General features: G+C 38.1%; 12 protein-coding genes, 1 non-coding gene and 2 pseudogenes across 24 annotated transcripts in view; 10 read left to right on the forward strand and 5 right to left on the reverse strand.

The window, feature by feature from the left end:
- The first annotated feature begins 10,401 nt into the window (after window positions 1-10,401).
- Window positions 10,402-13,755, forward strand: LOC137742053 (ankyrin repeat-containing protein At5g02620). Of its 2 annotated transcripts, none has more exons than XM_068481794.2 (4): window positions 10,402-10,778; window positions 11,005-11,661; window positions 11,760-12,169; window positions 12,634-13,755. In XM_068481794.2, the coding sequence occupies exons 2-4, from the start codon at window positions 11,301-11,303 to the stop codon at window positions 13,510-13,512; spliced, it is 1,650 nt and encodes a 549-aa protein (XP_068337895.2). In that variant the 5' UTR covers window positions 10,402-10,778; window positions 11,005-11,300; the 3' UTR covers window positions 13,513-13,755. The 2 variants fall into 2 exon arrangements, with proteins under 2 accessions (XP_068337895.2, XP_068337894.2); XM_068481793.2 differs by having other exon boundaries at window positions 10,528-10,778; window positions 10,961-11,661.
- Window positions 13,756-16,982: 3,227 nt separating this feature from the next.
- LOC137741911 (E3 UFM1-protein ligase 1 homolog) lies at window positions 16,983-24,819 on the forward strand. 2 transcript variants are annotated; one of them, XM_068481611.2, is made up of 20 exons: window positions 16,983-17,323; window positions 17,606-17,917; window positions 17,997-18,263; window positions 18,506-18,553; window positions 18,959-19,024; window positions 19,148-19,251; window positions 19,671-19,764; window positions 19,843-19,899; window positions 20,590-21,022; window positions 21,127-21,281; window positions 21,448-21,513; window positions 21,605-21,673; window positions 21,807-21,902; window positions 22,053-22,118; window positions 22,713-22,759; window positions 22,857-22,920; window positions 23,041-23,118; window positions 23,215-23,277; window positions 23,997-24,089; window positions 24,423-24,819. In XM_068481611.2, exons 1-20 carry the CDS (start codon window positions 17,150-17,152, stop codon window positions 24,522-24,524), a joined length of 2,454 nt encoding a protein of 817 aa, XP_068337712.2. In that variant the 5' UTR covers window positions 16,983-17,149; the 3' UTR covers window positions 24,525-24,819. The 2 variants fall into 2 exon arrangements, with proteins under 2 accessions (XP_068337712.2, XP_088535456.1); XM_088679330.1 differs by lacking the exons at window positions 22,857-22,920; window positions 23,041-23,118; window positions 23,215-23,277; window positions 23,997-24,089; window positions 24,423-24,819 and having other exon boundaries at window positions 17,055-17,323; window positions 22,634-22,740.
- Window positions 24,820-26,435: 1,616 nt separating this feature from the next.
- Window positions 26,436-36,948, forward strand: LOC137742040 (epi-neemfruitin B 7-O-acetyltransferse L7AT-like; annotated as a pseudogene).
- Window positions 36,949-38,245: 1,297 nt separating this feature from the next.
- On the reverse strand, window positions 38,246-45,751 carry LOC137742038 (putative NOT transcription complex subunit VIP2). Of its 9 annotated transcripts, none has more exons than XM_068481777.2 (15): window positions 45,512-45,669; window positions 44,093-44,225; window positions 43,368-43,473; window positions 43,119-43,297; window positions 42,909-42,957; window positions 42,576-42,794; window positions 41,664-41,870; window positions 41,490-41,591; window positions 40,248-40,336; window positions 39,956-40,138; window positions 39,223-39,648; window positions 39,075-39,127; window positions 38,954-38,995; window positions 38,548-38,692; window positions 38,246-38,459 (listed from the first exon to the last, which is right to left on the reverse strand). In XM_068481777.2, the coding sequence occupies exons 2-15, from the start codon at window positions 44,108-44,110 to the stop codon at window positions 38,400-38,402; spliced, it is 1,878 nt and encodes a 625-aa protein (XP_068337878.2). In that variant the 5' UTR covers window positions 44,111-44,225; window positions 45,512-45,669; the 3' UTR covers window positions 38,246-38,399. The 9 variants fall into 9 exon arrangements, with proteins under 9 accessions (XP_068337878.2, XP_088534996.1, XP_088534995.1 ...); XM_088678870.1 differs by having other exon boundaries at window positions 41,490-41,573; window positions 45,512-45,665; XM_088678869.1 differs by having other exon boundaries at window positions 40,248-40,339; window positions 41,490-41,573; window positions 45,512-45,665.
- On the forward strand, window positions 43,368-43,445 carry LOC137743967 (small nucleolar RNA snoR35). Its single transcript, XR_011069572.1, has one exon. It is a non-coding gene; the product is annotated as a small nucleolar RNA snoR35 (small nucleolar RNA).
- A 1,609-nt stretch (window positions 45,752-47,360) lies between the features above and the next one.
- Window positions 47,361-52,125, reverse strand: LOC137743097 (uncharacterized protein At1g24485). The gene is made up of 9 exons (XM_068483008.2): window positions 52,014-52,125; window positions 51,117-51,636; window positions 49,963-50,438; window positions 49,355-49,487; window positions 49,184-49,252; window positions 48,967-49,038; window positions 48,809-48,880; window positions 48,289-48,530; window positions 47,361-47,694 (listed from the first exon to the last, which is right to left on the reverse strand). The coding sequence occupies exons 1-9, from the start codon at window positions 52,123-52,125 to the stop codon at window positions 47,510-47,512; spliced, it is 1,881 nt and encodes a 626-aa protein (XP_068339109.2). The 3' UTR covers window positions 47,361-47,509.
- Window positions 52,126-59,163: 7,038 nt separating this feature from the next.
- LOC137715656 (uncharacterized) lies at window positions 59,164-62,173 on the forward strand. Its single transcript, XM_088679062.1, has 4 exons — window positions 59,164-59,812; window positions 59,898-60,123; window positions 60,910-61,256; window positions 61,478-62,173. The coding sequence occupies exons 1-4, from the start codon at window positions 59,303-59,305 to the stop codon at window positions 61,964-61,966; spliced, it is 1,572 nt and encodes a 523-aa protein (XP_088535188.1). The 5' UTR covers window positions 59,164-59,302; the 3' UTR covers window positions 61,967-62,173.
- Window positions 62,174-71,420: 9,247 nt separating this feature from the next.
- On the forward strand, window positions 71,421-73,239 carry LOC148692839 (uncharacterized; annotated as a pseudogene).
- Window positions 73,240-75,506: 2,267 nt separating this feature from the next.
- LOC148692840 (uncharacterized) lies at window positions 75,507-76,480 on the forward strand. The gene is made up of 2 exons (XM_088680238.1): window positions 75,507-75,671; window positions 75,917-76,480. The coding sequence occupies exons 1-2, from the start codon at window positions 75,507-75,509 to the stop codon at window positions 76,478-76,480; spliced, it is 729 nt and encodes a 242-aa protein (XP_088536364.1).
- A 19,316-nt stretch (window positions 76,481-95,796) lies between these two features.
- LOC137742002 (receptor-like protein kinase HERK 1) lies at window positions 95,797-99,356 on the forward strand. The gene has a single exon (XM_068481731.2). The coding sequence runs from the start codon at window positions 96,238-96,240 to the stop codon at window positions 98,737-98,739; it is 2,502 nt and encodes an 833-aa protein (XP_068337832.2). The 5' UTR covers window positions 95,797-96,237; the 3' UTR covers window positions 98,740-99,356.
- A 719-nt stretch (window positions 99,357-100,075) lies between these two features.
- On the reverse strand, window positions 100,076-100,851 carry LOC148692841 (pentatricopeptide repeat-containing protein At5g25630-like). Its single transcript, XM_088680239.1, has 2 exons — window positions 100,640-100,851; window positions 100,076-100,316 (listed from the first exon to the last, which is right to left on the reverse strand). The coding sequence occupies exons 1-2, from the start codon at window positions 100,849-100,851 to the stop codon at window positions 100,076-100,078; spliced, it is 453 nt and encodes a 150-aa protein (XP_088536365.1).
- A 13,856-nt stretch (window positions 100,852-114,707) lies between these two features.
- LOC137741882 (calcium-transporting ATPase 1, endoplasmic reticulum-type) lies at window positions 114,708-119,893 on the forward strand. The gene is made up of 8 exons (XM_068481582.2): window positions 114,708-116,531; window positions 116,773-116,842; window positions 116,933-117,054; window positions 117,592-117,873; window positions 118,005-118,382; window positions 118,595-118,704; window positions 118,850-119,078; window positions 119,217-119,893. The coding sequence occupies exons 1-8, from the start codon at window positions 114,807-114,809 to the stop codon at window positions 119,799-119,801; spliced, it is 3,501 nt and encodes a 1,166-aa protein (XP_068337683.2). The 5' UTR covers window positions 114,708-114,806; the 3' UTR covers window positions 119,802-119,893.
- Window positions 119,894-129,483: 9,590 nt separating this feature from the next.
- On the reverse strand, window positions 129,484-130,184 carry LOC137741391 (histone H4-like). Of its 2 annotated transcripts, none has more exons than XM_088680168.1 (2): window positions 130,070-130,184; window positions 129,484-129,970 (listed from the first exon to the last, which is right to left on the reverse strand). In XM_088680168.1, exon 2 carries the CDS (start codon window positions 129,930-129,932, stop codon window positions 129,621-129,623), a length of 312 nt encoding a protein of 103 aa, XP_088536294.1. In that variant the 5' UTR covers window positions 129,933-129,970; window positions 130,070-130,184; the 3' UTR covers window positions 129,484-129,620. The 2 variants fall into 2 exon arrangements, with proteins under 2 accessions (XP_088536294.1, XP_068337214.1); XM_068481113.2 differs by having other exon boundaries at window positions 129,484-129,958; window positions 130,070-130,112.
- Window positions 130,185-131,425: 1,241 nt separating this feature from the next.
- Window positions 131,426-135,382, forward strand: GAF1 (Polymerase/histidinol phosphatase-like protein). The gene is made up of 6 exons (XM_068482689.2): window positions 131,426-131,984; window positions 132,083-132,160; window positions 132,260-132,340; window positions 133,159-133,313; window positions 133,394-134,526; window positions 135,020-135,382. The coding sequence occupies exons 1-6, from the start codon at window positions 131,565-131,567 to the stop codon at window positions 135,130-135,132; spliced, it is 1,980 nt and encodes a 659-aa protein (XP_068338790.2). The 5' UTR covers window positions 131,426-131,564; the 3' UTR covers window positions 135,133-135,382.
- Window positions 135,383-139,857: 4,475 nt separating this feature from the next.
- The window catches only part of LOC137743548 (uncharacterized), a 3,293-nt gene continuing 1,404 nt past the window's right edge, over window positions 139,858-141,746 (reverse strand). The window contains exon 3 of the mRNA XM_068483464.2: window positions 139,858-140,295. Coding sequence (XP_068339565.2) covers window positions 140,104-140,295 — 192 coding nt within the window. The 3' untranslated portion in view covers window positions 139,858-140,103. The remainder of the gene's footprint in view (window positions 140,296-141,746) is intronic.

Genomic DNA, 141,746 nt, shown 5'->3' on the forward strand with positions numbered 1-141,746 from the left:
TTTAAATAAACAATTAATTGGTTCTGTATTTACCACCAATCATGCAGCTTTCTGTGCTTCCATTGATACTAAGTACTTGTATGTTTATTTTTTTTTTTTTTTTTTAAAGGTGGAAAATTATGATTTCTGCTGGCCATCATTGACTTGTATATTAAAGAGACTCTGCTTCATTTTTTTTTATTTTTTTTATCTCAATGTTATAATTTCTTTGGTTATGGTTTAGGAATAAGATTTTCTTTCCTCTTATTCCCCTCTATTTTCCTTTCTTTCTCTTATATATTGTTTTTTTTATCTTCTTTTGCCTATTAAAAAATTAACACAAAACGTTGACGTGATTTAACTGTAATTGTTCAAATAGGAGGAGAAGGAAGAAGAAAAAATTAGGTTGGGAGAGAATTCTACTCTTATGAACCAATGGTGGTGATTGCAGTAGAGCACTAGGTTGAAGTACAATAACAACTAAACAAATTTGGTCCAGCAACCTTCCATAAATCTTCCTGAACTAAACCACTAACATTATCGGAAGGAGCCTAAAAAATATGACAATCATACTTCAAAGGACAAATTCATGCTAATTTATCCATAACATAATCTCCCTCTCTATACGTATGTTGAATCCTACACATATCACCCTGCATTAAAGATTTACAAAAGGCCACCACGGAAAATTTTAACTGTATATAAATAAGTTTACTTGTCTGTTATGCTAGAAATTTTCTACCAACACATCACAGTTTGAAATTATTTATGTATAATTATTTAATTTCTCTCATAATATTCATACTCATGTGAGCCTCATTAGTATATAAAGTTATATACTCACATGTCTTAATATTTATATGTGAGTGTGAACAATTGATTAGTCTAGACTTTAGATAGAAGTTTTTACATATGAACAATTGAATTTGGATCGAACAATTGATGCCTGTAGACTTCTTTGCTCATAGATGATAATTTAACATTTTGATTTCAAGATAGTATATATATCAATTGTTAGAGCATCTTTAATGTGACATCCCACATCGCCTAGAGGAGTGATCCTTAAATGTATATTCTCATCCTTACCTAGCACGAGGCCTTTTGGGAGCTCACTGCCTTTGGGTTCTATGGGAACTCCGAAGTTAAGCGAGTAGCGCGCGAGAGCATTCCCAGGATGGGTGACCCATCGGGAAGTTCTCGTGTGAGTTCCCAGAAACAAAATCGTGAGGGCGTGGTCGGGGCCCAAAGCGAACAATATCGTGCTACGGTGGTGGAGCGAGCCAGGGAAGTGGTCCCTCCCAGCCCGGGATGTGACAATTTGGTATCAGAGCCTAACCCTGGTCGCGTGTGTGCCGACGAGGACGTCGGGCCCCTAAGGGGGGTGGATTGTGACATCCCACATCGCCCAGGGGAGTGATCCTTAAATGTATATTCTCATCCTTACCTAGCACGAGACCTTTTGGGAGCTCACTGGCTTCGGGTTCCATATGAACTCCGAAGTTAAGCGAGTAGCGCGCGAGAGCATTCCCAGGATGGGTGACCCATCGGGAAGTTCTCGTGTGAGTTCCCAAAAACAAAACCATGAGGGCGTGGTCGGGGCCCAAAGCAGACAATATCGTGCTACGGTGGTGGAGCGGGCCCGGGAAGTGATCCGCGCCGGGCCGGGATGTGACAAATTGGTATCAGAGCCTAACCCTGGTCGCGTGTGTGTCGACGAGGACGTCGGGCCCCTAAGGGGGGTGGATTGTGACATCCCACATCGCCCAGGGGAGTGATCCTTAAATGTATATTCCCATCCTTACCTAGCACGAGACCTTTTGGGAGCTCACTGGTTTCGGGTTCCATGGGAACTCCGAAGTTAAGCGAGTAGGGCGCGAGAGCATTCCCAGGATGGGTGACCCATCGGGAAGTTCTCGTGTGAGTTCCCAAAAACAAAACCGTGAGGGCGTGGTTGGGGCCCAAAGCGGACAATATCGTGCTACGGTGGTGGAGCGGGCCCGGGAAGTGATCCGCCCCGGGTTGGGATGTGACATCTAAGAGAAGCTCTAAATTTTTGTTAAACTAGACAACGAATAGTGTCAAAAAACTATTTTAGTTACTCAGTTTAACTTTTCATCTCTAACAACATTTTATTTTAACAAACTTTGAATATTTTATAATTAACAATTCAAACACAACCCACTTATTTTCTCAAACACTCATCTCTCTAAATTTAGCAAGTGAACAATTGCTCCCTAAATTTAAGAGTATCCGTTAATTTTTCTATAATATAAAGTCTTTTACATCATCTCTTGAACTTAAACAGTAACTTTTTCTTACTTTAAAAATCACGTTATTGTTATTAACTTTTTTGTTGTGATAGAAAACAAAAATGTATTTTCACCCTCTTTTAGTTGACAAAGAGAGTTTTATTAATATGTAATTTAGATATTGAGAAATGTTAAGGGAACTCTCTCAAAAGTGGGGATCTTCATAGACTCACTATCATCAATTTCAATACCAACATTATAAAACATGTGAAAAAATATGACATAACAGAGAATCCCACTTTTATAAGACCCTTTAGTGTTTATCTTAGATATATTATATAAATGGAAAGAGTGGTTATTGACTTCCGATTCGTTGATTTTCACCTCATTTTGGACTTAAACAGTCTCTCATCCATCATTTTCCTTTTGGACCCTTGCATTGCATATATATATATATGGTAAATCAGTCTCCCTCTGAGCCACCAAACTTCAATTTGTCCTCCTATTTTATATCACATTTTTCTATGAGATCATTGGTAATTAGGATTAGGGGGATCTAATTAATTGACTTTGTGTTACACTTAGGAAAATAACACCTCAAAGTTTTCTCTCTCCACTACACTTTTCACAAAGTCAATCGTACATCATCCATGACTCATATAAGTCTAGAAGATTACTTTATAAAACTACAAAGATAAACCCAAAACTTATGAACCACTAATGACATATAACAAACTTAGTCAAAATTTTAAGTTAGAACAATACCACATGGCTCATGCTTGCTTACTCATGATCACTATGAAAGATTCATTTACATGGACGAATATCATATAAACATGAGAGGTAATTAGCAATATGATCAATAACCTTGATGCTATGTGTGTGTGTGTGTCTATATATATATATAGCGTTTAAAGGAAGGGATTCTCATTTTTCAAAAAAACTGGGGACATCTTTTCAACCGTTAGATTTAACTTTAATGAAATCCTGTGGTTGAGATTCTGTGGCATGTGATTTAATCTCAGCCACAGAATTTCATTAAAGTCAAATCTAATGGTCAAAAGGGTGTCCCTATTTTTTTTTTTTTTTTTTTTTTTTTTTTGAAAAATGGGGATCCCTTCCCTTAAATGGACCAACTGATGTCTTTGCCAAGGCAAATTACCCTTTCGGGAGCTAAAATGACTCACAGAGGCATTTTAGCCTCCCCTGATCACCATCGTGTGATTCACCACTACAAAAAATCGAACCCAAGACGTGTCATGTGGAATACTGCGTGAAATTCATCTCCAACCACATACTGAACTACCCCATAATAGTTACTTGTCGCATATATATGACTTGAATATATGTTGACGCATGTGATTAGATTGAAGAAATATTCTCTGTGTCACATAATTTGAAAAGACAAATTCTCAAACGGTTAATCTAGACTCTTCATGAATAGTTTGAGGAGATTATAAAAATAAACATTAAATCACCCTAAGAGCATTCCCACCGTTGGGAATTACTCGGGGGACTGGCTCCAAAACGACAGCCCGAGGGCCGGTGGAAGTTGTCCAGCGTGACCCAGCCCGGTGGATGGGGGAAGCCCGAGCAAAGGGCCCGTGAGGGATTGCCAGCCCTTGAGCCCGAGGTGGGGGTGACGCAATGCTGACGCCAGGGTGGCGTCAGCGCCTTATTTTATTTTTTTTGTGTCAGGCGCGTGCACCCCACCCGCGCGTGGGGGCGCGTCCCGACACAAAAGTCAGAAAAAAAAAATAAATGTCAGTTACCGTTGGGAAGCCACGTGGCTTCCCACGGTGCGTTAGATCCCAACGGTCACTTAATGTGAACCGTTAGATTTCAACGGTAAAAAAAAAAAAAAAAAATCAGATTTAATATCCACCGTTCGATCTGAGATCAACGGTGGATATTAAAATGCTTTATAAATTAAAAAATAAATGAAAAAATAGTTTTAAAAATCTGAAAAGTTACCGTTGTGACACGTGGCACAATCTGGGGCGTTGGAATTCAAATTTTTTTAAATCCAACGGCAGAGATTAATTAATTGAATAAAAATTTAAAAAAAAATTGTAAAAAATTCAAAAAAAATCTGAAAAATCTGAAAAAAATTGTAAAATTTTTTTTTTTTACTTTTCTATAAATACCTTCTCATTATCATCTACCTTACACAACAATTTCATATTTTCTCAACTACCTTCTCGTTATCTCATCCACTTGGTCTGCAGATGCTCCATATGCAAGCATCCGCAAGGCAGCAGTAATTTTTTGCTCAGGCAGTAGACCCATAGCACCAAAAGCATCTTTTTTTTGCACAAAATAAGAATCATGGTTGCAAACAGCATTCATGATTTTGTTGAACAAATGTCGTTCCATTCTAAAACGACGTCTAAAGTACGTATCAGGGAATGCACTATTAGGAACAAAATAATCATCCAAAAGTTCCATACCTCGTCGTTGCCTGCTTCTATCAAGGTTTCCGGAACGGCTGGGCCTGCAGATCTGAGCCGCAGCTTGGATGACTCGACGGGAATGTGAGGCTCTGCCCCTTCTTACTTCGTCATTTCTCATTTGACGCTCCTCATCCTCTTCCCTCTCATTTCTTACCCTCTGGTGATTGAAGATTGCTTCAGATTCGTTAAACAATTCTTCCTCTTCCTGATTGTATTCCCACATCATCCTTGAGGAAGAAGAAGACGACATTGAAAAAAAAAAATAGAAACTATGAATAATGATACAAATTTTTGTGAATAAGGAAGCAGAAACTATGAATAATGATAGAGATCTTGAGAATTTTGGTGTGAGATTTGTGAGGATGGATGGTGGATTATATAGAGGATTCAGAAAAGATTAGGTTCTGCATAATGCCACGTGGCATGCCGTCATTCGTTACAAATCTGATGGAAATCTATCCTCAAAGATTGTAAACAGATTATGACACGTGGCATGCCGTCATTCGTTAAAAATCTGATGGAAATCTATCCTCACAGATTGTGAACCGATTATGACACGTGGCGCGACGTGATTGGTTAATAATCTTATCAGAAATCCATCACCAATAATTGTATTATTTTGTATTATTTAATAATACTTCGGATAATGACACGTGGCGCAACGAGAACGATTAAAAATCTTATCCGATATTACAATTAAAATTATTTTGTATTATTTTATAATAAAAAAAATAATAATATTTTATTGCCTATTGCTAGGGCTATTGAAGTGTAACGGTGGAGATGCAAATTCTATTGCCAGGGCTACTTACTGTTCATTAAGGGCAGTTACTGTTCATTAGGTGGATTGAATAGTGTATTGCCAGGGGGGAGGGCTCCAACGCTGGAGTTGCTCTAAAGAAGCATACTCTTGTCAAATAGGCTGAAACTGTAAGTTGTTATGTGCTAAACTATAAACAGCGACTATCAACTTAAATGATTATAGTTCGAAAATGTTTTTAGAAATCAACACCACCGTCAAGCCACATTCTCTTGTCTGATAATAATTTGGTAAAACAATCTATTATATTATGTTGTTAAACTATTAATCTCGATTTTCGATCCAACGCTTTTCAAAATCCTTAATTCTATTATATGAGTCCAAAAATCAAGTGGATAAAACGATTAAAAACGTACATATTTAATCAGGAATTCCAAATCAGAGGGATATTTCTGAGCCGAAAAAATCAAGGAGAATAATCAGTTAGCTGAAAATTAGGCAATCTTGCTTGTTCTGGTGTCGGGTTGGTGTGCTCTGATAGTTGGGATCTCCCTTTTGTTATCGAGAGATTTTTCAATGTGACTGATAAATGAAGTAGTACATCTTGTATCATTATATAAATAATGTAATATTTTTGTTAAAAAGTTAATAACTTAAAAAATAAAATTTTTCACCAACTTGATAAAAATACGTGATATACCACCGTGTTAAAAAGTTAATCCGGATATAACCCATCTGAGTTTATCAGCACTTGTCGGCCCACGCATTCACATCCCTGCACGCACATTACGCGGCGCGTGCTTCCACTCTCCAGCAATTGGTGTGATGCGTCGAGCGATAGACGGGCGCGGGCCCGCGGGATTTGACAAATGCGCGTGGGGTCCACTTCACTCGTGGATTTTGTCTTGTCTTGGACTGCCGTGGCAACGTGGGCGTTATCGCCTCCGTCCACAACCAGCCCCGGTCCACCTACGTATAGGTCCCAAAATGTTGAAGCCGACCCGGGCCCACCTTTGGCAAATTTATTTATTTATTTTTTTGGCAAATTTAATCGATTCACACACTGTGTAAAGTATGCAATCATTGTACGCTGGAATTCACATTACCTTATGAGACTTTAAGGTTTTTAATAGCCTCTTTGATGCCTTATATTTTTTATATAATATTACATAAAATTGGTATAAAAATTAACGTTAAATGATAAGATGATAGAATATTTTTAGAAATTCTCACTTTGAGAAAATCTTTTTAGCATTTTTCTTCAAATTATGTACCAATAATGAATGGAATAAATGTTTTATCGTCAAACGATTTAATTATTTGTATCAGTGTGTGATTATAATGCATGACCCTAATTCTAAAGATGGACTCACGTACTCCATCAGTGAAAATCACAAAAGATTAATAAATTATGAATTTAGGAGAAATCGTTGTTGAACATTTATCCAAAGGCTATTGTCAACTTTTGTTAATTTGATGTGATGTCTGGCAATCTGAGCCTCTAGTGGTGTTTTGCCTATCATCCATTATATTTTGTAAATCCAATGGCGGCTTTGAGGGCAGATCCAGATTTCTTCTACCTAATTCTTCTTATCAAACAATTGAGATCTTTAAAATTTAATCCAACGGTTAAAAACAGAGGTTTATTCTAAAAATATTCATAACTTTAATCGTCGGATCAAATTTCAAAAGTTCAAATTGTTTGATGAAGAAAATTAAGTAAAAGGGATCCGAAAACATATCTCTTTCCCCTTGGGGAGATCGAAAAGTGCAATCGCACGTGCCTCTAAATTTAAAGGAGCTCTCAAAAAAAATTTGTCATTTAATATTTATATGTAAAAATGTTATACATTTTTTTTTTTAAAGTTTCTTTTATTAGCACTTTAAAATTTTATTGTGCATTTTTCATAAGTGTAAATATTTTTGTTCTAAAGTGGAACATTAAAGTGGAACATTAAAGCTAGAGTTTTGAAGCTTTTTTTTTTTCTTGTTTGATTGTTTAATATTGAATTGTTTTTAATTATTTACTGAAAGTTATACTTGCAGTTGTTTTTACTTGTTATTTAACCATATATGTGAACTTATATCAGTGAGTTCTAAAGTTTGTTTTGATTTAAATTATTGTTTTCTAGCATCAATACATTGTCTTATATTTTTGGAAACTACCTTAAGAAGGAGGGTCTCTTTTATAAACTCGCACAGGGCTCTTGAAATCTCAGAGACATTCCGATGTAAACCAAACCAAATCCCAAATTATATTTGTGGAGTAGAAAAAGCAACATGTGTGTGTGATAAGTGCTTTCCTCACAAGCACTTTTATAGAGCTTCATATAAGCACTCAATAACCAACAATTTGGTATGCAAAAACAAAAATAAAAAACCCAACAAGTTTAGGGCACTCTCGATCCGTTTATAAGGGAAAATGATTTTTATACACATTTTTTCTCATTTAGTCATTTATGTTTATTTTTTAATTTTAATTATTTTCTACTTTCTTCGGTTTATGAGTCGCAAAAAAGTAACGGTGTGGTGTGCATGAAAGAAAAAGTGTGAAAATTATTTGTTATTTGATATTTGTTTAACTTGTGACGCAAGCAAAAGAGGTGTTATGTTGCATGTCCCATGGCAGTCTTCTTCACGGGTCAGTTGTTTAGTGTTTATAAGCCCCTCCTCTATCTTCTACGTTTAAGTCAACGGAAGCTTTGATAATCAATCATATTACCATTTTTACTGCTCAAAAAGATGGAAAAAGGAGAGAAAAGATGTTTTTTAGTATGAGCTAGTTTGGAAAATGCTTTTAAATGATTGCAAGTATTTTTAGATAAAAATTGTTTGAAGTGCTTCCTCACTAGTTTCAAAAACTTTTTTTTTTTTTTTTTTTTAAAGCGTTTTCAATTATTTAAGGGCTCGTCTGAAAATACTTTTGAAATGACTGAAAACACTTTTATGAAAGTGCTTTTGTAATCAATTCTTAGTAAAAATGCAAGTGAATAATGGAAAAAACACTTTAAGTGCTTCCTGCAAGAAACGTATACTTGGTGCTTCTTCCATCGTGGAAAACCAATTTCACCAAAAATGCTTTCATTCATTTTAAAAGTACTACCAAACAAGTCATAAAAGGAGGAGCCATATAACTTGTAAAAAATCATAAACACATATGTCACATCCCGGCCCGGGGCGGATCACTTCCCGAGCCCGCTCAACCACCGTAGCACGATATTGTCCGCTTTGGGCTTACCATTCCCTCACGGTTTTGTTTTTGGGAACTCACGAGCAACTTCCCAGTGGGTCACCCATCATGGGATTGCTCTAGCCCCCTTCTCGCTTAACTTCGGAGTTCCTACGGAACCTGAAGCCAGTGAGCTCCCAAAAGGCCTCATGCTAGGTAGGGATGGGAATATACATTTAAGGATCACTCCCCTGGGCAATGTGGGATGTCACAATCCACCTCCCTTAGGGGCCCGACGTCCTCGTCGGCACACACGCGGCCAGGGTTAGGCTTTGATACCAAATTGTCACATCCCGGCCCAGGGCGGATCACTTCCCGGGCCCGCTCTACCACCGTAGCACAATATTGTCCGCTTTGGGCCCCGACCACGCCCTCACGGTTTTGTTTTTGGGAACTCACGAGCAACTTCCCAGTGGGTCACCCATCATGTAATTGATCTAGCCCCCTTCTCGCTTAACTTCGGAGTTCCTACGGAACCTGAAGCCAGTAAGCTCCCAAAAGGCCTCGTGCTAGGTAGGGATGGAAATATACATTTAAGGATCACTCCCCTGGACGATGTGGGATGTCACACATATATCTTAAAGTTATGTAGAATTAGTTTTTTGGTTGAAACAAGTTTGTGAATTTATTGAAACTAAGTTTGACATTTTCGAAAAGTAAATGTGGCATTCTTATCCATAGAAGGTCATGACTCATAAATATCAAAATTAATAACAGAAAATGGAAAATATAACAAAATAAAAACCTAAAACAACAAATTAATATAATTAATCCAAGCTTTTTATTTAAAAAAAAAAAAAAAAGAAAGTTTTTTGGTTTCTCAACATAAAAAAAGAAAAAAACTTATTGCTTTCAAGAATTTCAATGGTAGGTAACCTGTCACCAGAATTTTTTTCAACGAATATAAATTTCAATATGTCTAGTTCATAACCAATTGTTTGTAAAAATCAAAATAAATAAAAAGAAGAATAAGAACATCAAAACCCTGCGCCAATGCATTGAAAAGCGCGCGTGGTCCTGTTATTTCCATTATTTCTTATATTTTGTCATTTTATTCTGTTTTTTACTCCCCACATTTTATTCCCTCTTTTTTTCCTTTATTTCAATAAAACAATATTTATTTTAAAAAATGAATAGTTTTCACATAATATTTTTACTGTTGTGTGTTATCTACACACTTACTTTTACCTATTACACACTCCCTCTCAATTTTAGATTGTCAGATCAAATGAATTGAAGAATAATAATGATAAAAAATGAACAAGGATATGTGAAAAGTAAAAAAAAAAAATGTGTGAATACTCTCTTATTTTTCTCTTCATACACAACTGGTCATTTTGGTTGGAAAAAATCTGGCGAGATGATTTTAAACAGAAACATACTAAAGAAAATAAAAATGTGTAAAAATCATTTTTCGGGAATTTTCTCTAGAGCTAAAACTATTGTTATATATAACCACTATGGGGTGACTCAATGGTTAGGACTAGTTCAAGGCACGTATTTCACGCGACACGTCATGGATCCAATTTCTGCTAGAAAATGTTGAATTCTATGAGTCTTTCCAGTCCTGAAAGAGTAGACTGCCTTCGCCACTATCTGATCCCCTTTAAAAAATATATATATATATATATATATATGTATATATGTATGTATATATGTGTGTGTATATATATAACCATTGTTATATATCAATACAAACTTTACAAAAGGCAATCATTTATTGGTTATTCTGGGTTCGATTTAGATTCACATAAAAGTTGCAGCTGTTGCTGTTGTCGCATACAAGTGCCTTTTTTTTATTTAATTTAAAAAATAATTTTCCATTTCTTGGCCTATTTTATTTTCCTTAAATGTACATATTCATCCGCACGTATATTATAAGTTAATTCTGCTCTTTCTACCTCCGAAATAAACGGCCTTCTCAGAAAAAAAAGAAAAAAAAAAAAAAAAAAAGTTTCTGTTTCCTTTCATTTGTCTCCTAAATATATTTTTACAGCGTGTTTGTTCGATCCCATTGCTCTCTAGAAACTGCTCCTGAATTTTATGGGCAGTTTTTAGTTACTGGTGCAGGAGAACATACAAGCTTCTTCCTGTTTCTTCAAGCCCAGGTACATATCATTTCTTCATTTTATTTTTCCCTTTTTTTCCCTTTGGTTTTTAATCCAATTTTTCAAATTCTGTTGGATTTAAAAACTGAATGAGAAATTGGGATGTGTTGGGAAAAGTGCAGCAACAAAAACCCATAATTTGTTTTTGTGATTTTGTGTTTTTTTTTTTTTTTTGGTTGAAGATGGGACCGATTGGTAGAGCTCTGGTTTTTTGTTGTGGAAACAGGGCAATGATTTGGAGTGGAGGAGAATTCAGAACCAGAGGTGTGAGATAGAAGACGATTTCGAAGGCCTTGGCTTTGCTGGAATTCAGGGGATTTTAGAAGATTTTTTGAATTTATTTGACTTGGTTTGAAGAAATGATGACTGTTTTGGATCAAAACTTCAATTTTTGATCTGGTTTTTGCGGGAAAGAAGAGGAGAATTTCTTCAATCGTTGGCGTTAGAATTAGCTTGTGGAGGACAGAGAGAGAAACAGATACAGAGAGAGAAAGAAGGGGGATATTTTTGTAACTTAGTGTAATGGAGGCAGAGGCGGCCTCGGCTGAGCAGCCGCAGGCGGCGGCGCAGCCAACCTTGCCCCGGAAGAAGATGACGAAGCAGTTAACAGGAAAGCGCGATGATACGCCTTTGCATTCCGGAGCGAGGTCAGGAAACATGGCCGTGGTGATGGATATCCTTGAAAATACAGAAGAGGGTGCGTTGAAGGAGTTATTGACAAAGCAGAACTCATCTGATGAAACAGCACTATATGTTGCTGCAGAATATGGTTATGTTGATTTGGTCAGGGAGATGATCAAGTGCTACGATCTCTCTGACGCCGGAATCAAAGCGAGAAACGGGTTTGATGCGTTCCACATTGCTGCCAAACAAGGGGATATGGGTATGTCTCTGGTCTACCATGAGACCCTTCGGTTATTTTTTTCATTTTTCGTGTTATGTTGTTTTCGGTGGCAGATTAATGTTTTGGGTTTTTTGCAGATGTGTTGAATGTGCTTATGGAGGCTCATCCGGAATTGACCATGACAGTGGATCTATCAAACACCACGGCTTTGCACACAGCTGCGGCGCAAGGGCATATCGAGGTGGTGAGCTTTCTGTTGGAAGCAGGAAGCAGCCTGGCAACCATTGCTAAAAGCAATGGCAAGACCGCGCTGCATTCTGCGGCGAGAAATGGTCATTTGGAGGTTCTGAAAGCGCTTTTGGACAAGGAGCCTGGTATCGCCACACGTGTGGATAAGAAGGGGCAAACGGCACTTCACATGGCGGCTAAGGGGCAGAATCTTGAGGTGGTGGAGCAGTTGATTAACGCAGATCCTTCCTTGATAAACATGGCGGATAACAAAGACAATACCGCATTGCATATAGCTACTCGGAAGGGTAGAGGGGAGGTAAACTGACCTTTTCCCTGATCACTATGAGTTTTCATGTTTTATTAGTTGAGTAGAATGCATCATAGCAATAATGATTTGCTTTCAACAAAATTCTTCACATTCTATGCCTATAGCATTGTAGCCTATAGCGTATGTTATGTTCGGATGCTCTCATCTGCCGGATTTTATGCATTGCTATAGCGCAATGGACCGCTAGATCTCGATCTTCTGGAAAAATAGTAGTCTTGTATAAACTTACCTTCATTAAGTTTTGTAATTTGGGCATCTTAGTCGCTTTTTTTTTGGTGCATTTCCGGGTTGTCTCCCCACAATGTTACAAATTCTACCTTTGTTAGGTTTTATAGGTACGCTTCTTTTACCTTTGATTGGCTCATCGGATGAATTTATGACCCCTTTTACCAAATTACAGAGAGATTGTATGTTTCAATCTTACGAGCATAATGCCAGTTATATGTGTGCAGATTGTGAAGATACTACTCGAACACAGTGAAACCAACACAAAGGCAGTAAACAAGTCTGCTGAAACTGCCCTTGACACTGCCGAGAAAACTGGGAACTCGGACATTAAAGCTTTTCTGCAAGAGCGCGGTGTCCAGAGTGCTAAAGAAATCAAGCCACAAGCAAGAAACCCAGCTCGAGAGCTGAAACAAACGGTGAGTGACATCAAGCACGAAGTCCACCACCAGCTAGAACACACTCGCCAAACCAGAAGACGCGTCCAAGGCATTGCCAAACGCCTTCACAAAATGCACTCGGAAGGCCTCAACAATGCCATAAACTCAAACACTGTCGTGGCTGTCCTCATTGCCACGGTCACCTTTGCGGCAATTTTCCAAATCCCTGGCCAATACGTTGATGACCCTGAAGACATTCCCAAGGGGCAGTCACTTGGCGAGGCAAACATTGCTCCCAAACTCGCCTTCATAATCTTCTTCATCTTCGACTCCATTGCGCTTTTCATTTCTCTTGCTGTCGTGGTGGTGCAAACTTCAGTGGTGGTAATCGAGAGCAAGGCAAAGAAGCAGATGATGGCGATCATCAACAAGCTGATGTGGTTGGCTTGCGTGCTTGTTTCCGTGGCATTTTTGGCGCTCTCTTTCGTTGTGGTGGGTGAACAGAAGTGGCTAGCAATTGGAGTAACAATCATAGGAACTGTAATTATGGCTGCAACTTTGGGGACTATGTGTTTCTGGGTAGTTAGGCATCGGATTGAGGCGAAAAACATGAGGAGCATTCAGAGAACATCGTTGGACAGCAGATCGCGGTCGTGGTCGTTGTCTGCAGTAATGTCTGAATCTGAGCTCCTCAACAATGACTATAAGAAAATGTATGCAATTTGAAACTACTTCCACACACACATGCCACATTTTTTGGGTTCTTGGTTTTCCAGCATTGGGCCCAACAGGTGTAACTATTATATAGTAAAATGCATATTCTCGAGGGAGTTGATCATTTTTTTTTTTTTTTTGGAACTGTTATTACCATTCCAAAATCTCATTCTGCGTTGTATTTTTCTAAGTATAGACAATTTGGAGTGTAAAATGAGAATGTTGAGTGCTAATAATGATTCTTTTTTTTTTCTCCTTCAGAAGTTTTTGGGTTTTTGGTCAATTACATCATATAAAAATAGAAATAGAGATGACAATTCAAACCGTTAAACTCGATAATCGTGGATAATGTTTGAATGGAATGGATTTTGGGGATGAAAATCGGTTATATTTCGAATATGAGGAAAATCGAAAATTTACCGGTTATGGTTTCAGATGTTGTTATAGGGGTTTCCGATCTGTATCATTCTTTAAATGCGATCCGAATAATACAATTATATTCACCGAATTCATTACCTTGAGAATTACAAAAGTTGCATTTTTGTGGGAAAGTTCAAAAGTTTTGAATTAAAACCAATGAGAACTCAATGGTGCTTATGGGAGAGATCAAACATCACCAACATCACCAATGTATCTATTATATTATAATGAGAAAATTAATATCTATTATATTATAATGCATCAACTGAATATATATTTTTGGTATTAACGAAAATGAGTTCCGTTAACTGATGAGAAATTTGTTACCCTGTGGCTATAGTTATGGATAATCATCGATGGTTAATTTGCGGTTATCAATATGGTTAATTTTTGTGGTTATTGGGATTGATATAGTATTTCACCCCTACATAGGAACAATGTAACCACCACCCCCAGTGACTAGGGACAAATTTCAAACCCGTATTTCACACAGCACGTTCTGAGTTCGACTCCTAGCGCTAATGAATCATATAATGGTGGTCAGGGGAGACTAAAATACCTTTGTGAGTCTTCCCCTCCAAAAAAAAATAGATTGTCATGACGAAGTCACCCACTGATCTCTTTTTAATTTTTTTTTTAAAAAAATAAATAAATAAAAAAGTAACAATGTGTCTAAATTAAGAGAATATTGGCATTCATGAATTTGACAAGAGGGGGCAATTCTAGTGAGACAATACATTTAATGTACCCTTTATATATATTATCGCGCTGAGTTTACTATTTAGACATGTGATGATAATAATTATTAAGAATTAAAATATGTCGATGTTTAAACAATTTAACTACTCCAACGTTTAGAATATGCTTTATTGATTACAGTGTTAATCACATTTCAGGTGAGGGATGACAATTCTAACCGTTAAACTCGATAACCGTGGATAACCACCTGAATGGATTGGATTTAGATATGAAAATTCGGGTATGGTATGGATATGGGGAAAAACCGTGAACTTTATTTGGTTATAGTTTTGGATATGGTTATAGGGGTCCCCAATCCGTGTCCGTCCCCGAATCCCACCCGAATATACATATATATATATATTTGATATATAATATAATTTTATTCAATTTACCGAACTCTCCCTATACTAATTCATTATGCATGCATCAAACCCTATATTATCTTTATTATGCACCAAACATCATGCATGGGGCATACCAACAATCTCATCAATTCAATACTCTTATTATTACACTCAACCAAATTAATTCATTGAATCATTTTATATATCAATTATCAAATATTACAAGTTTATCAGATTCATCTCTTTTCAAGAGTCTCACTGTCAAGAAATTTGTGCATGTTATCATGAACAACTTCAAATATATTGTTAGTTTTTTGTAATTGGATGTTGCTATTTAATGACGGAATTAGTATCTACTAAAATTTATAATGCGTCAATTGGATTTTTTTTTTTTTGTTTTTTTTTTTTGAAGATGGATATAATTGATAATCGATTGAAAATCCGTTACCCGGTAGATATGGTTATGGATAATCCCCTATGGTTAATTTACGGTTATGGATATGGTTAATTTTCATGATTATGGGGATGGATATAGTATTTCCGTCCCCAAACCGAACCGTTGCCATCCAATGATGATTTTCTACCCTCCTAATCTCTCTACCTTTCCATACCCTCCTATTTGAACGGTCACGGTTAAGCCACGTCAACATCTTATATTGATTTTCTTTTTTTTATAGAGATAATAAAACAAAAAACAATGTGTGAGAGGAGGAGATAGAAGAGGATGAGAATAGGAGGGTAGAGAATCCTCCTCCCACATTTCATGTGAAAGTTTTGATTCACATTTAGTCCAAGTATAAAGGTTGGTGTCACTTTTATAAGATGACACAATGGTGGAGCCAATGTGCGGCAATGTGTCACATCTAGTCTGCATAGTAAGATATTGTCCGCTTTGGACCACGCTCTCACGGATTTGTTCTTGGCTTACACCTAAAACGCGTCTCATTATAGGGAGGTTGTCATGTACATATAAAGCACATCACCTCCTTTCCCCCAGGCGATGTGGAATCTTACAATCCACCCACCTTAGGGACCCGACATCCTTGTCGGTACACTTTCGGCGGGGGAGTAGCTCTGATACCAAATTGTCACATCCAATCCACATAGTAAGATATTGTCCATTTTGGGCCACGCTCTCACGGATTTGTTATTGGGCTTATACCCAAAACGCGTCTCACTACAGGGAGGTGGGCATGTACATATAAGGCACATCACCTCCTCTTCCCTAGGTGATATGAGATCTTACACAATGGCTGTTACCTACCCCAATAACATATAAAATCCTTATTTTGAAATTTGGTTTGACTCTTATACTAGCTAAGATAAATGAAATAAGGAGACCTTTAATCAATATTTTTTAAATTGACACAAACCAAAACTACGTGATTTGTGTTCTGTTTCACTTAAAAAAAAAGAGAGTTTAGCATGCTAATTCTCAAATAAGCTAAAGACTTATCAAATACGCAAACACCTCCTCCACTCAAACTTCATATCTCCTAATTCAAAGCTTCTCCAGTGTTCAGGTTCCATCAAACACCTTCATTGCACGTAGTTGTATCACGGAATCCCAATCATATCAGTATTTTTATCATCTTGGGTTCATTGGGATTTTTATGATTATTGTGTTGAGTGATTGATATGAACTAACTTTTATAAAATAAAAAAAAATACAATTACCAATGTGATCAGTAAACGCAATTTTACGGTACGTTCAGCCCTAGACAGAAACACAAACACTTTGATGCATGATTGAGAAATATTAGGAACCACATGATAATGCAAGTAGTCATTTGTCGAGGCGGCTGCCAAAATGGACCCCTCTATTGTCCCCCAGTTGCAAATAGGGGACAGTGGGATATTCTGTTGCAGGATGGTCCTCTAAATTCTTTTATTTATTTTCCTTTTCCGGATACCAAAAGAAACGAATATTATACAACATGGGCCTTCTAATGGGCTTCAAGCCCAATTCACAAAGACGCCCAATAGAATCCAGATTCTCCTGAGAAACGGATATTTTCCGGGAAGCCCAATGAAAACCCGTTTTGTGAGAAACGGGTATACGAGATCATTCGGGTCGAAACGTCGAACCAGAAGAATAACACAAGCAAGGGGCCTCTCTCTCTCGTCGACTCAGAGACGGTGATATGGACGACGAATTGCTGGAACTGCAGAGGCAATTCGAGTTCGCACAGCAGGCGAAATCGAGCATCAGATTATCCGATCGAAACGTCGTCGAATTGGTCCAGAAGCTTCAGGAGCTGCATATCATCGACTTCGAGCTTCTCCACACCGTCACCGGCAAAGAATACATTACTCCCGTAAACCTCTCTCTCTCTATCTCTTTCTGTTTGTTTCTCGAGAAAATAGACGATAAATCATCTAAAGAAACGTTCTTTACCCTTATTTATTTCGGTCATCAAACACGGCATTTCGGTTTGAATTTCATCGCAATCCTAATTAATATTGTGTTTAATTATTAATTATCGTGTTATTGTTGTTATTTTATCGGATACGATATTTGCATTTGTAATTTGAGTACTGAGTGTGGTTTTTGGCTTAAAGATTTGAATTTGATGATGGTGGTGGTGTGGTAATGATAGGATCAATTGAGGAATGAGATATCGGCGGAGGTCAGTAAACTAGGGCGTGTTTCATTGATTGACCTGGCGGACGCTACCGGAGTTGATTTGTATCACGTTGAGAAGCAAGCTCAACATGTTGTTTCGGATGATCTGGGGCTTATGTTGATTCAAGGGGAAATAATATCGCAGTCTTATTGGGATTCTGTCGCCGAAGAAGTCAATGACAGGCTTCAAGAGTGTAGCCAAATTGCTCTGGCAGAACTTGCCGCGCAGTTGCATGTCAGTTCGGAAATGGTGGCATCCGTGTTGGAGCCCCGCCTTGGGACTTTGGTAACTACTTTCCCTGGTTTTGAGTGATTTTGGAATTGAGGAAAGGAAAATTATGATATGGGTTGTTCTCTTGATTCAGGTGAAAGGTAGGCTTGAAGGTGGGCAATTGTATACACCTGCATATGTTGCACGGGTTACTGCCATGGTTCGTGGTGCTGCCAGAGGTATCGCAGTTCCCACAAACTTATCATTGTTGTGGAGTTCTTTACAGCAGTTGCTGCAAGAAATGGATGGAGGGAGTGGAGTGGCTGTAGAAGGTTCTTTTTTCCAGTCCCTATTTAATGGGCTTGTAAAGGAAGGACAGCTTCTTGGATCACTTCGCGCAGGAGTGCATTGGACACCTAATGTATGTGTCATATTCTTGTTTCATTTGGTTTCAGTGCTTCGATTTCATTGCATATGATGACTGGAATAAAAACTGCATACTCTGATTAACATCGACTTCTGTAATGTTCCGAAACAAACTTGCAGAACCATTAACTTTGTTGTTACAGAATCACTTCCCATAGACTTTTTGGCTTTCTATCAAAGAAACATATTTTCTTTAAAGCTGACTATATGTCTACATTATTTGTAAATTTCGTACAGGTCTTTGCCATTGCTCAAAAGGAATCAATTGATTCTTTCTTTTCACAGGTATGAAGCCCTTTTCTCCCTCCTATTTGTAAAAACGTGGTGTCCAAAAACCTTCAGATGCTTCCTGAACTTCAAATTTAACATGTACTCCTAATTGCATGCTCAGTTATATGTTTTAGTTTCAGCCTCTGATTTGGCCTTTTACTTTTCTTTTCAACGAGTGTAGTATGTGGCATTTAGCACTATTTTTGTATGTGTAGAGTGTCAAGATTACTGGTAGCTTCTCAGTTCAAGGCTTGGACTTTTTCAATGAATTTGTGGTTTTGTGGTTACATAATTTTCTGGGAAACCAAAGTTCAATACATTTTGTGTGATTTCGACCATTTCTTTTTGGTTTGAAATAGGGAAGAACATTCTTAGATGTTGGTGATTCTTTCTTCTGACTTGTTCTTCAATTTCCTGCAGAATTCTTTCATTAACTATGATGTTCTGCACAAACTTAGAATTCCTCAGCCTATTCAGTTCTTGCAGGTATCTAATTGCTTTCATGTTGACGTTCTGATTTTGGAGCTTATAGGGTTTATATGTGAAGTCATTGCTTATTTCTCTTATTTTTTATGTAATTAAAATTTGTGGTTATGCACTTGAATTTAGTCCAGATATCCAGAAGGCATACCTTTGGTTACTACATTTGTTCACCCCTCAATGATTGAGATGCTTGATGCTGCTACGGAAGATGCTCTCGAACGTGATAGCTGGTAAACTTCTCTACTATTTTTATGAATACTTTACTTTTATATATGAGTTAATTTCATCACCTCTTAAAACCTTAGTACGAAAATTTATCACTTGACACTCTACCTTTTCCGTTTCTTACTCTTTGTGCCTCTAATTAGATAGCTTTCATGGGTGGGCAAAGTGGCCATCTTATTGTAGTGATAATGCTGTTTCTTTTCTTTCAGGTTTGGAATTTTTTAGCTGAAGGCCATTTAATCTGTTGTTTCACTGAAATTCTTTTAATTGAAACAGTACTTAAATTCTTCAAGATGTTTTTCGTGGATTAGATAGATATAGAAAGCTGTTTTAACAATGTTCTTGGATGTGTTTCCATTATACTGTTATGTTAAGGTAGGCATTACATTTTTATTTCCTGATATGATTGGATGGAGCAATGCAGGATCGATTCCCTTTCTATACTGCCGATGTCCTTTGGGTCTCAAGATGCATCTAAACTTTTGTCCCTTTGCCCTTCCATTCAGCAGGGTCTCAAGGTGCCTTTCTGATATCAAGTCTGCTCTTCTACTCATACACTTGATCTGTCAAACTCTTATGTGCCTCATCTTTTGCAGTCTGATAAAGCAATAATATTCGGGGACTCGTATGTGTTTAGCAGTGGCTTTATCAAGGTATGTCCATTGAAGTATATTATAAAACTAGTTACTTTTAGGATCCAGGTCCCTGATAGGTATTTTTATTATCTAAGGTCTAATGGCTAAAACTCTTAAGTTGAGTCCAAGTAGGAAAGTAAAATGCTGACATATATAGCATACCCGAAAACAACAAAAGTTACAAACATGGCATTGACATTTTTGCTATTCATAAAATCTATTCTGTTTTTCAGAAGCATGTTGTTTATTTGAGATCTATTGATCAAGACTATGATGATTATTGGATTTTACGAATGACAAATTTACAATACAGAAAATCTATTGTGCATTTTATTTATCCAAAAAAAATGTCTGACTAGGGGCATCAGGCTAATTAAATACGATTTTAATCACAAGTTTGCACATTTGCACCTGGTGTTTTCATCAATGTTAAACTGAATTACTTGTGAACCATCAGCATTAAATCTCTTATACCCTCCCTGTACATTTACAATTTCTTGCCTGAAAATTGATTATCTTTAGAAATATAAATGAATTTAATTTGCCAAAAAATGAGCAAGAACCTGGTTTTTATGTTTACTGTAGAAGTAAAGATGTGGGACTCGTGGACTTTCTGACTTCTAGAGGTCTTCGTTGTGACTTTAAGCATTTCTACACCTCTTTTTGGTTTATGAATTCTGATGCTTTGAGTATATGTCCTCATGGCAGGATGTGTATGATCTCCTAGAGAAAGAAATGGAAACCTTTAATGTTTCGGTTCCTTCCAGTACTGTGGTGTCAGATGATTTGCGTGAGACAAAAATTGGTCATGACACAAGCAGGTCGACTGAGTCAAATGAAACTGTTAGTGACAGCAGCAGTAATAAACAGGCAACGGAGAAAGGATCAAAAAAGAAAAAAGGTAGAGGGGCTGGGAACATGATGACAGGGCCAGCTGAGAGTGAGCTGGCCAACCAGGACAATGTTCCTACGAAATCTAAGAAAAACCAAAGGAAAGGCAAGAATATCTCTTCCGGGCAGGCCGCAGAGTCAAAAGCAGCTGCTAAGTTGGGGAAAATAAAAGAGGAAAATCTCAACGTCCCTTCAGAAGATTGGGTAATGAATAAGATTACAGCGCTAGTACCTGATTTTGAAGAACAAGGTCTGTTGATTCTGACTTCAGCTACTTTGTTCATTTAATCATTTAGACCTAATGCCATGAGTTTCGAACCCAGTGTTGATAGAAGCAGTGGACTAATTTGATAGGTCTTGACGGTCCCCAAACAATTCTTGGACCTTTGGCACACTATTTGAGGCCTAAGTTAATCAACTCCTGGAAGGAGAGAAGAAAGGCATTGTTTACAGAAAATGCGGAGAGAATGAAGAACTTGCTTGATAATTTGCAAAAGAAACTTGATGAGGTAATAAACTCCTGCAAGGCTGCAACGACTATATTTTTTGTTCAATTCCTTAGTTCTTGCATTGGGTATTCTCTTGTAGTATAAGAAGCATCTTTTAGTAAGGTGCTTTTTGGAACCTTGTAATTTAGAATCTTCATTGTGCTAAACTGCCTTTTTTTCCGTGCAGTTTTTCTTAAATATGCAGCTTTATGAAAAGGCTTTAGATTTGTTTGAAGATGACCAATCAACCTCAGTAAGTTTTCCCTCTAATGATGCGTATTAAATGGTTTCAGTTGGTGATACAATGGACTAAAGAAGGCTCATCTATGAATTATGATTGACAGGTCATTTTTCACCGGCATCTGTTAAGAACAACAGCTACTACAATTGCTGATATACTTCTTCACAATTTGGTAGCTTTTTTTCATTGTGATCTTGTTATGTTCATGGTCACAATATGTACATGTATACCCATATTAAATGGTCACCATATGCATGTAGCTGAGCTGTTTCACGGATTTTAAATGATGGATACCTATGATGTAGGACATGCACAACAAATTGAAGAATGGAGTTGAAGAAGTTGCCGAGCCTCAAATTTCAGAATCTATTTCCCTCAGTGCGGGAGAGAGAACTTCCATTGTAGGAAATAATCTACTACCTGATGTTAATTTTGACATTTCCAGAGAGTAGTTTGTCATTTTCTTTCATAAAATGGAACCTGTCAATCACGTTATCCAATAAAAAAACTCAAGGTAAGCAAAAGTTTTATGGTCTTTTGGTTTTTTGCAGGCCAAGAATTTTCCTGGATCTCTTTCAAACAAGGCTCTTGCTGTAGTTGAAGCATTGGAAGGAAAGGTCAGTTCTTATTTGGTAGAAACACGTTGATTTCTTGTTTCTTGGACCTATCTGGATCGATTAATTACAAATCTTGTGCTGATTTTTCAGTTTAATGTTGGGTATATAATTATTTATTTCTATTTTATTGATATATATTCCTTTATTCAGTGATTTTCATTTTTCTTAACTATTTTAGGTTGCATCCTTAGTGGATTCAGTACTTTGTTTCTGATTTCCAAACTCTTCTGGTTCTGCAGAGTTTGCATTCATTTTATTATTATTTTGTATGTAAGTTAAGCACTCAACACCAGTTCAGTTTATAGATTGAGATCTTAGAGTCTGTTTCCATTTCTTTGTATGCAATGTTCAAGGAAGAGCTGATTATTTCTATCTCTGAAGGTTACCCATTATTAAATGAGTTGAAAGCTTGGAATGTTATTTTTTGCGGAAAGTTTTTGTTTAGTTGCAATTATTATAATTCGTATCTTTTCTTATCTGCCTGATACATCTTATATACTTTTGATGAAATCAAGACTTTGTATGTATTACACTGTTACTCAACTCCATCAACTTACCAAAATGACTTCACATGTTGAATGTTCTACATGGCAGCGGGTGGAAACATTCATGACTGCTCTAAGAGATATTGCAGAAGAGAGGTATTTGCATGCTTATTTATTTGTCTTTGTGATGGGTTCGTTGAAGCACTTATTTTTCTCTGAAGCTAATATAAACGTTTGGGTTTAAATTTTCTAGCGGCTTGCTCTTGAAAAAGCTTGACAAGAAATTGGAAAGAACGCTTCTGCATTCATATCAGAAGGTTTTGCTCTTGTATAAGGACTTGTCAAATCTATAATCCACAAATAGCTAGATGTGTAACTTGATCATATGGAGATGAAAATTACCTTTTACAGTTTTCTTCTATCTGTATCATTTTCAGGATTTGGTGTCTCAAGTTTCTGCTGAGACAGATCCAGTTCCTCTTTTGCCAAAAGTTGTTTCCCTGATTTACGTTCAGGTTTGTTAATTTTTGTTGCAACCAGATTCAGTACAATACATGCATTCATGCTTCATGTTTCTTGTCCAGTTTAGTAACATGAATTTTCATATGTAGGTTCACCATAAAGCTCTTCAAGCACCTGGAAGGGCCATCGCTGTTGCTGTTTCACGGCTGAAGGTACGCTTTTTATTTTTGAAGGGAGTTTTCACTGCTAAATTCTCCTACAAGTTGTACATATTTGCAGTATGTCTAGCCAAGATGATTATCCTAGCAGTAGAGTTTTGACAAGATATTACTATATATCTCCGTTCTTTTCAATAAATTATAATACTTGATCCAGTTAACAACTGGGAGAAAAAGAAAGAGACAAGATATGGTGGTTAATTTTGGATTTTATTTATTTTGGTGATGTGATTTGCCACACAAGATCTGTTGAGTAGTATGTTCCAACATTCAAGTCACCATAGAAACTAAACTTTTTTAAAGTGAACTTAAGGAACTGAAAGCAAGGAAGTGTTCCCTTACTAGAAGAGTTCCTACGATTAATTTTTTTTCATTTGAATAAAAGGGTACAGTGGTGAACATAAACAGTCTTCCTGCCCTTTTTTCTCGTACATCCGATTAAAGGAAACTTCCTATCTTCTCTCTTAAACAAAAGACATCACATCTCCCTATCCTGCCTTAGTTTCTTCAATAGAAATCATCATCTCATTTCTTTTCCGTATTGAATGCCCAATCAATGTATAAGGACACATTAATTGCTCTGCTAATTGCTTCAGAGAGAACTTTGCTGGTACTTCGCTACTACTGAGCTCCAACGGTGCTCTGGCTCCCTGTATTTGTGTGCATATTGTTTCCAGTATTCTGTTCCTAATAACAACACAACTTTTTTTCAGGATAAACTGGATGAATCAGCCTTCAAGATCTTGACAGATTATCAAACTACAACAGTGACCCTGTTAACGTTAATATCTGGTGCAAGTGGAGAGGTGAGTAGTTATTTTGCAGTTTTCTAGTCAGATACTTGGTGTATGCAATGATAACAATTGATCCATAAATTTTCATCCCTGAGCCAATATTTTATAGCACTTAAAAGTTTTTCTTCAAGGGGAAGTGGCCCTCTACCACAGTGGTGGAGAGGAGTGTTGCCTTTGCACCACGGCATGAGTTTGAACCTCGTCAGCTCCCTAATCTAACAAATATATTGTTTGACAAAAAAAAAATCTTCAAGGAGTTCATAAATAGTTGAAGTCTTAGTTAATCTTATGCTAGTCGTCGGACTCATTACTTAATTTAATGTACGCAATCTCTGTTTGCATCAGGAAGAAGATTGTTCATCTGATAGAATTTTGAGCAAAAGGGAGCTTTTGGAGACTCAAATGCCTGCACTCAAAGGCCTGGTCTTACGCACCTCACAATCCTGACTCTGACGTGAAATCTTGTTTCCGAAAGTGAAATGAACCTCTGAAAACATAGTGGAATGCTTCAAATTAGAGATTAGCGTTCATATGTTAGTGTTTAAATATCATTACTACATCTATATCTTGTAAAAAAGAAAGATTATTAAGGAAGGCTTAGAAATTAGTAGATCCCTTGTGGGGGTCAGTCTTGAATTTGGTATGGATGCTCGTTGAGTTTTGGTATGATTTAACATTAAAGAACTGAGAAATTTTATGTTCTGAATACACTTGGCACGCCCGGACCGGGCTTTGGTGGAAAGTAACCCCACATCTTGGGAGAAATTTTTCAATGTTTCCGGAACACAAGGTGATACCCTATATGTCATTATACAAGTAATGAGGCACTTATGTTAAAAACTTAACAACTTACAAAAACACTACATGTCATTATACAAGTAATGAGGCACTTCTCCGTACTTATACAATGACACGTTATGTACCATTCGTGTTTCGAATACACTTTGTGTTGTATTGAGTTTAAAATTATGATGAACTTTTTGTAATTCATTTCTTACTAATTTAATCGCAATCGTCTGCGACTTGACAATCCATCACCCAAACAAAGACTAGAAAACAAATGAAAGGGCCAATAATAATATAAGACTGTTTTTTATATTATTGGTTGAGGAAATTAAATAATAGTGCATAGCAACATAGCACGAAACACGGTGTAGAAAATAAATTTAATCATTGCAATAATAAATATGTAGTGGGTAACTTCAACAAGAAGGCATAGTAAATATTTATTTTTTTAAGCATAAGTACGGTATTCATTAATAATATAGACTAAGAATGCAACGTCCAAAAGAGATTAAGAATGTAATTTGGTTTAAAAGAACATATCACTCATGGTCAAATAAAATACGTATATGTTTTGGGATGGCAAGATTCAGAGTTTTCATTTGATAATCGATGAAAGTAGCTTTTGCATTTATTTTGGTTGAGGCTTTTACATTTTTTGTTGTTGAAGTTTGAATTGAGATTGATAGTGATGTATCAAATTGAATTTTAACTTGTGTTGACGTAATTTGATTTAAATTTTAAAAAAATCTATAAATATAAAGTAGAATTGAGTTTGATAAATAAAAAGGAAAATAATGAAAAAATGTTTTAAAACTTTGAATCTTAACTAAGGACACTTTAATAACTTTATTTAATGGTTAGGACAAAAAATAAAAAAATATTAACAAAAACACAAATTAATCAATCGTGGGTCTCCACTTGGTTGGTTGGCTACCTTATAGCCACACACTCCAAAAATTGGGTTGTTGCCCTTGGAACTAGATCCCCTCCTAAGCATGGGGACCGGAGTCTGCTGAGCAACCCATCTAGGTCCTTGAAATTTAATCCAACAGTTGTAATTAGTATAACTTTTAGAGGGGCCCCTTATTTGTCGCCGTTGGATCAAATTTCAAGGGCCCAGATGGACTACTCAGCTGGCTCCGGTCCCCATGCTCAGGATGGGATCCAGTTCCGTTGCCCTTCTTTCATTGAAGTGCAAGCCATTTTAATTAAGTTGGTTTTGGTTTGAAGAACCATTTTCATTCTTAATAAAATTGGGCAACTCGAGCCTAACCTGAGTTAGGATTGGTTGACCATCCAATCCGCCCCCGAATTTTGTAGACTGGGGCATAAGGTCGTGACCAATACTTGGCTGCAACTTGGCCAATTCACAGAACATCTTATTTATAATTGAAATTTTTATAACCATAAGCATGATATTTTGTGAAAAAGTCGAAAGTGTTTTTGAGAAAAATTCCTTCATAACCTTGAGCAGCCAAGTATTATTTTAAAGTCATTGCCGTTGGGCAAGAAAAGTTGCCTACTTTATGGACAGACTATTTATGAAAATCACAACTTTTGTGGAGCAAAAAGATGGCTTCAGAGATCAAAATTGAAGTGATCCACAAGGAAACAATTAAACCACTCTCTCCAACTCCTGACCACCTTAGAAGCTTGAGCCTCTCTGTTTTTTATCAGTATCAACCTCAAATTTATTTCCCACTACTTTTCTTCTATCCCAACAACAATAACAGTGACAATGGCAAGGTCAAAAATATCGATCATCGTTCCTTGTTTGCCGAAAGATCCAGCCTTCTAAAGAAATCACTGTCTGAAGCCCTCACTCGATTCTGCCCTTTTGCTAGAGATTTCAAATACAATGTTTCAATCAACTGCAATGACCATAGGGCTGCATTTGTTGAAAAGTAAATTGCTTACTAATTTCTTGTTAGTAAATGATTTACTTATTCAATTTACCTTTGTCCTATTGTATAACTGTTTTCTGTTGTGATAACTTGTGCTCATATGCCAAGTGTAGGGTCTTAGATCAGTTTTCATTTTCAATGGCTCACATGCCTTGTAAGTGCCATGTGTCATAATCACAATGGCTCATGTATTTGAATGGTTGTGATGACTGATGAAAGAAAATGATCTATATGAATGAAATGCATCATTCTGCAACGGTTAGAATGTTGCAGGGATTATTCCATTTCTCACTCTAGCTTTTCACTCTCTCTCTGCATTCTCTTGCTCCCTTCGTAATCCAAGAGTTCATAAATGAAAGACTACTCGAATCTCAACATGGTATCAAGAGCCTAGTTTCTATATGGAATCAAGGCGTCGAATCTGTGAGTGATGTGCTTGGAAATCCAACGTGAAATTTCCGACTCAGTTCATTGATTTAGGTCTCAGATGGCTGGGTTAGGTGGTAGTGATCTTCGGGCTCCAATATTCAATGGTGACAACTATGAATTTTGGAAGGTCTGAATAAGAACTATTTTCAAATCATATGGAATCTGGGATCTAGTTGAAAAGGGTTTTGAAATCTCAGAATCGAAAGGGAAGAAGGTCGATGCGGAAGGGTCATCAAAATCAGAGAAAGGATCTCTGAACGAAAAGTTAATGAAGGATGCTAAGGCACTGGGTATTATCCAAGGAGCTGTCTTAAATGACATTTTCCCAGAATCTCAAACGAGGAGACCTTAAAGGTTGCTTGGGATATCCTACATTAGGAATTTCATGGTGATAAGCAAGTGAGATCCATCAAGTTGCAGGGTTTACGCCGTGATTTCGAGTACACAAAGATGATGGATAATGAAACCTTGTCTGTGTATCTCACTCGTCTTCTCGAGTTGGTGAATCAAATGAAAAGTTATGGGGAAGATTTACTTAGAGAGCGTTTGGTTTAGAAAATTGAGGGGATTTGCACAACGCCTTGATAGGTATGCTGAGAGTACCACTGAGAGAGCTTTTAGTAGTATGAGTGTAAATCCAAAGGGAACTCAGCCAAATCCCTCCTTTGGTAGCTCTAAGCCAAAGAACTAGAAATCGAAGGGTAAGAAATGAGACCCTAAACCTCAGAACTCTGTCAATTAAGGTGGCAAATATGATCAAAGAGGAAAACCAGATCAGGCTAAGGGAAAATGCAAACATTGTGATAAGCTACACTATGGTGAATGTTCGTTTAAAGGGAAGCCAAAATGCCATGGTTGCAATCGATTTGGTCACTTCATCAAGGACTGTGATCAACCAAACAAGGTTGGAAAGCTTGTAAACTTTGCCAATCAAGTAACAGAACCTGCAACCATGTTTTATGCCTGTCATTCTGCTACTATTGGGAGAAATATGAACATATGGTATGTTGACAATGCATGTAGTAATCATCTGACCTCTCATGAATCTTTGCTTATTGATGTTGATAAGAATGTGAAGTGTAGAGTTAAAATGGGCATTGAAGATTTAGTGTAGTCAATAGGCAAAGGTACCTTGGTTATAAAAATGAAGGGTGTAACTAGATATATTAAAGAGGTTATGATTGTACCTGGATTGGATGAAAATTTGTTGAGTGTAGGACATATGGTAGAACATGGATATTGGCTTATGTTTAGTGATTATATGGTTGATATTTATGGGGATAAACAGATGGAAGATTTGATTGCAAGTGTCCAAATGAAAGGAAACAGGTGCTTTCCCTTAAGTCTAGAATATGTCAATCATCTTATGGCTAATAGAGCAACTATTGAAGAGTCATCTTGGTTGTGGCATAGAAGATATGGACATCTAAACTACATCAGTTTGATGCTTCTGCAAGAGAAGGAAATGGTGCAAGGTTTACCTAGACTACAAGTCACTGAGCATGTTTGCTCTGGATGTACTACAAGGAAAGGTCACAGAGAACCATTCGATAAGGAAAAGGCATGGAAAGCAACACAACCTCTAGAACTGATACATTATGATATTTGTGGTCCAATGCAAATCAATACTCTTGGAGGAAACAGATTCTTTCTTACCTTTATTGATGATCACACTAGAATGTGTTGGGTGTTCTTTCTGAAGCACAAATCACATGAAAAACGGAGGGACCGATGCGATGCCCCATGGCAGCCATTAGCAAAGGAGAAAATAGGAAGAGGAAAAAAATCTCTCTTTCTTCCTCCTCAATATTGGCGACAAGGGGTAAAGCAACCCATCCCTCTGATAGGGAGCGTTGCCTTGAAAACCCAGTCACCATCTAAAGATGCTCTGTTATCTCCCTCCTCCTTGCTAGGAGCCTCAACACAGGACTCTTGCAGTCTGCGGCACCACCTCTTTCTTCCACCGACAATACCAAAACGGGGTGTGTTCTGGTTAGATCTGTCCCTCGCACAACTCTCCTGGGTCATGTATATCTGGCAAGGTTTGCTACTTGGTGTAATGCAACATGAGTTTGTTATTAGTTTGAATATGCCTTTGTAGGGCCTTTGTTAGGCATTGAGGCTCACAATCAAAACTAATATGGGTCTGAGCATGACACTGTTACCTTTGTATAACAGATTGTTCTTTTTTGTTTATTAAATGGGTTGATTACTTGCGCCACAAGTTATTTAGATGTCTTAGTTCGATTGGATTGTTTACAGATTGGTTAAGTTGTGCCACAAGTTATTTAGACGTCTTAGTTCGATTGGATTGTTTATAGATTGGTTAAGTCTGTATAAGAATTTTTTAATTTAATTTAATTTAATTTAATTTAAGTTTTTTATTTTTTGCCTTGTAAACAAAGACTTTTACTCATAATATCATATGTCCAACTAAAGGGAGTTCAGGGCCCTTCAAACTACTTCTTTGGTTACAGTTATGAGTTAACAATAAAGAAGCTAGGTCAATTAGTTTAGCAAGATTAATCATAGATGAAACTTTGAATGAAAAACAGTAAAAAATGATATAGGATCCAATGAAAGATGCATAGAAGAACATATCTAATTTATGCAAGTACAAACAAAAGAGACTCAGGCAAAATTATGACCTTGTTAGGCAAGGGTTGTTTTCCTGCAACCACTTCTTTTTGTGTTTTACAGGGATCGTAATCCTTGGAGAATGAAATATAAATCGGGTTTGCTAAAGGGAGTCAATACTACAACACAAGGAAAAGGTAATAGAGCTTCTAAGACGTGACAAAATATGACTTTCTATGGTAGACCTATGACTAAAAGGGTAAAGTTTGAACAAACTAAAGCTTTCTGGTTTCTCACTTGTTGGAGTGCAAAGTTGGATGTCTTCTGATTGATTGGTTGAGTATCATTCTTCCTTGGGCCCTCGCTGCTTTTATAGACTATCTAGCCCGATTGTCTAAGCCTCCTCCTTTGGTGATGGCCTCAGAGCATGATGAGTAACCGTTTATTTACCTATCCATGCCCTTGAAAATTACTTTTTGTTGGAAATGAGCTGCCCTCTGAGTGTCACTTCTCACATAGGCTTGTTGCCTATTCCTTGGCAAAAATGATTTTTAATTCTTCCTGGGTTGTTGACTTGTCCGAGCCCAATTCTTCTTTTACTTTTTGCGTTCTTGGACCTCCAATCACACTAAACCCAACATTAAATATTCACTCAAACAGAGTGGCCATCGATGGAGCTCTCTGTATCGAATCCCAAAATCCTTTCTTCCTTCCGAAAAAGACGACGCTGACTCCCTTGCTCTGGCCGAGCAGCGCCGATTCCCTGATGGCAGGCAGACCCGCCGCCCCATCTTCCGGGCAAAGAAGCTCTCTTGATGGACAGTTTGACCGGCCAGAGGTCCTCTCTCTGCAGGACATGATACCTCCACCATAGCCGCCGCACATCTCCCAGGAAGTTGGCGAAAGCCGTGGCCTCCACGAAACGGGCAAAGCAGAAGCAACCCCGACTCACCGTCTTCCTCCTGTCCGTACCCATGGCAAAACAAATGGGCATTTCGCCTGCGATGAAGAAGAGGATACTTAACCCACGATCAAGTTCTCAGGTTTTATTTGCTCTACAAAAAGCAAAGCTTGGATGTTAAATCCCACAACGGAAAAACTCAGGTCATTAACCTCCATGAACGTTTCGTAAGTGTTAAATCCCGCAAAGTATTTGGGTACAAAACTCATGCAGTTCTTGGATGCCAAATTCGTCTCAAACTCAGTTTCGTCTCTTCTCACAGCTACTGATCACAGTAAACAATCCAACGAAAACATGAGAGATCCCCGTCGTGATTTGCAAGTCCGCAAAATGAAGGGAGTGAAAAATAGCAATGGTGCTCTAGCACCTGGTAAAGTCGGCGAGCTATTAAGTGACTTTGCATGCATTGCTCACTAGTTTGTGCCAAATGAAAGCAGAGTAGATGAAGGAAAGTGTGGACAAAAAGTAAGTTACAAGTGGGAAAAACAAACCCCGTGTCATTCACGTGGTTCATTCACTCATTGAAAATCTAGAACTACTTCAGTTTGATTCCGCCAGGATATGTAGGCAGTGTAGTTTCACATTCTAGATGCAACTGCAAAACCAAAAGACCAAATCGAATCCCTGGTTCATTCAACCAAGTTCACCACAAAACTAAAATTGAATCCCTAGTTCATTCAACCAAATTCACCCCAAATCCAAAACCGAATCCCTGGTTCATTCAACCAAATTCACCACAAATTCAAATTAAAATCTTTCTTCATTCAACCAAATTCACCCAAATAAACCAAACACAAAATCTTTTTTAGTGGGTCATTCACGCACTAAAAATCCCCAAACCAAATCAAAGGAATTACGAGTGACTTGACTTAGGTTCAGTAGGCAATCTGGGGCTCGACATAAGTTCAGTTGCAAAATCAAATAAGCACGCCAATCCCCAAAATTCATATTTTTTCAAGTTAGAATCAAAGGGCATTCATTTCCACAAGAAGGGTTGTAATTAATAGACGTGTAGTCTAAAATAGATCGAACTCAAACTAATAAAACTCTCTTCGGAAAAATGGACGAGGATAAAATTGTGTCAAGTAAATTATTTGTTCTCATAACAACTTTTGGTCAACAAACTCATTCAAAATATATCTTCATAAAATTTGGGCAGCGAGGTTTATTATTTCAACGTTTAGTCCAGTGTCGTGGATTAGTCTGCGTAAAACAGATTGGACATGAATTCTTTCATCCGGCTGACTCCAAAGGGCTTGAAGGACTTCCAGAGTAAAAACAGGTGCAGGCTGCGTAATCAACCGGTGGTCTCCAATCTCATTCCGTTCAAACTAGAAACAAAGGACAGACAGACTAAATCTGATAAATTTAAAAGTATTTCTTCAAGGAGTTCATAAATAGCAGAATATTGTATCATCAGATAAAATGTGCAGCTTTACTCTTAAATTTTCTAAATTTCTTTACTGTTTCGTTGAAGTCTTAATTGTTCTTATGCTAGTCAATGGACTCATTACTTAATTTAATGTAAGCAATCTCTATTTGCATCAGGAACAAGATTGTTCATCTGATAGAATTTTGAGAAAACGGAGCCTTTGGAGAGACTGTTAGGATTTAAGTTTGGAGCTGATTTCATGTTGGAAAGCCTTTGAATTTCTGCAAATTTTTAACTTTGTTCGTTGTTGTAATGTAGGTCTGAGATTAGAACTGGCTCATAGGCTAGATGTTTGACATTTGTCATAGCAGATGGCTGTTTTACATATACTTATATGGATAATAGTGAGTGAGTGACTTTTCGTTCTCATACGGGCAGTAAGTTTTCTCTGTTTCCTCTTCAGACTTAAGATTTTATTTTCCGTTTTCTCCCTCCCTCTCTCTTCCTTTTTCTAGGGGTCACTTTTATTTTAAATTTGCTATTTTCGTGTACTGCTATTCTTATCATTTTAATGACTATCATACTTTCTATAGAAAAATGATACAGGCTTAAATGTCAAAATGTTCTCTGTGTTATAGTCATATGACCAATTTAGTCTTTATATTTTTTATTTGGCTAATTTAGTCATCGGGTTTGTTTCCGTTAGCTAATTAAGGGCATTTCACTCAATCTCTTTTAAAAAAACTCATAAGAAAAATCATATGAGAAATAATTACCCTTTCTTTTTATAGAAAAATGCAAATCAATGAGAAATAACACTTATAAGAAATAAAACTTTCAATCTGAAAAATGATTAAGGTTGTGACATAGAAGTGAGGGGGTAATGTTAGGGAAGAGGTCGGGGAGTTGGGAGAAGAATAAATTTTCTTTTAATTCTTAATTTTATTTCATTTTAAATATTTTAAATCACATAAACTATAATTTTTAAAATAAGCTTATAATAATTTATAATTCTTTTTTACATAAACTAGATGGAAATGTCCTTAATTGGCCAACGAAGATAAACACAATGACCAAATTGGCCAAATTGAAAACACAGAAACTAAATTGACCCAATGACTAAAACATAGGGACCATTTTAACGTTTAAGCCAATGATATATGCATATAATTACTAGCACGGCCTATCAAATTTAATAATGCATGACTATTGACAACTCGCTTTTTCATATAAAAATATATTTTTTTATTAAAAATGAAAATGGTTCGGTTTTTGTAGATCGGAATGAATACCACAATAATCATAACCAAATTCGAAATTAAAAAAATTTATCTGATGATTATTCAGAACAGTAAAATATCAGAAAATTAATCTCCGAAACCGAACCGTTCGGATCGGTTCAATCACCCCAAACAAAGACTAGAAAAGAAAAGCACTGAGCCAAGTTGGCAGTAGAGTTGATGGCTGATGTTAAGTGCTGCTTTGTTAACACAGTGGGCCAACAATAATACAAGACTTTTTTGTTTTATTGGTTTAGGATATTAAATAATGGTGCATAGGAACATAGCATGCAACGTCCAGATTCAGATTATGCAATTTGGTTTAAAATAACATATCACTCGTACTCATCCCACTTCATATTATATAAAATACGTATATGTTTTGGGAAGGCAAGATTCCAGGTTTTCTGTGGAGGTTGATATGTGCGGATTTGGATCCTCTCCTGAGCTAATGGAGATGATCCTCCTGATCAATCATCGTGGACCGTTGAATTTCTATCCAACGACTACAATCATTATAACTTTAAAGGGACCCCCTGTTTGTAGCCGTTGAATCAAAATCCAACGATTCACGATGATTGGTCAGAAGGATCATCTTCATTAGCTCAGGAGATGATCCAAATCCGATATGTGGAATTGAAATTTGAGTTGAGACTGATAGTGATTTATCAAATTGAATTTTAACTGGTGTTGACGCTATTTGATTTGATGTTTGATAAATAAAATTGGCCAACCTGAGCTAACCCGAGTCAACTTGAAAACGATTGAAACTCGAGCTCAAATGAATCTGCAGGAACCCGAATGTGAGTCCAATTGTAGGTTGAGTTAGGGACCTAGGGTTAGTTACCCTTCCAATCCGCCCCTGAATTGCCTAGCGTGGGATACAAGGTCATGAATAATACTTGGCTGCTACTCTTGGCCAATTTACAGAACTTCTTTTTTATGGTTGAAACCGTTGTAAATATAAGCACAATTTTTTGTAAATCAATCAGAAAGTGTTTACGAGGAAAACTTCCTTTAAAACCTTGAGTAGCCAAGAATTATTGACTCATTGTGTGGTAACCCTGCCTACTTATATGGACCAACTCTTTATGAAAATCCCAACTTGTGTGGAGCAAAATATGGCTTCGAAGATCAAAATTGAAGTGGTCCACAAGGAAACAATTGAATCACTCTCTCCAACTCCTGACCACCTTTAAAGCTTGAGCCTCTCTGTTTTTTATCAATATCAACCTGAAATTTATATCCCACTACTTTTCTTCTATCCTAACAACAGTAACTGCGACAATGGCCAGGTCAAAAATATCGATCATCGTTCTTTGTTTGCCAAAAGATCCAACCTTCTAAAGAAATCACTGTCTGAAGCCCTCACTCGATTCTACCCCTTCGTCGGAGAATTCAAATATAATGTTTCAATCAGCTGCAATGATCGTGGGGCTGCATTTCTTGAAGCCCAAGTGAACTATCCTGTATCGAGGATTTTGGAAAACCCCAATTTTGAGATCCTGAAACAATTGCTTCCGACTGATTGTATGTCCACACAAGCAGAGACAGGGTATCTTGTGCTAGTCCAGGCCAACTTATTTGAATTTGGTGAATTAACAATCGGGGTCAGCATTTACCTTAAAGCCGCCGATGCTTTTACAACTGCCACATTCATCAAATGTTGGGTTGCACTTGCTTTTGGCTCAACCAGTAGTACTACTACTGATCACCACGTACTGCTTCCTGAGGAATTCGGTATTGCAGCTTCTCTTGCCCCATCCCTTGATTCATTCGACTCACTAGGAGCTCCTGTGACATTTTCTATGGAGAGACACGCGACGAGGAGATTTGTGTTTGATGCTTCGAAAATTTCTGCTCTCAAGTCTAAGGCTACTAGCGCCACAGTGCCAAACCCAACACGTGTTGAAGTACTATCGACAGTCATTTGGAAAAGCCTAATACAAGCATCAAGATCGAAGTTTGGTCTTATGAAGCCATCCATGTGGTGTGCAACCTTGAACATGCGCAAAAGATGGCGGCAGGCTGTGATAGAAAACATACGGGGGAATTTCGTGTGGTACGCTGCAACATTGACCACAGTAGAGAGCGAAGTAGAACTCGAGAGCTTGGTTGGTAAACTCAGGAAGGGGATTGAGGAATATAAGGAAAAGCATCCAAATGGAGTCAATGGTGAGGAAGTATGTCAAACCATCAAAAGGTCTGCGGGTCTTTTTGTCACATCTCGACCCGGGCTCCACCACAACTCAGACTCGATTTCGCCGTAGCACGATATTGTCCACTTTGGGCCCTGACCACGCCCTCACGGTTTTGTTTCTGAGAACTCATACGAGAACTTCCCAATGGATCACCTATCCTGAGATTGTTCTCGCGCGAACTCGCTTAACTTCAGAGTTCCAATGAACTCCAAAGCTAGTTAGTCCCCAAAATGCCTCGTGCTATATGGAGGTGGGCATGCACATATAAGGCATAGAGGATCCTTTCCCCTGGGCGATATGGGATTTAACAATCGACCCCCCATTAGGGGCCCGACGTCATCGTCGGCACACTTCTGGCTAGGGATTGGCTCTGATACCAAATTGTCACATCCCAACCTGGGCTCCATCATATCCTGGACTCAACTCCGCAGTAGCACAATATTGTCCGCTTTGGGCCCCAACCACGCCTTCACGGTTTTGTCTCTGGGAACTCACATGAGAACTTCCCAGTGGGTCACCCATCTTGGGATTGCTCTTGCGCGAACTCGCTTAACTTCAGAGTTTCGATGAACTCTGGCAGAGTCGAGCCCTGGATGTGGTAGAGCTTGAGTCGGGATGTGACAATTTGGTATCAGAGCCAATCTCTGGCCGGAAGTGTGTCGAAGAGGACGTCAGGCCCTTAAGGGGGGTGGATTGTTAGATCCCACATCGTCCAAAGGAGAGGATCCTCTATGCCTTATATGTGCATGCCTACCTCCATATAGCACGAGGCCTCTTGAGGACTCACTGGCTTCAGAGTTCATCAGAACTCTGAAGTTAAATGAGTTCGCGCTAGAGCAATCCCAAGATGGGTGACCCATTGGGAAGTTCTCGTGTGAGTTCCTAGAAACAAAACCGTGAGGGCGTGGTCGGGGCCCAAAGCGGACCATATCGTGTTATGACGGAGTCGCGCGAAAGCAATCCCAGGATGGGTGACCCATTGGGAAGTTCTCACGTGAGTTCCCAGAAACAAAATCGTGAGGGCATGGTCGGGGCCTAAAGCGGACAATATCGTGTTACGACGGAGTCGAGCCTAGGATGTGATGGAGCTCGGGTAGGGATATGACACTTTTGTTGAGCGGAGATATAGAAATGTATACTTGCAGCAGCTGGTGCAGGTTTCCGTTGTATGAAACCAATTTCGGATGGGGAAAGCCATCATGGGCAACGTCTCAACCATCCAATGGTTTAATTTGTTCAAGTGACAGGAGAGATGGTGATGGCATAGAAGCGTCCTTGTCATTGAAAGAAGACGTCATGACCATAATCGAAAGCAGTGAGGACCTGCTCTCGTATGCTTCTAGAATCCGACTGTCATTTGATTAGTATCATCATCATCTTTAATTCGTTTTGATGCTTGTATACCTTGTGTGTGCGTGTGTGTGTTTTTTCTCCCACCTTCTTGTTGTGCTGTTTTTGAACAAAAGTGTTGGTATATTTTCCAAAGAACAAGCAAATGTAACAAGTCGCAGGCAACCAGACTTGTCAAGCCACTTCGAACCTTGACACAACAACTTCCTCCCATCAAACTACCTAAGCCCAAGGATGGACGGTATCCTCTGGACGCAGTCTCCTCAACGAAAGTATTTCGCCTGGAGAACCCTAGCCCGAAAATCCTCCGGGTTATTTCATAACCAGGCACATTGCTCCGATGGTAGTGCTTCGTTAAACTCCTCCAAATCCCAGAATCCCATAACGTAGCTTAGGATCACTGGACGTTAAGAGGTCACACAAAGCAGCCAACAAACCAATTACATCTCTTTCACTCATTGTGTGATAACTAACAGCCCGTTTGATAATCTTTTCAAGTTCTAGTTTCAGAAAAAAATAAAAACTGAGAACCAAAATCAAGTTGAATTTTGAAAACTCAAAATATTTAAAGGGAAGTGTTATTGGCACTCCAAAAATCTTATTTTACACTCCTCACAAGTGTATTTTCTTTTTAAATATAGAAAGTTTGGAATGTAGAATAATAAATTTAAAATGCCAATAACAATTTCTTATTTAAAACTGAAAACAAAATAATTACCAAACGGCTTAAAATATCTCTAGCCAAAAAAACTTATATGAACTTTATGTTTGTCTTAGAATTACTCGACTCCGTAATCAGTCCAAAGAAATATAATCCAAAGATTGCCTCTCTAACTTTTCATTGAAGGCCACTCTAGACAATTCAACGTATAAAGGGAAATAATTTCCGCTGTTTTTTGTTTCTATAAATTCCTGTTTATTTTCGCTTTTAATTCTCCTTTGATCTCTTTTTCTGGAAAAAATAATTCGCCGTTAATTTTATTCAATTCAAGGACCAAAAATAAACAGGGGGTGAGCCGGTGACAAAAGCATGCAAAACTCACTTCCCTATACAAAGCACCAAGGAGATACTCAAAACTTCAAACAATGCTTCTAACAATGGTTGAAATTTTACACAACACTTTTGTCCATACAAGCACTTTGATAGCAAAATTTCAACCAATCAGTTGACCCTTTTAAAAATCAAACTATTGTTAAGTAACAAATTTTACCTCCAATGCTTAAACCTTGCAGCCCAGCGTCAAAGCAGCAGCTACTTCAGACAACAGTTATCGTTCGAGCAGTCGCATAAATTGGTAAAAACAGAAGGGTAAGAAGCTGATTAGCTGAACACGGCAATAAGGTGCATAAGACAATTGCTTACAATTGCTAAATTGAAGGAACATTGATACGAGAAACTGATTTACGTTCTAATGAATGGAATCCGTCAACTGAAACTTTACATTCTAAAATATTAAGACCGTCAATGCTGTGGTAACACCGGTCTCTTCTCCAACGACTCGTAATGCACAAGAAAATTATCCTGCGCATAAAATATAGGTTCAACTCAGGGGGCTACAATTTGTCAAGTTAGGATAAAATGCACGAAATATAATTCAATCAGTGTTTACCTTTCGGATAGTTTCAAAGGTATTGGGATCAAAGCAGTGATAAGATCCTCTCTCAAACGTGTTGGTCTTCACAGGTGGCTCCATGTTGGGTACTCTTATGAACCATAGGCGGTGTTCCTTGTGATAAAACCAGCCTCTATTATTGCTGCCAACAACAAATGTCATACAACATTTCAGTGCACACCAATCAAGCCTTGTTTATATATATTGCTGAACATTAAACACTCTTATGTCGTAAAAAGAAGGGCACATAGGATTTAAAACATGATCTCAAAGAAACTGTTAAGAGGTCAAGAGTATTCCATCACTACAAGCTCTTAAGTGGACAAATGTACGCATATTATGGGGTTTTTAAACTTTTTATATAAGGGAAATAATACAAATTTATAAACAAATGAACGCTTACAGTTCATTGGCAGCATATAATTGGGCCTCGTCTTTGGGCATGCTGCAAACAAAAAAGAATGAATCCGTGAGTTCAATACTTTGAAAATTGAAAATAACTTGAGAGGTCCAACAACAAGCACCTGTAAAAGATATAGAACAACGTTTCCACGGAAAACTTTGAAAAATACCCTTGCTGCAGCCACCAAAGTGAGTTTAGAGCACAGAGGCACAATATGCATGAAGAAGATTGAATTTGAAAAAATATTTTTAATAAAAAGAACAGCTCACATGTAGTGCAGGCGGTTGTTTAGCATAGTAACATTGTGGAACACTAAACTCTGGATCACCCTTAGCTGGCTCGTCAGACCATGGGGAACCAAAAGTCTTGTGAAGGTTTTCTGTTGAATTCAAGTTTAATCCAAGTGTTGTCAAATCAATTCCAAGTGCAAGGGATGTAAGATCAGGATCACTCATCCTTATGACACTTAACAATCCAAGCAAACCAAATAGGTCTGGAGCAGATTGCGCTGACTGCATCGATTTCATTCCCTGATCCCTAAATGATTGATTGCCAGCTGACATCTGGTGCAGGCGAAACTGGGATTGATTTTGTTGTTGATACTGCTGAATAAGCTGGTCATATGAACCCATACCAGAAACTGAATTGGCAGAATTCAGAGGCCTTAATCCAATGCCAGGAGGTCCTCCACTAGTCTGAATCAAAAGTTTTAGATGTTAGATCCCACAATTACTAAAGAATTTAAATAAATGCTTATAACTCAAGCTTTTCCCGATCTGAGGATAAAAAACCATTCAACTTTCCTGATGTACTAGAATCAACTTATTTGGACCAACAAATCATTCTGAATCAAATCATTAGATATAATACCTACAATCATAAGAATATGTTGTCCAATCCACGTTGAATGACACCATAAGAATAAAATCACCATACAATCTATCCCCACAATGAAACTCCATTATAACAAAAAGAATAATTTGTGAAACCAAACTACCAGACCTGTGAATGATATGTTGAATGTGATGATGGGAACATGTCTGAACCATGCATATGGAGAAGATCCTGATTGTTTACTTGTGAAAACGAGACACCACTGCTGCTGACTGATGGAGCATGTTGTTGCTGTTGTGGCCTATGAGAAGAATAAGTTCCCCCCAAGTTAAATCCTGAAGACCGTCCCATCTGCAAAACAATATACATAGATATAAGGGCTTAGAGCAATTTGCAGCAAGTAATAATCCAAGGGGAAGGGGGAAAAAGACTCTTCTTTGATTTAGAGCTTAGAACCCACTGGGAAGTGCTGAGATTGCATCATCGACACAGCATTGTCATGGAGTTGTTCTTTCTGGTGCATATTGATCCCATATTCAGCATCGCCACCTGCTGAAGATCTAATAATAAGGTCAAAAATGCAAGTGGGCCAGCAGCCTCCCCTACAGGAATGTTGTTCAACTATTCAAGCAGTATGTACATGTGGTAAAAACGACATAATGCTAAGTCCTTGGGGTTATCCTAAGTAGTGAGGGAGGAGGAAATGGTTTAGGAGTATGATAGGTCAAGGGTTACATGATCACATCCCTTCAGTTGTAACAAAAAAAAAAAAAAGATGGTAGATGAAAGATATATTGGCACCCATGGTTATCTGACACCACCTAGTTCCTCAGCTCAAAGGGTGCCCTTCTATCCATCCTTCCACAATTCTCCATCCACTCAACCACACCAACCCACCAAAGAGAAAAAAGAATAAAAGCCCCAAAACCAATCCATTATCACAAGTCTACCTCTGTCGCCGACAATTGTAATGCACTTTCCTCATACACAACTAAAGAACACAATGGGGGATGGTAGGATAAATTAGGTAGAAATTAAAGGATGAAAATAGCAAGTATATATGGAGGCTACATTATTTTGTGAAGAGGTCAGCATACTAGCAAAATGGCAAGTCATTTAGGAATTCTGTCCACTATTTTCATAGATTAGTAACTAATTTAATTTTTGAAACACAAGAGAATGATTTCTTTCAAGATAATATAGTGGAGGTAGGTGCAATTGACTAGAAGAGCAAAACTCCTTTCCGATTCTTCTATTTCATATAGTTTTGGGAGCATGTTAATCACATTTGGGGATATATATGTTTGGGGGAGAGAGAGAGAGAGAGAGAGAGAGAGAGAGAGAGAGAGAGAGAGAGAGAGTGTGTGTGTGTGTGGTGCGTGTGAGCGTGTGTGAGTGTGTGTGTGTGTGTGTGGTGTGTGTGTGTGTGTGTGTGTGAGAGAGAGAGAGAGAGAGAGAGAGAGAGAGATGAAGTTGAATGAAAATTCAGAATACCCTCAATCTTCTAAAACTTGGAAATAAAAATGTAAAATCACCAAAAAAAATGACAGGTCAAAGACTACTAACATCTGAAAATCACCTTCCGAAGAAACATTTCTCAAAATACTAAATTTCAAACTCTAGTCTTGGTTAAATTTAAAATTTAAATTATGCAACTGCAAAAACAAATATTCTAATCAACTTATAAATGAATATATCGCACCTTTAAATCCTGGTAAAGCTGGAAAGTCCTCATTTTGGATGCTGAACTCTTGGTTCTGTTGAACAATAGGACTAACACCAAGGCCTTGTTTTCGTAGTGAACCTAAAAAAAATTTCTGTATATTATATTCCAATTACTGTATAAACCAAAACTGCATCATATTTCTTTACTAACCCAACTGCCCCTGAGGCCCTCCCGCAGAACTAGGACGACTTGTTAATGAAGGGAAATCATTGATGTCAAAAGGAGAACTGTCATTAGAATTCACATCATTCATTATTCCCATCGAGCTCAAATTATTCACTTGGACATGGCTTTGAGAAAGTGGACCACCAGCATTAGGGTAAGAATTTCCTAGCATCGAAATTACTTGCGGAGACCCTGAAACCAGAAAATTATGTACAGGAAGATTCCATAAGTAAAATTTGATAAAATGATAAAACAATTTCATTTCAGCACCAGACATCCATATGCAATAACAACCAATACAGCTGAGCCTGCTAGTTCTTGGACTGCTATTCAAACCTAAAAACTAAGGAACTACACCAAACTGTGTTACAACAGTTCAGCAGAATCCACCAAGGTATTAAAAAAAATTATAGTATTTGCATTGATTACCAAATTAATAAGCAAACGAAATCTTATAACAAATCGTGAACCAGAGCTCAAATTCATTTCAAACATCAAATCTTACTAGAACCTAAGTCATCAGTCTCATAGCTAAGGCCTTCCACAGTAGGCTGATAAAATTGAGTTTGTTTCCAATTTTGTAGGAATCAAATTCATCCAATAGTCCAAAAAATTTGAGTTCTATGAGCGTGATTCCAACTCTGAGCTCAATATATTGAACTCATGAGTTTGATTCCTATATAATAAATGACAAACGTTCTAAAAGAAAATGGAATAACCAATATGAGAATAAAAATTGGACGGATTCTGCAACTAATAGATATAACTCACGTCTATCAAACTCATACCATTGTAGTAATTGCGTTATAGGAATCAAACTCACCTTAACCACTGCAGAAGGCCTAACTATAGTTATAAAGCACGAAAAGAACTAATTCCATAAGGAAGGCAATATACCTTGTGGTAGCACGCCACTCATCAAGCGATTTTGCCCTTGTACAGTTAAACTTCCAGATCCACTATTTCCACTTAAATTCAGACGAGAAGCAAGACCAGGCACCGACAAGCCTCCACCAGTGCTAATACTCCTCCCAATGTTTCCCCCACCAACCATGTTTCCCATGGAACTTGTAATCCGAGGACCTGCATTTCCCAAAATTGGGGACACGCCCAATCCTGAAACAGCACTCCGGTTACCAATTGCAGCAGATGTAGGGAGAATCCCAGGAATAGAACCGCCAATTCCATTTGTGCTACTACTAAATCCAGGGTTTCCTACTACACTTATACCTCCTCTATTAGTGACTCCTGAATGTGCATGGGAGCTTCCATGAGATAACTGCAAAAACAGTTTTTTTTTAAGGAAAATATGGGAGAAGAGTAAAATACAAGACAAAGAATGACAGAGAGAGGCAGAGAGAGGCAGAGAGAGAGAGGTCCATCAATTATGTCACTACTCTCAAAACTACAATCAGCATACGAAATACATATCCCATGTACCTGAGACAAAGCAACAGGAAGGTTATTTGATGTGAATCGTCCGCCAGAGAGGCTTCCAGTTGGTTGTTGGACTCCACCAGAAGGAACATTATTTATTGTTGAGTTTCTTGATGTTAATGTACCTGGCATGTTGGGAACACTGAAGCTCCCATGAATATTATGCAATCCCTGCATACTTCCTGCAGAAAGAAACTTGAAATTTCACTAACATTGACACTAACACAAGAAACTCAAGCAATGGTAACCCACCTGAGTGATGAAAAACAGGAGAAGCTGCACCAGATTGACCAGAGAAAGATGACGCAAATCGCCCACTACTGTCTGGGAGATTTGAGGCTGATCCGTTTAGAGAAGACTGCAACCAAAAACAAATTAGGTTTCACGTGATAAATGAACAAATTATACAACACATATGAAACACAAAACACATATCAACACTAGAGACTTTAAATTCCTCTTAATCCTAAAAATCACGACTGCAACAATAACTGTAAGGAATACAATATTTGGCACCATTCTGTCTAAAACATAAAATTAGAAAAACTATTCAATATTGTAACAATTCTCGTATACTGCAAAAATAATTATAGTTCATTATGCAAACCATAACACTAATAAACAATAGACAAGCATGAAATCACCAAAAATTTAGAAACAAAAGCATACAGCATCATGGTCTGACCATAAACTATTTGCAAATAAAGTGCAAATCCTAACGAGCATTTCACGACAATGTTAAAATTGAAGGAGAAAAAAGCCGTGTATAAGTGCAAGTGCTTGGAAAGATGCATGAACAGACAAATGACACATTTCTTTCAAAAACAAATCCAGAGTTCAATCATTAAACAATCCAAAACCTTACATGATTAGACAGACTTGTTGGGAAAAAGATAACATTTTGAGTCAAGAAGACAATCTTAATATCTTATAAACAAAATTTACTGTAGAGAAGTGATATGGACAAAAGACTGTACATTAAGTAAACCCGACATTGCATGAGCATCAAAAGGTCATGCAATAACACATTCCTTGCTTCCTTGCCGAGAAATAACCCTTCCTTGTGCGAACAACTTGATATATCTTCTCTGTTAACAAATCACCTATAGCCTGAAAAGGACAACTTGATAAATCTTCTTTTTTGACAAATAGCCTACAGATGCATCCATAATAATTCAATAACTTGGCATCAACTTTGGTACAAATTAATTCCACACAGATACACAACCAACACACGCAAACACACATATGAGAGATTATGGTACAGTACAAGTATTTATTTCATTTCTTTTAAAACCCAGGACTCAACATGTCAACCTTGCTGACACAGCTTCTGAACTGGATCCACTGCCTACCCCTACAATCTTTGGGGGAATGAAACACTAGTCATTGCAAGGTAGGTACCTTGGGGTTTCTAACCTGAGACCACAAGGTACAAACCGTTGTTCTTAAGTCCCAAACTGGGTTTTCTTAGGCAAGGAATTGACACACTATAATCAGCTTTACAGAAACCCAAAATCTTCTACATATTAATTTTGCAATGACCAACTAAATTACTAATGCAATGTATCTCCTGCAGCATAAGGTGTCCAGATTTTTATGAACTCTCGACTTCCCAAATGCAAATGAAACTATCAATTACTATAACAACATTAAAAATCAGATTCCCACAGATGGCATTTTCAATTACCATATCAAGTTCCATAAAATGAAAAGGTAAACTATACAATATCTTAAAGGTGAGCAATCCCAAGAAGAAAATTACAGAGTTCTCCAGTAACTTTCTCAGATTCCCACAGACTTAACCATCTGCTTCCCAATTTCAAATGCACTTTAACTCGCTGAAAAGATTTTCAAAAACATCTAACACCATTTCAAAATCAAAACCCGACACCGGAACGTTGTAATATGCTTCACCAAAGATTAACTCATAATTCGAGACGTTCCACAAACTACCCCATTTTCAATCGCTAAAATATTCATATCCAGTAAATTAGCAGTTTAATTTTCTTCTCTGAGACTAAAACGAAAATTTAAAAATAAAAAATAAAAAATAAAAAAGAAAGGAAAAGATCTCACGCCATAAATTATAACGAATACAAAAACTAACACTTAAATCATAAACTCCAATACTTTCTGGTTTCTTCATTAATCCGAATTTTCTCGACAGCCAAGCAAAATGCAACGCAACGCACACTAGCCTCAGTCATTTCGATGTTAAAATCCTAAAATCAAAAACCTCTCTCAAAAACCCCAGGGGAGAGAGCGATGTTGCTAGGGCACCAAAACCAAAATTTCCTCAACAGTCACAGGCGCGAGGATCCACAAAAGAGGAACGAACTCGGACCGAGTCGGGATCAAGTCCGGGTCGGAGAGAGAGAGGAGAGAGTTAGTACCTGAGGGAGCAGATCAGCGAGAGCGAGGGTTTGGAGGTCTGAGTCAAACAGCAAGTTAGATTGCCCTAAAGAGAGAAGAGGAGAACGTCAGAGCAGAAAGAAATGTCGAGATTTTTCGATGATAAAGTTCGGTGTAGGGAGAAGAGAAAAGATCGTATGCGGCGGCGAGTACGTGTGGTGGAGTGGGCCGCAGTCTGTGGCTATTGGGTGACTGTTGGATCTGATAATTTAGGTGGGCCTGGGTGCAGTGTAATAAAGGAAAATGGTAATTTAGTGAGGAGAATCTCGACTGCCAATTGTCGATTGTGGTTGTTTCTATTGCCCAAAACAAAAGTTGTAATTTTTTTACTTATATAACGAAATGAAAATAAATTTTTGCTTATAAAATATATATATATATTTTTTTAACAAATGATGTAATTTATATTAAGAAGTACGGGATTAGGCTAAGTCTTATAATGGAGTAGCAATAATATAGTTTAAATTCGTCTTTGACGATAATTGACCTAAAACCTCTAACTTACAAAAAAAAAGAAATATCACTAGACCGTAATATTAACTGGCAAAAACATTTTTTGTTAGATAAAACATCATAAGGTAAAAATCGGGAATAAAAGCATAATTTTTTTTGTGAAAAAATCTTCAATTCTTATATATTAAGGTGGTATACTTGATTTATTGACTTTAGTTGTAATTTAGAAGTTTTATTTAAAACAGTTTTTCTCGAGAAGATCTTTTTTTTTTTTTTAGGGAAAAAAAGTCGGAAATACAGGTATATACATCAAGTGTCATTATAATTGTTTTGATTTTTTTTTTTTTCAAATTTCCAACCATTTATACTCTAATAATTGATGCACCAAACTGTATACTCAGCACATTGAATTGTGCAAGGATACAGGGATCATCTGCACAAAATTTTTGAACAAAGCATATTCATGTTTTCCATAGAATATCTCAAGAGTGTTGCTATCTACACATCTTTTTTACCTTCCACATATTTCATGTAAATTTATGTCATTTGACCTTCTTCAGCTAATTCGACTGACAATCGAAGATTAAGAGAATGCTGCTACTATCCCAGTGGGCTTTTTAGCAGGTGATCTGCTATTGAAGTGAAGAGTGCTGCCCCTTTTCGGCTGGGCCCATAAGGGCCACTGTTGCGGCATGAGCACCTTCTTGATACCATCTCACTCATGTCAAAACGAGAAGAGATCCTCTTTGGATCTCTTCTACCAAAATTACCGGATTAAATGATCTCAGTCTTTAAAATTTTATCTAACGGAAAAAAATTATTATAGCATTTAAGGGATCAAAACAGATAAGTCGTTTGATGAAATTTCAAAGGTTCGGATTACTTGATCATGTGGTCTTGATGAAAAATATCCGGAAAGGATCTCTTCTCATTTAAACACACTTCACCTCTTTCTCCAACTCTCCAATCCCATTTTTTTAATTGAAGGTAACGAACTCGGAACTCCCCAATCCCTTAACTCCATAGAGTTGCATAAATTGTGTCGAAGAATGCACTGGATGAACAAATCATCTTCTGTAATGGTTTTGAGGATGAAATACAAAACAATCAATGTTATGGGTGTTTTAGCCATTAGATTTAATTTCTACAAAAATTAGATATTATATTTTCAATCGGTGTTGTGTACTACTGAAGAAAAATTAGAGAATGTAACTTTTTGTAATGCTTTTTCATTTGCAAATATTATTGACACTCTAAATAGTCACCGTGTGGTAACCAGATTAATATAAGTCGTTTAGAAGGTAGAATTGAGTGTAGAGCTTAAATTATGTTTGAACTTTGTGGCACGTTCAGAAATTCCAGCATCTAGCTAGCTTGTGAAACTGCAATTTATTCGACACTTCTTATTGATGGAGGGAAACAAATAAAATTAAAAATTAAAAAACACAACTATGTATGAATACAATTTTGACTCACACATGGCACAACTATAAACAAAAGATGACCGGCCGGCGACGGCGAGCCACTTAATAGAGTGGCCTTTCTTCGTTCTGTTGAGGTGTTAGATCTGGTGTTGTTGGGGCACTTTGCCCTTGAATATTCACCTCAAACTGATTCATCGCTACTTCTGCATATTTCCCCACCATCTGGGGATCCATTGGCCCTCCTTGTGGTGGCTGGCCGTTAGGCATGTTGCCACCACCATTTTGCCCTGTAAAATGCACAAAAATAGGAGTCACAATAGTTCATAATTTCAAGCATATAGACTAATTACTAAAATATTGAGTAAATCCACATAGCTTGTCGTTGTGTATCATGACACTAACATGAGAGAATCTGGAATTATCAGGTCGTTGAATTAAATGATTGTTTGGACCATTTAATATTTTGTAAGTATATATATAGACACGTTATTGACTATTGACACGTTAGTCATACTATTGATACTTCGAATACATGTTTGTCGATATGCTTGTCAGTAGAAATCTAGGTGAAAATTAAATCCTAATGTGAGGACATCTTATTATAGGTGGCTAGATAAGACACACGGTCAAACTCTTCAACCCAAGATTTTCCCACTAACAAAATCGAGACTTACATACAATATGCCACTAAGGTGGTATTGTAAACTAATCATGCGTTATTAGTTTAGAGTATCATCAACGTAGGTGAAAAGTTGTTTGTCACGTGATAAGTCATACTACTTTTAATTGGACAGATAGGTCGCTACCTAGGTTTACTACCTCTTTTAACGTGATGTATTACACGATATGATACTTAGAGATTAGGTTGTATGCTTAATTACCTGCATAGTGTGCTGCAATTGCCGCTCTTCTCCTGGTACCGCTGCTTATAACACAAACTATGATTACCACAATGACCACAAAAACAATGATAGCTGGAACTGTAACTCCAATAATTAACGGTAGCTTGCTGCTTTTCTTCTTGCTGCTGCCACCACCACTAGAAGAGCCATTATCACTATCAGCTGGAATTATTGTCTTACAGGACGCGCCGGCGGCACAAAGATCAGGATTTCCCGACGACCTTCATCCCCAGAAAATAGAAGTTCAAACTGTCAACACAAAAGCAAAGAAAAAAAAAAATATATATATATATATATGCAAAAACAGAACCGGTTCTAAACTCTTTTTTTGTTTAAATAAAATAAAAAATAGAACTTGAGGAACACTAACCCGATAATAATATGTCACTAAATCGTAGCTCGTATAATATGATCTAGTTTTTATATTTTAAAAAAAAATTGTTATCAATTCTATTTGTCCATATTACATCAAGGGAGAAAAAGGAATACGTATACTTACACTAATTTCAGTTTGCTATTCGTTGAAATTGTGGTGGGAATGGGTCCACTGAATTTATTGTCTGCTAAGTTCCTAATAGAGGAGAAACTTTATGGTTAATTATACAGAAATTAGCAAGAATATAATCTTCTAGGAGACATTTTCTGGGGAAATATTACAATTGGGTTAGTTTGGGTAAGGTGCCAAGAAAATCAGGAATGGCTCCACCCAAGCTGTTGTTGTGCATGTCTCTGCAATTAAAAAAATAATTTGCAAGTGACATGGTTAGAATCTGAAAAACTATCTAAACAGGTTCCTTTTTTTATTTAATTATATTTTTCAGTTTATATTATTTTCTTTTCACCAACTAACTAGCTGTGTTCAGTGATAGCTTACATTGTCTGAAGAGCATCAAGGGAGCTGAAGTCTGGAAGTTGGCCAGAGAGGCCATAGCCACTCAGATACCTGAAAACCTCAAGTTCGTTACAAATTAATGAATATAATATAAATTGAAAATTTAACATAAAAATAAAAGGGTTTACTTAGAAAAAAAATTAAAGTAATTACAGTGCTGTTACGCGGGGTGTAATATCAGAACTGCAATTGACCCAGTCCCAGGTAAATGGAGAAGGGAGGCATGGGTCACCAGTCCATTCCTGTAATATACTGAACTTGTCTTGCAATATACCTAACCCTGTCACTGATATGTAGCAAAAGAAAACCCACAAAAAAGGAAAAAATTCGTCAATTTTCTGATTGTAATAACTAGAAAATGCACACACAAAATAATGAGCTCATTGATGGTCATATAATGATATGAAATGTAAATCATGCTATGTTATTAGGCTCTTAATATGATCAACGCTATTCAGCGCCTTGTTTTCAACGATAAGATGGGAGTATGGATTCATGTTCACATGTCAACGTGAGCAGTAGTACCATATCTCGGGAATCCTCAAATCGTGTTCCTTTATAGTATATCGTACGGTTAGTTTTCGTTAGGTACCGTTCATGTTTAACTTTAAATAAAAATATTTAGAATGATTTCTGACCTTACGATGTACAATGAATGAACATTTAAGGATCCTCAGGATCCTTACGAAGAGGATCCCGAGAGGATCCTCATTTGTGCATGAATTATCATAGTATGATAAGATTAAGGACTCGATACCAACCGTCGTTGCTATCCGTTCCACCCGTTAACGGACCACTGACATAATAAACTTCCATGGCATTAATCAATGGAGGAAGTGTCGAATCGGCGGTAGCTACCAGAGAAATATTTGTGCTGGAAGAAGCAGTAATGTTGGTAATAGACATCTCCGTGACAGTTCCATAGACAGGAACAATGGGGTCCGACTCCGACTTGCCGTCGATGTAAATCTCGAAGGATCTGGTCTCGGACGTGGTCAGTTGGCTCATTTCGGTGAAGTACATGATGATGTAGATGGGAACTTTATCGGTCGGAAGATCAGTGCCCAGACTAATTGATACGGAGGGTTTTGAGGTAGCTATTGCATACTGGAAAGCAGCAGCTGGAGGCTGATCTGGCACAGAGGTATCAATAATATGTAGATCGTTTGTGAGTTTTACTAATCCGTCTCCACCCTCCACTGGCTCCCAAATCCGATCATAATCATCACTTGGGTACCTGGAAAACCCACACACATATAAATATATCAATATCGCATGGAATTTGATTGTCTCATGAAATTAATAAATTGAAGTCAACTTAAATAGGATTAGTATTATACTATAGACTTTTGATAAACTATGGACTATGTATGGATCCTACATCCAATCCATTGTCAGGCTTTGGGTTAAGTTGACTTAAAATTTGGCCAAGTTAAATTGAGTATGTGGATATAGTACTACTACTCACATTTACATGAGCGACTGTTGTTAGTTTTTATTTAATCTCTAATAGATTTATTGTTAGTCTCTCGTGAACATGTGATTGATTATTACTAAACGTAAATCTAGGTGAGCTCACATGCAGTGGAGCTTACAAGTATATATGCCACCAAAATTGTTTATATGCTCACGTTCACATGAGCGATTGTTAGTTTTTCTTTAATCTCTAACAGATTTATTGTCGGTCTCTAGTGAACATGTGTTTGATTATTGCTAAATGTAAATCTAGGTGAGCACACATGCAGTGGAGCTTACAAGTATATACGGCCACCAAAATTGTTTATATGACACAAGTGAATGACTAATAATGTTAGAGTCGTCATCAAATTTATTCACTAAATAATGTGCCTATAGAGTATAGAAAGAAAAAAGAAAGGCTTCAAAATGCTTGAATTATAAGCAACCTTTTATATACCTTATATTATCAGTTGCACCATAAGCAACCCTTCTTGTATGAACCATAGCATATTCAGCGTCGACATGGCTGTACATATCCGTGCCCAAGCCCCCGATCTCGATAGCTGATATAAACGGAAGCTGGTTAGGCTTCGTTTGAGCAAGACAAATCTCTATAAAATCACCGTTGGCGACATAAACTAGTTCTTTATACACAAGATCAGTGGCTGAAGTTATGACGTCGGCCCAATAGTTCCCGTCCAGAAGAAGAGCAAATTCAGGAGGAGATGATTTCTTGTCATAGTTTCCATAAAAGAAAGATGCTCGCACAAGAAACTGAGCCCCCTTTTCTGCTTTGATGGAGTAACAGTTTCTTTTCCTGGTTGAAAACACTCTCAAGGTGGTCAACACACGAGCCACTCCGTTTGTGGTTTGAACCACTTGGGATTTTCCACCTGAAACAAATTCGTCGTCTCCAACCCATTTGATCGTATTTTCGTCCGTGAACGAATCCGATGACCCGCAATCGATGCTAACAACTGCAGATGAATCATGTGTAAGCAAGAAAAAAAGTATTAGTTTGATACAAAACATGCAAGGATGGTATCCAACACCGTGATGCTATACGGCAACTGTGTATCCGAACTCTAAAATAGTTATCATACACTCATTCAAATGCAAAATCTCTCCATCACTTTTAAAATGCCAAAAACAACTTTTTTAAAATTAAGAAAATGAAAGCTAAGTACAAAAAAGTACAAGAATAATCTTATTTGTATCAAATTTACTAACCGATCGCATTTATGACATACTGATTACTAAAGTACATTTACTTATGAGATATGAAATTAAATTACGAATATAAAGCGTAAATAGATAAATTAATAAACGTAGTACAAATAATTGCGTTACTCACTATTAGCGGATACAGATAACAGAGACAGAGCTACGAGGAGTAACACTAACAACAGTACTATGGAGCTAGCCATGGTGATTGGTGAGCACTGAGGACAAAATAAGAGGCACATATTATTGGTAATAAGCCCTTCCCATATATAGTGAGAGTTGGTTGATCACGACCCTTACATTAAGGGCATTGACTTGCCGAATGTGGAGTTTTTCTTGCCAATAATACTAGTTGCATGTTGGTAGTAAAGGAATTGGATCCAGTGGGAATTTCCTCTATATTTTAGTTGTCATCAGATGAGCTCAGACTCATATGAGACCGAAGAGGTGTAGAGACTAGAACCAATAGAATTGCATAGTGTCTTTTTTTCTAAGGGGATTTGATTTCCTGTAAGAATTTTCTCTTCGTGCATATCTTGTTTATTTGGACCTTAAGATTGAATAAATTAAATGAAAATTAATAAATAAAAATGGATAGTACTTGTATTTCCTCATGAAGGAGGAATGGATATATCTCACTCTTTGCGAATAATTTGTTAATCTTCATTTAAAGATCATCTTTACAAAAAACAACCATTCGGGTTAGTGATCGTTTATGCATTAAAATGTATGGATTTTGTCGACGACATAAATGCTAAGTAACATATTCATGATAAACCGTTTATTAATTCCATAATTTGGATGATTGAATGATATTCATTCGAATGATTTTTTATTGTGATTATTTTCAAATAAAGCTTAAGAAATTGAATCTTTTGGATTATATGATTAACATATGTTTTCTTTAAAAGGTGAGATAAATGCATTTTTACATAGAAAGTTGAAAGTATTTTTTAACAAAGATAAACAAGAATTCGCAAAAGCAGAAAAGAATGTGCGAAAATTATTTTTCTTTGCTTAAATAAGTGTTCTAGACGCTGTTCGCCAATTTGATTTGAAAGCATAGGTGAAGCTCCTGGACCTGAACGGAACCCACAAGATTATCTTTCTGTTGACTTTGACGTTAACTATAGCTCTCATTCGTTTGATTCTAGGGATCTCTATGGATTAAGAAGTAGTCAAAATCAACGGTTGGTGGTGAATTTCTGGGAAAGGAAGAGAGTGGACTTTATGAACTTGCAACAAGTTAAAGAGTAGACCCAGTCGCAGACAACGACATTTTTATGGAGATTAACGGCGTTGATATTCTTGTAATCATTGCTTATCATAAACAAGTTGGCAGTTGAAAAATAGGATGGAACGTGCATGAACGTGAATCTTCACATGAAGATAATGGGAAGAAGTTTTTGAAGATATAATCTTCATTAAGCAAGCAAGTCCACAATCAAATGTTACTAAACACTTGCTAGTTTGCTAGAGGTTGATTAGTGAAGGGGCCGCTTGAATTACATTTGATCAACTACCTCGTAATTTAGTGAAGGGGCCGCTTGAATTACATTTGATCAACTAGCTCGTAATTTAACGATAATAGAAGATATTTTAGATTCGATTTTCATTCATCTTTTGATAAAATAAAATAAAAAGCAAAACTTTTTTCTTTTTTGTTTGACGTCAAACTAAAACTAGTTAGGGTTAGTTTAGAAACGCTTGAAGCACTTCTACTCAAAGCACTTTTATTGTAAGGGCCTCTATAAGAAGCATGTATAAAAAATTGGGTGAAGTGCTGATTTAGTTTCTGAACTATCACTTCAGTGAAAATTAGTTCCCTAAATTATTTTTTTGGGTAAAATACGTCTCTAAATTCATTAAAAATTGCTAATTGCATCCTTACTATTAAGGTAAAGTGCCGATTTAATTAATCAATTATCACCTTAGTGAAAATTAGGTCCCTGAATTATTTTTCAGGTAAAATAAGTCCCTAAAAAATTGCTAATTTTATCCCTACTATTATATTCAAAGCTATTTTATCCAATTTTTTTGTCAACTTAAGTCATTTGACACATTTTAAAGTCCAACACCGTCATTTTCTCAAGCTCTTCACATTTCATATAGGTTGTGAATCTAACGTCTAATTTACCCTCCAGAGTTACGTTTTTACACTATTTCTTTATGAAAAATTATCAATCTACCCTTTAATGTGTATCACATGCAAGTAAAGTGACTTAAAATGACGGAAAATTGAATAGAGTAGCTTCGTATATAATATTAGGGAAGTAATTTGCAGATTTTTATAATTCAATGACTGATTTTTCTGGAAAAATAGTTTAGGGACCTAATTTTCATTCAGGTGATAATTTAGGGACTGAATTGGCAGTTCATCCCTACTATTATATTCAAAACTATTTTATCCAATTTTTCATCAACTTAAGTCACTTAACACACTTTACAGTGTAATACATCCTTTTCTCACCTCTAAGCTAATATAGGTTGCGAATCTAATGTCTAATTTACCTTCCAAAATTAACTCCATACACTATTTCTTTATGGAAAATTACCAATCTACCATCCAATATGTATTACATGCAAGTAACGTGACTTAAATTGACAGAAAATTGAATATAGTAGTTTCGAATCGAATATTAGGAATGTGATTGACAGATTTTTATAATTCAATGACTAATTTTTATGAAAAAAAATAGTTTAGAGACTTAATTTTCACTAAGGTGATAATTCATGGACTTGGGGTTGGTCCACAGATTTTTGAGGCCCGGGACGACATAAAAAAATAAGCCCTCATTTCATATAAAAAAAATATTTGTTTTCACACGTAAAACATCGATAAAATTATATTTAGAAAAACACTTCAAACTCAATAATTTAGAAATACGGAATAATTAATTTATTTTGTATCAAGAGAATGAAACTAAAAAACTTCAGGCTTTCAAGTAGATATAATATGAGTTTTGTTTTCTTATTAACTAACCTCTTCAATATAAGACTAAAAAAGTATTAATGTTTTTAAGTCTTTAAGGATATGTATAAGTAATGAATGAATACTAAATTAATCCTTTTGATGACACGTAATATTATTTGCAAATTTGGTCTAAAAATTTAGTCTACACATTATTTTTTGCTGAAGATTAGACTTGAATTGGAACAGATATTTAAAAATAGCAACCCACATAGCTACTAGCTAGTAAATAAATTAACAACTAAACAAAAATTTGTGAAAATTGAAAAAAATAAACATGCACATAGCATTTCGAACTTAGGACCTCTCGTTAATTTTAAACAACAAAAATCATTTATTCTAATTAAACTTCTTGATCATTTAGCCAAATTTTATAACTTTATACTGTTATAAAAAGAAATTTGTAAAAATGGGTATGTAAATAAACACGTGGTGTTTTGAACCTAAGGCCTCTTCATTCATTTTAAACAACAAAGCCACCAATTCTAGTTAAATTTCTTTGTCACTAAACCAAATTTTATAAATTTATACTTATAAAAACATATATAAACACCCTAATAATTTTGATGACCCCAATTTTTTTGGGCCCCGGACGGTCGCCCTGCTCGCATTGGGCCTAGGCCAGGCCATGGACTAATTGGTAGTTCACCCTAAACTTTTTGTTAAAACTTCAATTGCTTATTGAAAAAAGAACCAAAGTGTTTTTTGAAGGATTTGGATCTTTTCTTGAACTAATGGAGATGATCATCCTGATCAATTATCGTGGGTCGTTGACTTTTTATCCAACGGTTACAAGAGCTAATGGAGAGGATCCTCCTGACCAATCATCGTGAGCTGTTAGATTTTTATTCAACGGCTACAATCATTATAACTTTAAAGGGACCTCCTGTTTGTAACCGTTGGATAAAAATCCAATGGTCCACGATGATTGGTCAAGAGGATCCTCTCCATTAGCTCAGGAGAGGATCCAAATCCTTTTTTTGAAAGAAGTATTTAAAGTGCTTTATGAAAAAAAGTATCTAGCAACTACTTTTTCTATAAACCACTTCCAAGTGATTTTTCTACTCGGAAACGTTTTTGAACTTTTTCTTTTCAAACATTGTCAAAAGTGTTATTTAATAGTGTATCTAGGTAACACTTGTGACATCCCACATCGCCCAGGGGGTGATCCTTAAATGTATATTCTCATCCCTACCTAGCACGAGGCCTTTTGGGAGCTCACTGGCTTCGGGTTCCATGGGAACTCCGAAGTTAAGCGAGTAGCGCGCGAGAGCAATCCCAGGATGGGTGACCTATCGGGAAGTTCTCGTGTGAGTTCCCAGAAACAAAACCGTGAGGGCGTGGTCGGGGCCCAAAGCGGACAATATTGTGCTATGGTGGTGGAGCGGGCCCGGGATGTGGTGGGGGCCCGGGCCGGGATGTGACAACACTTCTAAACATGCTCTTAATCACATTTAGGTCCTGATAATAATTTTTTTTTCATAACTATGGTCGTAATTAAAGCAAAATTATGGTTGACAGACAGATTTGTAGGTTTCACGTTTTTGTTCAACAAATTTTATTATCAACTTATCATAAGCCGAATTTATTTTATTGTCCAAAGCAAGACTTGCATAAACAGTTTAATATCAAGGGTGTAAGGTCATCTCTAATCGACCTGACTAAAGGATCATAGAGCTAAATAGCTTGAAATGACACGAAACGGTCTCAAACCGGGTCTAGCTCAAAAGACTTATGGGCTCCACTGGGCCAAAAATCTGAAATCAAGCCAACCGGCTGGCTCATTCCAGCCAGCCAGCCAGCCAACCCCAGGCAGCCCAAGAATTTGAATTGCAAGAGTAACCTGGCGTCATGCTAACGTCATTTCTACATAATTTTCTTATAAATACCTAAGCTATTCATACACCATTTCTCATATAATTTTCACCATTCCATACTACCTTACCTCATTTTATTTCAATTCTTCACATTCTATTCTCTTACCTCTTCCAAAAATCTTTCCTTTAGTTTTTTCAATAATTTTCAAATGGTGACATCTGCAATGAAAGGAAGGGTTTGGACCCGAAAGAAGATGAAGTTCTTTGCATGACTTATAGATAGCTCTCGGAATGTAGTGTCAAGGGGAGTTCTCAAAACAAGTGAAGGTCTTTGGACTCGTATGTCCAAAAAGTACTATGAGTTCTACGAAGACACAACTCCACCGAATCCCCGAAATCACAAGAGTTGTTCTTCAAGATGGAAAAAACATCTTCAACTAAGTTTAAATAAATGACATCAAGCAATGGTAAAGGACGGAAGCAGACATGAAAGTGAAGCCAATTACTATGACGAAGTGTTTTCACAAGTTATTTCAAAGATTTAATTATATTACATTTAATTTCCTTTAATTTTTGTAATTATATTTAAGGTGTAGTTTTTAAATTTAAGTTGTAGTTTTTAAATTTAAGTTGTTGTAGTCTTTAAATTGATGTTGTAGTCTTTAAATTTAAGTTGTAGTTTTTAAATTTAAGTTGTTGAATCTTTAAATTTAAGTTATGGCACTCAAAGTATGTCCGAAAACCTTATTTTAATATGGTAGTTTAACTTAAGTAACCATATTAATTCAATTAAAATAATAAATTATGTTTGGCATATGACATTTTGGCCCCCTCAGTTGGAGATGGTTTTTTGTTAAGGGGTTATGTTTGCCCTATGGCCCTTTGGCCTCTCTCGATTGGAGATGGTATAAAATATGGTATGACACTATTTATTAAAATATTAATTTCTTGCAGGGCTATAGAGTTAAAGGGAGCCCTTTGGTCCTCATTCGGTTGGAGATGGCCTAACGTCAACTATTTTCATTTGACTCAGCTCCTCGAGGTGTGGATTTAATGGCAACTCATTTGGAATAAAGCTAAAATGTTGTCAACTAATTTCTTCATTACCAAATTCTGAGATCAATTTTCCCTTAAAAAAAATGCTGATATTGCTATCATATACATTTTATTTTAGGAGAATGCTAGAGAGACTATTTTTAAGACTACAATTATAAGGCCCTATTTGGTACACCGTATAAGGCACCGGATATGACTAATAATACAGTGTACCGTGTTTGGTGACCGTTTGGATTAAATAAGCACCGGATTAAATAATCCGGGCCCACCTTTTTTACCCGATGCTTACCTGCTTAGTAATACCGTGCAAATGCACGATACAAATTAGTCGGGCTTCGGTTGGAAATAGCAGTCTTCCTCACCATCTCTTCCTCTACAGGCGCTCTCCAGTGCTTTCTAGGTGCTCTTTCTTCCTCTCCAGGCACTATCTCTTCCTCTCATCCCAGGTTCGTCTTCTCAACTTCTTCTTCTTCATTTGAATCACAGTACTTTTCAGATTTCTTCTTCTAGGATTTCGCCCCTCCCTCTATTCTTCCCCCTCCTCCTATTTTTCTTGCAATTTTCTTTCAATTGATTGAATCTAGTTATCATTTTCTCTCTAATTATGCAAATGATTATGTAATTTTGTGTTTTAATTAGAATTTTTGAATTTTAGGGTTTTCTATTGGGGTCGAATTTAGGGTTTGTTGTTGGTGTTGAACTTACAATTTTAACTCTGTGTGTGTGTCTGTGTGTCTGTGCTTGCAATGTGCGCAGATAGTGTGTGTAGCGTGTGTGTTTGTGCAGCGTGTGTGTGTGTGCAGGGTGTGTATGTGTGCAGCGATGTGCGCAGATAGTGTGTGCAGTGTGTGTGTGTGTAGCGTGTGTGTTTGTGCAACGTGTGTGTGTGTGTGTGTGTGTGTGTGTGTGTGTGCAGGGCGTGTGTGTGTGTGTGTGTGCAGGGTGTGTGTGTGTGTGTGCAGTGCGTGTGTGTGTCTGTGCTTGCAATGTGCGCAGATTATGTGTGTGCGTGTGTGCGCGCTTGCAATGCAAGAGAAAACCAAGGGCAACGTGTGTGTGTGTCTGTGCTTGCAATGTGTGCAGATTGTGTGTGTGTGTGTGTGTGTGTGTGTGCTCGCTTGAAATGCAAGAGAAAACCAAGAGCTGTGTGTGTGTGTGTGTGTGTCTGCGCTTGCAATGTGCGCAGATTGTGTGTGTGTGTGTGTGTGCAGCGTGTGTGTGCTTGCAATGCAAGAGAAAACCAAGGGCAGCGTGTGTGTGTGTGTGTTTGTGCTTACAATGTGCGCAGATTGTGTGTGTGCGTGTGTGTGCAGCGTGTGTGTGTGTGCGCAGATTGTGTGTGTGCGTGCGCTCGTGCAGATTGTGTGTGTGTGGGTGCAGCGTGTGTGTGTGTGTGTGCAGATTGTGTGTGTGTGTGCGCGCGCGCGCAGTGTGTGTGTGTGTATGTGTGTGCAGATTGTGCGTGTGTGTGTGTTAACATGCTTCCTTCCGTTTTCAGTGTTATTATGCATTCATGCTCCAGTTACTTAATTTTTTGCCACTATCTAATAATGTTATTTTATATTATCACTAGACATGGATCGAAGAAAGATTGTGGCATGTTTCATTGTTAACGTGTGGTACTTGAATATTGTGACTTGGTTGATGATGTGGTTCATCAAGAATCATAATTCAGCTAGAAGGCGGAATCGGCAACTTGCACTTAGAAATCGCACATTTGTTAGGAGAATGGTAGGGTCAGCCTATTTAGATAGCATAATAGGATATGATGATGTTCAGTGTGTGAACCAAATTAGAATGGATAGAAGAACGTTCCACTATTTATGTCAAATGCTTCGTGACCACGGTAGAGTAAAATTGGATGTTGTAGTGACAATGGAAGAACAAGTTTGCATGTTTTTGCATATACTTGCACATCATGTCAAGAATCGTGCAATTGGGAGTAGGTTTTGTCAATCGGGGGAGACCATAAGTAGGTATTTCAATTCCATTCTACATGGAGTGTTAAGGCTACAAGGTACACTTTTGAAAGTGCCAGAACCCATTCCTAATGCCTACCCAGATCCTAAATGGAGTTGGTTTGAGGTATTCTTCATATTTTATAAAAATTACTTCTAAAATTAATGTAATTAAATATATTGAGCATACTAATGTTAATGATTTTTTTTAGAATTGCTTGGGGGCATTGGATGGGACTTACATTAATGTTCATGTCCCTGAGCGAGATAAACCAAGATACCGATCAAGGAAGGGAGAGATTGCGACCAATATGTTGGGAGTCTGTAATATGGACATGAATTTTATATTTGTGTACCCAGGTTGGGAAGGGTCGGCATCTGATTCTAGAGTACTCCGAGATGCGATAAGTAGACCATCGGGATTAAAAGTTCCCACGGGTAACAATAGATTATTTGTTTATATTAGTAATTTGAATCCTCATTTTTCTTATATATAGTAACATACATTTTTTTGTGTGTTAGGGTGTTACTACCTTGTGGATGGTGGGTACACAAATGGTCCAGGATACCTTGCACCGTATAGGGGAGTGCGTTACCATCTCTCGGAGCAGAGAAATAGAAGACTCCCGATTAATCATGAGGAGTATTTCAATATGAAACATGCTCAAGCTAGAAATATCATTGAAAGATGTTTTGGACTACTTAAGATGCGTTGGAGCATCTTAAGAGGTCCATCATTTTTCCCAATTAAAACACAATTTAGGATTATGACAGCATGCTGCCTATTACATAATCTTATTAGAAGGCATATGTCAGCTGATCCAATAGAAAATGAAATCCTAAACTTGGACGAATCTGAAAGTAGTGATGATGATGAAGATATGATTGACAGTGTTCAACCTACACAAGAATGAACTGCATGGAGAAACACTTTGGCTATGAATATGTACAATGAGTGGCGTGCACAAGTGTGATTTGATTAAATTTTTTTACATATGCACGTTGTGATTTGGTTATGGTTTGTTATTTGAACAAATAGTGATTTCTTATGTATTCGGTTATGATACTTTATTCGAACAAAGTGCAACTTGGTTATGTATTTATTTAAAAAGTGTGATGATTTGTTTATGGTTTTTTTCACTTACTATTAATTATATGCATTATTGATTATATGTCCTAATGCCAATATAAAGGGTGTTCCACATGTTGTGTATGTAATTGTAGGAATGGAAAGTGAACAAAATAGTCAACCAAAAGGAAGTAGAAGGGTTTGGAAACAACATGAAGAAGATGCATTGCTCTCCATACTTGAGGAGGCAGTTGTTAAGAATTTGCGATGTGATAACGGTTGTTTCAAACCTGAGACAATGGCTCAGTTTGAAACAGCTATTAATTTGAAATGTCCTAATGCCAATATAAAGGCAGTTCCACATATTGAGTCCAAAATGAGGAGGTGGAAAAAAGATTATGCAATAGTTTATGAGATGGTTAATAAAACTGGTTTTGCATGGAATGATGTACGAAAGTGTATTGAGGTTGATAGCACTGAAGTATGGCAATCCTATATAAAGGTAATTCTCGAACATAATACTAGAATTTAACTTTACATATTTGATTACTTAACATGTTCCCTTACATATAATTTAATAGTACCAAACCATACCCTTTAGCCCTATTCATTATAACAGCTTAATTAAATTAATGGATGCTTGATTATATCAAGACAGGTTGAAGGGAACAAAATAAGATTGTTTGTATTTTATGGATAGTGTGATTTGTTTTCGCATTGCAGGTTAACAAAGAAGCAGAAGGCTGGCTAGGAAAATCGTTTCCATTGTATGATAGATTGAATGTTATTTTTGGGAAATACCGAGCAACCGGAGTAGGAGCTGCAACTCCTACTGAGATGATGAATGAGCCTGAGCACATTAGTGAAGATGAAGATGAGGTGGAGACTAGTTCTCCCTCTGTTGCTCGACGGTCCAGTAGTTCAAGTACCCGGAAAAGGAAGAGAGCTACTAATGATAATGATCTTGCTGTGGCATTTAAAGAAATGCTTTCTGAATCAGTTGATAAGTTGGGTGAAGTTTTACAAGTTGCTTTTGGGAAAGGAGTGGATCCAAAACCTGAGATTGTTTCAGAATTGTCAAAGATGGATTTGTCTATTGAGGATCAAATCAAGGCACTAAATATCCTTTTCGAAAAGCCACAGAATGAGAGGACATTCTCGTCTTTGGATGGTGCAATGAAAAAAGCCTTTGTACTCATGTTACTTGGATAAAGTAACCCCAATTGACATTTCAAACCAACAACAATATATTTTGTTAAAAGCTGTAGCATGCATATATTTTGTTAAAAGTAGCATGCATATATTTTGGCTATCTGGACAAACTGTTTCTTACTGAAACCACCTTGCATTTGTATATTTTATGAACTTGGATATGTGGTTGGATTATATATCGTAACGATTGTAGTTGTTTTTTGTGAACCTTTTTTTATGTTATTAGAAAATATTTTGAATTTGATGTATGAAATTTACTATTTTTCTTTGTTATTTGAAAATTTATGTGGTTTTCAATAGGTATCAATATGAGAAAAGTTCAACAAACAAAGAAAGATATGTTAAATTTTTTTTTTCTTTTGTCCTATCCGGTTCAGTACCAAACACAGTATAAATAATACGGTCATTAATCCGATACTGCACCAAACGCCTGACTAATTTAGTCAGTACTATCCAGTGGCTATTTATCCTATCCGACAGAAATAGTCAGTACAGTCCGAGCTGCCAAACGAGGCCTAAGATTGTCTCCAACAGTGAAGGCAAAGAAAATAGACAAAATTGTACTATAATGGTTGACGTGACAAGTTGTCTACTTAATTGCCTCACAAAAAAAGTGCATCACTCCAATAGAATAGGTAAACCAAATAGGCAAATTTTATTTATTATTTTATTTTCATCTCTAACATCTCTAACATCTCCTCTTATCCTTTATTTTTGTCTCCTTCATCCATATGGAATACTTGATTATAAATATAAATGTGGAACCCTATTTTCCTATAATGTTGAAAGTAGGCAATGACATTGCTTACTTTGTAGGTGTAGGTAAACTTTGCCTACTCAATTGCCTATACCAAGCATGTTTTTGCTGACGTGGCTCATCAAAATACGTTTAATTACCCATTTGCCTACTCCATTAGAAATGCTCTAAATCACCTTATATCGCGGTCGAAATGGCACGCCAAGTCATTTAAAGCAGTCCAAGTATATTTTAAAACATTCAATCTCCTATTGAAAAATAATCACCCATATAAGCAATTATTTTTTTAGAAAACTTATATTCAATTTGATAAAAGAAAAATATGTATATACAAATTTTAATAGTGGAAAAACAGAATTAGGATATTTTAATATAAAGAGTCATTGAATAGGGAAGACCAAGAAAACAATGGAAGCTGGATTATTCCAAAGTGTAATTAAAAGGTCCACTAGTTCATAACAAAAGCTGGATTATAATTTTCTTACAACTTGCATTATCTCAAGAGATGCACGTTAATCTTTGACAAAAAAGACGAGATGCATGTTAATCTGATCATATCAGTGCAGATGTATTCACATACAACATCTTAGCTGACACACATTGTAAGGAGGGGATCGTTGTAGAAGCAAAAATTGTGGTTGAAATGATGAATCATAGAGACATTGCACCTGATACGTTTACTTACAATTCGCTAATGGGTTGTTACTGCTTGCGAGGGGAAATGGGTGATGCGAAAAAGGTTTCTGACCTAATGCTTAGCAAAGGTTCCATGGTTACTGCTTACAGTTATAACATACTGATAAATGTTGTAAGCATAGAAGGATAAATGAGGCACTGATGCTTTTTAAGGAAATGTCTCGTAGGATAGTGGTTCTGGATGTCGTTGCTTATAGCGCTCTTGTGGAAGGATTTTGCAAGCTAGGCAAAATACATGATGCACAAAAGCTGTTTTCCAAAGGGGTGTGCTATCCACACATCCCATTTTACTTCTCACACACCCTTGATAATTTATGTCCGTTGATCTTCTTCAATTCATCCGATCTGATGGTCGAAATTTAAAAAGGTATGTGTGAAGTAAAATGAAGTGTGTGGATATCACACCCCTTACCAAAATGCACGCTTGTGGGCATTTTCCAGATGTTCAAACTTATTCTATTTTAATTGATGGCCTGTGTAAAAGCCAACAACTTTCCAAGGCAATGAAACTTTTAAGAGAGATGGTAGGTTAAAAGTTGGATCCAAATGTTGTGTGTTGCACTACTCTCATTGAAGGTATGTGCATTGCTGAAAAACTTGAATCGGCAAGGGATCTCTTCTGTATTTTATTATCAAAAGGATTTCAACCTAATGCCAAGACATATACCGTAATGATTAATGGACTTTGTAAGGGAGGGCTAAACAAAGAAAGATGGAGCCTTCACAAAGGTTGTTTACTTGAAGCCCCACTACTTGGAAAAACTACAGAAGCGGGAGGCATCAAATAAGAGGCCTCAATACTTGGTGGAACGCTTGATGAGCCAGGAAAAAGGTGCATCTGGAAGAAAGCCGCAAACCTTTGACGGTCACTTTGAATTTGACCATTGGATTCTTGCAGCTCATCAAGCTTCCTCTTCATTCTGGTCGAATAGTTATTTGCAAGCACGTGCAAACTTCTATTCTCGTGCTTAAGCTGTTTGATCTCTTGCTTAAGACTTTCCACCTCCGCTATCAATGATTCAACTTGGCGGGATCGAGCAAGTAGGCGTTGGCCCATGTTGGATACAGAGCCTGCACACTGAACACTGAGAGCTAGGGACTCTTGAACGGCCAACTCATCGGACCGTTCTGAAAGTAGCCTACTATCTTTTGGAGTGAGGAGGTTCCTAGCTACTATCGTAGCTGTTGTTACATCCTTCATCATGGAGTCTTCACCTGTAAGAGGGCCATTAGAAGATAAGAAAGAAGGGCACCATACATTTACCTGACGCGGCGCACTCGGATCACTGCTGAGGCTCAAATCTAAGCAGATGTTAGATGGGTTAGCCATTTTTCAAAGGTATTCAAAGAGAAGGGTTGGGTAGGAGTAAAATCTAAAAGGGCCGGAGACGATTTTCAAGAATGGGCAATCTTCAAAGTGTGCATGTTGGAGGTGATCGATACCTCTATAAAAAGCGAAGGTGACACGACCACCGATTCAAAAAGCCGGAATTTCCTGCGTAAAGTTCGACGACGCTCTCTCGGCTTTTCAGAAAACGCGTTCAACTTTGTCAAAAGATCTCTGACAAAGTTGAGAACACGTGGAGGTCATCATCGCAACTACACACTTTTGCCGACAAGCGTAAAGTTCGGCGACGCTTTCTCTGCTTTTCAGAAAACGCGTGCAAATTTGTCAAAAGATCTCTGACAGAGCCGCATCCGCACTACTACTTGCCGCTCAGAAATCAAAGAGGCGTTTGTTCAGAAATCGAAGAGGCGCCTGCTCAGAAATCAAAGAGGTGTTTTCAAAGATCGAAGAGTCATCACTATTTGAATTTCAAAAAGCCGGATTTGCTGGATCAAAACTTTTGTCGACAAGGGTAAAAGAACAGTACCACCACTTGCTATTGGGAAATCCCTATATATGTCGACCTTCATCTTTTATGGCAAGGCAGACCTGAAGAAAATGCCCAACTCTTCCTCACCTCTGAGGGCGCACTCCCAACAAAGCCTCTCGAAATACTCAATTTTTCTTCTTCCCCAATGTGCTGATTCATTCGCTGCCTCTTCAAAAGCAAAAGTATCTCATATCATCAAGGGCGAAAGCAAATGTATCTCATATCATGCTCTTTCCTTGTCTTTTCCTTTGTCCTTGTTATTACTCGCATGGCAAAGAGAAAGAGAGCAATCAGAGGCACTTGGAGTCAGCCTTCCGATCTGGAACCGACTACCTGGAATCTATTCCTGGTTGCTTACCTAGTATTGCTCTCGAGTAGTCATCTTCAACGGTTGATACACTGCCAGAGAAGGGACAGCTAAGACGGGTGACAATGAAACATCAATCTTTCCAATTCGTATTCAATACGAATTGGAAAGATTGAACAAAGAAACAGGTCAACACCTCCACCTCGTACTTGCCTGCCATGTGTCTGAATCCTGAAACCGCTCATAGACCTTCGGGGGAGACCAAAAGAATCCTCCAGCCCAGTTCAAGAATAAGCCTGTGGAATCACCAAGATCAAGCCTCAATGCAATCACCAAAGAGAAGATGGAATTTACACTCCATAACCAGATTTGCGTCCCTAAACTCTTCTCTTTGTTAGTTACATTCTGCCATGTTTAGTATGTTTAAGTGCTGTTTGTGTGTTTACTTATGTTTTGTGTGAATCTATGCTTAAAACATTGAGAACAATGTTTGATTTAAGTGTGGGGGGGTAACTAAGTATATTTGCTGCAAATTCGTGGGATTTTATCACTCTTAACTTCAAGTGTTGTTCCTTGCTGTTTTAAAATGTTTTTAAGCTGTTTTAGAGTGTTTTAGTATTTTTTGTTTTATAACTCCGAAAAGCACATAAAAATTTGAAAAAAAATGTTTTGAAAAACCTAAAAAGAGTGTTTTGAGTCGTTTTTGTGTGTTTGTGTCTTAGGGTACCTTCCAACACAATGATGAGGATTTGGTTTGTAATTGCATGACTGTTAAAAAGAGTTAGAAACATGGAGAAAAGTTTGATTTACTCTTGGTATATGCTTGGTTATGGTTATAATGTATGACTTCACATGCAATCATAAAAGAAAAATTTGTTTCTGTAACATGCTTGAAGGAAGGAACTCAAACAAACGCTACAACCTTGTGAGACTTGAGCCTAAACGTTATTTGGAGAGTTAAAATCTGTGCATTATTGTTTTCTAAAATCGTTGCATGGTCTCATTATTCTTTGTTTGGTTACTACTTAGAAGGCGTTTCATCATATAGTTCCAAATGCTAGAACTCATGCCCATTTCATTCAAAGCATGTTATTGATTTGCATAACACATATTCAAGAAGAAGTTGTGTAGTGACCACCACCAAAGCCAAATTGCCGTGTATCCTACTTCATTATTTGTTTAAGTTAACCCCGTTGAGCCTTGTTTAGCCCATGTTCTTTGTTAACCCATATCATCCTCACCTAGCCTAGATTAGGACCATCCGTACCCTTGTTCTTGAAGCATAGTAAGCATGACGGAAAATGAATTCCTTTTGATTAATATGTTGCAGAAAATAAGTGTGGGGGAAGGATTATTGATGAGAGTTGTTGTGCCATAGGCACGGCTAGAATTTGAAAAAAAAAAAAAAGTCATGAAAAGGAAAAGAAAAATAAGAGTTGTTTGAATCTCCCCTATTTGTCTAAAAGTTGTTTTCTGCGCTCTAAAGGAAATTCTAAGTTCCTAATTCATTACTTTGCTCACTATTGCTCAAAGAACTTTTGTTTATCCCTATCTTTCTTTGTTATCCAAACACCCCAAACCCCAGTACAACCTGTGACTTCAATCTTGAGTGTTATGTGTTTCAATTTGTGGAGTTTGAACTTGGTATGAGCATATGGTGTCACTGGTTCTCGCATCTAAGTAGGAGCATTCCATTCATGAGATCATACCTAAACATGCTTATTAACTCCAGAAATTGCTTCCTTTGGGATACATATATGTGAGTGTTCGTTTTCATGCTTACATCAATCTTCTCACATATAACTAGATTAGGGTGTGTAGTCAGAAAATTGGAGTAAAAATTGAGTGCATATCTTGTAAGAAATTGAGCAAATTCTCTAAGGCATGTTACTACATTCAAAACATGGTTTTAAATGCTTAATTGTGAACTAGTATGTGGTGACTATGATTAAGAATGTACTTAAGTGTGAAGATGACTAAAATCTGTGGGAATGATGATTTTTAACATGTCATGTGCATTGGAAATCCCTGAGGCAAATGTTGGAAGGTGTAGGTTGTGTTTTGTTCGTTTTGTCTAGTTTTGTGTTCTTTTGTTTTGCTCGAGGACTAGCAAAAGCTAAGTGTGGGGGAATTTGATAGGAGCATATTTATGCGCCTTAGTTTGCTTGTTTTCTTGCATTTATGTTACTAGTACTTAGTAATTTTAGTACTTTAAGCTATTTTCGTGTGTTTGTAGGTTCAAAGGGCTAAAGGAGCAAGAAAGTGCATTTTGGTGCATTTTGGAGTAGTTTGGGGCATTAAATGGATTGCATATGCTTAAAGCCAAGTAGATGGACGAAATTGAAGACCAAACCATAGTCACCACATATCATACACTTATCATCACCACATATCATACACTTATCATAACCACATATCATACAATTATCATAACCATACACTTATCACTTATCATAACCATACACTTATCACTTATCATAACCATACACTTATCACTTATCATACCCATAATCATCTACACCTTCCAGCCATCACACTTCATCATTGCAGCCACCATTCACCCTAATTGTCACTCACATGCATTCCCATTCTATTCCATTCACCACAAAACAAACACACAACACACTAACACAAAATCCCCATTCTTTGCCGTGCATATCCCTTCCATTTTCTGCATATTTTCTCTTCATTGCAGCCACTCCAACCACTCCTCATCCCCCCAAAAACCTATCCTTAGACCTTGTGCCGCAACAAAGAGGAAGAGAAGAGGGCCTAAACGTTCATACAATTCAAGTTTGAGTTGTTGGAATGTTTAGGTGTTTCTTTGATTTCAATGTTTAAATTCAATTCTCTTTGTCTTGTATGTATGAGGAACTAAACCCCCTTTAGCTAGGGGGTGATTTGAAACCATGTTTATGCTTGCAATATGAATTGATTACCTTTGGTTGGAATTTCATAAGTTGTGGATTCAATTTGTTTAACCGTTTGATTGATAACTTATTTATGTATGTTTATTGAGAGTGCACGCTTAATTTTCATGCATGAATATGACGCTAGAATATAAGTGAGTTTCACCTAATAGTTATGAACTTATATTCACAAGTAATGGAGGTTGCTTATAAACAATTGCGTTAAATGAATTCTTGGCACTAGTTTCATGCTCATCATAGTAACGAATGCCTCGTCAACACTTATAGTTTTCATGATGCTTAATGATCTTTGATTGTATCTTTATTGTGCTTTTCACGTAAAGGACTTTTGGAGAATGTTGTGAATTGCGTTGCGCAAACCCATCCAATTCATTAACTTAAGGAGAACTTGACGGTTAATTTAAGCGGACCTAATTAACCCGGGGTGTTGAGTTTCATAATTTATCGAAAGACCAACTGAAAATCATCTTGTATGCAAGTGTAACATGTGTGGAGAAGAACCCCTTAGCTATTCCATCATCCATATTTTCATCACATTCATATTTACATTTTGCCCTTAATTATAATCTGTCCATTTAATTTAATCTCATCCAAACACAATCCCCCCATATTTTGTTAAGTTTTAGTCATTATAATCTGTCTTATTTTGGTTTTTAAGTATTTGGAGTCACAAACACCTTTAAATTCGTCCAAATCTGCCTAGTTTACATTCTTGTTTTGCTTGTTGATTTTCGTACAAAACCAAATTCCCAATTGTCTTAGAGTATCTAATTGGTTCAATTATGTTTTAGATTGTGTTTTTAGCTCATTTTGAGTCTTGTGAACTTGTTTCGAGTTTTCTTTAAGTGAGTTAAGTGTTTTAAAAGTTAGTTTTATTTATTTGAGTCAAGTGTTTAGCACCCCTAGTTAATCCCCGGTTAGAACGATCCCTACTTACATCATTACTACAATTGTCACAAATAGGGTTTAATTTGTGTGCGTATAAATCTCGCATCACATTCCCCCTTAATCTTATGTTGGGAATCCCCAAGCATAAGATTGGAACAATGATGAGCAAATAGAGGAGAACATAACCTTTTTGTGAGAATGTATGCATACTGATCTGCAGAGGCAACAAACTGAAGAGAAATGACTCCTTGTTGTACCTGTTCCCTAACAAAGTGACAATCAACTTCGATGTGTTTAGCTTTAGAGTGTAAAACTGGATTTGTAACGAGGGCCATGGTAGAGATATTATCACAATGAAGAAGATAAGGGAAAAAACAATCAATATGAAGATCTTTAAGCAATTGTTGAAGCCAAACGATCTCAGCGGTTGTAGTAGCCATTGCTCGATACTCAGCTTCAATAGACGACTTACTGACTGTGTGTTGTTTTTTAGAACTCCATGAAATTGGATTGGAGCCCAGAAAGACCTCAAAACCTGTTGTAGAACGCCTATCATTGGGATCACTAGCCCAGTCAGCGTTCGTGTATGCTTTAAGATCCAATGAACCAGGTCGAAAACATATTCCCCAACCTAAAGTACCTTTGAGATATCTCAGTATCCTCTTCACAGCAATAAAATGAGATTCCAAATGAGAGTGCATAAATTGGCAAACCTGGTTGACAGAATATGCAATATCTGGACGGGTGAAAGTCAAACATTGTAAAGCACCAACAATACTTCTATATAAAGTAGGATTGGAGAAGGATGAGCTGCCATGATTCAAGAGCTTCTGATTCGTATGACATGGTGTAATACATGGCTTGCATTGTAACATGTCAATCTTGATGAGAAGATCTTGAACATATTTTGTTTGATGAACAAACTTGCCCAGAGATTGATAATCAATTTGCAGCCCCAAAAAATAATGAAGGATGCCTAAATCTTTCATGTTAAACTCCCTTGTCAATTGAGAAACCACATTTTGAATACAACCATCATTGTCACCAGTAAGAATTATATCGTCCACATATAGAAGCAACACAATAATGGACTTGCCATCATGTTTAACAAACAATGAGGGATCAGCAAAAGATGTTGGAACCCTAGTGAAAATAAGAAAGTAGTAAACCTATAATTCCAAGCTCGAGGAGCTTGTTTGAGTCCACAGAGAGATCTTTCCAATTTGCAAACATATTCAGGATGATATTTGTTAATGAAACCCAATGGTTGTGACATATAGACCTCTTCATCAAGAAAGCCATGTAACAATACATTCTTGACATCGAGTTGCTTGAGTTTCCACCCTTTAGTTGCAGCAAGAGACAATATTAATCTTGTTTGTACCATACTTGACCAATCCCGAAACTACTAAACACCGGTCAACAACATACCGTCAAGGACCCACAAGACTTTTCCTCCAACCAGGAGGCCAATCACAACACGACACATGTTGGTATCAGAGGCCAATCATAGCGCAACACGTGTCGATATCAGAGGCCAATCACAACACGACACGTGTCAATGTTAGAACAAAGCTAAAAACTCTCTTCTATAAAAGGGGATCATTCTCCCACAATAATCCCTAATGTCATTTGTACTAAACTATTCACTAGAACTCACTAAAAGAGAGCTTGAACCTATGTATTTGTGTAAACCCTTCACAACTAATGAGAACTCCTCTACTCCGTGGACGTAGCCAATCTAGGTGAACCACATAAATCTTGTGTTATTTGCTTCCCTGTCTCTATTCATTTACATACTTATCCACATTAATGACCAGAGCAACCTAGCGAATGTCACAAACTTCACACTTTCTGTTGTATCAAAGTCCTCGTCGATTTTGTGCATCAACATTTAGCCCCGTCTGTGGGAATCACACTTATTCATACTCTCTCAAGCTTTGTCAAGCTGGTTTCCACCATTTGCACACTTTCTTTCGACCAGGCACCCCTCTCCAACATGGGGAGTGAAGGAAGCCACAGCACGCAGAACGACACCCCCCTCGCACTTAGTGCAAAGCAACGAAAGAAGGAACGAAAGAGGTTTGCTCTTCAGGCTAAAGTTGATGAGCTAGAGGCTCAGAACAACAAGATAGCGATAAAGAATCAGATCCTCTAGGAGCAGTATGAGCAGTTCTTCGGAATGCTCCATAAAGTTAGGCATAATCAAACACACGAACTCATCGCCCCCGGGGAAGTCAACCACCACCTGAGTGTTCCCCAACACGGGGGATCACCTGCCTTCAACATGGATATCCCTAATGGGGAGCAAGTTACTCATCAAGGTGTTGATCAACATGAGACCTCTCTCGACCTAGCTGCTTCGACCCGAAGCAGGAGAAGTGGAGGAAGGCACCTTCTTGCAGAAGGAATAGAATGATCAAAAGACATTTATCGCGACTGTCAGCACTTCCTGAGGCAACGTCGAGAGAACCCCATCCACATAAGCTCGAAGGTCAATGATCCAAGGGTTTCTGAAAGGTTCGGTCCTCTCCCATGCCCCAAGCCAATTGCCAATCTAGGGAATGAGCGACATGTCCTAGAGGAATATAAAGGTACGGGGGACTCGGGGGCGTTTCGACAGGCTCGCCCTGGAAGTCAGTACGGTGAGTCCAAAGAAAAATCCCATGCCCTTGACCAAGCTTTCCTACTTCCAAGAGGAGATGGAGACTTAGGGAAGAATGATCCAGCAATACCTGACCCCATTCAGGACCCCTTTGTCCTACAACTCCTTGAGGAAGTAAACAAGTTGAAGGCTAAACGTCAGGCCGAAATACCTGACTGGAACCAACCTAAGCCTAGCCCTCTTACAAGGAGGACCCTCGACACCCTCCTCCTAGCAAAGACAAAGCAAAAGCTTGGCTTACAACTCTACACTGGAAGGGAGGACCCAATTGAACACCTTAACCTCTTTGAGTCCACCATGGCATACTGGATGCACACTGACGAAGAACGATGTCTTCTCTTCCCCTCTACCCTCTCTGGCGGAGCTTTGAATTGGTATTGCCGTTTTCCACCTAAGACAGTAGACTCATTTGAGGAACTGAGGAAACTATTTGCCTCTCAACACATCTTCTAGACAGATCGCTTGCATTCCGCAGATGACTTGTACACTATTCGCCAGAAGCCGGATGAGTCACTACGAAAGTATGCTGGCCGCTTCAGCCACGAGTATTCTCGTTGCGTTGAGGCAGATGATAAGACCGCCCTTAAAGCCTTCATGGCAGGCCTACGCGACTGTTTTTTCAAGTACATGATCAATGATAACACTTGGAAAACTTACTCTGAGGTAATGGCACATGCTTATAACCATGCCTCCGCTGAGGCAAAGACATATTAAAGGAAACTCCCTACAGTCATCCCTTATCAGTAAATGGGGAGTGGAAGCCAAATCCAACCGAATGAGAAGACCTCAACCTTCCAAACAACAGCGACGCTTCCCCCTACCCTACCTAATACCTCGCCAAGTCAACAGACGTATCATTCTCAAGGCAAGAGGAAAGACTTTCATCCTCACCAGTCTCATTTTAATAAAAAAAAGTAAGGGGCATTATCACGATAACCAAATGTATCACCACGATAATACCCGCCCCTAGACAGTCAATGCAGTGGGCCAAACACGTGTCAAGAAATGTCCTACCCCGAGGTATAAGACATACACACCTTTGAACACCACATGCACGACCATTTACTCAAATATAGCTCACTTGATACCAAAGCCAAGGCCGAGGGAGCCAGATTTCAAGTCCACGAAGAACATGTATGTGTTTTGTGGTTAACACGAGTATAATGGCCATGACGGTGAAAAATGTATCACCCTCCATGATCATATTGAAGCTTTGGCACGAGAAGGAAAAATTGACCAGTTCATCCTTCACCCTCCAAGAGATAACCGCAACCAACGCCAAGTAAATGTGATATATTCCATAAGCGGTGGCACACTCATATCTGAATCTTCCAACAGGGCCATGAAAAACAATGAACGAACGTTGAAGTCTAGCCACTAAGTGTTTCATGTGGAAGACATCAGGGGAGGCAAGTATCAAAAGCCTAACTAGGATCTAATATGTTTCTACCCTGAGGAAGAAAGAGGTATCATCTATCCTCACAATGACCCACTGATTGTGGAGGCTCACATAACCAACTTTGATGTACGACAAATCCTGGTAGACACGGGGGTGTCGGTCAATATCATGTTTGTTGAAGCTTTCAAAACACTTAATGTAGCTAAACATTTGCTCGATCACTCGGTTTCTCCTCTGATAAGCTTCTCTGGTGATGTCGTGCAACCTTTAGGGAGTGTACATTTACCCTTCACCATCGGTACAGGCCCGTACACAGCCACCATCACTGCTAACTTCTTGGTGGTTGACTGCCCAACAACATACAATGTCATCTTTGGGTGCACATGCATTAATCATCTCAAGGCCATGGTATCCACACATATGTTGTTGATGAAATTTCCAACCCCTTATGGTAATGGTTACATCAGAAGAGATCAACTTAGTGAACGATCATGTTACAACATTTCAGTCAAGTAACAACACTTGCATGTACCCAAAGAAACACTTTCTATACATGACCAAGTTATCAAGACCAGCTCGGACAAAGCCAACTTGAATATTCACGGTGATAACAATCAACCCGACGATCCTTGAGATGACTCTTTCACCCAGCAAGCACAACTTGCTGAAGAGTTGGAGAAGGTCTCTATCTCAAAAGATTATCCATATCACATAGTGAAGATTAGCACCACTTTGTCACCACCCATTCGGTTGACATTGTTCTCTTTTTTGCAAGAGAACACTGAAGTCTTCGCCTGGTCATACGAGGACATGCCAAGCATCTCTCCCGATATCATCTGTCATCGCTTGAGTATTGATCCCAATACCAAGCCGGTGAGACATAAACGAAGATCTTATAATGCTGAACGATATGAAGCAATGAAGACAGAAGTTGAAAAACTCAAAAGCATAGGCTTCATCCGTGAAGTCAATTATCCAATGTGGGTAGCAAATGTGGTCCTTGTTAAGAAAAATCAGACCAAGGAAAGTCTCTTGCTTCAAAAGATCTTGTGGAGAATATGTGTTGACTACACCAACTTAAACAAAGGATGCCCGAAGGATAGTTTTCCCCTTCCTCTCATTGATAGACTTATAGACTCTACAGCAGGGTGTGAATTCTTGAGTTTCATGGATGCTTACTCAGGGTACAATCAAATCCTCATGAACCCTTCGGACCAAGAACACACGGCCTTCACCACTGATAGAAGACAGTATTGCTATAAAGTCATGCCATTCGGCCTAAAGAATGCAGGGGCGACTTATCAAAGATTAGTCAATTCAATGTTCGCTGAACAGATTGGGAAAAACATGGAAGTTTATGTTGATGATATGTTAGTCAAAAGCAAACATGATGACCAACACATTGCCAAAGTATCGAATGTGGTTGAACCCCAACAAATGCGCTTTCGATGTGGGCTCAATAAATTCTTGGGCTACATGATTAGCCAACGAGGCATTGAAGCTAACCTTGAGAAGATCAAAGCAATCATGGACATGAAAGAACCAGTAACCTCAAAAGACATCCAGAGCCTTACTGGCAAGGTGCAGCCTAGACCAGGTTCATCTCTAAGGCCACAGACAAATGCGCTCCTTTTTTCAAAGCACTTAAGGGAAGTAAGAAGTATATTACGTGGACCGATGAATGTGCCAAAGCATTTAAGAACCTCAAGGAGTATATGAGTAAAGCCCCTCTGCTTTCCAAACCTGAAGTTGGCGACACCCTAATTGTTTATCTATCTGTCTCAGCTTTAGCAGTTAGTTTCGTCTTCTTTCGTATGGATGGTAGTATCGAACGACCTGTCTATTACGCTAGCAAGGCTCTACAAGATGCAGAGACACGATACTCCAACATTGAGAAATTAGCTCTAGCATTAGTCATGTCTGCTCGGAAACTTCGCCCCTACTTCCAAGCACACTCCATCATCATGCTTACCAATCACCCCCTTCGACAAATACTTCAGAGTCTTGACACTTCGGGGTGAATGATCAAATGGGCCATAGCACTGGGAGAGTTTGACATCTCCTACCACCCAAAGCTAGCTGAAAAGGGCCAAGCAACTACAGATTTCATTGCCGAATTCACTTATCCCGTTGAGATTTCTCCTACACCTGAGGCAGCGGCTTCATCATCCCTGGAAACCCGGAAGGTAGAACCAACACCCCCAGTATGGACTCTATATGTTGATGGCTCATCCAACCAAGAGGGTTGTGGAGCAGGACTAGTCCTGACTACCCCCGACAAAGTGGCAATGGAGTATGCTCTTCACTTCAATTCAAGGCGTCAAACAATGAACCCGAGTATGAGGCCCTTTTAGCAGGCTTACGTTTGGCCAAACACCTTGGAGTTAAACAAATTAATATCTTCAGTGACTCCTAATTGGTGGTTAACCAGGTCACGAACAACTTTGACGCTAAGGATAACTCCATGGCAGCGTATCTTGCGCAAACGCAACTTTTGCTCAAACACTTCCACTACCAGATCACCCAAGTCCCTCGAGTAGCAAACAGTCATGCAGACGCTTTGGCTCGCCTCGCCTTAACAATGGAAGACAAGATTGGGAGAAAAATTCATGTCGAATTGTTGGCAACACCAAGCACCATGGTCACAGAAGTGTGCAACTTGCAACAGGAGGATAGCTGGATCACCCTAATTTATAAATTCCTTGTTCATGGCACTCTCCCAAATGATAAAGTCCAAGTTAAACAGACTCGATACAAGTCTACCCGTTATCTGATCATTAATGACCAACTCTACAAGCGAGGTTTTAACCCACCATACTTACGGTGCCTCACACCTGCGGAAGCGAAAATTATCCTTCGAGAAATACATGAAGGAGTCTGTGGAGATCATGCTAGATCTCGATCCCTAACATATAAGGCTTTTCGCCAAGGATATTACTGGCCAACACTCCACCAAGATGCCATCAGAATATCCCGTTCATGTGATAAGTGTTAACGCTACGCAACTATTCATCACTCCCCTCCCGAGCCTCTTACTCCTATGATCAGCCCTTGGCCCTTCGCCCAATAGGGACTTGATTTGATCGGTCCAATGCCTGCAAGAAATGGCAAGGTCTGCTATGCAATCGTTGCAATTGACTACTTCACAAAGTGGGCCAAAGTAGAACCCTTGGCAACCATTATTGAGGTAAAAATAGAAGACTTCGTATGGAAGAACATCCTTTGCAAATTTAGCATTCCTAATGCGATAACCACGGACAATGGGCGACAGTTCGACAACAAGAAGTTTAGGATGTTCTGTTCTAAGTTCAACATCAACTTATGTTTTGCCTCCCCAGCTCATCCTCAGTCTAATGGACAAGTTGAGGCCATCAACAAAATAATCAAGCGCACTTTGAAAACCAGCTTAAACAAGGCTAAAGGTTGTTGGCCAGAATTTGTACGCCAAGTTCTTTGGTCATACCGCATTTCATATCGGACTTCAACAAGAGAAACTCCATTCTCACTTGCCTTTGGTACAGAGGTTATTGTCCTGGTTGAGCTTGAGCAAGCAACGTTCCGAGTCCAGAATTACATGCAAAGTGAAAATGACAAACAACTCACCTTCAACTTAGATCTAGTCGAGGAACACAGAAACCAAGCTCACTTGAGGAATGTCGCCTACAAGCAGCGTATCTCCAACTCCTATGACTCAAGAGTCAAACCTCACTCTTTCAAAGTGGGGGACTGGGTATTGAAGAAAATACTACTCTGCGACAGAGTCCCAAGTGAAGGCACGCTTAGCCCAAATTGGGATGAACCGTTTGAAGTTATTGGCATCAGTCGTTCTGGTTCTTACAAGCTCAGGAGCTCCGATGGCAAGACCCTTGGCCATCTATGGAACGCTGATCACTTGAAGTACTATTACAAGTAGACTCACACTGTACAAGTGTTGAGCTACGACCATTCGGCATCCTATGTAATGAAGGCCATTTGGCATCAATTCAATAAAGAGGTGATTTAGACAACTTGGTCCTAACTTCCTTACATCCCTATCACTGAAACGCTCAGGTTTGAAGTTTCAACACGAATGCTTACAACATGAAATAAAGTCTAAGTATATGTCAACATTACTTATATCCAAACAAAGGATCCCTTAATGCATAGCAAAACATTCATAAGCATCACTCATGTCAATCAACATAAACATCATACATTCCAACACATTCATACATAAACATCATACATTTCAACACATCCATACATAAGCCAATTGTGCTTCGAAAAGGTTCAACATACTTTGTGTCATTCGACACTTGCTACAATGTGCCTCGACACCTTGCCCTTATTCTCACCAACCATGTGATGAAATGTGAAGAAAGAACTCATCTTCATGCCACCAACGAGGTGATGAAATGTACAACCTGTACTCTCCTTTATGCCACCAACCAGGTGATAAAATGTACAACCTGTACTCTAATATCATTTGGTAACTTGCCACTTATGCCACCAACCAAGTGAAGAAGGAACTCATCTTCGTGCCACCAACCAGGTGATGAAATGTGATGAAAGGTGATAAAGGAACTCATATTCGTACCACTAACCAAGTGATGAAAGCAACTCACCGTTCATTCCAGCAACCTAGGGATGACAATTCTAATCATTAAACTCATTAACCGTGGATAATCGTCCGAATGGATTGGATTTGGATATGAAAATTCAGGTATGGTTAGGATATGGGGAAAAACCGTTAAATTTATTCAGTTATGGTTTTGGATATGGTTATAGGGGTACCCAATCCATATCCGTACCCTAATCTGATCCGAATATTATATATATATGATATTTTATTCAATTATGCCTTTTGAAGTTTTGGAATCATGCCCACAACGTATTCAATTATTCCTATCCTTATAGTACTAATTTATTATGCATGCATCAAACCCTATATTATCTTTATTATGCACCAAACATCATACATTAGGCATACCAACAACCTCATCAATTCAATACTCTTATTGTTATACTCAACTAAATTAATTCATTGAATCATTTTATATATCAATTATCAAATGTTCCAAGTTTATCAGATTCATCTCTCTTCAAGAGTCTCACTATCAAGAAATAGGTGCATGTTGTAAGCTCAATAGGTAATCTTTCATTCTTTTTCACGTTATTTGATTCATGCAAATTATCAATTAGCGTCAATTTTTCAGTTTATTACATATGTTATGAGCCTATAGAATTATGCAAAATTAAATCAATAATTGTCTTCTTGTTTGTTGTCATATATTTAGTTTACATGTTTTATCTTCTCTCCGTATTTGTTTTTGTCCTCTTTTTCTTTTTTATTGGACCAATTTATCATATTGGCTTATCATGAACAACTTCAAATATATATTGTTATGTTTTTTGTAATTGGATGTGGCTATTTAATGGCAAAATTAGTATCTACTAAAATTTATAGTGCGTCAATTGAATGAATATAATTTTTTTTTTTTTGATGAAGATGGATATAACCGATAACCGATTGAAAATCCGTTACCCGATGGATATGGTTATGGATAATCCCCGATGGTTATTTTGCGGTTATGGGTATGATTAATTTTCATGGTTATAGGGATAGATATAACATTTTCGTCCCCGAACTGAACCGTTGCCATCCCTACACCAACCAGAAGACGAGTGGTACAACTTGTACATGTGAACTCCTAGCATTCACAAATAATAAAAAACCCTCAAGCTTTACAACTCAACTAAGGGTGCACTTATGCCTAACAGGAGTTATAGTCGCCAACAAAATCTTATTGCAAGCCAACAACGGCTTCAGTGCATGGTATACGAAGATCAAGCTCTTCAGCCCTCTTACATTTGCTTCAGACATTTCTCCTCTGTAACAATGCAAACACTACAACTCGTAGAAAGCTTCACACACTCTTGATCAAGACTGTTCGAAGCAAATTCAATTTATATGGTTCATCCAAACCTTCGACTACTACAAGGTGTGGCTTGCATCAAAATCTCTTGCTCAACAGTCTTCCACAAAATTTGTATATGTTGTCTCTCCCACATGTTCAAATTTCTAATTTTCCCAAAAAAAAAAAAAAAAAAAAGAAAGAAATTGGGAAATTCAACAACTTCAACAAATGTCAAAAGACTCACACACTCTTGATCAAGATAGTGTGAAGCAAAACCAACTTATGGTGCCAACAAAAACTTCAACAAGTGAAGGGCAACTACAATTCTTAAAAGCTTCACACATTCTTGATCAAGATAGTGTGAAGTAAAATCAATTTATGGTGCCCAACAAAGCTTCAACATAAAAGCTTCACCTACAAAGTTTCAACATCAAATAAAGCTTCATCAATGGAGAGCAACTACAATTCTCAAAACCTTCACACACTCTTGATCAAGATAGTGTGAAGCAAAATCAATTTATGGTGCCCAACAAAACTTCAACACAAAAGTTTCACCTACAAAGTTTCAACATCAAATAAAGCTTCATCAATGGAGAGCAACTACAATTCTCAAAAGCTTCACACACCCTTGATCAAGATAGTGCGAAGCAAAATCAATTTATAGTGCCTAACAAAGCTTCACCTACAAAGTTTTAACACAAGAGCTTCATCTACAAAGCTTCAATACAAAAGCACAAAGCTTCAATACAAAAGTTTCACCTACAAAGGTTCAACTCTCAACTACAAAGCTTCAACACAAAAGCTTCAACACCAAAGTTTCACCTACAAAGGTTCAACTCTCAACTACAAAGCTTCAACATCAAACAAAGCTTCATCAATGGAGAGCAAATACAATTCTCAAAAGCTTCACACACTCTTGATCAAGATAGTGTGAAGCAAAATCAATTTATGGTGCCCAACAAAGTTTCAACACAAAAGTTTCACCTACAAAGTTTCAACACAAAAACTTCACCTACAAAGTTTCAACACAAAAGCTTCACTTACAAAGCTTCAATACAAAAGCTTCACCTACAAAGCTTCAATACAAAAGCTTCAACACAAAAGCTTCAACACAAAAACTTCACCTACAAAACTTCATTAATGGAGAGAAACTACAATTCTCAAAAGCTTCACACACTCTTGATCAAGATAGTGTGAAGCAAAATCAAGTTATGGTTCCCAACAAAGCTTTAACACAAAAGCTTTAACACAAAAGCTTCACCCACAAAGCTTCAACACAAAAGCTTCACCTACAAAGCCTCAACACAAAAGCTTCACCTACAAGCTTCAACACAAAACCTTCAACATCAAAGCTTCAACACAAAAGCTTCACCCACAAAGCTTCAACACAAAAGCTTCAACACAAAACCTTCAACATCAAAGCTTCAACACAAAAGCTTCACCCACAAAGCTTCAACACAAAACCTTCAACACCAAAGCTTTAACACAAAAGCTTCAACACAAAAACTTCACCACAAAAGCTTTAAGCATTAAAAAAAAAATAAAAAAAAAAAAAAGAAAAAAAGCCTAGGCCTCCCCTTCTTTGGGCCTAACAACTTTCATACCAAATATATATGAAGGATGAATTTTGGGCAACCACTTAGAAAAGAAAATGATGAAATTTTGTTTAGAAAATTGCCTACTAGCAAGACATCTCCCTCGTTAACTCTATCGACCGGAGACTTGGGGGACTCCTACCATATACCACTACACCTTGGTACTCAGAAATTTCGCGACTACTCAGTGCCTTGGATATTTCAAGTCCCCAACCGAGAAGTTTTCCTCACTCAAGAAATTAAGGTAGCACTACTTCAACTTATAGGGTTCACCCACGAAATTTCAACATGCAAACTTCAGCAAAATAAAAAATTCAAAGAACATAGTGAAGGATACCTTAGTGTATTTAACACAATACGTTGAATGAAGTAAAGCTTATTTATTGATATCTTTGATAAATTATAAATATGTGCATACACATGAATCAAAACAAACAAACAAACAGGAGAGTGCCTTCACAAAGGCTACTTAGGAGAACTCTCAACACTCGGCAAAGCCCCAAAAATAGGAGGCACCGGATGGTGATTATTTGGAGCCTCAGTACTGGGCAGAACCCTAGAAAGAGGAGGCACCAGAGGTTAATCATTGGGAGCTTCAGTATGTGGTACAGCCCCAGAGGACAAAGGCAATAAATGTCTTTCGAACAAACTCACAAACCTCTGATGATCATTTAAAATCTGACCCTCGGATTCCTGTAACTGGTTAAGCTTTCTCTTCATGGTTGTAGCATAACTATGTGCGAGCATGTGCAACTGTCTATTCTCGTGCTTAAGCCTTCTGATCTCCTATTTGAGACTTATCACTTCAGCCGCCAACGATTCAACTTGGTGGATTCGAGCAAATAGACGTTGGGCCATATTAGACACATAACCTGCACACTGAACACTGAAAGCCAGAGAATCCTTAATAGCCAACTCATCGAATCGTTTGGCAAGTAGTCTATTGTCTTTGGGAGTGAGAAGATTATTGGCCACCACCGCAACGGTCATATCATTCTTCATCACAGAGTCCCTAATAGTAAGGGTACCAGTAGGAGATAAGAAGAATGGGCGCCATATGTTATCTTAAGGAGACATGGCTACCTCTTCTACAACATTCAAGTCCAAACGACGGTCGGACGGGCCAGACATTCTCAAAAAAGATGAAGAAAAAAAATGAGGTACAGTAAGTCTCAGAAGTACGAAATTAAAGGAAAATTCCTACAAGCAATAACTTTCTGAATGTACTCCTTAAACTTAATTGGTGTTCCTATAAAAGAAAGAGTCAGATCTTCAACAAGGCTGCTTGTTCAAAAATCGAAGAGGCACCACGCTTCGAATTTCGAGAAGCGGATTTCCTGAGTTAAAATTTAGTAGCAATCTTTACACGCGACATCAGTTCCTCAGATACCAAAGACAACTTTGCCAAAGAACTCTGACAAAGTTAAGTCAGGTAAATGTTGAAGGCCTAGTTACCCTACTATTACCCACAAGGATAAAGGAACAACACTACTGCTTGATTATTAGAAAATCCTTATGTGTGTCAACCTCTGTGCTCCGTGGCAAAGCAGACTTGCAAAAATGCCCAACCTTTCTTCACATCTGAGAAAACACTTCCAACAAGATTGCTTGCCTAGAAATCGAAGAGGCACCGCTCTCCGAATCTCGAGAACCATATCCTTAACAAGATTGCCTGCTCAGAAATCGAAGAGGCATCGCTCCCCGAACTTCGAGAAGTCGGATTTCATTGGATAAAATTTGTCCACATTCCTCACACGCAACATCAGCTTTCTGGATACCACATACCACTTTTTCAAAGTGCTCCGACAAAGTTAAAACACGTGAACCTTGCAGTGACCATTATATTGCTTTGACCGAGAAGGGTAAAGGAACAGCATTACCACTCGCTGTTGGGACAATTCTTATATATGTCGACCTCCATCCTCCACAGCCAGGCAGACCTGCCAAATAAAAAAAAAATGCTCAACCCTTCCTCACATCTGAAATGGCACTCCCAATCTAGCCTCTCGAAATACTCCGTTTTCTTCTCATTCGATAATACCCATGCCAACCAGCCACATTAGAGCAAGAATATCTCATATCATCAGAGTTGAAAGCAAGAGTATCTCATATCATGCTTTTTCCCTGTCTTTTCCTTTGCTCTTGCTCTTACCTGCAGGACAAAGAGAAAGAATGCAATCAGTCGGAACCTGAAATTAAACTTCGATCTAAAAGTAATTGCCCGAAACCTTTGCATGGTCACTTGCCTAGCATTGCTCTCGAGTACTCATCCTCAATTGTTGTCAAGGTCATGAATTCCTTCGGCAAATACCTCAGAACAGTTGGTACAATATTGGCTCTTTACACTGAAGTTGCCAAGTATGGATGAGTCACTGAGAAGTAGTGCTCTGAATGACCATTTAAATGCAAAGGTTGCGCACCATTTTTGCTATACAAAAGATTGAAGCAGAAGGTTCAACGGTGAACTAGAATAGATCACTACAGCACGACGCCCTTCTTGTGGAACCGCACAATCTAAACAAAAGAGTCTAAGTCAAATCCAAGCTAGGAATCATTGCTCTAATTGAAGAGATTGATAAGCCTCAACAACCTTTTGCTAGCACTGTCGTCGAAGAACAAAGATTCGCCATACCACGTCTACTACTTTGTCAAACAGCAAAAGTATCCCATATCATCAGGATTGAACATACTTCAGGCTTAACGGACTTGTTTTGACCCTCAAATTCTGGAATCGGCTTGCTCCTTTGGAGAAACCAGAAAACCCTCCAGCCCAGTTCAAGAATATACCTATGGAAAGTCAAGTACAACAAAGCACGTGCCGATTCGTCCGTCTTCTCCAAAAACAAGAGTACCTCATATCATCTATTCTCCATGTTTTTATTTTTTTTATCCTTATTGGTGAATGAAAGACAGGGAGAATGAGTACAATCAGCCAGAACCCAAGATCAACCTACCGATCTGAGACTGATTGCTTGGAACCCTGATTGCTTACCTTGTCTGTCACTTCCTTCGGTAGATCTCCTCGCTTAGAGACTTGGGGGACTCCTACTATATGGTTTGTATTGCACTTGACCAAACCCGAAACTACAAGTAAGCTTCAAATGAAAATGATACATTACCTTGTGCGTCAACGCCAACTAAAGATACCACTCCTGGATGAAGGAAAAGAACTTCCAAGAGAAGATGCCACATCTACTTACAGGACAGAGAAGGCAAATGAAGGCGACACCACACTTCGGTACTTGGAAGTTTCATGATTACTCAATGGCTTGGATCTTGCAAGTCCCCAACCGAGGAGATTCCCTCACTCGGGAACTTAGGGGAGCATTGTTTGTACCATACTTAACCAATCCCGAAACTACTAAGCATCGGTCAATAGCATACCGTCAAGGACCAACAAGGCTTTTCCTTCAACCAGGAGGTCAATCACAACACGACACATGTCGGTATCAGAGGCCAATCACAACACGACACGTGTCAATGTTAGAACAAAACTAGAAACTCTCTTCTATAAAAGGGGATCATTTTCCCACAATAATCCATAATGTCATTTGTACTAAACTATTCACTAGAACTCCCTAAAAGAGAGCTTGAACCTATGTATTTGTGTAAACCCTTCACAACTAATGAGAGATCCTCTACTCCGTGGACGTAGCCAATTTGGATGAACCACAAACATCTTGTGTTGTTTGTTTCCCTGTCTCTATTCATTTACAAACTTATCCACACTAATGACCAGAGCAACCTAGCAAAGGTCACAAACTTCATATTTTCTGTTATACCAAAGTCCTCGCCGATTTTGTGCATCAACAAATCTTACTGTGGTTGGCTTAACCACAAGACTAAAGGTTTCATGATAATCTAGACCAACCTCTTGAGAGAAGCCTTTAGCCACTAATCTGTCTTGCAATGGTACAATTAGGATGTTTCTTAATCTTGAATATCCATTTGCATCCCACCAAATTTTTATTAAGAGGCAAGGGAACCAAAGACCATGTATGTTGCTGTAGAAGAGCATCCATTTATTCGACCATAGCCTTTGTCCACTGAGGTGACTTTGATGCTGCAGTAAATAAGGTTGGTTCAACATCAGAATTTAAGTGTATTACAGTATGGTACGCTTGTTTCTTTTTGACAATTTCATATTTAGATCGAGTCTGCATGGGATGATTATTATGTGAAGAAAGAGACATACACTGTATTTCTGGAACTTGAGAAACAGTTGTATCTGGATGTAACTAAAAAAAGCTTGGAGAATGTGATATGGAGCTTGAAGTTGCAAAAGATGAAGTAGAGACAGGATCACAATTGTTGAAACTGAGCACTCACATACTCCCCACCACCATCATTTTGCAAAATTTTAACATTGGCAGCAAAACAGTTTGAAACATAAGCTTGAAATTGTACAAAAATACCAAACACAACAGCTTTATTAATGAGTGGAAAGATCCAAGTGTATCTAGTAAATTCGCCTATAAAAGACACATAGTACTTATATCCTTCTAGAGACACACTAGGTGTAGGGCCCCACACATCTGAATGAATTACTTCAAAGGGAATTACAGATTTTGAAGTAGTTACAGAAAAGGGTAACTTTGTGAACTTGCCCTTAAGACAAAGAATACATGTGTGAGGACTAGACTCTTCACTAACTAGAATGGAAGCTTTACTTAGAGCTGCACGAACAATAGAATTTGTAAGATGCCCAAATCGACTATGCCAAATTGTAGAAGAGACTTTCTGTCCAAGAGACGCTGCTAGTGAAGCTTTTGTAGGTTTGATGGTAGGTAGATGATACACTGCATTACTACTCAGTCAGTGGAACAATATTTTCTCGGTGACCTTGTCATGTATAGATATAGACACTTCATCAACAATGCATCAACAATTATTGTCATTACATAACTGATGCATAGACAAAAGGTGTTGAGACAATCGTGGAACATGAAGGACATAATTCAATTGAAAGTTATAATTGGAGTATGAAGAGTAGAAGTGCCAATGTGAGCAATACGCAAACCTTCACCACTAGCTTCAGTGACTGTTTCAGTAGAAGGATAAGGCGCTGCCACATTAAGATTAGACAAATTAGATGTTATATGATTTGTGGCTCCGGAATCCAAAAGCCAAAATTCATGTGGATGTGCTGTGGGACTGGTGGTAGTTTAAGCATTCATAGCAATAAGAGAATGAGACTGAGAAAGCACCCCATGTGGAGAATACTAAGGAGGTTGCATCATAAAAGGGTTCTGAAATTGAATTGAAGACATTCCAGGATTCTAAGTTTGAGTATAATACTGTGGAGAGGATGAATAACCCTGTGTAGCCTGTTGAAACTGTTGTGGATGCAATGAATAGCCTTGTGTAGGTTGCTGGTTTCTGTCAAAACAAATGGCAGCAGTGTGCCCCACTCGATGACAAATTTGGCACTCATGTTGAAAGCAATTAATCGCGGAATGACCTTTCTTATCACAAATTTAACATTTTTGAAATGGTTGAAACCCTTGAGGATATTGTATTTGATGATCAAATGAAGAAAACTGCTGTGAACCAGGAAAAACATTACCCTCATACAAAGGATGCTGTTGAGAAATTATTGTCACCAGAGAAAAATTTCTTCCCTTTTCCCTTAGATTTAAAATTGTTCCCCCTGAAATTGTTATAGCTACCTGAGCCAGTTTGAGAAACAAAAGCATATGGACCCGGTATAGACACCTGAGGCATTACCATTTGAGGCAAAGGTAATGGCATTTGAGGAAATGACATTGGCTGAAGCTATGGCATTGGCTGAAGTGATGGCATCTGCTGATATGGATTCAATGCTGGAGAGTATGAAACTAAAGAATTGGAAGGGCCACCAAAAGGAGAGCCTAGAAAGACAGACTTGGTACCAGAAGTACCACTAGCATCATAAACAGAACTGGAGGTATGAGCAACCATAGTTGACATTAGAGGTACTTGTTTGGGAGCATCATCCAAAATTGTTTCTTCAGATTTCAATTGAGACCGAAGTTCTTGAAGAGAGACAAGATTTTCTCTACCACGAATGACAGATTTGATGGTAGTATACTCAGGAGGAAGCCCACGCAATGCAACAATGATAATATCCTTATCAGAAATGACAACACCAACAGTAGCTAATTGGTCTTTAGCATCCTTAATACGTTGCGGATAATCATCAATTGACTCAGAACCTTTCTTTATGTTTTGAAGGTTGATCTTCAGTTGCATAATATTGGTTCTGGTCATATTAGCAAACCTCTCACACAGATTTGTCCACATTTGTTTTGAGCTTGTACACCCAATAACACAATAAAGCAGTAGTAGACAAAGTAGCAATAATAAGGGTCATCAAGGCTTTATCATGTATTTTCCAGATCGTAAATGCATCAGCCATAGCAGTGTCATTCACCACAGTTCCAGTGTCATACTCAAAGTTAATGGGACAGGTTACATAACCATCAAGAAAGCCTAAAATGCCATTGCCATCTAGTAGCAATTCGAGTTGGAATTTCCAAGTTACATAATTCGAATCATCAAGTTTCACCGTAATAGTATTTACCACACTAGGAATTAACGAAGAAATAGGTGATTGTGTAAGAGTTAATTGAGCAGAAGTCACCATGTTTACCAATTTACAAGCAAATGGAATACGCCAGATAGAATTGTAAGAAATCAACAATTCACAGAACAAAGAATGTGCCAACCAGTAAATCAATCAGAAATTCACAACAAAATCCCCAAGAAACAAGCAAAATGAAAGATATCACCTCAAAAAAAATCAACGAAACTTCAAGGAGCAACAATCACCCGAACCCTAGGTTTGAAGAACGAATGGCAACAACTAGAAAACAACCAAACAACTTCGTCAATTGAACAGAAACTGGAACGTCGACGGCGACTACGACTACCAGAAAGACGACCGATGAGCGGAAGCAAAGGATCGTCGACCACCGTGTTAACCATGAGAGGCGAAGATACCATGTTAACAATATTAAGAAGAGAAATCAAGAACTAGAGAGAGAAAGAACTCGAGAGAGTTTAGAGAGAGAGAATTGTATAACAACTTTCTTATATTCTTCTGTATGTTTATAATTACAAGACTTTTCACTATTTATAGCTAGACCTACAATAACTACCTCAAACCATATCCACTTTACATTTGACACATGTCATATTACAAGCCACCCATAACCCTTATACTTAACATGCAAAACTATTTGCTAAAAATTTGAGGGCCAACAAAAATCCGACATTGTGATGGAGTTCCAAAGTGCATTGGGACGGTCAAAAGGATCATTTTCAAAAGTCCAATATCCAAATGATGTTCATAATTATTATCATCTTTAGACAACAAATTAACTACCAATTTTTTTAGTAGACGCATCCGCAACGAAGGCTCTCTCCACCATTTCATGGATAAATCTCATCGCCCTTAATGTCTCCTTTTTATTTATAAAACCCCAGATAATTGTGTTAAGATAAAGTTAGGTTTTAAATGGTTGTTTTGCATTCTTCTCTCAAGGAGGAAATATATATACAAGTATAATGATGTCCGAAAAATAAACATGCGAAGGTCTTCTAAGGATCCTTCGAATGTTTGGTACGGGTCCCTTTTGTGCCTACTAAATGTTTGATGTAATGAATGTTAGGCATATCTTCAAAGGTTGTGTTGAACTCAACAAATTCTCTCTATATCACTTATCAGATTCCTTCAGCATATGCCGCTATTTGTTGACATGTGTGCAATAGGGTTTAGTTGATAACAACAACCCCACCAAACATTCGAAGAAATGCCTCAGTGAATAGGCTGAGTTTTTTTTTTTTTTTTTTGCTTGCTTTATGCTCTGTAGCAATTGCCACCATCATAAAATAACAAATGAGAAAGACCTCTTTTTTTTTTCTTTTTTTTTTTCTTTTTTTTTGTAAAACGATAATTTTATTAGATTAGATGTTAGATTAGGGAGCTGGAGGAAAACCTTTAACCACATTGGATATCATAGCCTATGCTTAGGCCATGATTATAGGTATAGTAATCCAATAACTAATCTTTTCCTCACTGAGTAATGCTAGGTATAATAAATTTACAAACTAAATGACGTGTCACCAATAAGAAATAAGCATGTTAATCAATACTTAAGTAATAATTCAATTATCAACTTCGATGTCATTTAGTTTATAAAATTTAGTATATTCATTTAGTCTCTCTAGCATTACTCTTTCTTCACTGAAAACATTTTGTCTTACCACCATAAACTATGGTGTTTGCTCACCATACACCTAATCATCTATTACTTGTCATTTTCATCTAACTCTAGTTAACTTTCATATTAAATGGTCATTTTTCAATTTTGAAAAAAAATTAACGAAGATTAAGTGAAAGTACAAGTGTTAGCTGATCAGGTGTATTAGTGCGTATACATTATAGTTTATGGTGGTGAGCAAACATGCTCCCTTCCTCACTTCGCAAGTGTAATGGAGGGCATTTTTGCTTGTATGCGCTCTCTTTGTCGGACAAGGATTGTCTGCCCTCCCACTTCCCTTGCCCTCCCGTGTCCTCCTGTTTTGTGTGATCACGGTTAAGCCATGTCAACATTTTATATTGTTTTTTTATAGAGATAATAAGATAAAAATGAATAGTAATATAAAATGTCGACGTGACTTAACCGTGACCACATAAACAAGAAGGTACCGGAAGTGGGATGGCAGACAATCCTTGTCCCTCTTTGTCTACGTGTTTAATCGTCCTTTTGGTTACCACAAGTACAATTTCATCATTTCCATTATTTTGGAATACTCCTTAGTATCTAATATATTGCTTTTGTTTAACAAAATTGGAGAGACAAGTTTTAAAAAAAAAAAAAAAAATGGTCGTAAAATATTGCCAAAAATACAACGGGAAAGAAACGTTGAACTCGTATGAAATGCTGGCAATTGGCACATGTATAGATAAATGTCGTCCCATGGAGTATTGCCGCGTCCCTTGGGCCTTGAATAATCGCGATGATAGTTTTGTTCTATGTGTGTGTCTCGTCGTACCGTACACGGTTTTGATTAGCAGGTAGGGTTTCCGTTTGCCAAGCAAAAGAAGCACCTTCACTGCTGGAGCTAGCTGGCCATAGCTTGGCGTCCATCAAGCCACTCTCAATTTCAATTAGAATAATAGTTCAAGGAGTTAAACGAAAATTTACTCTAATTTAAATAATATATGTAGTTTACTATCGAATGTATAAAAGAGTGACTATCTTGAACCTTGATATTAGTTTCAGTCAATAGAAGGTCGAAACTAAAACAAAAGGTAATACAACCTTCATGTTCATTTGCCAAAAAATCCACTGGTCTCTGGTTTTCAATACACTTGAGATTTTTTACCATCAATTTTGGTTCTTAAATCTTTCACAAAAAATCTAACGGCTAAATTTCCATCGCTTTTGAGCTTGTTCCTTGAATTTTAGTCACCATCAATCAAGGATTGAAGGATGCTACGTATAACATTTGCCATCAATCAAGGATTGAAGGATGCTACGTATAATAACATCAATCTCAAAAAACAAAAAAATTAATATCAACTGCCATGACTTTTTATTTGAAAATTAACCAGATGAAAGCAATATATATCTTTCAAAAAATCTCTACAGTTAATGCAATGGTGTAGCCATTTAGTATTACAATCTAGTGGTATTCTTTTTCATTTATAAATATAAGATTTTAGTTTTGATTCTCGCTAAATGTGAATTTGAACTACATTAATACTAACTTATTGTGAGGCTTAGCTCACACGCTTACTTCTTTAATGTAAATAATATTGTTTATTAAAGAAAAAACATAGAGTGATGTAATTAATCTCAAATTAATAAAAACAAAAGAAAAGCGCATTACTTTAAAGTTTAAACTCAAGTCAAATGTTAGGATGACAGCAAAGTAAACTCCTGATGTTAAGGAGGTCTGCACGTTCTATGATTATATATTTTTCCATGTGGATACACGTTTTTGTATGTTTTTCCTAATTTGTTTATGAGATTAATAATTTCAAAAAACAGACTTTGCATTATTGTATAATTTCTATTGTTTTAGATAAAATAAGAGCCCGAGTAGGGTTGGCTCGGTTGATGAGATTTTTATTTTGTGTGTCGTTCTATAAAGGTTCAAGTTTTGCTATCACCAGTCCTCATTGGTGTATGATCTATAAATTTATACGTAAATCTATATCGGTATAATTTTATACGTAAATCTATATCGATGTCAGCTGACAGTTAGGTGCTATTCATAAATTCTTCAGACTCGAAGTTGTGAGTATACCTTGACACTAATGATGATAAGAGTAATCAATCTTTTTCTAAACTTCTCTATGAATTGGACCTACATAAAAGAACAGTAAGTGAATGATGTGAGGTCTACAAGTAATGTAAAAATGGATTAGAATTCTCTCTTCTCATCTTTTCATCCCTTTCCATCATCTCCTTTTACATTCTCTATTTTGTCTTTCTGTTTCTACAAAAAATGAACATAAAATGTTGATATAGTTTCACCATGATCATTCAAATAAAATGAAATGGAAGGAAAAAAAAAATAGGAGAGATAATCCTACTCCTGTAAAAGTAGCTTTGGTATAAAAAAACAATCAATAGAAGAAGTCAAAATTTATAGAATTTACAACATTTTGACATCATGCAAAATGGCAAATGGCATTGAGGCCATCTTCGTAAGGCGACCATATTTCGTATTTATTATTCAAAAGAGGTGACATTGATTTCCATTTTCTCTACTTTGATGGTATGATTATTTTAAAAAGGTTCAGCACTTGTACACCAAATTTGGTGATCCATAATTTCTAGGGAATTTTAACGAAATGTTTCTAGTATTGTTTATTTTAATGAAAAACCATATTTTTATACTAAAAAGTAAATCCTGATACTATTTACTTTACCCATTATTTTATCATTATCATTAAAACTCAAAGCTTTTAAGTCATTTTCATTAATTTTTCTTAATTTTTATTCGTGTTTACATGTAGCTTCTCTGCACCTTTGTTTTTGGGTCGGCGCTTTACCTAATCCAGTCAAGTTGAATTTTTTAGTGTGTCAAAAAAATGATATAGTATACTGCACATTAAGTGTCATATATAATTAATTAATTTTTTTAAGTTTTCAATCAATTATATTCTTACACTAGTATATCAAATCGTGTTCCCAATGAAAGATTTTTCAGTGTGACCGGCACATAGGATGATACATCACATGTCACTATACAAATGATAGAATATGTGTGTTAAAAAGTTAATAACTTAGAAAATAAAATTTTCCACCACTTACATAAAAACACATAGTGTACCACCCGTATTCCCGTCACAATGAAAAATTTCTCGTTCGCAACACATTGAAAAATCTTTCTAACTTTAAGAGCATTTTCAGTAATCCTCTTTTTTTTGAGAATTTGTTTTTATAATTTTTATTTAAAGGTTATACTTAGAAAAGATCATTCGAAGTTTATACTTAGACAAGATCACTCAAAACGGTGATTGTTTAGTTATCTAAATACATCAAATATATGAGCGGTGTAAGTATCAAGTAACATATTAATTATGTGTGTCCATTTATCGGATTCTGCACTTGCAGTATAGTTAATTTTACATGCAAAAGTGAATAATCACCCTCCGGAGAGTATAGTACTGACGTCATGTCCTTGTGCATCAAAGCTGGTCTTGTGAAATTCATCATATTTATCGGGAAATTTTTTTTGTTGTTGATAATCTGGCTCGTTTGTGTTTATCATGCAGTTAGGGTCCAACCTTTTTTTAACAAGTTCTTCATTATTGTCAATTTTTAATTGTAGATATAACTAATATCTTTGATCTCGTAATATTCTTATGTAATACTTCTTTTCCTTTTGGACTTATGCCCCGTTTCCAACAAAAATAATTAGTGTGCCAAATGACTTCTCATTTATCTGTCGAGTTACATGGGCACCTGACCTTTTTGTTTGTAATTTACCTTCTCTCCAAGCCGTCAGTCTTGTTTCTACTTTGAAACTTTGGCCAGTTTTTCAATTAATTAATTAATAAATTAATTATTCTAACTTTTCACTCACTCCTTTAAACAGTTGACTCCGTTACCCATTTTGTTTGGTAGTTTTCGTGGATAGCTTAATGTCTAAAAGAATCTTTGAACCTGTCAGTATCCAACTAAGGTTGTCATCTGCTTCAAAACAGATTGTGTTTTGCCAGATTTGTATACAATCTTCACTGTTCTTCCTATTATTTGAAATTTTCCATAATTTTAGAGAGCTTCCTATTATTTGAAATTTTCCATAATTTTAGAGAGAGAAAAAGAGAGAGAGAGAGAGAGAGAGAGAGAGAGAAAACCTCTGCTATTGAACTCTCAAGAGTGTATCAGATTTGTTTTGGAGCTCATTTGATCGCAAGGGTGACATTTTTCACTTCTCCAATCAATTCTGTTTCTGGGTTTCCATTAAACTCTGTTTCTGATTAATTAGTTGAATTCCTGTGTGAAAACCCTGATCCTTTTGGTCCCAATTGAGCTCAAGAAACCCTAATTTCTTGGGTTCCTCGGTAAATTTCCCAACTTTATGATGATGGGTTGTTTTAAATTTGATCTGTTCATCTGGATTTTTTCTGTATTGTGTTTGGGATTGTTGTGCAGTGGATTTGTTCTTGCTCATAATTACCTTAATATAAATAATATCGTTTGTTAAAGAAAAAACATAGAATGATGTAATTAATCTCAAATTAATAAAAACAAAAGAAAAGCGCATTTCTTTAAAGTTTAAACTCAAGTCAAATGTCAGGATGACAGCATAGACCGCTGATGTTAAGGAGGTCTGCACGTTATATGGTTATATATTTTTCCATGTGGATACACGTTATTGGATGTTTTTCCCACTTTGTTTACGAGATTAATAATTTCAAAAAACAGAATTTGCATTATTGTATAATTTATATTGTTTTAGATAAAATAAAAGCCCAACGAGGATTGATTCAGTTGATAAGGTCTTTATTTTGTGCGTCGTCTTATCAAGGTTTGAGTTTTGCTATCATCAATTTTTATTGGTGTGTGATTTGTAAATTTATATGTAAATCTATATCGGTATAAATTTATACGTAAATCTATATCAGTGGGACAGTTAGGTGATATTCATAAATCCTTCAAGCTCAAAATTATGAATATATCTTGACGCTGATGATGAGAATAATCAATCTTCTCCTAAACTATTCTATGAACTCGACCTGCATAAAATAGCAGTAAGTGAATGATGTGAGGTATGCGAGTAATGTAAAAATAGCTATGGTATGAATAAAACGAATATAGAAGTCAAAATTTATAGAATTTACAACACTTTGACATCATGCAAAATGGCAAGTGCCATTGAGGCCATCTTCATAAGGTGACGTTGATTCCATTTTCTCTACTTTGATGGTATGATTATTTTAATAAGGTTAAGCACTTGTACACCAAAATTGGTGATCCATAATTTCTATGCGTGTTTACACGTAGATTCTCTACAACTTGTTTTTTGATCGGAGCTTTACCTAATCCTCCACTCAAGTTGAGTTTTTTAGTGTGCCGAAAAAATGATATAGTATACCGCGTATTAAGTGTCATAATACAATTAGTTAATTTTTTTAAATTAAAGTTTTCAACAATTTGTATTCTTACACTAGTATATCAAACCGTGTTTTTAGCAAACAAAAAAATCTCTCCAACTTTATGAGCATTTTCAATAATCCTCCTTTTTTGAGAATTTGTTTTTTTAATTTTTATTTAAAGGTTATACTTAGAAAAGATCATTCCAAGGTTGTACTTATAAGAGATCACTCAAAACGAATACATCAAATATATGAATGATGTAAGTATCAAGTAACATATTAATCATAACATGTCCATTTATCTGATTCTACACTTGCATTATAGTTGATTTTACATGCAAAAGTGGATAATCACCCCTTGGAAAGTTTAGTATTGAAGTTGTGTCCTTATGCATCAAAATTGGTCTTGTGAAATTCGTCATATTTATCATGAAAGTTTTTTCGTTGCTGATGATTTGGCTCGTTTGGGTTTATCATGTAGTTAGGGTTCAATCTTTTTTTAGCAAATTCTTCATTTTTGTCATCAGTTGTTAATTGTATATATAATCAGAATCTCGTGACCTCGTAATATTCTTATGTAATACTTCATTTCCTTTCGGACTTATGCCCCGTTTTCAACAAAAATAAATAGTTTGCCATTTTTCTGTCGAGTTACATCAGCACCTAACCTTTTTGTTCGTAATTTACCTTCTCTCCAAGCGGATAGATTTTCGTCACTCTAGTTTCTGGATAGGAATTGTCTGCCCTCCCGTGCCCTCCTGTTTGTGTGGTCACGGTTAAACCACGTCAACATTTTATATTACTATTTATTTTTGTCTTATTATCTCTATAAAAAGAAACAATATAAAATGTTGACATGGTTTAACCGTGACCACACAAAACAGGAGGGCAGAGAAGGGCACCAGAAGTGGGAGGGCAGACAATCCTTGTCCCTAGTTTCTACCTATGCAATGTCAGCACTTTTGAAACTTTGGGCGGTTTTTCAATTAATTAACTAATAAATTAAGAGATGTGCTATCTATACATCCCATTTTACTTCTAACACACCCTTTGATAATTTTTGTTCGTTGATTTTCTTCAATTCATCCGATTTGATGGCTAAAAATTAAAAGAATGTGTAAGAAATAAAATAGGTGTGTAGATATCACATCGCTAAATTAATTATTCTAACTTTTCATTCACTTCTTTACATATTTGACTCCGTTTCCCATTTTGTTTGGTAGTTTTCGTGGATAGTTTAATGTCTAAAAGAATCTTTGAACCTGTCAGTATCCAACTAAGGTTGTCATCTGCTTCAAAAAGGCTTCTGTTTTGCCAGATCTGTATACGATCTTAATTGTTCTTCCTATTATTTGAAATTTTCCATAATTTTAGAGAGAGAAAAAAGAGAGAGAGAGAGAGAGAGAGAGAGAGAGAGAGAGAGAGAAAAACCTCTGCTATTGAACTTTCAAGATTGTATCAGATTTGTTTTGGAGCTCATTTGATCTCAAAGGTGACATATTTTCACTTCTCCAATCAATTCTGTTTCTGGGTTTCCATTAAACTTCTGTTTCTGATTAATTAGTTGAATTCCTGTGTGAAAACCCTGATCTTTTTGGTCCCAATTGAGCTCAGGAAACCCTAATTTCTTGGGTTCCTCGGTAAATTTCCCAACTTTATGATGATGGGTTGTTTTAAATTTGATCTGTTCATCTGGGTTTTTTCTGTATTGTGTTTGGGATTGTTGTGCAGTGGATTTGTTCCTGCTGACAATTACCTTATAGACTGTGGATCACTTGCCAATACTACAGTGGGTAACCGTGTTTTTCTAGCTGATAACTTGGCTTCCAAATATCTTTCATCCCCAAAAGATGTTGTTGCCAATGTTTCTTTGAAATCAATCACTTCCTTTGATGATTCGCCGCTGTATCAGACAGCGCGAATCTTCCCAGAATCCTCCAAGTACACGTTTTCCATAAGCCAAAGCGGCAGGCATTGGATCCGCCTTTACTTCTATCCGTTTACTTTTGGTAGTTACGATTTGAGCAAGGCCAAATTCTCTGTTTCCGCCCAAAACTTTGCTCTCCTTACTGATTTCAGTGTTCAAAACACTTCTCTCAAAGAATTTTCGGTGAATGGGACTTCAGATAGCCTTGTTATCACCTTCACCCCTTCCAGCAATTCGTTCGCATTCCTAAATGCGATAGAAGTTGTTTCAGTACCCGACCAACTCATAACTGATGATGCCAGCACCGTGTCTGAGAAATTCCAGGGTTTGAAGAATCAGGCTCTGGAAACAGCTTGGAGGGTCAATATGGGTGGACCAAGAGTGTCTTTCGAGAATGATACCCTTTGGCGAACTTGGGTTCCTGACCAAAGTTTTCTAGTAAATGAGAACCTTGCCCAAGATTTCTCGAACATTGCAGCTGTTACGTATGAGGCTGGTTTGGCAACTGCTGACATTGCTCCACAAACCGTCTATGGAACCCTCACTAAGATGAACTCAGCAAATAATCCCAACAGCAATTTCAATGTAACCTGGGAGTTCACGGTGGATCCAGGGTTCCAATACCTTGTTCGATTTCACTTTTGCGATGTAGTAAGTAAAGCTCTCAATCAGCTGTACTTCAATGTTTATGTTGACTCTTCCAATGTTGCTCCAGATCTCGATCTGAGTTCTGTAGCATTTAATAAGTTGGCTGTTCCATATTATCTGGACTTTGTTACAGCTTCCACTGTCAGAAATAAGCTGCGTATTAGTATTGGCCCCTCTGCTGAAAACAATGCTTATCCCAACGCCATTCTAAATGGGCTCGAGATTATGAAAATGAACAATTCAGCAGGCAGCCTGAGTGGAGCCAACTCAGTTTCTTCTTCGAATCCAGGTTCAAAAAGTAACGTTGGAGTAATTGTGGGTGCCAGCGTTGGGTCATTTATTGCAGTGGCATTGGCTGGGGTTCTCTTTGTTCTGTGCAGAAGAAGGAAGAGACTGGCAGACCAAGGCCATTCTAAGACTTGGATTCCCTTTTCCATGAACGGAACCAATTCTCATACCATGGGAAGTAAATACTCATATGGAACAACTGCTAGTGCTGCTTCTAACTACAGCTATCGTTTTCCTTTTGGGGTAGTACAGGAGGCTACTAGTAACTTTGATGAGAGCTGGGTTATTGGAATCGGTGGTTTTGGGAAGGTATACAAAGGAACCTTGAACGATGGAACCAAAGTGGCTGTCAAGAGGGGAAATCCAAGGTCTCAACAGGGACTTGCAGAGTTCAGGACTGAAATTGAGATGCTATCTCAATTCCGTCACCGCCACCTTGTCTCATTGATTGGGTATTGTGATGACAAGAATGAGATGATTCTGATATATGAATATATGGAGAACGGAACCCTGAAGGGTCATCTCTATGGCTCAGGTAACCCCAGCTTAAGTTGGAAACAAAGGCTTGAAGTATGCATTGGATCAGCTAGAGGACTTCACTACCTTCACACTGGTTATGCAAAAGCAGTTATTCATCGTGATGTGAAATCCGCAAACATCTTGCTTGATGAGAACCTCATGGCCAAGGTTGCTGATTTTGGGCTTTCTAAGACGGGGCCTGAAATTGATCAAACCCATGTCAGTACGGCGGTGAAAGGGAGTTTTGGATACCTTGATCCTGAATATTTTAGAAGGCAACAACTGACTGAGAAATCAGATGTGTATTCATTTGGGGTGGTTTTGTTTGAGGTTCTTTGTGCAAGACCTGTTATAGACCCATCTCTTCAGAGGGAAATGGTGAACTTGGCTGAATGGGCAATGAAATGGCAGAAGAAGGGGCAGTTGGAGCAAATCATAGACTCAACTCTTGCAGGCAAAATCAGACCAGATTCTCTGAGGAAATTTGGAGAAACCGCCGAGAAATGCTTGGCCGACTATGGTGTTGACAGGCCCTCCATGGGAGATGTGTTGTGGAACCTAGAGTATGCCCTTCAACTTCAAGAGGCAGAGATTCCAGGCGACGCCGAAGAAAATAGTACCAATATGATTGGCGAGCTATCCCCACAAGTCAACAACTTCAATAACGTTGATACAAGCGACTCTGCTGCACAATTTGAAGTCTCGAGCGTGGATGATCTTTCAGGTGTTTCTATGAGTAAAGTGTTCTCACAGCTGGTGAAGTCCGAGGGTAGGTAACTGTTCCAAGATAGTATATGCTACGAGTTTAGCATCTCCTTCGGTAAACACTTCTTTTGTGGTAGTTTGCTGATTGAACTTGATGAAGCATTCTGAGTTCTCCTTTTGTACACAAGGGGGTGGCGGTTTGAGTGTGTTTTAGATTCATAAGGATCTTGTGTAACTTGTTATTTCTTATTCATGTTCCATTCCGCACTGTATGAGGCAAAGGTTCAGGGGATGGCTCCGTAGACCCTCCTTCTCCCAGCTATCTGTCGCGTGTAGTTCATATGATCGGTGACTGAGAGGAAGGGCGTATGCGTATCCCACTTCAGACTTTCACCATATGAAAGGCGGTAAAAGTTTCATTTTCGTACTCTTTCCTTCTACGGATTTTAGTTTATTTTGAGTGATATTTTGCGTGATGTTTTGTTTGTCGTCGTTTGGTTCTTCAATAGAAAATAGAACAAGAGGAAACAGTTTCAGGTGCTTCTCTCAAACCCCCTAGTAAATGGATGTGTTTTATACAGAGAATGTAGAAACAAAAATGATCAAAACTATAATTTCTTCCCCTTTAGTTTTTTACATTTTCTATATATCCAAACATTAAGAAATAATGGACTTTCCTATTCTTTTTCCTTTTTCTAGTGAACCTGTAGTTGCACTCCTGGACGTTCATTTTATCATATATCTTTGTCATTGACTTGCACTCGAGTTCCAATTAGTAGTTTAGAATATAGCATCGTTCGACAAAAATAACAAAGGAGATGATTTTTACACCTACAAAAAGGGTGAGCGTTTATCGTTTCTCTTGCTAATAAAGCAAAGTCTTGTAGCTTAAATGATTATTAAGAGCGTTTACTTCTACACTCGAGTCTATCCTTAACAGTTCATGATAAATCTTTCAATTTTCTATTGAGATGCATGCCACTAAGTCAATATATACGCTCGATATGCAGTCAATATAAAGTCCACAAACGATCAATAATTTCTGGCACAAAATTCAGATTTGGAGCGGTTTGTGTACACCATGTAAACTGTGCACCGGATTTCAAAATCGTCAAGAAAAAAGAAAAACAGAACCGAAACAACACCCCACGGTTGAAAATTTTCATCTAAATAAACATCATTCGGATGAAATCCAGCAGCATTTGCCGGACGACAAGGCGCTTGTTTGTGTGCGTGTTCCATAAATTCTTCATCTCGTTGTCAGTTCTTCCCGTCAACAGAGACGATATAGCATCCCACCCGAAATTTAGTTTTTGATACAAGAAAGTTATAAGCAAAAGGAGTAACTGTTACAAAACCTTCCTCTAGGCAAAGCCTGTGCAGCTGGAAGTTACAAACGCCCTGTTCCTCAACCGGATTTAGGTTGAAGTCCTCTTGATAACAAACCGCAAAAGAGATCCCTCGCAGATTCAACTTTCCCACCGAGGCACAGCCCTCCGATAAGAATATTGTAAACCGCAACATTTGGATCCAATTTCTTGGCTCTCATCTCTTCAAACAATTCAATTGCCTTCGACATTTGCTGGTTTTTGCATACGTTTGAACATCTGGAAGTTGGCCGCAGCCCTGCATCTGAGAGAACAATTTTTCTGCATCTTGTTGATGAAATTGAGGTTCCACCATAAAACCAATTGGCAATATGGGGAGTAGCCCAAGACCATATAAGCACATAGCAAACCTTGTCCCTCACCGATGTGGGACAACTCTCAACACGCCCCCGCACGTGTGGCGGATTTTCAAGCCTACACGTGGACAACAACTGGGTGACGTGGAGCGCGTGTGGCCGTTTGGCTTCACACGAGGACAACCCGCTCTGATACCATGATGAAATTGAGGTTCCACCATAAAACCAATTGGCAATATGGGGAGTAGCCCAAGACCATATAAGCACATAGCAAACCTTGTCCCTCACCGATGTGGGACAACTCTCAACACTTGTAACTTCCCTACTTTGCACAAAACGTCCATAAGCGTGTCATAAGTAACCACATCCGGAACGAGCATCCGAGCCTCATCTATCCTTCTATGCTTAGAAAAGCCATTTATCAATATGTTGTAACTACGAGCATTAACCATGGAGCCCTTGCTAAGCATTAGGTCAAAGACTTCTTTCGCCTCTTCCATTTCTCCTCGCAAGCAGTAACCATCCAATTGTACGTAACTGTGTTAGGTTCAATATCTCTTTGGATCATCATTTCAACCACATGTTTTGCTTCCTCAACGAGGCCCCTCCTTACAAAGTGTATCTACCAACACGTTGAAGGCGTGCAAATTTGGAAAGATATTTTTGCTCACCATTTCATTCAACAATCTAGTAGCTTCTTTCCACTCCCCTAATCTGCAAACTCCATGAATCAAAGAGTTATAGGTAACGAAGTCGGGGCCAATTCCCTTACCTATCATTTGGGAGAAAAGATTCATCGCATCAACGAGACAACAACCATAGTATCTTTACAAAGACTGTCGATGATCGTGTTATAGGAAACAATGCTAGGCTTAAAAGCTCCTTCCACCATCTTTCTAAGCAACTGAATAGATGCGCGGTTGTTACCTTTCAAGCAAAATCCCTTTATTAGTGTGTTGAACGTGATCACATTGGGTTTACAGTTACCACTCTCCATCATTTTATTGAAAAGTCTTGCTGCCTCAGCCAACGGCTTAGCTACTAACAAGGTTAAGGTGGGCTCTAGTATAGGGAGAGTTTTGTAGGGGTGAAGTCAATTTGGATTTCAGAAGATTTTAATACTCTTTTAAGTTATGGATTTCATAGGATTATGTAGACTTCTATAAAATCCATATGGATTTTGGAAGATTTAAGAAGATTCGTATAATAGATTTCTATGGATTTTGATGGACTTATGCACCGCTTAATCATGATCTTCAAATAGATCAAATGATGATAAATGTGCCCAGGTCATAAATCTAATCAAACTGTCACAGCAACCATTTTTCATCCACAGCTTGTCCCCTCCCTCTTATGCTATTTTTGTCAAATGTTTTCTGGGCAATTATATAGAGCATTCACACAAAGTAATGCCTCTCAGTTACATCTCTCATTCACATATAAATCTTGATTTCGAAAACCTGACAAGAACGAATCGATACAACTAGACACAGAGAGAGAAATGGGAAATTACCAATAAAAGCACATTTAATATCAAAAGCACAACACCAACAACAAAACCCAGCAAAATCAACAACAAAACCTTCATACTTTTTACGCAACAAAAAGCCTCATACTGTTCACAAATAGTTTTTCAAATCAAAGGAGAAAAGCCTACAAACCATAATCTTCAGAAAAACCATCCAAAAAAAAAAAAAATTAAAAAAATTAGAAATTGACCAACATATGCATACCAAGAAAAAGTGGGACCCAAGAACACAATGTAGAAGAAAGGTCCCGGAGTTCAATTTGGTGCTTATATCGGCTTGGGAGAGAAAAGTCAAATTGAAGCTTTGAAAAGAAATCCTTGGGGAGGAGATGAGATTCTTTGCAGCCCTTGTTATGCATAAAATTTACTCTTAAATTCTACAAAATCCTTTGCTTAAAGAAATCTCTCAAAATTTATGACATTTTGAATACCTACAGATTTGAATGGACTTTTTAAAATCTTAACCGACTACCGCTGGATTTAAATGTATTCTTTAAAATCCTGTTAAATCTTAAATTGATTACACCGTGATTTCAAAATCTTTTAAAATCCTCTTTTAAGACTTAATTGACACACCCAAATTTAAATGTCCATTATCCTATTAAATTCTAAATTAACTACCTCTTTTTAATTTTTTAAGCTTAAAAATACTAATTGTTTGGGTAATTTTTTTTTATTTTTAATTGTTATAACCCTTGCAATATGTACACACACAAGCCTGTTAAAGAATAAAATATAATTATTAACATTATTTTAATCAATTCAAAATCCATACGAGTCCTAGATTCTAGAGATAATGATCAACTTTTAATATTTTAATATTTTATTCTATTCAATACCATACTGTTTTAGATTTTCTAGGAGTAAGTAATTATTAGTTTTCATTATTTTATTGTTTTATTCATTTGTTTTGATGTGATTTTAAAATAATTGAAAACGTTTTTGCTGAAAATCATTTTGGAATTAATCTTTAGTAAAAATGCTAATAAATCCTGAAAAGTATTTAAAGTGCTTTCTGGAAAAAACACATAACTTGTAGAAAACACTTAAAATACTTTCAGAACCTAAGAACATTTTCTCTAAAAATGCTTTCAGTCATTTTAAAATAACATCCAAACGAGCCGTTACACATGTCCTGGCACGTTTTTTGGTTGTTTCAAAGGCACAGGAGCCTCTGAAGTCTGCAAGCGTGAAAGTCTACTAATTTTCTCATCAATTGTAAAGTTTTCTTACCACTTTTTTTCCTAATTCATGATCTGTTTATTTGTTTATTGTTTGAATTTTAAAATGCGTACTCGAAATTTGTTAGGTATAATTTATCATATATAATTGTGTTATTATTGGTCAATTTGTTAGGTCTAACCATTTGTCTAATGAAGAGATTTAGAACTATCAATTCACTTTTAAGAAAAAGAAATAATGATGATAACTAGAGAGTGATGATACACCTTCTGCAATTAATGAAGAGTCCTAAAGGTATTATTTGATTGAGAACCCACATTGTCACATCCTGGTCTGGGGCGGATCACTTCCCGGGCCCGCTCCACCACCGTAACACGATATTGTCCACTTTGGGCTTATCATTCCCTCACGGTTTTGTTTTTGGGAACTCACGAGTAACTTTCCAGTGGGCCACCCATCATGGAATTGCTCTAACCCCCTTCTCGCTTAACTTCAAAGTTCCTACGGAACCTGAAGCCAGTGAGCTTCCAAAAGGCCTCATACTAGGTAGGGATGGGAATATACATATAAGGATCACTCCCCTGAGCGATGTGGGATGTTATAATCCACCCCCCTTAGGGGTCCGACGTCCTCGTCGGCACACCACGACCAGGGTTAGACTTTGATACCAAATTGTCACATCCCCGCCCGGGGCGGATCACTTCCCCCGACTGCTCCACCACCGTAGCACGATATTGTCGGCTTTGGGCCCCGACCATGCCTTCACGGTTTTGTTTTTAGGAACTCATGAGCAACTTCCTAGTGGGTCACCCAACATGGGATTGCTCTAACCCCCTTCTCACTTAACTTCGGAGTTCCTACAGAACCCGAAGCCAGTGAGCTCTCAAAAGGCCTCATACTAGGTAGGGATGAAAATATACATATAAGGATCACTCCCCTGAGCGATGTAGGATGTTACAATCCACCCCTCTTAGGGGCCCGACGTCCTCGTCGGCACACCACGACCAGGGTTAGGCTCTGATACCAAATTGTCACATCCCCGCCCGGGGCAGATCACTTCCCGGGCCCGCTCCACCACCGTAGCACGATATTGTCCACTTTGGGCCCCGACCACACCCTTACGATTTTGTTTTTGAGAACTCACGAGCAACTTCCCAGTGGGTCACCCATCATGGGATTGCTCTAACCCCCTTATCGCTTAACTTCGGAGTTCCTACAGAACCCAAAGCCAGTGAGCTCCCAAAATGCCTCGTACTAGGTAGGGATGAGAATATACATATAAGGATCATTCCCCTTAGTGATGTGGGATGTTACAATCCACCCCCCCTTAGGGGCCCGACGTCCTCGTCGGCACACCACGACCAGGGTTAGGCTCTGATACCAAATAGTCACATCCCCGCCCGGGGCGGATCACTTCCCGGTCCCTCTCCACCATCGTAGCATGATATTTGTCCGCTTTGGGCCCCGACCACGCCCTCACGGTTTTGTTTTTGGGAACTCACGAGCAACTTCCCAGTGGGTCACCCATCATGGGATTGCTCTAGCCCCCTTCTCGCTTAACTTCGGAGTTCCTACGGAACCCGAAGCCAGTGAGCTCCCAAAAGGTCGTGTACTAGGTAGGGATGAGAATATACATATAAGGATCACTCCCTTGAGCGATGTGGGATGTTACACACATCATCTATGGATCCCCCAAAACTTAGCCTATGGATCAAATGATCCGGATCGTTGAAATTTGATCTAATTACTACAATTATTATAACTTTAGAAGGATCATCTGTTTGTAGCCGTTGGATCAAATTTCAACGGTCCGGATCATTTGATCCTTAGGCTCAGTTTTTTGGGATCTGAAGAGGATCTGGGTTCTTTGATTGATACGTCGATTTGACTTGTATGGACTCTCCCCATTTCTACAACAAGTACTAAACGAGATTTTTCATTAATACAAGACTTCGCAACAAGATAGAGAGTGCGTTTCTAGCCAATGGTTGTCTACATTAAAAAAAAACCTTGCCAAAAATGTTGATTCAGATGAAATAACAAAGGATTTCAATTATATTAAGGATTGAAGGGCATAACTTGAATATGTACTTTTTCTTCTTTTTATTTGTTAAGTTGAATAAGATTGATAATAAATGTTTTCTTTTTATTGCAAATTGCAAATTTAAATGATTTCTTTGTTAAATCTACTTGAAACTTGAGTTATAATTTCTTTACTTCAAAATATTACTTTTAAGTTTATTAGTATACAACTTTATGTAGGTAACAAAAAAAAAAAAAAAAAAAATTTAAACATTTGATTTCGTAGTAATAATTTTAGCTTAGCCCACCCCAAATAATTATTGACTCCAATGTTGGCCTCAGCCACCCTATCTTGAAGAAGAAAGCCATGGGTCAGGGTCTTGAAGGTGGCCGCCTCTGGTACAAAACCAAGTTTGAAGAAGTTTCCCAAGACAGACAAACCAAACCCCATTTGGTTCAAATGGCAAAAGCAATTAATGATAATTGTTAGAATATAAACATTAGGACGAATCCAAATTTAAATGAGTTAAGCTTGGCAAATTGACCCATTAGTCTTGATTGCAACGGACAGCAGAAGTTGTCGCCCACGTTACCTTATACTATCTCCAAGCCACATGATACAACTTAAAATATAAGTTTTAAAATTCCCAAACCATCTCCAAACATTAGATTAAAATAAAATATATCTTTGGGTTGGATTTTAAACCTGGCTTAAATTATTCTAATCCATCAAACTGTTGTATTTCAAACATCTTTTTTGTTGTTTACCAATAATCTAACGGATATGATCAAATGAGATCAAATCTAATGATAAAATAATTTACGAAAATTATGTAAATCAAATTTCATATAAATACCTACGTGTTTGTATGATTTTTAATTGCTTATCGGAATTTAAATATTTTTAGGTGAAAATGTTCGTAAAAATAAATTAGAATAATCAACATAAATTTTATTTTTAAAAAAGTCACTGTGAACACGAAAGATTCCTTGAAACAAGAAACCAGAATAACGTGTACAAAATAATATTTTTGTGTTTATGATTTTGGGGTTACGATCTCTCTCTAATTTGGTCCTCTGATTCTATCTTCGTAGGGTGTAGGTTTGTGGATGAGTTGTTGATCCAAAGGGCCGTCGGGGCTTGATCTAAGGATGAACAGTTGATGAACGGATGAACACTTTCTTCAAGGGCCGTCGGGGCTTGATCTTGAATAATGGTTGTGTGGATTTCTTCAAGGGCTTTTGGGCTTGATCTTGAAGGTTGATGGATGAGCGGATCTTCAAGGGCTTTTGGGCTTAATCTTGAAGAACGATTGGATGTGTGGATTTGTTGAGATTGTTGATCCAAAGGGCCGTTGGGGCTTGAGCTTAGGATGAACAGATGAACACTTTCTTCAAGGGCCGTCGGGGCTTGATCTTGAAAGAGGATTTAACGAAGAACGAAGAGAGCTTTCTTGATCCTTCGGAATTCTTGGGAATTTGGATGGTTGGAAGCTTTGGAGTTTCAAAGCTTCAAGGATTTGGGGAATTCTCTTCCAATTTGGGAGTAGAGAAATGTATTTGTGAATTCCTTCATGCTTGATACCTTGATGGAGAAGCCTATTTATAGGCTTTGAGAATGAATCACCACCACAAAATATTTTTTTCCTTTCCAAGCACCATTGCCTAATTTTCCCACTTAATGCAATATTGAAATTGAAGTGGTGTAACTTATGGCCTAATTTCCCACTTAATACCATTTTAAACTTGAAGTGGTGTAACTTATGGCCTAATTTCCCACTTAATGCAATATTGAAATTGAAGTGGTGTAACTTATGGCCTAATTTCCCACTTAATACCATTTTAAACTTGAAGTGGTCTAACTTATGGCCTAATTTCCCACTTAACACCATTTCAAACTTGAAATGTGTATGCTTTGTCATTGCCCAAATGAGAAAAACTTGTTTTGATCCGTAATGGATTGAAGTGTGCTTGCCTTGTCATTGCCCAAAATGAGAAGAAAAACTTGTTTAATCCTTCAAGGGTATTTCTTCCTATTTTGTTGAGTCACACGCCATGTGTACAATTTGTACAACACGTGGCGTATGCCATGTATGCCTTGACACGTCAAAACTTTAATGCATTGGTGAACATTTTTTTTTTACTGAAATTTCGATGTCTACAAATGCCCCCACTTCAAGGCGCGTCGTAGACATGTGCTTGTCACGTGTAGAAGATGCGTTTTGAAGTCCCTTAATGTAGATGTCAACCCAAGGGCCGTCGAGGCTTGATCTTGAATTGGGCTGGAAATTTCTTCAAGGGCCATTGAGGCTTGATCTTGAGTTCGACTGGAAGATTTTCTGATTTCCTCCAATCGTTGATTTTCCTTTGTGCTACTCTTGAACTGGGCAGCATGAAATTTCTTCAAGGGCCATCGAGGCTTGATCTTGAGTTCGACTGGAAGATTTTCTGGTTTCCTCCAATCGTTGATTTTCCTTTGTGCTACTCTTGAACTGGGCAGCAGGAAATTTCTTCAAGGGCCATCGAGGCTTGATCTTGAGTTCGACTGGAAGATTTTCTGGTTTCCTCCAACCGTTGATTTTCCTTTGTGCTACTCTTGAACTGGGCAGCAGGAAATTTCTTCAAGGGCCATCGAGGCTTGATCTTGAGTTCAACTGGAAGATTTTCTGGTTTCCTCCAATCGTTGATTTTCCTTTGTGCTACTCTTGAACTGGGCAGCAGGATATTTTTGGTCTCCCCCGAAGGTCTGAGCTTTACTCCTTTTTTTTTCTGTTTCTTTGTTCAATCTCTCCAATTCGTATTGAAGAGGGTTAGAGGATAGCTCAGCATATGCAGTTGTTGCTTGTCTCCACATGCTTCAATGTATCATTTTCACTTGCCTTACTTGCTCCCCTTTGCATAAGTGGTCCCTTCTCTGGAAGTGTATCAACCGTTGAAGATGACTACTCGAGAGCAACGCTAGGTAAGCAACCAGGGAATAGATTCCAGGCAGTTGGTTCCAGATCGGAAGACTGACTCTAAGTGCCGGCTGATTGCTTCTTCACTTTGCCATGCGAGTAAGAACAAGGACAAAGGAAAGGACATGGAGAAGGCATGATATGAGATACCTTTGCTTTCGCCCTTGATGATATGAGATACTTTTGCTTTTGAAGAAGCAGCGAATGAATCAACACATATATTTGTTGTGCTTGTCTCCACATGCTTCGATTTATCGTTTCCTCCTGGGTCATCTGTACTCCAGGCATCTGGTATCATCTTTGGGGAAGAAGAAAAAATTGAGTATTTCGAGAGGCTTTGCTGGGAGTGCGCCCTCAGAGGTGAGGAAGAATTGGGCATTTTTTGCAGGTCTGCCTTGCCATAAAAGATGAAGGTCGACATATAGGGATTTCTCAATAGCAAGTGGTGGTACTGTTCTTTTACCCTTGTCGACAAACGTCTCTTCGATATCTGAACGACGCCTCTTTGATTTCTGAGCGAGCGCCTCTTCGAAAAAGTAGTCACGGGTGCGGCTATGTCACCACGCTTGTTGGCAAAGGCGCGTAGTTGGGATGATAACCTTCACGTGTTTTCAACTTTGTCAGAGATCTTTTGACAAAGTTGAACGCGTTATCTGAAAAGCCGCGAAAGCGTCGCCGAACTTCACGCAGGAAAATCTGATTTTTTGAATCGATGGTTGTGTCGCCTTGGCTTTTTATAGAGGTATCGATCACCTCCAACATGCACACTTTGAAGATCGCCCGTTTGTGAAAATCGTCTTCGGCCCTTTCTGATTTTACTCCATCCACCTTTCTCTTTTAACCTTTTGACAATGGCTAACCCGTCTAACATTTGCTTAGATTTAAGTCTCAGCAGTGATCCGAGTGCGCCGCGTCAGGTAAATGTATGGTGCCCTTCTTTCTTATCTTCTAATGGCCCTTTGACGGGTGAAGATTCTGTGATGAAGGACGCAACAACAGCTACGATAGTAGCTAGGAACTTCCTCACTCCAAAAGATAGTAGGCTGCTTTCAGAACGGTCCGATGAGTTGGCCGTTCAAGAGTCCCTAACTCTCAGTGTTCAGTGCGCAGGCTCTGTGTCCAACATGGGCCAACGCCTACTTGCTCGATCCCGCCAAGTGGAATCATTGATGGCGGAGGTGGAAACTCTTAAGCAAGAGATCAAACAGCTTAAGCACGAGAATAGAAGTTTGCATGTGCTTGCAAATAACTATTCGACGGGCATGAAGAGGAAGCTTGATGAGCTGCAAGAATCCAGTGGTCGAATTCAAAGTGACCGTCAAAGTGACCGTCAAAGACTTGCTGCTTTCTTCCAGAGGCACATTTTTCCTGGCTCATCTAGCGTTCCACCAAGTATTGAGGCCTCTTCTTTGATGCCTCCCGCTTCTGTAGTTTTCCCAAGTAGTGGGGCTTTACGTGAACAACCTTTATGAAAGCTCCATCTCTCTTTCTTTTTTTTTTTTTTTTTTTTTTTTTTTTTTTTGGTACGCACTTGTAATTTCTCGGAGATCAATGAACATGCTTTATTTTATTTAGTGTATTGTGCTAAATACAGATAAAACATATACATCACCAAGATGTGTTATTTCCCTTTTTTTTTTTTAATTTTTTTTTTTTAATTTTGATGATGTGACTGTACTTGAAGTTTTGAAGTTTCAAGTTGCCTACGTACCCTTGGTTGAGGAGGGATCAAGTCATGACGTAGTTCAAATGAGTGATGGTTTTGATGATGATTTTGATGATGATTTTGCCGTACACAGTTTATGCTCTTGCGGGCCAGGAGCGTTTTGGTGCCGTTTGCAGTTTCAGCTCGTGCAGGCAAGGAGCGTTTGTTGTCACCTTTTAGGCTCGTGCGAACGAGGAGCTTTGGTTGTCGCCTTTTAGGCTCGTGCGAACGAGGAGCGTTGGTTGTCGCCTTTTATGCTCGTGCGAACGAGGAGCTTTTTTTTGAATTTATCAAACGATCTTAGAGAGGCATTCCTTGCAATCTTCATAGCAAGGAGTCTTGACCGAGTGATTGAAGAAGTCTTTTGGGAAGAAATCGCGCATCGTGATGGCAACGGACGATCTTTGTGTCATAATTTCATCATCCTCAACATTTTCATGTAGCTTTGAAGGTTGGCGGTAGCTGCTTTGCCCCCTTTCCGATTGGTGAACTTGTGGAGGAGACCTATGTTTCTTGTGCATTTTCTTTGGAGTGACATAAGTCCATCCTTCAACTTCACTTGACGTGACTGACATGGTTTTGGAGCATGCCCCCAGCGGTTGAGGTGAAGATTTTGAGTTCAAAGAGCCAGAAGTGACGGTGGTATAGTTTGACTTCACCACATCATTAAGATCTAGCTCGATGATCCCTTTCTGAGCCAACTTCATGATGAGATCTTTTAGCACAAAGCACTTTTCTGTCGGATGACCAATGAAGCGGTGGAATTTACAGTACCTTAGACTGTCAGTACGGTTCATCTCTTCCGGTCGTTTGCACTCAGGTAGGTCGATCACCTTTTTGTCAAGCAAGTCTTTCAACATGGCAACCACGTCAGAGTCGGGGAATGGATAAGTCTTCTCCTCAAGCTCCTTCAAAGTGCGTCTACGTATCTCTTGATCACGAAAAGCTTCGGTTTGAATCGCCTTGCCTCGTGTATGGGTTTTGACTGGAGTTGTGTTGACCGTCATTGCTTCCTTGGTGGGTTTCCACGCAGCCTTATCCACCTTTGGCCCCAAAACTTTGTCATTCTTGTAGTCGGCGATCTGTTCTTTCTTCTCATGACGGGTGATGCTTAACTCCATATCATGGGCGCGGGTGGCTAACTCCTCAAATGTTCGTGGTTTAATGCCTTGAAGGATGTAGTGTAGTCCCCACTGCATGCCTTGAACGCACATCTCAATGGCAGAGATTTCAGAAAGCCGATCTTTACAATCCAGACTTAAGGAGCGCCATCTATTTATGTAGTTGATGACAGGTTCATCTCTCCACTGTTTCGTACTGGTCAGCTCTAGCATGCTTACAGTACGTCGAGTGCTGTAGAAACGGTTGAGGAATTCCCTTTCTAGCTGGTCCCAACTGTTGATAGACTCGGGTTCGAGGTCGGTGTACCAGTCAAAAGCGTTACTTTTCAGCGAACGTACGAACTGTTTGACAAGGTAGTCTCCCTCTGTCCCAGCATTGTTGCAAGTTTCAATGAAATGGGCGACATGTTGCTTCGGGTTGCCTTTTCCATCGAACTGCATGAATTTTGGGGGCTGATAACCCCTTGGCATCTTCAAAGCATCAATCTTCTTGGAGTAAGGCTTTGAGTACAGTACGGAGTCATGCGAGCTTCCTTCGTACTGTGTCTTGACAGTGCTTGCGATCATCTCCTGTAGCTGCTGGATAGAGAGAGATTCCATGAACGCCGTTGCTTGGTCTAGCTTCAGCTTCTCTTCGACTTTCTCCACTGGAGGCTCCTCTTCTTCGTCGACTTCTTTCTTTAATAGGCCAACATTTGGGTCGACTTTCACGTCGGGCAGCGCATCTAGTTGGTTGACAAGTGCGGCAATCTGCAAGTCCTTCTCTTCCACAGTCTGTGTAAGCTTTGCAATTGCTTCGCTCATTTGAGCCAGTTGTTCTTCAACAGAGGTGACGCCGATGGTCATGACTTGTGCAACCAATAGACATGACTTTCCTTCAGACATCCATAGTGCTGATGAAGAACCCCATTGGCCATTTTGGGGTGTCATCTTGTGTGCCTCAATAGCATGCTTTGGTGCCCCCATCAAGGTCAGGTGGATGACCGACTCGCGCCTTTGATGCTGCTCTTGCTTGCTTAGCAGTACCAACTTTGCAGCGGCATGTTGAGAAGTGGTTGTGGCACCAATGGATGCTCCATTTGCGGCGGAAGTGCTTATGCTTCTTCCCTTGGTGGTTGCAAGAACGGCTTGTCCCTTGCTTGATGCCATTGATTTTGGAGGTGTGCTTTGGTTGTTGTCAACTCCGTAACCATGCTCCTTCAACTTCTTTTGAGTTTTGGTGAGGTCACGATCTTTGTCGTTGACGGTGTTTGAAACCTTCTTTCCAAGATTTGAAGAAGAAGCAAAGTCATGCCTAGCCTTTGACATGAGTTCGTAGGCATTTGGGTTAAAGCCTTCTTCGGTCTTCTTAGTTGGAAGAGAGCTTGGTTTCACTTTGACGCCATGTTGCGCCTCCAGACGGTTGATGAGTCCGGCGGTTTGCAAGTTTTTCTCCTCTGCAGTCTTTAGCAGCCTTGCAATTGTTTCCTTCATCTGAACCAACTGTTTTTCAATGGAGGTAGTGCCGATAGTCATGACTTGTTCTTTGTTTGAAGCCATGGACTGTGCTTAAATATCTTGAACGGAGACAGAGATGAGAGGTAGAGATGGTCCCACTGGGCGTGCCAAATTTGTGAACACGAAAGATTCCTTGAAACAAGAAACCAGAATAACGTGTACAAAATAATATTTTTGTGTTTATGATTTTGGGGTTACGATCTCTCTCTAATTTGGTCCTCTGATTCTATCTTCGTAGGGTGTAGGTTTGTGGATGAGTTGTTGATCCAAAGGGCCGTCGGGGCTTGATCTAAGGATGAACAGTTGATGAACGGATGAACACTTTCTTCAAGGGCCGTCGGGGCTTGATCTTGAATAATGGTTGTGTGGATTTCTTCAAGGGCTTTTGGGCTTGATCTTGAAGGTTGATGGATGAGCGGATCTTCAAGGGCTTTTGGGCTTAATCTTGAAGAACGATTGGATGTGTGGATTTGTTGAGATTGTTGATCCAAAGGGCCGTTGGGGCTTGAGCTTAGGATGAACAGATGAACACTTTCTTCAAGGGCCGTCGGGGCTTGATCTTGAAAGAGGATTTAACGAAGAACGAAGAGAGCTTTCTTGATCCTTCGGAATTCTTGGGAATTTGGATGGTTGGAAGCTTTGGAGTTTCAAAGCTTCAAGGATTTGGGGAATTCTCTTCCAATTTGGGAGTAGAGAAATGTATTTGTGAATTCCTTCATGCTTGATACCTTGATGGAGAAGCCTATTTATAGGCTTTGAGAATGAATCACCACCACAAAATATTTTTTTCCTTTCCAAGCACCATTGCCTAATTTTCCCACTTAATGCAATATTGAAATTGAAGTGGTGTAACTTATGGCCTAATTTCCCACTTAATACCATTTTAAACTTGAAGTGGTGTAACTTATGGCCTAATTTCCCACTTAATGCAATATTGAAATTGAAGTGGTGTAACTTATGGCCTAATTTCCCACTTAATACCATTTTAAACTTGAAGTGGTCTAACTTATGGCCTAATTTCCCACTTAACACCATTTCAAACTTGAAATGTGTATGCTTTGTCATTGCCCAAATGAGAAAAACTTGTTTTGATCCGTAATGGATTGAAGTGTGCTTGCCTTGTCATTGCCCAAAATGAGAAGAAAAACTTGTTTAATCCTTCAAGGGTATTTCTTCCTATTTTGTTGAGTCACACGCCATGTGTACAATTTGTACAACACGTGGCGTATGCCATGTATGCCTTGACACGTCAAAACTTTAATGCATTGGTGAACATTTTTTTTTTACTGAAATTTCGATGTCTACAGTCACCATAAAAAAAAAGTTAAAATTATTTTTTAATAATTTCGAACTAAAATTTTAAGCTATACGTCCATAAATATTGAAAGAAAAAAAATCAGTTTTTGAATTATGGCTTAAATTTTTCTGGCTGAAATTTTTAAGTTTTATCTCCAAGAGTTGAATTAGCATGTTGGGCTTAATGGTAATTGGAAAGAAGCCGACCAATTGATTGGTGTCCAAGGCACGAAGTTAGAAACTTTTTTAGTGGGATCCACCTTCGTACTTTAAGAAAAAAAAATTATCGATAGTTGCATCACCTCTTCAGCATGCCGTCAAATCGTGGGCCCCAAAAAATGGAAATGCCCATGTGTCCGAGATTTGACACTTTTTGGCCATTCTAGAGGCTGAATTGAGCCCCAAAATACGGCCGGATCATTTTCCTAGGGATCCGTGGGATTTTACGATTGTGTTTTTTTATCGTATATCGTGCGATTATTTTTATTTAGTACTATTTATATTTAATTTTAAATTTTAAATTTTAAATGATTTCTGACTGCATAATATACGATGAACGAATATGATTATGAAATTCCTAGAAAAAGGATATGGCGAGGATCCTTTCCCCACACTACGCCATTTGCAAATGCCCTTTGGTTGGAGACCTTTTTGTTCAATTTTGGGTGCAAATATTTAAAGGCTTTTTAACTAAAATGGTTCATAATATTAGCATAACTCTTCATTTAGTTTTTGAGATTTGAAATCCATAAAAGTGGTATTTGAGTTAGTCCATCATCAATCATTTTGATTCTTTTGTAAAAAAATTCAGTTAAATAAATATAAAATGACAAAAAAAAAATATATATCTTCAATTTACATCTAATTAGAGTAAAATTTTCACTTACATATTTTAAAAATGTAAAATCAAATATATATCAAATTAATAGAGATAGCCTGACATGTATTACTTGGTCCTACATCTATTAGATAGATGATACAAATAAATAAATAATACGTGTAGTATTACTTAATCTGTGTATGATTTTTGCAGCTCAAATTTGGAGATGGCCTAAAAACCTGGGAATGTTGTATATTATTCGGAAGGAAAACAAAAAAGAGAGCAACATTTAACTTCCTTCTGATTAGAGTGGACCCCATCATTCCAATGACGTGGAGCGACCTCGTCGGCTGTAGAAGAGGAATCTGTCCGCTCCACTTGAATCGCTCTTCAGATTCCCGATCGTGCGACACAAACAAAAGCATCAGACAAGAGAAAAAAATAATAAAATTTGCTGTTGGAAAAGTCCAAATTTCCAAATTTCAGTTGGTCACACTCCGCGACAGAACCTCCACTTTTTCTTACTCTGCTTTTCTTCTCTCCAAATTTTCTCAGCTCCCAAACAGAAAGAAAGCTACAAATTTCCAGGTGATGAAGCGTGATCACATTGCCAGAAGGAAAAAGAAACTCGATCCCATGGGGAAAGAAGGGCAGAACTACGGGAAGGGAGAGAGTCCGAATCCGAATCCGATTCCGAAAGCCGATCACGCTTTCCCGGCGTGGTCGAGAGACGCCAAGGAATGCGAGGACGCGTTCCGAGTGAGTCGCGACTCGGGCTTGTCCTCCGAGGAAGTCGACAACCGGCGGAAGATGTACGGATGGAACGAGCTGGAGAAGCACGAGGACCAGTCGATGTGGAAGCTGTTGCTGGACCAGCTGAGCGACACGCTGGTGCGGATTCTGCTGGCGGCGGCGATCATCTCGTTTGTCCTGGCCTGGTTCGACGGCGAGGAGGAGAAGGAGATCACGGCGTTTGTGGAGCCGCTGGTGATTTTCCTGATCCTGATCGTGAATGCAATCGTCGGGATTTGGCAGGAGAGCAACGCGGAGAAGGCGCTGGAGGCGTTGAAGGAGATTCAGTCAGAGCAGGCGGCGGTAATTAGGGATGGAAGGAAGGTGTCGAATCTGGCGGCGAAGGAGCTGGTTCCGGGGGATATTGTGGAGCTGAGAGTTGGGGATAAGGTGCCGGCGGATATGAGGGTTTTGAACTTGGTGAGCTCGACGTTTAGAGTTGAGCAGGGGTCTTTGACAGGAGAGAGTGAGGCAGTGAGCAAGAGTGTGAAGGCGGTTTCGGAGAATTCGGATATTCAAGGGAAGAAATGTATGGTTTTTGCTGGGACGACTGTGGTGAATGGGCATTGTGTTTGTTTGGTGACGCAGATTGGGATGAAGACTGAGATTGGGCAAGTGCATTCCCAGATTCAAGAAGCTTCGCAGAGCGAGGATGATACCCCTCTTAAGAAGAAGCTGAATGAGTTTGGGGAGATTTTGACTATGATCATTGGTGTTATTTGTGCAATTGTTTGGCTCATCAATTTCAAGTACTTTCTCAGTTGGGAGATTGTTGATGGTTTGCCGACCAATTTTCAATTCTCATTCGAGAAGTGTACTTATTACTTCAAGATTGCAGTGGCATTGGCTGTGGCAGCCATTCCCGAAGGCTTGCCTGCCGTGATCACGACTTGTTTGGCTCTTGGAACACGAAAGATGGCTCAGAAGAATGCACTTGTTCGGAAGTTGCCGAGTGTTGAGACTCTCGGGTGCACTACTGTGATTTGTTCTGATAAAACTGGTACTCTGACTACCAATCAGATGGCTGTGGCAAAGCTTGTGGCTATTGGTTCGAGGCCTGGTACTCTTCGAGCCTTCGATGTGGAAGGAACCACCTACAACCCTTTTGATGGGAAAATACAGGACTGGCCGCCAGCTGGTGATATGGATACCAATGTTCAAATGATAGCCAAAATCGCTGCTGTGTGTAATGATGCTGGTGTTGAGTTATCTGGGAGTCATTATGTTGCCAACGGGATGCCCACCGAGGCAGCTTTGAAGGTGAATTTGCAATTTAAGTATAAATATCTGCTCTTTATTTGTCTGAAATTTGAATTGTTGTAGTTTGCATAGATTACATGAAATCGCGGAAATACCACAACATTTAATATAAAACTGTGTGGTTGTTTTGTGTTCCTAATATGAAATTTTCGAGAGTATCTTAAACATGTGTTGGGAGGTTTCTAATAAAGATTGATGTGTTCTTTTTGTTGTTGGTCATGAACTTTGTGGTTTGTTTCAGGTTCTGGTTGAGAAGATGGGAGTTCCTGAAGTATTAAATACTTGTTTCTCCTCAGTTGGAGATCTACTACGTATGTAACTGATTGTTAAGTCATTTGGTATTTGATGATTTTTTTCTTGGGCATAAAGTTTCATGCTCTTTTCCCCTAATCACATTGAAGGTTGTTCTCAACTATGGAATGACATTGACCGGCGAATTGCAACACTTGAGTTTGACCGTGATCGCAAATCCATGAGTGTTATTGTGAATTCTGGCTCGGGAAAAAACTTACTTTTTGTTAAGGTACATTGCCTGATATATCTGATTTGGTAAGTTTTTGGTATTTTTCCTAATACTCTCTATGTCGCTTACTCAGAGCTATACTTGATCCGGTAACTACTTCTGCTCTTGTCCCATTGCATACACAGCAGAATAGAATTGATTTTGTTTCTGGTATCAAATTATTAACTTGCACATAGAGTAGAAAGCTGAATGAAATCACCTATTTTGCCTCAAGGGGCTTACACATATATTACACCTGATGTGCGTTTCCGAAGTTTTCTGGTTACACTGCTACATCTCGTTTGCATGCGTGAAGCTAAATCTTGTTTCGACAGTTCTTGGTATATATTTTGTTCTGTTCCTTTCCTCCTCAAAATGTTTATCTTCCTAATTGTCTCACATGAGAAGTTAATGTTTCTTCATATAAACTGTCAAATTTCACGTCCAAGAATCAAGAGTTGGTTTGCTTGTCAATGATATTGAGTATGCCACCCATTCTCCTTGTTTATAATGGAAAACTTTACAAATTGATTTCTGATTGACTTAAAACCTGTGTAGGGTGCAGTTGAAAATGTATTGGAACGGAGCTCGTTCATTCAGTTGGTTGATGGCTCCATTGTAGAATTGGACCAAAAAATAAGGGATCTTATCTTGGGCACCCTTAATGAAATGTCAAGTAGTGCATTACGTTGTTTGGGGTTCGCATACAAGGGCGACCTCCCAGAGTTTGCAACGTACAATGGTGATGAAGATCATCCAGCTCATCAGCTTTTACTCAATCCTTCCAATTATTCTTCAATTGAGAATAAACTTGTTTTTGTTGGCATGGTCGGGCTAAGGGTGAGTGTTCCTTTTTATTTTTTATTTTTTTTTTTGCAAATCTGCTAAACTCTGCTGTCCCCTTTTTCATTTGCTGATAGAAATTTGAAAGTTCTGACAAACTTTCTTCACGTAATTGTAAAATGTTGAAGGATCCTCCGCGAAAAGAGGTCCGTCAAGCCATTGAGGACTGCAAAGCTGCCGGAATCCGTGTTATGGTTATTACAGGAGACAACAAGGATACTGCTGAAGCTATTTGCCGTGAAATAGGTGTATTCAAACCTTCAGAAGATATTAGTTTGAAAAGCTTAACAGGAAAAGAATTCATCGATCACCATGACCAGAAAAGTTATTTAAGACAAAGTGGAGGCCTGTTGTTCTCTAGGGCTGAGCCAAGGCATAAACAAGAGATAGTGAGGCTGCTCAAGGAAGACGGGGAAGTGGTTGCAATGACTGGTGATGGAGTGAATGATGCACCTGCCTTGAAGTTGGCTGATATTGGGATTGCAATGGGCATCGCTGGGACAGAGGTACAGTAATGACGATTCCTCTATGTTTACTTATTTTTGTTTAATCCATTATGCTGAATCTTTTTGTGATCATGACAGAGACCACGTAGTTTGTCTGCACACGCATTGCATAATGCTCATCATGAATCCATGACTATCGAGCAAGACTTATCGAATAGCGTTTTCATCATGTTTATTTTATATATTCATCACTCTTGGTCCACTTGTTCCAGGTTGCCAAGGAAGCCTCTGATATGGTATTAGCAGATGACAATTTTAGCACTATAGTTGCTGCTGTTGGAGAAGGCAGGTCTATTTACAACAACATGAAGGCTTTTATCAGGTTTGATTCTTCTCCATCGAAGTGTGTCAAGCTATGTTCATCTATTAATGGAAGGCCTTAGTTTCTGTGTTAATGCACATCCTGCTGTTGAATCTCATTTTTTAACTTTGCATATGATCAGCTGCTGTTCCCTGTTTCTTTGCAGGTACATGATCTCCTCAAACATTGGCGAAGTTGCATCCATTTTTCTGACAGCCGCCTTGGGTATTCCAGAAGGGATGATCCCAGTTCAGCTTCTCTGGGTCAATCTGGTCACTGATGGACCCCCAGCAACAGCTTTGGGATTCAATCCACCAGACAAAGACATAATGAAGAAGCCCCCTAGAAGAAGCAACGAGTCGTTGATCACTCCTTGGATCTTATTCCGTTATCTGGTACGACAACTACATAAACATTTGGTCATCAAAGAACCAGATTTCAGACAATTTAGTAATATTTGTGCTAACATCGAATTCATTGTGTAACCTACTCAATAATCTGACAAAATCCGAAATCCTTTTGATCTGTTGCAGGTAATTGGGCTCTACGTCGGGACAGCAACAGTTGGGGTGTTCATTATTTGGTACACTCATTCCTCATTTTTGGGCATCGACCTTAGCCAAGACGGCCATAGTCTAGTGACCTACTCTCAACTTGCAAACTGGGGCAAGTGCCCTTCATGGGAAGGATTCTCAACATCCAACTTCACAGCCGGATCCCAGGTGTTCACTTTCGACACCAATCCATGCGAATATTTCCGTTCTGGAAAAATCAAAGCCTCGACTCTCTCCCTCTCCGTCTTGGTTGCCATCGAGATGTTCAACTCCCTCAATGCACTATCCGAGGACGGAAGCCTCTTGACAATGCCTCCCTGGGTCAATCCGTGGCTCCTTCTAGCCATGTCCTTGTCATTCGGCTTGCACTTTCTGATCCTCTACGTCCCGTTCCTTGCGGATGTCTTCGGCATTGTCCCTCTCAGCCTGAACGAATGGCTCTTGGTGCTGGCTGTCGCGCTTCCGGTGATCTTGATCGATGAGATTCTCAAGTTTGTGGGAAGATGTACGAGTAAGTTGCCGGATTCTACTACTATCGACAGATCTAAGCAAAAAGCAGAGTAAGCGCCAAGAAGCCTTGGATTTATTAGTTAGAATTGTAGTGGACTTTATAAAAACTACTTTGCTAATACAAATTTGGACTGCATTCCACATGATTTTTCGGACATTCTGCGTTATTTCAGTATTGTCAGATTTTTTATAATTTAATTAAATAAATTTCAGAAATAAAACAAAATAAATGAGGTAAAATAAAGGTGAATAAGCAAAAACTTCTAGCATTTGCTTTACAAAAAGAATATAATTCAAGCAAATATATTGTTGCCAACTGTCAGTTTTGCATTGTTTTTTACTTTTTAATGGCTCAAAATTGAGCTATTTGTAAACAATTAAAGGGATTAAATGTTAGTGATGGTCCCTTAACTTTAATCAAATTGGAGTAATAGTCCTTTAACTAAAATTCCATCACTAGTGATTCTTCAACTCATCAAAACATGTAGTCTGCTTACGTGAAGCTCGTGGTTTCTCTTCTATTTTTTGCATTGGTCTCGAATTAAGTTTGATAGATTGTTTTTAATTCACCATAGTTTGTTTTTATATATCGTATTTATATCTTTTGCAGAAGTTTTAATTTACAAGATCAATAGTACTTTCAGTAAATAACACTATTAAATTTTAGCAAAAGCTACATGAAATTCAAAATAATATTTGACTGATGTCCAAAATCAAACAAAAATTGTAAATTGCGTGTAGCAAGCGTGATTTGAAAACAAAAAAGCAATCCAAGATACCTATCTCTAGAGGGGTGTAGCGCTGTGCAAGAGTGCTAAATTCCAACAATCAACATGGATAAATACATTTAAGTCGTGCGTGTAGAAAGACTAGTTTGTTTCTATTCAAACTTTGATTAAGACGCTTTGAAAGTCACGCCAACACTTTCGAATTTTTTTTTTTTTTTTTTACATGTCATTATTGTGTGTGCGTGCGTGTGTTATTTTATTTTATTTTTTTATATATTGAGTGTCATATCGTTGATTACAATCTACATACTAAATCTATCATTTTAGTTGTTAAAGGTTTTTCTTTCTAATTACGTGAAAAATGTGGGGTGTAAGGGTAATATAGAAAAATACGTGGGGGTGTATTAGGATAAATTTTAATTGAAAAAGTAGTTGTAGGGTGTATTCAATAATATGTGGGGTGTATTTAGTTGTTAGAGGTTTTTCTTTCAAATTACCTGGAAAATCAGTTATTAATTATAGGTGATTGATTTAATCACTTATCTCATTTTAATAATCTTTCTCGATCAAAATAATTTCTTTGTTTCTCCAAAAATTAAATGTGTTGTAGGCCTATTTGACCGAACTGTATAAAGGACAGAGAGGGAGAGGGGCCGGCGGCAATAAAGAGAGAAGAGAGAGATTTAATTTTGAGGTATGTGTTGTATCACCCCCTTATGCTTTTATTTATAGTATTAGGATAGGTAGAATCTTTACCCTAATAGGATTACATCTCCAAGAGGAATTAAACTACTAAAGGGAATATACAAGATACTCCTAGACACACTAGGATTTATACAATTACATTCCTAATCCGATAGGATTGCAACACTCCCCCTTGAGTGTGTAAATACTCAAACAAAATGTCGCATCAGATCTTCAACAGATGATGTAGAACATTTGATGAAGTTGTTGGCACAACGAGTGAACACTAGTATCAAATATAAGAAAGTAAGTATACATTGGTAGTATAACTCACAAAACCTCGTTATGGTAAAACCCAAGGCATGGGGAAAACCCATAGACTAAGGAGAACAGTGAGAAATATGCATAATGTCTAAAACAAACGTCAAACAGAACGAAAGTAGTGAACTCAATGGAGTATAATCATCCCAGGATGGGTGCCTCGTTAAAACCTCATTAGGTAGCAAAAACCTAGTGGGAAAAATGCTCCTAATCGTAGGAAAAATAGTACATTAAGATCAAGTGAGTATGCTTCAAGATACTCCCCTAAGTTAGACATAACTTACAAATAAGAGAACTATAAGTGATTCAACTCAGATAATTTACGCATACCGATTCCTTGGACGAACTTTTGAAAAGTATACTTGGGTAATGACTTTGTGAAGAGATCGGCTAGGTTGTCTTGGGAACAAATTTGCTTGACTTCAATGTTTTGATGCTATTGTTGCTGGTGATAATACAAGAACTTCGGCGCTATGTGCTTGATGTTGTCTCCCTTGATGTATCCCTTCTTTAACTGCTCAATACATGCTGTATTGTCTTCAAAGATCATCGTAGAAAGGTCAACGACAGAAGAAAGATCACTAGTGCTTCAAATATGTTCCATAACTGCTCTCAACCAAAAGCACTATTGCAAGGCTTCATGCAGGGCAAAAATCTCAGCATGGTTCGAAGAAGTAGCAACTAACGTTTGCTTGGTAGACCTCCAAGATATAGCAATGTCTCTAACGGTAAAGACATAACCCGTTTGAGAATGCGCCCTATGTGGGTTAGACAGATAACCAGCATCTGCATAACCAACGATGCGAGAATTAACCTGAGGACCGATGGGGGTAGCGGCTCCTCTCGAGGATTCGTGGGTGTAGAACAAGCCCAAATCTGTCGTACCCTTAAGGTAGCGAAAACTGTCTTTAACACCATTCCAATGTTTGCGTGTAGGTGCATTACTGTATCTATCTAAAAGATTAACAGCAAAAGAGATGTCGGGTCTAGTGCATTGAGCCAAGTACAATAAAGCACCAATTGCACTTAGGTATGAAACATCAGGCTCCAAAATCTCTTTCTCATCCTCATTCGGATGGAAGGGATCTTGTTTAGCATCTAGAGTCCGAACGACCATAGGAGTACTCGAAGGCTTCGCTTTATCCTCATTAAAATGTCACAACACCTTCTGGGTATAGTTCGATTGGTGTACTAAGATTCAATCCGAACAATGCTCAATCTCTAGGCCGAGACAATATCGAGTTTTCCCAAGATCTTTCATCTCAAATTCCGATTTCAAGTGCATGACAATTTCCTCAAGCTTTGCGGGAGTTCCAATGAGGCTCATATCATCGACATAAACTGCAATGATCCGAAATCCATAATGTGACTTCTTAATGAACATGCATGGGCATAGTTCATTGTTCACATAACCTTGACTTGTCAAATATTCACTCAGACGGTTATACCACATCCGCCTAGATAATTTTAATCCATAGAGTGATATCCTCAATCTAATCGAGAGAGTGTTCCGTGGTCTAGAACTATTTGAACCAGTTAATGGAAGTCCTTCTAGAACTTTCATATACATTTCCGTATCTAGATCCCCATAGATATACGTGGTTACCATGTCCATAAGCTGCATATTCAGTTTTTCAGAAACTACCAAAATGATAAGGTAGCAAAACGTTATGACGTCCATTATAGGGAATATGTTTCCTCGTAATCAATCTTAAGGCGTTGAGAGAAACCTTGCACTATGAGGCATGCTTTGTATTGCACTATTTCATTCTTCTCATTACGTTTCCTTACGAAAACCCACTTGCAGCCCACTGGTTTCACATGTGGTGGAGTAGCAGCTACAGGCCCAAACACCTTTTGTTTCGCGAGCGAATCAAGTTTGACCTGGATTGCTTGTTTCCAATTTGACCAATCCATTCTTTGTCGACATTCATCAACGGAGTGTGGTTTAATATCGTCACTAAGCATGATGTCGGAAGCAACAGTATATGTAAATGCATTATCGACAATCATCTCATTCCGATTCCAAACCTCATCCAAAACTGCCTAATGGACCGAAATCTCATGATTCTCGGGAGGCCGATATGTCTCATTTAAGACATCACCGTAATATAGAATAACCTCATATGTTGGAACAGATGAGTAAGCAATGGTCGGATTTAGACTAGTGTCACTAGTTTGTGTCATTTTCCTCTTCTGGGGTTGTGAATCCTTTGAACCAAGAGGCCTGCCACGCTTCAGGGTAGAAACAGGTGAATGGCTAGCCGCTAGTGTACCTTGCTATGTGGGAGGTGCAGCCGCCCCACCCTCGGGGACGGTTCTGCCTTCCATAGCGATGTTATGGCTTACGCTTGGTAAGTTCATCTTTGCATGTGAGTTTGCAACGGGTAAATGTGATCTTGTCACCTTCACTAGATCAGTATAAGCATCTGGCATGCTTTGAGTAATGCTCTGAAGACCTAGAATATGTCGCAGTTCAGACTGAGGTGTGCGGAGATCTAAATGAGACATAGTGGGAGTAATCCATGACAATCCGCGGCGTTCTACAGGAATGTTAGTGATCTTATCTCCCCCTAACGACGGGAAGACTATCTCATCGAAGTGACAATCCGTAAAATGTGCGGTAAAGGGATCTTCTGTCAAGGGTTCTAAGTAGCGAATAATGGATGGTGAATTATAACCGACATTGATTCTCATTTTTCTCTGAGGACCCATTTTGGTACATAGTGGCAGTTCTATTGGCACATAAACTGCGCATCCAAACACATGTAAATGCGAGACATCAGGCTCATATCCAGTAACCAACTGTAACAGTGAATGAGGTTGGGTAGCGGTAGGCCTCAGGCGGACAACATAGCTGCGTGCAATATTGCGTGACCCCATGTAGATACTGGAAAATTGGTTCACATAACCAAAGTTCGAGCTATCGTTTAAAGGCGCTTTATGAAAGCTTTTGCCAAGTCGTTTTGGGTGTGAACATGGGGTATGAGATATTCAACTTCAATCCCAACAGACATGCAATAATCGTCAAAGGTCTTGACATAAACTTTCTAGCATTATCCAGTCGAATCGACTTGATCGAATAATTAAGGTGGTGAGCCGTTAGCTTAATAATTTGTGCTAAAAGTTTCGTAAATGCAGCGTTGTGTGTGGACAACAAGCAGACATGTGACCATCGTGTCAATGCATCAACCAACACCATAAAGTATCTAAATGGTCTGCATGTTGGTTGGATAGGTCCACAAATATCCCCTTGAATCTTCTGAAGAAATTTAGGGGGGTCGTGAATAATCTTTGTAAGTGAGGGTTGAATGTTCAACTTCCTCAGGGAATATGCTTTGCAAAGTGGATGGTCGGGATAAGATTTCAAGTGATGCCCATGAGATGTTTTGAGGATACGGTGCATCATATCTCGTTCGGGATTTCCCATTTGATCATGCCAAAGCAGGAGAATGTCCTGGAACCCAGCCATAGGGCCGGCCATATGGTGCGTCTTTACGACTCAAATGGTTGTCATGTACAACCCATTTGGGAAACGTTCCAGCTTCTCGTGAATATGATATATTCGTAAGAAGTGATACAAAAAAATTCATGAACTATTCTCTTCAGTGGTTTGAACATGATATTGATTATCTCGAATATCTCTAAAACTTAGCAACGTTCTTTCGGAACGTGAAGAATAAAGTGCCTCTTTAATGGTTAACTCAATACCATTGGACAACATTATACGTGCCTTTCCGTATCTTTCTATCAAGTTAGATGGGCTTGAGAGGATTGTCAAAGGTGCATTCTTTGGTACGAAGTTAGTGAAATAGTGTTTCACACACAATTTGGTGTGCATAGTTACACTATCAGCCAGACAACTAACTTCCCCACTAGTCATACCTAGAAATGAATTAATTGAATCGGTCATATGCATAAATATAATTCCATTCATTCAGTTAATCAATTCGAGAAATAATATCCATAAAATAATTGTCCAAAGTTCAAAACAAACCAAACCAAACAAATAATTCCAAAGACTTAGAAAAATTGTCCGAAAATTTAACCATAGACCCAGAAATTTAGGTGAGGGTGTTCGGCCACTAGGGGTTTAACACCCTAAAAACATGTTTAAAATTCATTCTTCCATAGGAGTGGATGCCTCCTGAAAATCTGAAACCTCCAGAGTTGTAGTAGTAGCTTCAGGGATTGCTACATGCGCAAAGTTGGACTCACGACGTGAATGATACTTGGCAATGGCCTTAGGGGTAGCTCGGCATACGCGTGACCAATGATCCTTTAATCCACAACGGTAACACATGTCCAGTTCAGTGGAATCCGTTTGAATTGTAGTTTTTCTCTGTTCTTGAAGTTTAGGCCTTCGGGGCATGGGGTTGGCGGTTTTAGGTCAAGTTTCTTCCCTTGGATGGGCCTCTGTTCGGTGGACCTTGGGTCTGTGGTGGAGCTTGCCGCCTTTTTCCATGGCCACGACAGGATCTTCGTCGGTTGTGGTTGCTAGAATTTGTCGTATGCTCTTTAGGCGCGGCGTTCGAGCCAATAGGTCGAGCTTGATGATTCTTCATCAAAAGCTGGTTCTGCTTTTCAGCGAGAAGTAGAATAGATATCAAATCTAAAATTTTGGTGAATTTATGTGCCCTATATTGTTGCTGCAAGACAATATTGGTGGTGTTGAAGGTCGAATAAGTCTTCTATAAGAGATCATGTTCGGTTAAGTCCTCGTTATAGAACTTAAGTAATGATCAAATTCTATAAACTTCAGAGTTGTAATTCATTCACAGACTTAAATTCTTGGAAGCGTAGATGTTGCTAGTCATGTCTTGCTTCAGGCAAGAAGATGTCTTTCTGGTGATCAAAACGATCCGCCAGTTGGTGGTGTTGAAGGTCGAATAGGTCTTCTCTAAGAGATCATGTTCGGTTAAGTCCTCGTTATAGAACTTAAGTAATGATCAAATTCTACAAACTTCAGAGTTGTAATTCATTCACAGACTTAAATTCTTGGAAGCGTAGATGTTGCTAGTCATGTTTTGCTTCAGGCAAGAAGATGTCTTTCTGGTGATCAAAACGATCCGCCAGGGCGAGCTAGAGGCATGTGGATCATTATCTGCGAGGTACTCGGTCTGCAGTGCATCATAGATGTGTCTTCGGATGAAGATCATAGCAATAACTTTCTAAGCTTTGTCTACAGATGCATCGTCAGTTGGTTCCTCGATGGTAACTATAAGACTCTTTGCAGTAAGGTGGAGCTTCACGTCTTGAAAACATTTCAGGTAGTTTCTTCTGAAGACTTCCAGAACAGTGAAATCGATCTTGTTCAAGTTTGACATGTCCCTAAACAGAGGGTACAACAAAACGTGGTTAGTCATATGGAAAGCCATAGACATACATCATAGAACATACGGGTTCCATAGACATGTATTAGTTTAATTTATGCATGAAAGCTATAGGTTTCATGTGGTAAGTTTTGAATGAAAAGATCGGGTTTCAAAGGCACTAAATTCGAAACTACAGGATCGATTTAGTTATGAACGATTAGTTCATATATAGGGGTATTTGCAAGAACACAAAATACAATATACAATAAAGTGTAGTGGATTTATGGATTGCTTAAGGAACCCAAGTGTGACTGCTTCGAGACTACGAAAGATAGTCAACGGTCCAAAGAGAATAAATAATTTATTAAATTGTTAATGCCAAAAAGTGAGCTTCAGGCCAATAATTTTGGATTAATTGTTAGATTAGTGGACTGTTGGTCACTTTAATTTATTCAACAGATCGAAACCATTCGGGGTTGATCGTAGAAGCAAAATTAATTATAACATGCAGGTTAAAATTATTTAAAATGCCAAAAATAGTATTGGATTCGAAAAACCATAACCCAAACATGGGGGCATGGGTACTGTGAGTAGGGCAAAGCCCTATAGGGTTTATTGGGCTCGGGTAGCTGCAGAAAGCAGCCTAATGCGTGGCTTCAGGCCACGGGTCGAGTGATGGGAAGCCCAGCAGCAAGCTGTTAACGTTATAGGCTGAAACCAATGCACAAGGGGCAAGCCCAAAGGCTTGCGAGGGTGTGAGGAAACCCCAACCGAAGCTGGGTTTCGGTTATTGGGTCGCAGGGACAAGCCTAGCCATCTAGGCTGGCTTCTAGTATTGCGGGCCGTGGCAAATACAAACCCAGCAAACCAAGGAGGCTACTGCAGATGGGCCGGGGCTTCAAGCCCGTGATAAGAACAAGCCCAGCATGCTTCTAGCATGCAAGTGTGGGTCGGGTTTGGACTGGGGTTGTAGGCCTGTGTAGCAGACAACCCAAGTCGAAGCCTGGTTGGGTCCGAGAGATGCAGCAAGCCAGAGGGCTGTGCGCAAGGTCCAGGGCGTCAGAGTGACGTCGTCCCAAGGTGGTCCACGCGGTTGGGCTTCAGGTCAGCGTGGTGGTCCTGACGGTGGTGCTGCGGCGGTGCCATAAAAATCCCAGATTTGTGTGTGTGTGTGTGTGTGTGTGTTTTTTTTTTTTTTTTTTTTCGAATTCTATGGTTTAAACCCCTATTTGCTTATAAATTAATTTCGATTCTTTGACTCACAATTCCACATAGCATAAATGCGCAATGCATGAACAATTATATATATTGACAAAATATATGAACATATATACGATGTATGTAATTGGAAGGAAAATATAGATATAGGAGGTTCACGCATCATGGGGAATGTTTTCATGTTTCAAGATTTTTTCAAACATTTAATTTATTTTAGAAGAACCTGATTGGCAGAAAACAATTGAAAGCTTTTGAATTTGTAGAAGAGAGCTTCCTTCTACGATCATTCAGTTCTTTAGCTTCTGGCAAAAGTGTGCTGATAAATTGTTGTAGGCCTACTTGACTGAATTGTATAAAGGATAGAGAGAGATGGGCCAGCGGCAACAGAGAAAGAAGAGAGATTTAATTCTGAGGTGTGTGTTGTATCACCTCCTTATACGTTTATTTATAGTAGTATGATAGATAGAATCTTTACTCTAATAGGATCATATCTCTAATAGGAATTAAACTACTAAAGGGAATATACAAGATACTCCTAGATACACTAGAATTTACACAATCACATTTCTAACCCGGTAGGATTGCAACAATATGGTGTATATTATTTTTTTCTTTCCAAAACAAGTCTTCAGAATGTTGTTCATTTTTTGGGTCAATTTGGGTACATCTAGCTTTTGACACAACACTATTAGTTTATAGTGCATTTGGGTTGTAAACATACCACAAAGTTGGTACATCTATGGAACATTTAAGTTTTCAACGTAACTTTTTTTGTACTAGTTTCAAACTCTCTCACTCCTCTTATTAATAATAATTTAAAAAAAAAAAAAAAAAGAGTTTTAAACGTACCAAGAAGTTGATACATTTATTTTGATTTGGGACTTCAACATAAGAAAAAAAAAAAAAATCAAGCAAAAAGTATGCTTGTGTAATACAAACTTGAAATTAATCCTCAACTACTGAATCACTCCATGATAATTTAATTTATGACATTTTTAATGTTGTAACTATGTAAAACAGGATTAATTTTTCAAATCCAACAAAATAAAAATAAAAACGTTTTTCTTTCCTTTATTATATTTTCTCCATTAGAAATAAGTGTTTTGAAGAAGGGAATTGTTATTGGCACTTCAAATTTCTCTTTCTACACTCCAAACTTTTTATATTTAGAAAGAAAAATACACTTATGAGGAATGTAGAATGAGATTTTTGGAGTGTTAATAACATTTCCCTTAAAGAATACATCAAGAATGATGTTACACACGTTCGTCCATCTCTATTATAGAAGTAGTATAAATGTGATATAAAATATATAATGAGAATAACATTTTTAATACATTAATGAATTTTTCAATTTCATGTAATCATCAATCTTCCCATATTCTAGGCAATTAGTTAGCTGGATAGATATAGGTGCAATATTTCGACCAAAAAAAAGAAGAAATACAGGTGCAATAATTTTTTATTTTTTTTTAAATTAATAGTAATTAATGAAATTTCATATCATAAAAAGCGTTTAGTAGTATCTTACATGACACCACTTTTATTCAAAACCTATACGTTAAAAATACCCGATACCAATCCCCAGTCCCTTTGACAGCAAAACCCTAACCCCCGAATCCGTACAGAGTCCTGCCCTGCCTCTTAAGCGCATAGACAACGTCCATGGCCGTCACCGTCTTCCTCCTTGCATGCTCCGTGTAGGTAACGGCATCACGAATCACGTTCTCGAGAAAGATCTTGAGGACGCCGCGAGTTTCCTCGTATATCAGGCCGCTGATTCGCTTCACGCCACCTCTGCGGGCCAGGCGGCGAATCGCTGGCTTGGTGATGCCCTGGATGTTGTCACGGAGGATCTTCCGGTGACGTTTTGCTCCTCCCTTGCCGAACACCTTGCCTCCCTTTCCGCGTCCAGACATTGTTGCCAGCCAAAATTCTCAAAAACCTGAACACAAAACTAAAACAAAACATCAGAAGTCAGAGAGAGGAATCTGAAACCATAATCTACGTGAAACTGCAGAAATTTGAGAAGGGGAGAGAGAGAGAGAGAGAGGACCTGAAAATTGCAGAGAAAGTGAGAGAGAACTCGTTTGCTTTTGGGGAATGCATGGAGTGTTTGGATTTTTTGGGTATTTATAGGGCGATGTGGGATCCTTAGATGAGGGTCGATCCGCGTGGTAGATGGAAGGAAGGTTTTGGGCAGTCGATGGATTTGTGTTCGCGGTGGAGATGGAGGTGAAGGGTGAGTGAGGATCGATGACGTGGGTGTTTGCGAGTTTTCAGCGCTTTGTTTTGTGTTTCTTTTGGTTTGATTGTTCGTCGTAGGACAAAACTGCGCGGGGGCGGTTGGCGCTGTTTTGGGAATGGGCTCTGTGAGGCCCAGGTTTTTTTTGCGTGATACACCCATCAAACTGCTCGGTACACCCCATCTTTTTAAACCACCATATTGTTATTGTTAGGTGAGTTTAAATGTCAAGTAGTATAGAAATTTAGTACTACGGTCTAATGATATTCTTCTTAATTTGTTACTCAATATTTTAACTGTAAAGTGTTGTGCAAGGTTTTAAAAACCAGAAAACGTCCAACGCTCTTGCTTCTCTTCCATCGACCATACAGGCAGGTTTTTTTTCTGCTCTACCTCTCCAGGGATTCCCCGTTCCTGATCATCATTCAGTTACAAGTCAATCAGAAAAATGACATAACTTGGATAAATAACAAGTCAATCAGAAAAATGACATAACTTGGATAAATATTAGCAGGGATATAAGAGGTGATGTTACTATGGGGCAGCAAATTGAGTCAAATAAAAAATGGTTTAGAGTTTGTGGAATAATAGCACCGTAACACCGATGGGATGAAATGTCCATTTGTAAATCTCAAGCAAATTACTAATGTTGGTTAGGCATGATTGAAATTCTTCTTGACTGACCCCCATTACATATCTTCTACTTCATGACCCTTAAAACATATATCTATTTGGATTATGTTAATTAGACTTTTGAGTTTGTGAACTTATAACTATTTGGATTATGTTTGCTGACATTGATGTTGGCAAGTTTTGATTTGATTTTCATTTTAATTTGTTAAGTCATGATTATGTTGGCTTAACATCAATTGAAAAATTGCAGCAACAACTTCTTTTTCTCTTTTCTGATTTGTTGTTTACGGGTCGGTGCATGGTCTTGAGCGGTTGTTTTTTAAGCTTATTTGCAAATTATCGGTTGTGCTATTTACCAATCAAACTAGCCAATAATTTCGACAAAACCGATTTTTGGCAACCACAAAAAGAAGGTTGACTAACGATAAATGATTTTCAGTAATTATGTATATATGGCTGACATGTGGCATAAGGAATTTGACACGATTTGCTAACCGAACCCAGCCTAATTAATCCTTTTTATTTCTACAGGCCTCCTCCACCGTAAAAAAGAGGGGCGTAAAAAAATCCCAACGCGTCCGAAATCATCCCTTTCCTTAAACCCTAAACCACCGATAAACGACCTTCAACTGCCGCACATCTTTCACTCCACCGTCGCTTCTCCCCTCCACTCATGGCCTTCTTCGACCTCAGCATACCCTATACGGACCCCTCCCCACCGGACCGATCATCAGCAACACGTGCCAAGCTGGTGACCAAGGCCCTGGAGCTTGGCTATTCCGGAATCGCTTACAACCGCACGATCAAGGGCGTCATGTCCGATCACGACCGTTGTACCATCCCCCTCCTCAAACTTCCTTCCCTCCTCAAGCACTCCCCTCTTCTCCACTCCTCCGTCAACTTCCACCGCGACCTCCTCGGTGTCCCCCGATCCTCCCCTTTCCGCCAGTACACCCGCCTCACCGTCTGCGCCGAGACCCCAGGCCAGTCGCAGGCCCTTAATTCCGGTAACCCGGTTCTGAAGACTTACGATTTGGTCGCCGTCAAGCCCTTGAATCAGTCCGCTTTCGACCTCGCCTGTGAGAAATTGGAGGTTCGTGCTTTTGAATTTCTGAAATTTAACATTGTGTTTGGTTGGTCGGAAAGTTGAGGAAGAAAGTTATGATTTGTGTGTATTCTGGTTTCTCATAGGTAGATATAATTGCGATTGATTTCTCGGAGAAGTTGCCGTTTCGATTGAAGATGCCCATGGTTAAAGCTGCAATGGAGGTTTGATCTCTGAATTTGCTTGCTTCATTTTTTTTCAATTTATATTTGATGGAATTGTTGAATTAGGTGATAAAGAATTTATATTTATCGGTTATGCAGCGCGGAGTGTATTTTGAGATCACATATGCGAATCTCATTGCCGATGTTCAAGCCAGGAAGCAAATAATAACCAATGCTAAGGTGAGGATTTGTAAAGGGAAATTACCATATGGATATTTCATATCCAAATCAACAGGCAGCAACGATTTGTATTTTCTTTCCCAAAATTAAATCTTACAAGAACGTTGTGACATGGTGAATTTTACTTTCCGCGGGACAATGTTGTAGGGTCATATTCTGCATGACATTACACAACTTACTACTGGACTTATATTAGTATTATGCAAACGGTCAACTAAAACTACAATTCCGTATGAAGTCTGTTAGTGTCATTTTGATCAATTAAAACCTTTTTCGGAAGTGTACAAATTTTTTCCCAAAGCATATGACTTTCTGGGTGCAGATGATCTACTAGTGAAAGATACTAACCCTCAATCAGAGTTATGTATGGAGATGCTATAATGGCAGATTGTGGGGTCATTTAATGGGAAGAGTACAATTTGACCTTAAAATGCTTGCATTGCGTGCACATCAGTCTTTGAAAGCATTCTTTGCTCAAGCTAGGTGACAGCGTTCTAGTTTTTCCAAACTTTAAAATGATCTTCGGAATGAAGTTTTACAGTTTTTTCATCAGTGATATAGAATTCATGGATAGTTTCCGTGTTTATTAATTTCCGAAATGTCTTCTTTTGGAAATGAATGTGGATTGAGTATACTTTGATTCTAAGATATTTAACATGGTTTTAATGTATTACTATTATGTGGTGCATTTCTTTGGTCTGTAATGCACATGCACACTACAGCCAGGAAAAACTATTCACTGTAACATGATTGTTGTGTAATTGTTTGGATATTGTTCGTTTCTTGCAACTACTCATCATTTTTGTATTGTTCTTCAGTTACTGGTAGATTGGACTCGTGGAAGGAATCTAATAATTTGCAGTGCTGCCCTGACTGCAAATGAATTTAGGGGGCCATATGATGTTGCAAACTTAATGTCATTACTGGGGCTCTCTATGGAGCGAGCTAAAGCGTCTATATCAAGAAATTGTAGGTATGATAGCTTTTCATAAATCTCAGTCTTGAAGATTTGATGTTTAACTCATCCAAACTCTTACAGTTAATGTCTTGCAGGACTCTAGTAGCTAATGCTGTGAGAAAAAAACATTTTTTCAAGGAAACCATAAGAGTTGAAGTTCTGTCATCGGATCAAGAAACTGACAAGAACAAACCTTGGTCTGGTGACTTGTTTCAATGGGATCCCATCTCTAGTGGTGAAGGTGATTTGGTATTAGCTGATTTGGAAAAGTCTTTCAGTACCTCTAGTAACAAAGTATCCAAAACTGCCAAAGCCATTGATTTTGCTTCAGTCATTGACAGCATGCCGTCACTTGGGTTTCAAGTCAAGGATGTGATATGTGGCAATGATGTGGTTGTATCTCAATCAATGGCTACTTGTGAAAGCACTGTTTCTGCTTCTGAGGCAGTTGAGCAACTAGCTGTGACTGCTGGAGTGCCAAAACAACCTGATAGAGCTTCTTTTCCTCAATCAGGTCAATTTTCTTTGTGTGATAGTCTTGTGGACCAACAAATGTTTGACTCTGAAAATTCTCAGAAATTATATTCATCTTGTGATACTGTGAACGCTTGTATTGATGCTGTGGAAATTAAATCTCCTACATTAACTTCTGAAGCAAAACCAAACAATGCAGATGGTATATATGGGAATATTGATTTGATTTCAAACGAAATTCATGATTTGCAATCACAGAAGTGCGTGACTAATTGTGAATTGGATGTTGTGCCACCTAATGATAATTTAACATTTCAAGCGTTAGACGTTGGGTTAAATGCTGCTTGTACTGCTAATTCTGAAGTTGAAGTTTCCACAAATTACCAGGATTCGGATATTCCTGCTCCTCACAGTGAAGAGGCTTTGTGTGTGAATGGTTCTGATACACAAATTGATGTGATGGATGAAATTTTTAAAATGCTACCTGTGAAGAGTAAAGAAGAAAAATCTCTGTATTTGAATTCATCATCATTGCATACTTCAGAAAAGGAACAATTCAGGGAATCTGGAGATGATACAGTTGTACTTGCAAATCAGGTTCCTGTTCTGCAGTCTTATGATGGTATGGCGGCGCCTGCAATTGATGATTATTTAGTTGCAAGGCATGGGTCAACGGAAGTGACTATGGAAGAGAACGAAAATGGGAAAGCTGATACTGAAATTAACTATCCAGACTCAGTTCAATCTATATCAGGTGCGATTTAATTTTCTTCAGTATGCATGTCCTCTGGTCAATGCCTTTTCTTTTCATTCGAATATGTGGCAGTTAAGTGTTCTGATCTGCTTGGATATGGGTGCTTTTTGTTCTTAAGACGGGCTTATTACAGTTAGTAATCTGTTTGGGTTGGCTGGCCTGATGGACTTCCGATTACATTTTTAACTGTCCATTGTGCCATTATGTCTCCATTTCATAGAGAACGACTTACCAGCTAAACATGAATTTTACATACAAGTTCATTCTTCTGCATGAATTTAGCTGCAAAGGGTTGACTGTTAGAAGCTTCGTTGCTCAATGATTCATTCATCTGAATGATTTTGTCTCTTTAGCTATCTATCGAATTCCAACTTTTGTTTTTGGAAAGTTGATTCTTAGTAAATTTACATCAGTTTTCAACTTCTATGTCATCCACCCGATTTCATCTGCATCTTTGTAGTAATGCTTAATTGTTTCTTATACATCCATGCAGGGAAATCCAGACCAAAAAGGAAGACTCCTCATCAAGTGAAGTTTCTTCCTCTTAAGCGATTGTTGCATACTGTACACTTCAAGAAGGCGCAGAAAAGTAAGAAGAAAAATTAAACTGGCACGACTGCAATGATTTTTCTATGTTATTGATCGACATAGTGAGTTATCAAAAATTAATTTCGGCATATGTGAACTAGGTGAGTGAAGCTTGTTGCCTATTAAGCGTTCTTTATGTTCGTTTTCCCAAATTTTGATCTTGGTATCAGTTTTGTCCCTCTTTGTATGGAATCTTATATGGAGAGAATTCTCTTTGTCAATCATAATATATGAAAGGTATAAGATCTATAACCTGTGTCTGTTGTAACGCGAGACTCGATTATATGGGACTATGTAGTTCTCGTGTTTTTTGAAGTGGGCTCGTTAAGTCATCTTGTGTAGCGAAGCGTGCAGGGACTCTGCAATGCAAGGACCTTGTAAGACCGAGCAGGTGAGTCCGGCTCCTTCATCCTCTCTGCACATCGACCTTCTACTCTGATCTCCCACAGCTGATGTTCGTTTGAGCAGGATCTGTAACCCCACCTCGACCTCACACCCTGCAACGCCCGGCCAACATGACCTGCCCACTTTCCCTTCCAGTCCACAAAAGTCCACCGTGCCAAACAATGCCTTACTGAACCATCTTCTTTTTTGTGTGAGTTTTGAACGAGGGACTTTTAAAGTCCCAAGGAACTTCACACTCCATTGTTAGAAAAAATACCATACAATATCAATGAACTAGTCAAACATTACAGAGTTAATCTCGAATGCTGAAAAGTTTATTAGAAAGACTACAATTTTTTTTTCCTTTCAAACCCCTTCACCTGTCGGCCTCCAGCTCTGTTTGGGGCCGGTGGCAGCCACCCTTCCAACCTTTCTTTATCCTCCTCCTTCATTTTTCCCTCCTCCTTGTCTTTCCCCGCACCTACGATTGCCCCAATTCCCCGTCAGGGAACGGTGGAGCAACCCTCTTTTTACGAGTGGTGAATAAAGCTCTGTCTCCGAGCGTTTTGCTTATTGTTCAAGGTATTACACCTCTAATTTGGGGCTTTTGGGCCATGATTTTGGACTCTTCGCTTAAACTCTCCCAGAGTTGGCAGATCTCATCTCACTAGTTTGTTGCTTCAATTCGTATTTCTCTCCGCTCGAAGACAACTATATGTCGTCACCATTACCAAGGTCTGGGGTCTCTTTGACTTGGTGTTTAAACCCCCTAATTTTTTTTGTTTATGCTTGGATCAGGGCATTTAGATGCCTATTGTGTGCGACTGGAATGGGCAAGGTTTCTCTTGATTTGCAAGTTTGGCTCCCTTTCACCGGCGTTGAGACGAAGATGGCCTTGAGTTTAGCTTTTTGCGAAGCAGTTTTATGGATATTCTGTTCACTGGTCGTCTCCACCAATTATGTGGTGGAGGAGGCAGCGGGTGAATCTCCCTCTAGGGTTTTTAGGTACTTCTGTGTGGTCACTTTTGGGTCTTCTGTGTGGGTCTTAACTTTTGGGCTGAGACACATACTATGTATTTTTTTTTGTTTGGGTATAGATAAGAATCTTTACTCATACGTTGAATGCATAAGTGGCATCTTGTTTATTCCTACCCCATATATGGGGCGGTCAGAAAATAATTCTAACCTCTGTCTACAGAGTCTTTATACCATGTCCTTTTGGACTTTGTTATAAAAAAATTCATTGAAAAAAAAGGGATTTTAAAATAACACCTTGAAAGGTAATATATGAAAAATCTTTAGAATGTAGAAATTGCACCGAAGGAGTTTCGCAATAATCGCATAGAACGGCGGTTAGCCAAAGTATTGTAGATCAAATGTTGGGGCCTCTAATCCCTATTTGAGACACATTTTGTAGGAATCCATTCGAATTTTATTTCAATAAATTCGAATCATTTTTTTTTTCTTCAGGTTTTCATTTATAGATCATCTTTTTAAAAAATTAGAAAAATAAAATCACGAAGATATCGCTCTATTTACAACCATTTAATTGATTCGTTGAATCGTTTTGTGTTGAAATCTCTTGAGCTTAATCAGAAAAATATGTGTAGGAATAGGGTGGTGTGAAGAGAATGATCTCTCTCTAAGTGGTTTTGTGTTGAAATCTCTTGAGCTTAATCAAATATGTGTAGGAATAGGGTGGTGTGAAGAGAATGATCTCTCTCTAGCATTTGGATATCTTGAAGCTAATGCAAAAGCCATGACAATGTTTTAGAATCGTAGACCGTGTGTGCACAAAATTTTGTGAGAATTGCTAAAGAAACTTTCAAAATTGACTTTTTATAAATATTCTATCACCTTATATTTTTAATATAATATTTTGTAATGTTTACGACAAATATATGTGAAAAATCTCACTCGAAAGGAATCTGCTGAACTTTTCTCAAATTTTGTTACTGCTCTTCATGTGCCATTGCACTTCTTTCTGGCATCTTGATTTGATAATAGTTGCCTTACTTTATCAAAAGTAATGGTATCACAGTGGTGACAAGACTCTTCTTGTCTTCCTTCCGATCATCCCACCATGATCGCCATCATTTAAGCTTTGCCTTTTCCCTTTTCCGAAACAGTCGGGGGCACCAATTCAAATACTATTGTTTTTTAATTACCTAGCAAAATCAATTTTAACTAAATGAATTTCTTCGAGCGTATTTAATATAATTATATAATTATGTTTTTTTTTATAAATTTACTGTCATATTATAAGTTTGAACCATATATATCTCACAAGAATCAACCTGATTAATATTGTTATCAAATATTGGTTTGAACCATATATTATATGTCTGACTATTAAATTAGATCCAATCACTTAAGTGACTAAAGATTGCGTGATCAAACAAGTGTCGACCCTCTACCACATGGTCAAGAGGGGTGTTGCTCTCTCACCACGACATGAGTTCAAATCTCGTTGATCACCAATCTAACAAATCTATTATTTGATATAAAAAAAAAAAAAGGAAAACTAATGAAAATGGTTTGAAAACTTTGAGTTTTTAATGATAAGGACAAAATAAAGTGTAATGTGAATTGTACCATGATTGACTTTTTAGAAATATGGTTTTTCGTTAAAGTGAACAGTAACATGAGCTTTTCGTTAAAGTTCCAAAAAAAAAAAAAATTGTTGGGCACTAATGTTTATAGAAACTCAAGGAATATTACAAATTTAGTAGAGGAAATTTAAAAAATTACAAATTTTGATAAAGGAAATTTAAAAAATTACGAATTTAATAAAGGAAATTTCAATTTTCAAATATTTGCCCAAAATATGTAGTGTTGAGTGAACTTTTTGGGCTACAGCCTACGTGATTGAATCTTTTGCATTCAAAATGGGTATGACTTTTTTGTAACCTTTATAAATTTAATTTAATTTTTTAATTTTATTATCATAAACTTAATATGTGTCAATCAATAATTAGAATCATAATTAAAGAGGCCACACCGGAGCAGGAGATTTGATCTCACAGCCTACAAGTGTACTTGCCAAAAGAAATCATTAGCAAGTGTCAACTTCTGTATTGGAGCTAAAGCCTAATGAGATATTATTTTAAAGCAATGTGTGTTTTGCCTCGTTTGACATAATGGTTTAACCACGAGCGGCCGACAAAAAATGAAGAGCGCCGTCCTAGAGTTTGCCTCAAGAACCATATATAGCCTTTGGTTAAAAGAAAAGGTGGGATAATTGAGATCCTAATCATTCTAAATTATGTTTAAACATACTAATTAAGTAAGTACCTTTCATCATTCAGTAACATGAACGACCAAATGCGTAGCATAAAGATTAGTTATAAAATTTGGCCTTAATTTTAAACAAATTAATGAAGTGGTGTATGGCTTGTAAAGATGATGCAAGTGGATTATGGAGCTACTCGAGCCTTGACCATGCTCTAGCTTTTAGTGTTATTGGGTCGGTGTCTTAAAGCTTAGCTCATAATTAAGGACTTGTTTTATAAGCGTATAATGAAAAGCCTAATTTTAAAATATAGCCAAGACTTCTTTTCGAATTGCTTGTGTAACAAGTGCTTTTGATCATAAGAAATTTTTCAGAAAGCACTTTTATATTGTTGATGACATGTCAAAATTTAGTGAAAATTCAGGTACTTTTTCTGATAACTAAGTTTTTTTATCAAGTAACGTCAAAAACATTTTTAACTGTCTAAAGACACTTTAATTGACTTGTATATATAGACTTGAAAGAGTCTTTTTTCCTAGTTAGATACATAGGTTCTGTTTATGGACTTCACTCGCATGTTGACGAATGTGTACACAACTAATTGGCAGGTTGAATAGATTAAACTTCTCTTTGCTTTTCGAAAATATGAGGTTGATTGAGATGACAACGATAAGTACTTATGATGCCCATTTTCCTTCTTTGTCGATGATGAGTACACGTGGTGATATAACTGATGATCACATTCCAATTACCAATTGGGAAACTTGCATGTGGTGAAGTAACTGATTCATTCCTCGCCTCAAATAACATAGAAGATAATATATGAGATATGACTGATTGATTTGCTAGGCATATTGGTTGGGCTTGTGCCTATCTCTTCAAGTAATTTCATTCCTCGCCTCAAAAAAAGCATAAAGTTGAGAGTTTTGTGGTCCTAGAGATTGATTAAGTTTCACCGAATAAGAAAATAAAGCAGAAATCGTGTGCTACTTTGAGCTTATATACACTGCATGTAACTCGATGGTGACTGTCACTATTGCTATTTAATCGCTCTTTTTTCTGTTCTTTCTCAATGAAAATGACTTTGTTTTCATCTGGAAACACTAAAGTGAAGCTTGAGCACGACCTTAATTAATTCTGTAGAAGCTAAAACTTCACCCTTGATTAATTAAACTCTTAAACATTATCATTAAGTTTAACAATACAATCACCTATATTTACATGAACTAGTACTTCAAGCTAAATAGCGCTTAATTAAAGTACTGCATCCTGCATAATAATAATAATTAAAGTTCAAATCAAGCAGCCCCAAATTTGCCTAGCTACTTGCTAAACATCAGGCATGGGACATAGAGGTGGTCCTATGTTGCCAGCTAGATTATGGAATTAGATTCGATTGAAGAAAATGCATCAAGAAGGTTGATCCAACTATCGTCCTCCTCCTCATCTTCTTCCCCACTCATGTTGCTCCATTGAACATTTGAATTCTTCTCAATTTCGTCGTTCCTAGCAAACCGGCCTCTGATGCGCGGCCGGCTGTCCGCCAATGTCTTCCTACAAGCATACTGAATACAGAAATAATGCTAAGTTTTAGTGCTTCTTTATTAAGGGAAAGAAAGGGGAAAGAAGGAAATTAAACGTTTAAGGTTCAAATGTAGTGATATATAAAAGAGTAACAAGGTGCCCTTACTTCTGTAAGTTTAATTATTTGACATAAGGAAAAGTGGTACCCTTTTCTTAAGATATGAGGGACTCATCCAGCAGAAGTGGTTAATTAATTCAGACACGTTTTGTTGCTACTTAGTCACTTTGTTCAATCAAATGGGGTTCGTGCTTTTGCATTTAGGGCATGTGTAACATTAATTTCCAGGTAAAATAAAGTACTTGATGATCTAAGTGTAAAAAATACCAATACCACTCTATCTTGGGAAAGTTTACAATTTCAAATAGACGTCCAAGAGTAAGACAGTGTTGAACGTCTGTTAATAGGACTTGCAAAGACATAAAAATCGAAGAAAGCTGATCTGCAATAATTTATAAAATTGAAAAAAAAAAAAAGAATTGGTTAGCAGAAAGGTAAAGAGTTTTGGAAGAGGATGATTGTGATAAATGTTTAAATTTAGTGCAGATTATTTGTTGTATAAAAAATAAATTATAAATCTATTCCGTTACATAAGATGATATCTTATATATCTCTTGTTATTTTATTCATACACAAGAAATAGACTCGAATGATACATACTTGATGAACCACATAATCATTACGGTAGACACTCATTTCACTACTTGCACGTAGAAATGATTGCTTTATAATTTATGCGCACTCAAATGTTTAAGTACATGGAGTGCCACTTAACTCTTGCTTATGGAGTAAAGACAGTAGAATATAGGTTTAATCTTTTCCATGCACAAGTCATTCTACTAGTTTACAGTTTAGTTGTCATTTCATGCATTTTCAAACAACCACTCAATTAGTCCATTATAGAGCTAGGCTAAGCTAGCTAGCTCCCAAAAAACGCAAGTGTCAAACATGCACTATCATATCCTTTCCACTATTTGAGATAAAATTGAAAAATGTAGGATGTGACAGACGCAAAGCATGGAATCATACATATATAGTAGGCACAAGGAGTAAAAGTAGCCTAAATTTACAAGAGATAATACAATCACTGTGTGAAAAATCGTGTGCCAAAAAGCAACAAGAACTAGGCTACCATACATATAAAATCTTAAAGTGGAACTAGTGGGTCAATTGGATCAACCAGCAACTAGAAGTCTAGGAGAAAGATATATATAATATTTGGCTTCTTATATTTAAGGTCTTTTCCTTTTTAAGACAAATACAGTTTGACGTGAATATAAAAAATTTCTTTTTGTAGGGTCTTGTCAATATATATATATATATATATATATTTAGTAATTTGTAGTTCAGGAGAAGTGATTGGTTGTTGTATACCATGGGGTACCAAGCAATTTGCAAATCAAAGGAAATAATTAAATAGTGAATTAACTGAAG

This window comes from Pyrus communis, chromosome 11 (genome assembly GCF_041283825.1).
Source record: "Pyrus communis isolate YQ-2024b chromosome 11, ASM4128382v1, whole genome shotgun sequence".
NCBI lineage: Eukaryota > Viridiplantae > Streptophyta > Magnoliopsida > Rosales > Rosaceae > Pyrus > Pyrus communis.

What these genes read in the sequence shown, in the direction of transcription:
- LOC137742053 (XM_068481794.2), top strand. Translation starts at nt 11,301, where the DNA reads ATGGAGGCAGAGGCGGCCTCGGCTGAGCAGCCGCAGGCGGCGGCGCAG. An exon ending in TGCCAAACAAGGGGATATGG is followed by an intron (nt 11,662 to 11,759) that starts GTATGTCTCTGG and finishes GGTTTTTTGCAG; the next exon opens with ATGTGTTGAATGTGCTTATG. An exon ending in CTCGGAAGGGTAGAGGGGAG is followed by an intron (nt 12,170 to 12,633) that starts GTAAACTGACCT and finishes ATATGTGTGCAG; the next exon opens with ATTGTGAAGATACTACTCGA.
- LOC137741911 (XM_068481611.2), top strand. Translation starts at nt 17,150, where the DNA reads ATGGACGACGAATTGCTGGAACTGCAGAGGCAATTCGAGTTCGCACAG. An exon ending in GCAAAGAATACATTACTCCC is followed by an intron (nt 17,324 to 17,605) that starts GTAAACCTCTCT and finishes TGGTAATGATAG; the next exon opens with GATCAATTGAGGAATGAGAT. An exon ending in TTGCTGTTTCACGGCTGAAG is followed by an intron (nt 23,278 to 23,996) that starts GTACGCTTTTTA and finishes ACTTTTTTTCAG; the next exon opens with GATAAACTGGATGAATCAGC.
- LOC137742038 (XM_068481771.2), bottom strand. An exon ending in AGGGCCTCAGGGGCAGTTGG is followed by an intron (nt 41,592 to 41,663) that starts GTTAGTAAAGAA and finishes AATTTTTTTTAG; the next exon opens with GTTCACTACGAAAACAAGGC. An exon ending in AGCTTTACCAGGATTTAAAG is followed by an intron (nt 40,340 to 41,489) that starts GTGCGATATATT and finishes TTAGATCTTCAG; the next exon opens with CAGGTGGCGATGCTGAATAT.
- LOC137743097 (XM_068483008.2), bottom strand. Translation starts at nt 52,125, where the DNA reads ATGTGCCTCTTATTTTGTCCTCAGTGCTCACCAATCACCATGGCTAGC. An exon ending in ACACCCCGCGTAACAGCACT is followed by an intron (nt 49,253 to 49,354) that starts GTAATTACTTTA and finishes TGAGGTTTTCAG; the next exon opens with GTATCTGAGTGGCTATGGCC. An exon ending in AATTGCAGCACACTATGCAG is followed by an intron (nt 47,695 to 48,288) that starts GTAATTAAGCAT and finishes TGCATTTTACAG; the next exon opens with GGCAAAATGGTGGTGGCAAC.
- LOC137715656 (XM_088679062.1), top strand. Translation starts at nt 59,303, where the DNA reads ATGGATCGAAGAAAGATTGTGGCATGTTTCATTGTTAACGTGTGGTAC. An exon ending in CTAAATGGAGTTGGTTTGAG is followed by an intron (nt 59,813 to 59,897) that starts GTATTCTTCATA and finishes GATTTTTTTTAG; the next exon opens with AATTGCTTGGGGGCATTGGA. An exon ending in TATGGCAATCCTATATAAAG is followed by an intron (nt 61,257 to 61,477) that starts GTAATTCTCGAA and finishes TTCGCATTGCAG; the next exon opens with GTTAACAAAGAAGCAGAAGG.
- LOC148692840 (XM_088680238.1), top strand. Translation starts at nt 75,507, where the DNA reads ATGATCAAATGGGCCATAGCACTGGGAGAGTTTGACATCTCCTACCAC. An exon ending in CATCCCTGGAAACCCGGAAG is followed by an intron (nt 75,672 to 75,916) that starts GTAGAACCAACA and finishes GTGGTTAACCAG; the next exon opens with GTCACGAACAACTTTGACGC.
- LOC137742002 (XM_068481731.2), top strand. Translation starts at nt 96,238, where the DNA reads ATGATGATGGGTTGTTTTAAATTTGATCTGTTCATCTGGGTTTTTTCT.
- LOC148692841 (XM_088680239.1), bottom strand. Translation starts at nt 100,851, where the DNA reads ATGGAAGAGGCGAAAGAAGTCTTTGACCTAATGCTTAGCAAGGGCTCC. An exon ending in TTGAGAGTTGTCCCACATCG is followed by an intron (nt 100,317 to 100,639) that starts GTGAGGGACAAG and finishes AACAAGATGCAG; the next exon opens with AAAAATTGTTCTCTCAGATG.
- LOC137741882 (XM_068481582.2), top strand. Translation starts at nt 114,807, where the DNA reads ATGACGTGGAGCGACCTCGTCGGCTGTAGAAGAGGAATCTGTCCGCTC. An exon ending in CCACCGAGGCAGCTTTGAAG is followed by an intron (nt 116,532 to 116,772) that starts GTGAATTTGCAA and finishes GGTTTGTTTCAG; the next exon opens with GTTCTGGTTGAGAAGATGGG. An exon ending in TGGGCATCGCTGGGACAGAG is followed by an intron (nt 118,383 to 118,594) that starts GTACAGTAATGA and finishes CACTTGTTCCAG; the next exon opens with GTTGCCAAGGAAGCCTCTGA.
- LOC137741391 (XM_088680168.1), bottom strand. Translation starts at nt 129,932, where the DNA reads ATGTCTGGACGCGGAAAGGGAGGCAAGGTGTTCGGCAAGGGAGGAGCA.
- GAF1 (XM_068482689.2), top strand. Translation starts at nt 131,565, where the DNA reads ATGGCCTTCTTCGACCTCAGCATACCCTATACGGACCCCTCCCCACCG. An exon ending in TCGCCTGTGAGAAATTGGAG is followed by an intron (nt 131,985 to 132,082) that starts GTTCGTGCTTTT and finishes GGTTTCTCATAG; the next exon opens with GTAGATATAATTGCGATTGA. An exon ending in TCTATATCAAGAAATTGTAG is followed by an intron (nt 133,314 to 133,393) that starts GTATGATAGCTT and finishes AATGTCTTGCAG; the next exon opens with GACTCTAGTAGCTAATGCTG.